This window comes from Cladophialophora yegresii, assembly GCF_000585515.1.
Source record: "Cladophialophora yegresii CBS 114405 chromosome Unknown aczIN-supercont1.5, whole genome shotgun sequence".
Lineage (NCBI taxonomy): Eukaryota > Fungi > Ascomycota > Eurotiomycetes > Chaetothyriales > Herpotrichiellaceae > Cladophialophora > Cladophialophora yegresii.
The window spans coordinates 753571-888474 of NW_006913049.1; the positions used below are offsets into that span (position 1 = coordinate 753571).

At 49.8% G+C, this 134904-nt stretch overlaps 44 protein-coding genes across 44 annotated transcripts in view; 19 read left to right on the plus strand and 25 right to left on the minus strand.

Annotated features, from left to right (window-relative positions):
- Positions 1-472: 472 nt before the first annotated feature.
- Positions 473-1801, minus strand: A1O7_07005 (uncharacterized protein; the record flags this gene model as incomplete). The annotated part of the gene is made up of 1 exon (XM_007761005.1): positions 473-1801. The coding sequence occupies one exon, from the start codon at positions 1799-1801 to the stop codon at positions 473-475; it is 1329 nt and encodes a 442-aa protein (XP_007759195.1).
- Positions 1802-2528: 727 nt separating this feature from the next.
- A1O7_07006 (uncharacterized protein) lies at positions 2529-5183 on the minus strand (the record flags this gene model as incomplete). Its single annotated transcript, XM_007761006.1, has 1 exon — positions 2529-5183. The coding sequence occupies one exon, from the start codon at positions 5181-5183 to the stop codon at positions 2529-2531; it is 2655 nt and encodes an 884-aa protein (XP_007759196.1).
- A 1860-nt stretch (positions 5184-7043) lies between these two features.
- Positions 7044-8442, minus strand: A1O7_07007 (uncharacterized protein; the record flags this gene model as incomplete). The annotated part of the gene is made up of 2 exons (XM_007761007.1): positions 7044-8161; positions 8250-8442. The coding sequence occupies 2 exons, from the start codon at positions 8440-8442 to the stop codon at positions 7044-7046; spliced, it is 1311 nt and encodes a 436-aa protein (XP_007759197.1).
- Positions 8443-9253: 811 nt separating this feature from the next.
- On the minus strand, positions 9254-11418 carry A1O7_07008 (heat shock protein 90; the record flags this gene model as incomplete). Its single annotated transcript, XM_007761008.1, has 2 exons — positions 9254-11101; positions 11158-11418. 2 exons carry the CDS (start codon positions 11416-11418, stop codon positions 9254-9256), a joined length of 2109 nt encoding a protein of 702 aa, XP_007759198.1.
- A 1237-nt stretch (positions 11419-12655) lies between these two features.
- Positions 12656-14631, minus strand: A1O7_07009 (uncharacterized protein; the record flags this gene model as incomplete). Its single annotated transcript, XM_007761009.1, has 3 exons — positions 12656-13140; positions 13189-14143; positions 14194-14631. The coding sequence occupies 3 exons, from the start codon at positions 14629-14631 to the stop codon at positions 12656-12658; spliced, it is 1878 nt and encodes a 625-aa protein (XP_007759199.1).
- Positions 14632-16322: 1691 nt separating this feature from the next.
- A1O7_07010 (uncharacterized protein) lies at positions 16323-18021 on the plus strand (the record flags this gene model as incomplete). The annotated part of the gene is made up of 4 exons (XM_007761010.1): positions 16323-16379; positions 16440-16470; positions 16527-16668; positions 16722-18021. 4 exons carry the CDS (start codon positions 16323-16325, stop codon positions 18019-18021), a joined length of 1530 nt encoding a protein of 509 aa, XP_007759200.1.
- A 268-nt stretch (positions 18022-18289) lies between these two features.
- A1O7_07011 (uncharacterized protein) lies at positions 18290-20141 on the plus strand (the record flags this gene model as incomplete). Its single annotated transcript, XM_007761011.1, has 2 exons — positions 18290-18679; positions 18741-20141. 2 exons carry the CDS (start codon positions 18290-18292, stop codon positions 20139-20141), a joined length of 1791 nt encoding a protein of 596 aa, XP_007759201.1.
- Positions 20142-20512: 371 nt separating this feature from the next.
- A1O7_07012 (uncharacterized protein) lies at positions 20513-21058 on the minus strand (the record flags this gene model as incomplete). The annotated part of the gene is made up of 2 exons (XM_007761012.1): positions 20513-20861; positions 20961-21058. The coding sequence occupies 2 exons, from the start codon at positions 21056-21058 to the stop codon at positions 20513-20515; spliced, it is 447 nt and encodes a 148-aa protein (XP_007759202.1).
- A 2761-nt stretch (positions 21059-23819) lies between these two features.
- On the minus strand, positions 23820-25768 carry A1O7_07013 (uncharacterized protein; the record flags this gene model as incomplete). Its single annotated transcript, XM_007761013.1, has 4 exons — positions 23820-24023; positions 24074-25060; positions 25108-25688; positions 25747-25768. 4 exons carry the CDS (start codon positions 25766-25768, stop codon positions 23820-23822), a joined length of 1794 nt encoding a protein of 597 aa, XP_007759203.1.
- A 2282-nt stretch (positions 25769-28050) lies between these two features.
- A1O7_07014 (uncharacterized protein) lies at positions 28051-28561 on the plus strand (the record flags this gene model as incomplete). Its single annotated transcript, XM_007761014.1, has 3 exons — positions 28051-28157; positions 28258-28349; positions 28428-28561. 3 exons carry the CDS (start codon positions 28051-28053, stop codon positions 28559-28561), a joined length of 333 nt encoding a protein of 110 aa, XP_007759204.1.
- A 438-nt stretch (positions 28562-28999) lies between these two features.
- On the minus strand, positions 29000-30240 carry A1O7_07015 (uncharacterized protein; the record flags this gene model as incomplete). Its single annotated transcript, XM_007761015.1, has 4 exons — positions 29000-29682; positions 29733-29855; positions 29911-29988; positions 30045-30240. 4 exons carry the CDS (start codon positions 30238-30240, stop codon positions 29000-29002), a joined length of 1080 nt encoding a protein of 359 aa, XP_007759205.1.
- A 4372-nt stretch (positions 30241-34612) lies between these two features.
- On the minus strand, positions 34613-36453 carry A1O7_07016 (glucose-6-phosphate 1-dehydrogenase; the record flags this gene model as incomplete). The annotated part of the gene is made up of 5 exons (XM_007761016.1): positions 34613-34722; positions 34813-35699; positions 35751-36148; positions 36224-36317; positions 36410-36453. The coding sequence occupies 5 exons, from the start codon at positions 36451-36453 to the stop codon at positions 34613-34615; spliced, it is 1533 nt and encodes a 510-aa protein (XP_007759206.1).
- A 1474-nt stretch (positions 36454-37927) lies between these two features.
- A1O7_07017 (60S ribosomal protein L33-B) lies at positions 37928-38674 on the plus strand (the record flags this gene model as incomplete). Its single annotated transcript, XM_007761017.1, has 3 exons — positions 37928-37955; positions 38115-38220; positions 38476-38674. 3 exons carry the CDS (start codon positions 37928-37930, stop codon positions 38672-38674), a joined length of 333 nt encoding a protein of 110 aa, XP_007759207.1.
- A 798-nt stretch (positions 38675-39472) lies between these two features.
- On the minus strand, positions 39473-40211 carry A1O7_07018 (uncharacterized protein; the record flags this gene model as incomplete). Its single annotated transcript, XM_007761018.1, has 2 exons — positions 39473-39600; positions 39671-40211. The coding sequence occupies 2 exons, from the start codon at positions 40209-40211 to the stop codon at positions 39473-39475; spliced, it is 669 nt and encodes a 222-aa protein (XP_007759208.1).
- A 1432-nt stretch (positions 40212-41643) lies between these two features.
- Positions 41644-43531, minus strand: A1O7_07019 (uncharacterized protein; the record flags this gene model as incomplete). The annotated part of the gene is made up of 3 exons (XM_007761019.1): positions 41644-42553; positions 42606-43319; positions 43434-43531. 3 exons carry the CDS (start codon positions 43529-43531, stop codon positions 41644-41646), a joined length of 1722 nt encoding a protein of 573 aa, XP_007759209.1.
- A 481-nt stretch (positions 43532-44012) lies between these two features.
- A1O7_07020 (inorganic pyrophosphatase) lies at positions 44013-45048 on the minus strand (the record flags this gene model as incomplete). The annotated part of the gene is made up of 4 exons (XM_007761020.1): positions 44013-44399; positions 44450-44632; positions 44682-44801; positions 44851-45048. 4 exons carry the CDS (start codon positions 45046-45048, stop codon positions 44013-44015), a joined length of 888 nt encoding a protein of 295 aa, XP_007759210.1.
- A 797-nt stretch (positions 45049-45845) lies between these two features.
- A1O7_07021 (tRNA-dihydrouridine synthase 2) lies at positions 45846-47120 on the plus strand (the record flags this gene model as incomplete). The annotated part of the gene is made up of 1 exon (XM_007761021.1): positions 45846-47120. The coding sequence occupies one exon, from the start codon at positions 45846-45848 to the stop codon at positions 47118-47120; it is 1275 nt and encodes a 424-aa protein (XP_007759211.1).
- A 1525-nt stretch (positions 47121-48645) lies between these two features.
- Positions 48646-48999, minus strand: A1O7_07022 (uncharacterized protein; the record flags this gene model as incomplete). The annotated part of the gene is made up of 2 exons (XM_007761022.1): positions 48646-48741; positions 48808-48999. The coding sequence occupies 2 exons, from the start codon at positions 48997-48999 to the stop codon at positions 48646-48648; spliced, it is 288 nt and encodes a 95-aa protein (XP_007759212.1).
- Positions 49000-49298: 299 nt separating this feature from the next.
- On the plus strand, positions 49299-50492 carry A1O7_07023 (uncharacterized protein; the record flags this gene model as incomplete). The annotated part of the gene is made up of 1 exon (XM_007761023.1): positions 49299-50492. The coding sequence occupies one exon, from the start codon at positions 49299-49301 to the stop codon at positions 50490-50492; it is 1194 nt and encodes a 397-aa protein (XP_007759213.1).
- A 312-nt stretch (positions 50493-50804) lies between these two features.
- Positions 50805-52340, plus strand: A1O7_07024 (uncharacterized protein; the record flags this gene model as incomplete). The annotated part of the gene is made up of 4 exons (XM_007761024.1): positions 50805-50933; positions 51018-51335; positions 51454-51499; positions 51574-52340. The coding sequence occupies 4 exons, from the start codon at positions 50805-50807 to the stop codon at positions 52338-52340; spliced, it is 1260 nt and encodes a 419-aa protein (XP_007759214.1).
- Positions 52341-53364: 1024 nt separating this feature from the next.
- A1O7_07025 (uncharacterized protein) lies at positions 53365-56371 on the minus strand (the record flags this gene model as incomplete). Its single annotated transcript, XM_007761025.1, has 3 exons — positions 53365-53910; positions 53966-55296; positions 55348-56371. The coding sequence occupies 3 exons, from the start codon at positions 56369-56371 to the stop codon at positions 53365-53367; spliced, it is 2901 nt and encodes a 966-aa protein (XP_007759215.1).
- A 637-nt stretch (positions 56372-57008) lies between these two features.
- On the plus strand, positions 57009-59466 carry A1O7_07026 (uncharacterized protein; the record flags this gene model as incomplete). The annotated part of the gene is made up of 8 exons (XM_007761026.1): positions 57009-57222; positions 57268-57848; positions 57899-58018; positions 58070-58332; positions 58401-58503; positions 58559-58870; positions 58925-59072; positions 59120-59466. 8 exons carry the CDS (start codon positions 57009-57011, stop codon positions 59464-59466), a joined length of 2088 nt encoding a protein of 695 aa, XP_007759216.1.
- Positions 59467-59813: 347 nt separating this feature from the next.
- A1O7_07027 (uncharacterized protein) lies at positions 59814-60605 on the plus strand (the record flags this gene model as incomplete). The annotated part of the gene is made up of 1 exon (XM_007761027.1): positions 59814-60605. One exon carries the CDS (start codon positions 59814-59816, stop codon positions 60603-60605), a length of 792 nt encoding a protein of 263 aa, XP_007759217.1.
- An 886-nt stretch (positions 60606-61491) lies between these two features.
- A1O7_07028 (Clp protease) lies at positions 61492-61953 on the plus strand (the record flags this gene model as incomplete). The annotated part of the gene is made up of 1 exon (XM_007761028.1): positions 61492-61953. The coding sequence occupies one exon, from the start codon at positions 61492-61494 to the stop codon at positions 61951-61953; it is 462 nt and encodes a 153-aa protein (XP_007759218.1).
- Positions 61954-62860: 907 nt separating this feature from the next.
- On the minus strand, positions 62861-64435 carry A1O7_07029 (uncharacterized protein; the record flags this gene model as incomplete). The annotated part of the gene is made up of 1 exon (XM_007761029.1): positions 62861-64435. The coding sequence occupies one exon, from the start codon at positions 64433-64435 to the stop codon at positions 62861-62863; it is 1575 nt and encodes a 524-aa protein (XP_007759219.1).
- Positions 64436-65791: 1356 nt separating this feature from the next.
- Positions 65792-66760, plus strand: A1O7_07030 (uncharacterized protein; the record flags this gene model as incomplete). Its single annotated transcript, XM_007761030.1, has 1 exon — positions 65792-66760. The coding sequence occupies one exon, from the start codon at positions 65792-65794 to the stop codon at positions 66758-66760; it is 969 nt and encodes a 322-aa protein (XP_007759220.1).
- Positions 66761-67071: 311 nt separating this feature from the next.
- A1O7_07031 (cytidine deaminase) lies at positions 67072-67767 on the plus strand (the record flags this gene model as incomplete). Its single annotated transcript, XM_007761031.1, has 2 exons — positions 67072-67159; positions 67364-67767. The coding sequence occupies 2 exons, from the start codon at positions 67072-67074 to the stop codon at positions 67765-67767; spliced, it is 492 nt and encodes a 163-aa protein (XP_007759221.1).
- Positions 67768-68206: 439 nt separating this feature from the next.
- A1O7_07032 (acetyltransferase) lies at positions 68207-68848 on the minus strand (the record flags this gene model as incomplete). Its single annotated transcript, XM_007761032.1, has 2 exons — positions 68207-68573; positions 68646-68848. 2 exons carry the CDS (start codon positions 68846-68848, stop codon positions 68207-68209), a joined length of 570 nt encoding a protein of 189 aa, XP_007759222.1.
- A 528-nt stretch (positions 68849-69376) lies between these two features.
- A1O7_07033 (uncharacterized protein) lies at positions 69377-70498 on the plus strand (the record flags this gene model as incomplete). The annotated part of the gene is made up of 1 exon (XM_007761033.1): positions 69377-70498. The coding sequence occupies one exon, from the start codon at positions 69377-69379 to the stop codon at positions 70496-70498; it is 1122 nt and encodes a 373-aa protein (XP_007759223.1).
- Positions 70499-72260: 1762 nt separating this feature from the next.
- A1O7_07034 (uncharacterized protein) lies at positions 72261-72896 on the plus strand (the record flags this gene model as incomplete). The annotated part of the gene is made up of 1 exon (XM_007761034.1): positions 72261-72896. One exon carries the CDS (start codon positions 72261-72263, stop codon positions 72894-72896), a length of 636 nt encoding a protein of 211 aa, XP_007759224.1.
- A 2526-nt stretch (positions 72897-75422) lies between these two features.
- On the minus strand, positions 75423-76445 carry A1O7_07035 (uncharacterized protein; the record flags this gene model as incomplete). Its single annotated transcript, XM_007761035.1, has 5 exons — positions 75423-75433; positions 75483-75688; positions 75742-75824; positions 75885-75920; positions 75978-76445. 5 exons carry the CDS (start codon positions 76443-76445, stop codon positions 75423-75425), a joined length of 804 nt encoding a protein of 267 aa, XP_007759225.1.
- A 1737-nt stretch (positions 76446-78182) lies between these two features.
- Positions 78183-79469, minus strand: A1O7_07036 (uncharacterized protein; the record flags this gene model as incomplete). The annotated part of the gene is made up of 2 exons (XM_007761036.1): positions 78183-79322; positions 79386-79469. The coding sequence occupies 2 exons, from the start codon at positions 79467-79469 to the stop codon at positions 78183-78185; spliced, it is 1224 nt and encodes a 407-aa protein (XP_007759226.1).
- Positions 79470-81132: 1663 nt separating this feature from the next.
- On the plus strand, positions 81133-81793 carry A1O7_07037 (uncharacterized protein). The gene is made up of 2 exons (XM_007761037.1): positions 81133-81581; positions 81643-81793. The coding sequence occupies exons 1-2, from the start codon at positions 81342-81344 to the stop codon at positions 81691-81693; spliced, it is 291 nt and encodes a 96-aa protein (XP_007759227.1). The 5' UTR covers positions 81133-81341; the 3' UTR covers positions 81694-81793.
- A 517-nt stretch (positions 81794-82310) lies between these two features.
- On the minus strand, positions 82311-83054 carry A1O7_07038 (uncharacterized protein; the record flags this gene model as incomplete). The annotated part of the gene is made up of 1 exon (XM_007761038.1): positions 82311-83054. One exon carries the CDS (start codon positions 83052-83054, stop codon positions 82311-82313), a length of 744 nt encoding a protein of 247 aa, XP_007759228.1.
- A 1934-nt stretch (positions 83055-84988) lies between these two features.
- On the plus strand, positions 84989-86230 carry A1O7_07039 (uncharacterized protein; the record flags this gene model as incomplete). The annotated part of the gene is made up of 1 exon (XM_007761039.1): positions 84989-86230. One exon carries the CDS (start codon positions 84989-84991, stop codon positions 86228-86230), a length of 1242 nt encoding a protein of 413 aa, XP_007759229.1.
- Positions 86231-86951: 721 nt separating this feature from the next.
- Positions 86952-87512, minus strand: A1O7_07040 (uncharacterized protein; the record flags this gene model as incomplete). Its single annotated transcript, XM_007761040.1, has 1 exon — positions 86952-87512. The coding sequence occupies one exon, from the start codon at positions 87510-87512 to the stop codon at positions 86952-86954; it is 561 nt and encodes a 186-aa protein (XP_007759230.1).
- Positions 87513-92567: 5055 nt separating this feature from the next.
- A1O7_07041 (uncharacterized protein) lies at positions 92568-93095 on the plus strand (the record flags this gene model as incomplete). The annotated part of the gene is made up of 1 exon (XM_007761041.1): positions 92568-93095. The coding sequence occupies one exon, from the start codon at positions 92568-92570 to the stop codon at positions 93093-93095; it is 528 nt and encodes a 175-aa protein (XP_007759231.1).
- A 2225-nt stretch (positions 93096-95320) lies between these two features.
- On the plus strand, positions 95321-96184 carry A1O7_07042 (uncharacterized protein; the record flags this gene model as incomplete). Its single annotated transcript, XM_007761042.1, has 1 exon — positions 95321-96184. One exon carries the CDS (start codon positions 95321-95323, stop codon positions 96182-96184), a length of 864 nt encoding a protein of 287 aa, XP_007759232.1.
- A 2363-nt stretch (positions 96185-98547) lies between these two features.
- Positions 98548-99388, minus strand: A1O7_07043 (uncharacterized protein; the record flags this gene model as incomplete). The annotated part of the gene is made up of 4 exons (XM_007761043.1): positions 98548-98605; positions 98658-98918; positions 98977-99323; positions 99374-99388. The coding sequence occupies 4 exons, from the start codon at positions 99386-99388 to the stop codon at positions 98548-98550; spliced, it is 681 nt and encodes a 226-aa protein (XP_007759233.1).
- Positions 99389-100290: 902 nt separating this feature from the next.
- On the minus strand, positions 100291-101494 carry A1O7_07044 (valyl-tRNA synthetase; the record flags this gene model as incomplete). Its single annotated transcript, XM_007761044.1, has 2 exons — positions 100291-101428; positions 101481-101494. 2 exons carry the CDS (start codon positions 101492-101494, stop codon positions 100291-100293), a joined length of 1152 nt encoding a protein of 383 aa, XP_007759234.1.
- A 23527-nt stretch (positions 101495-125021) lies between these two features.
- Positions 125022-126395, plus strand: A1O7_07045 (uncharacterized protein; the record flags this gene model as incomplete). Its single annotated transcript, XM_007761045.1, has 1 exon — positions 125022-126395. The coding sequence occupies one exon, from the start codon at positions 125022-125024 to the stop codon at positions 126393-126395; it is 1374 nt and encodes a 457-aa protein (XP_007759235.1).
- A 1955-nt stretch (positions 126396-128350) lies between these two features.
- On the minus strand, positions 128351-128921 carry A1O7_07046 (uncharacterized protein; the record flags this gene model as incomplete). The annotated part of the gene is made up of 2 exons (XM_007761046.1): positions 128351-128689; positions 128748-128921. The coding sequence occupies 2 exons, from the start codon at positions 128919-128921 to the stop codon at positions 128351-128353; spliced, it is 513 nt and encodes a 170-aa protein (XP_007759236.1).
- Positions 128922-130838: 1917 nt separating this feature from the next.
- A1O7_07047 (uncharacterized protein) lies at positions 130839-132479 on the minus strand (the record flags this gene model as incomplete). Its single annotated transcript, XM_007761047.1, has 1 exon — positions 130839-132479. One exon carries the CDS (start codon positions 132477-132479, stop codon positions 130839-130841), a length of 1641 nt encoding a protein of 546 aa, XP_007759237.1.
- Positions 132480-134578: 2099 nt separating this feature from the next.
- Positions 134579-134904, minus strand: part of A1O7_07048 (uncharacterized protein) — a gene marked incomplete at both ends in the record, with an annotated part of 2038 nt that continues 1712 nt past the window's right edge. The window contains one exon of the mRNA XM_007761048.1: positions 134579-134904. This exon is cut by the window's right edge and continues 1369 nt beyond it. Within this exon, the coding sequence (XP_007759238.1) occupies positions 134579-134904 (326 nt within the window).

The following is a 134904-nucleotide window of genomic DNA, read 5'->3' on the forward strand; positions in this document are numbered from 1 at the left end:
GCCGCTCCGCCATGACGTCCATCGCTGTCACATGCGAAGTTCTCGCAACCAAAGTGTATCTGGACAGCGAGCCATCGTAGACCCATAGCCGTGGTGTGGAAGAGTGGTATGAACCACGTTCTTTATCATCATTGGAGTTCTACCAAAAGATGAGAGCAAGGTACCTTAAGCACGGGTGGCAAGGCCGTCCACACCCCGGTCAGCCCGAGTTGGATTCTTTCACATGCTCGGCAGAAATATATCAGCATACGAGGGAAGTGTCTTGCAGATAAACCATGACATTCGGATTTGCCGTTTCCCTGCCTGTCTCCCTTGGGCCAGGTCATCCCATAGAGGCCGAGTCGCTATCACAATAATGCCTAATCAAGAGAGCGCCGCGCTCAAAATGCCACTTTTGCATACCACATAATACACTTCAGTATCCACTCCCGTCCATGGTCACCCTGTCCTCGCTGATAACCATCAAGCTAGCCTATACTGGCAAAAACCTGTCACGAGGAATTTGATTTTTCGAGTTGATTTCGTTGAAATTGGCAAGTGCCTTGTCGTAGTCCCAGTGATTTGCTTTCAGACATTCTTCCGTCGAAGCCATGTTCAGCTTCGTCTGGATGCTGAATCTGAGTCCCAGCACCTCGCGTTCCCACACGTCTTGAGGCTTGTCCGGTGTCTTGACTGCAAAGAGAGAGTCCACTGGTATCTCCGGATGCCACGGCCGAGTAGGATCAACTGGGATCTGTGCTGCGGGCACATCCTTGTATCGGTCATCCGGCCGGAAGGGAGTTTGTCCTACCCCTACCCCTACCCCTATCCCTACTGCTGGTACTGGCTGCCCCACCGGAAATGGTATCGGACCTTGAATCGTCTCGACTGGGGTGTTGTTGACCTGCTTGAGCTTCGGGTACCACTGTCGCAAAGTCGGTACTGTGTCAGGCAGGTAACATACAGGATTACCGTCGAGGATTATGTGCTGTAGTTCCCGAAACTTGTCGCTGAACGCGATCAAACTGTTCATGTTCTCCAGTTTATTGTCGCCCAAGTCGAGTCCCGTTATGCGAGGAAAGAACCGCGACAGGGCCTCGATGACTGTAACGTTGGTGATCTCATTCTGTCTGAGACTGATTAAATGCACACTTATGTTTCGTTGATGGTTGTTCGGCCAGACTTTCGTTTTGCAGATGGTAAAGATCGCTTCCCAGACCTTGGCGCCATCTGTTGCGTTCTGTATATCGGGGATTTGTTGAATTCCACTATGGTTGGCGAGGTTGGTTAGGTTGAGGTGTTTGTCGGCTTCTGTGTAGCAGCTGCGAATGACGGCGGCTATTTTGTCCGCCACCTCAACCGCGAATAAGTCATCGTTGTGTCCGTTGATGTGTGAGCCGAAACCGCTGTTGTTGTGCTGCTTGTAATGACTGTTTCCATCGGCGCGAGGACCACTCGGTGTAATTTTGTTACCGATGTCGCTTCGCTGTCGTGACTCCTCAATTTTGATTGTGGTTCCGCTCCAACTGTTGCCATCCAACTGGTAGAATCGATCCTTGTCCCTTTCCCATATTTCGATAAAGAGGATATGCACTTTGACCACTCTGTCTGATATGATCTGACAGCCTGACTTGCTTTTGAGAAAGCCTAGCACCGCAGATTTCTGATCACGGGGCGGTATTGTCGAGTTTGTCCACCCCTTGACAACCAACTCTATCGTGGAATTGCCAGCATGGTGTCCTTCTCCCCGACCGCCGCCTCCTCGCCCACGTCCGCCCCCATGGTGGCCCCCTCCACGGTACCCGCCCCTTCCGAATGCCATCGTAGATGCCTCAACCCGGGACGTTACAAATGGGTAACTTCAGTTTTATAACGCTGGCGGAAAATGATGTAGATGTCGTGTTCTGCAGGGCTCAAGATCTGTCGCGCAGCCCTTTAAGGCGCCAAGAAATGAGTGATTGCTTCTGTGACTAATGTTCTGCCAGATTTTAAAGGGTGACCATGCAGTTGTCACGGGTCTGCCCAATGTCGTCAATGCAGGTGATGTGGATGATGCGAATGATGTACTCGAGGTTCCGAAAGTGGTCGTGTCTCTGGTCTCCAAGATTTCGTATGTGGCGTGAAGAGTGACTAGGGTATGTCGACGATAGTCACGACATTGGAAATGGTGAATTGTCGCAGCGAGACCGAAGTCGCAGTGTTAGTATGAGAAGTGAAGACTGGTGAGGTCACAATGGAAACAGCTGAGAATAGATTGGAAGACAAAGGGAAGCTGACAGTGAAGTTGTCAGGAACAAAAAGAACTTTGTCGTCGTAGGCGGAACTCGACTCCAAAGACGGGTCAGGCAGCACCACGTGATATACGCTAACCTCGATGCAGAACATTCCACAGCTAGTCCGTTCTCGGCTGCGCCTCTTTGTTGCCTGGTGTGATGATTGGTCCGTGTTTGACAAACGCTTTTAATGCGGCATCGCCAGCGAACCTCACAAGAGGATGGCAGTACCACGCCGTAGACAAGTTCATGTTCTTGTAATCTAAGTGCCATACCCTATCGGGCGTTGGCTCGATCTTCGGAGGGAGCAGGGCTGGTCGTTTTACTACTACCAAAGCGACCGATGCCTCCAAACCCGCCCAAGTCCCGTTTGAAGAATTTGCCTATGTTCTTCAGATTTTCGTTCAACTTCGCTCCGGCCTCTGCGCCAGAAAAGACAGCATCTCCCGTCATATTGCCAGATGCTACACCACTTCCAAACGTGGGGCTCGTGGCTCCGTCCCGTGGTGTCCCGAGACCGGGACTGCTGAAACGGTCAATGATCGCACTACCGAGGCCTGACGCGTCAAACTTCATGTTCGCGGGCAAATTTGCCGTGCTCAAGGACGCAGCGGCAGAATTCCCTAGCGCGGAAAGGTTGTGAAGCGCAGCGGCAGGAGTCACTGCCGTGCCTGTACCTGATGTTGGCGGTCCAAGTGTCAGAGGTGTCAGAACAGGCGACTTCTCCACAAGTGAGTCTTTATACCGTGGACTGAACTTGTGCATTTGATATAGCTCAACCAGCTGACCTTGTTCCGGTTTCGTGCGAATCCCTTTGAGTTCGAGGACCTTGCGGAAATTGACTTCCGACAGGTCTGCGATGTGGATTAAGTATGCCTGTACGAGCGCTTCCGGAGGTGAAGGGCGTACTTGCAGAGTCTTCAACAATGGTTCAATCTTTGCAAACGCAGCAGTCACACGTTTCAGGAACAGGGGTGGTGGGGTGCCTGGGAGTAGGCGGCTCAGTGTGTTTCGTATTTCGTGAGTGTCGAGCAACATTTGCTCTGCTCCGCCCTCTGAGATGGGCTTGCACTGGGCAATGTTCGTAAGGTACGTCGACGCGAGAAGCTCAACTAAGTTGTCCGCAAAAGCTCGAGCGTACTGTTGCTTGTGGAGCATCCCTAGTATCTCGCTTGACCGGTCTTTGATGCGATTTTGCAGACCGGCAATGTAAGCGCTTTGATTCTCGCCAATGTCGATCTTCGACCAAGTCATGTTTCGCATCTCTCGCCAGCTGGGCTCCAGGTCAACCTCAACCCTACGGACCAAACCCCGGACTGCCGCACTCGCGATACCCATAAAAGCGTCCGCTTGACTTTGCAGGTCGACCTTCTCTTTTAGTGACTCATCTATGCGACTTTTAATCTTCTCTTCCAGAGAGTTGGACGTATTGAAGCAGTAGTCGGCGGTATTGAGCACCGAGATAACATCTTCGACCGTAGGTATTCTAGACGGTGTCCCACCCGTTGGCTTTTCTGAGATGTAGAATAGCAGTACTTGCTGCGCGTACTGGTCGAGATATCGCGCGAAGACCTTCGTCAGGTCCAGCAAGGGCTGCCCGGTAGAGAGCTTTGCACACTGTGCGAGAGACAGCCGGTAGAAGTTGAAGAGTTCGGTCGACGAGGTAATGACTTGCTGTGGGGAGAAATCTTCCTCGGAATTTCTGGGAGGTCGCTGTCTGTACTGCGGCAACAAACCAGCCAGTTCTTTGTCTTGGGCTTCAACCCACAGGCTCAGATACGGTTCAAAGGCGTCGGAGATTGGCTGGCCAAAGATCGGGGTCTCACTCGCCGAGGCCATGGTATCGATGGAGGCTCTAGAGTTCTGGTTGAACCGCTTCTCCAGGCTGTGCTCGAAGTCGAGGGTTTGCTGCAAACACGACAGTAGTAGCTTAACGTCGATCGTTTGTCCATTGCGGGTGGAGCGTGACAGAATGCCTTTGTAGTCGTCCCGGGTGCCTTCGGCAAAGACGTTAGCGAGGATCTCGTTGACTCGCCAATGCGGCGGGAATATCGCGGCATGCTCTTCGTCGTAGATCTTTAGGGTCTTCTTGAACCATGCGTATCTGCGGTCAATATTGTCCAATGACCCAGCCTCCTGATCGCCCTTGAAGATATGCCGGTACTGGCGGAGTTGGGTGTTGCAGTACCAAGTGGTCAACCTGGAGCGGGCCGAATCGCCTAGAGCATCCACCACGAGGCACGACTCGTGGAGGAGGCCTCGCTTCTGTGCAACCTCTTCCTTGGTAAAAGTGATTTCGAAATCCTCGCATACTTGTTCCAGCAGCTCCCTCTGCAGATCAGCCACATTTCTGCTCAGTGCCGCGATCTGGTCAATCGAGCGATAGGACTTGAAATGCGCCATCAGCTGGATCACCGCTTGCAGCAGCTGCGCACATTCTCGGTATTGTCTCGTCTTACTCATGGCTCGCAGCTGTTCGTAGGCGGTCGTCAGCATCTGTAGACGCTTCAGCGCGGTCATTGACAGCGTCAAGTTCTTCTTCGTGTTATCCAACTGTTTAATATCGGCCGTCATCTCGGTGATGTTTCGTTCCGTCTCCAAGGCTCGCTCGCGGACGCTCTCGATCCGCTCGAAGAGCTCGGCCAACTCGGCTTTCGATCCCTCCATACGCTGGAGACATTCTGCATTCAATTGGATTTGCTCGTCCTCGAGAGCCTCGATTTCGTTGTCGAGGTCATCTTGGTAAGCTTGGAGGACCTGGGAAGTTTGGGTAACAGACGAGAGAGTCGATGGGTGCGAGAATATCTGATCAAGGTGTGCTATAGGATCATAATCATCTTTGTTTATCAGCGGGGCGTCAGCATTGTCTTCCACGATCGTCTCACCTGAGTCTAGTAGGTCCACCTCTGTCTGTATGCCATTGACAGGCATCTGAAATATGTGAATGAGAACTGGAACACCGCAGATCCTTTAAATGGTGGGACGCGATACGCATCTCCTCCAAGTGTGATCCAAGACAACTCGAATCGTTAGTACCGAGACACGACGTCTATGTCCAGGATCAGAGCACATTACCACGACTAAGATGTTCCCTCCACATGGCCAAGTTGCCATCATTGAAGCCAGATGAGACGCGATCTTTTACCGAAGTTCTCCCGCCATTTCCGACGCCTCCAGAGCCTCCTTGACTCCCCGTCATGCTCTATCTTTGCAAGTCACATTCTGGCGCTTGGTCCTATGAGGAGAGAATGACGACCGAGTAGTGGCATGCTACATTTGACGACTGACTCAGGCAAGCAGCAAGGATATTAGGGCGATCCTGAGAGGTCCGCAGTATCGACAAGTCTTCACTACGAGGAATTTACTCTCAGACCAGATTGTCCCGCTTAGCCCACTGGGTCTGAAAGTGCTCCCTAATATGAACCGCACTCTTATGGGCTCGGGTATTTGGGTTTGATAGTACAATGCAGCCGAATATCCAGCGGTCGGTGTGTTCTGTTGTTGCGTCTGCCTGACATCTCCGACTTGTGCACCGGACGGAAGCGTGCCTGAGGAGACCATGCGTATGTGCACGCGGCAGCTTGCCCGCTGAAGTGAACATCTTGCACAGAGGAACCAGATTAGTGGTATCTTCAAAGAACTTTCCGTGGAACTGATGGACTCTGGTCGCGGCTATCACTTGGAATAGTACATTTGAGCTCCTTCCGCCTAAGAACCTAAATGGTTAGATCACTACCTTGTCTGGAAGAGGAAACGCGCAGCCAAGAAATTTCTCCGTCGTCTTCATCTTTCTCCCGTCTTCAGACATTGTTATTCCTAGACATGTACTGTCACCGCGGAGCCGTGATCAGCGTACCACATACAAACCAACATGTATTCTAGCGTGCGCAGGCGCCATGCACAATCCATCACAATTACATGTTCCATTCTTACACCTTGAGCGGAATCCTTGTCTTTCGCACAGGTTGAAAGCTCTCGCGAGTGCTTGCTTAACCCGATTCTCTCACATGCGCGTTCTTCCGGATAACTCAAGGTAAGCTCCCCTCTCTATCTCTCTTCGATCCCAATCACATTTACTCGCCCCCTCAATGATGAACACAAGAAACCTCATGGCATAGGAAGAGCCGGAAAAGGCATGCTGGGAAAGCAAAAATCCTCGTCCAACAAACGTGGATTGAAGGCAGGCGTATCGTCAAATGCGCCCGAGTCCTCGTCCCAGCGTCGGTGCTTAGAACTTTGGTTCTTCTGATATATTTCAATCAGTTTGTGCACTGTTCAAATCAGAAGCTTGTGTGGGGAGTGTGCGCTGACTATGTCTGAAGTTCTAGGGAGAGAATGTAGAGTATGTATGGAGTGACTAGTGCTATACCTGGAGGTCGGATTCGACAAAGCGAAAGACCACCACGACGGACACAGGGTAACTGCTTCTTCGTCGCGGGACGCTCCTATTCGACACCGTGGTAGCTTCCAAAGGCCAGTATTGTAGGAATACCCGCCGTGTTGTGACTTCCAACTGGGTGGAATCGAATTGCCTAGGTCAAACTTCATCGTAGCCACGCTCGGAAGTTAACTGCGTGGTGCGCATCCGAAGCCTGCTCGGGGAGCCATTTCTTAGCATCGATCGTACTTCTATTTTCCATCCATAGCTAGTACTGATATATTTCTACTGCGCATGACCGGAACCATAGCCCGCTATTCATACCCTATAAACTCCCATGCTTATGCGTGAAAGGAAAAGAAACTTGATCATCGCCAATAAATGGACTCAACCTCGCGACTCACATCCAATAATCACCCCTGATGCACCTTCTTCAACCGCGTACTCCCCTCATACAGCCCCCTATCGATCGCGGCCGCCACCGTAAGCGTGCCGCCCACCACGGCACACACGCCCGTGAGGAAGTTGGCGAACGTCTTGGGCCGCGCCTCCCGATTGATCACCTTCATCGGCGAGATGTCGTAGCTAAAGAACACGCCAGGAATGCCGCCGTGGGCGTGTAACCGCTCCTTGTGGCCCTCTGCGGCATCGTTCCCGCCGGCCAGACTCCGCTTGTGGCTCGTCACGCTGTACTGGTGCGTCTCGATGCTGCCCTGCGACCCGGCGCCCTTCCCTTGCATGCCCAGGGGAATCAAGTCAGCCAGGCTGGAATGTTGTCTTTGGGATCGGTCCTCGTCCCACCCGAGCGGGAGGTACGACGTGCTGACGACCTTGATGAAGTACATGAAGTTGAACCCGGCCTCGTCGGTCTCCTGCTTGACGCCGTCCAAGGGGTCCGAATGGTGGTGGTGCTCGCTCCACTTGGATACCTCGCCGCTGTCGAGCTGCGGGCCAAACCGCAGACTGTGGACCTCGTGGGTAAAAGTGTGCCCGCCCTCCACGGGCGTGTCAAAGTAATTGTTCAGGTCGTGGACGTGCATGTTGCCGTTGGAGAAGGAGCGGCCGGGGGCGATGTGGAAATTGCCCACCACCTTGTTCACGCGCACGACGCCCTCGATGCGGCAACCCTCGTGGCGCTGGGCGTCCAGTCTCTCGCCGTAGCCTTCTCTTTCACACTGCTCGACGCCCTCGCCGCGGCCGAACGCCCAGCTGTTGGCCGCGTAGGCCTCGCGCACCTCGTCGCACGTGTTGCAGCACCCGGGCTTCTTGGCGTTCGGCGGCGCCGGCGCGCCGTAGCAGTTGCCGCAGTAATTCGGGTCGAGGTGTACGGCGTTGTCTTGTTGGTCGTGCAGGATGAGGGCGGTCGTGTCGAGGACTCGAGATCCCTCGGCACGCGACGAGAGGCGCACTTTGTTCACCCCGTGGACGACACCCGTCTGCTGTTCGCCCGACACGTCCATGACGTCGAGGGTGAGCAGTTCGCAGGGGATCCGCGGGAAGCTGATGTTGAGGTGAATCTCCATCTTCTCACCTGTGAGTCCGACCATGTTAGCATGAGTTCAGGTGTCTCGGGCGTCGAAAGAATGCCCATCAGATGTGTAAAAGAGCCGCTCCCTTACCTCGCCCTTTGTCCACAATCAACTCCGGCATCACCAGGATCTTCCGGTACTCGGCCCATTCTCCCCACACCAGGTAGAAGATAATGAGGATCGAGGCGATCGTGACAAGCCCGCCGGACGTCGTCCGCACGCGAGCATCTTCAACCGTCTTCGTGAAAGCGTCGAGCTTGTGGAACCGTGATCTCGCAGCCATGATGTGTTGTTATTTCCAAATCCACGGTCTGAACATGCAAAGACCACCCTCGCTGTTTGCCTTGAGGGTGTAGGGCTTCTGAAAGCTGAGGCACGGCGCAGGTAAGCAAAGGAGTGTATGGTATGGAAGCGCAAGCCCAACCCCGCGGGTGAAGCGACAGAGGAGACGACACGAGACGGGCAAGGCGCCGGGGATGGATTCTAAGGGTGCAATCCAATGTCACCGATCAAGGAGCGTCATGCGAATCGATATCGACATGCTGGTTTTCGAGGAATGCGTCGAGGCTGAAAAATGACCATGCGTTCACCCACACACACGGTGAGTCCGGAAAGGGACAGATCTTCTCCAACGCGCCTCGTATTCAAAATCTCCCCGTTCGGATTTTTTGGGGCAGAGATCCAGCTCTGTACTTAGGTAGTTGCTCATCGCCTCCTTTGATATTATAGCTACGACGGTGTTTTTCATTATCTACAGCGGTCGCAAGAGAGTGGGAGGAACGCGCAAATAGTTTGTCTCTTTGAATCATGCAATCAATTGACTATGGATTACAGGGAGCTCTAAACCTCAACCACGAAGGGACGCTTGATGCTTGAACCTGTTCTTCCATCCATTTCCTGTCCACTTTTTGGTCTCCATACCACCAGTTCTTTCAAACCATGTCACTCATTGCCGGGATATCGCTAAAAGAGAAAACAAGGCAAGAGGAAACCCGAGTCTGACCGACACCGAACGCCAATACGGATGACACAGTGACAATCGCTCAAGCGTGAGATCTCGTCAATGCAACACCTTCTGTCGTCGTAGATATCGTCTAATCAACCTCCTCCATAGCGCTTTCACCAGCAGCCTCGGCAGGAGCAGCCTCTTCGACCTCCTTCTCCTCAGCAGTCTCAGCCTCCTCGTCAACGTTCAAGCCGAGAGAGACAAGCTTGTGAATGCGCTCAGCGAAGCTGGCGGGCTCTTCAATGGTGAAGCCAGAAACAAGCAGAGAGGTCTCGAAGAGCAGTTGAGTGATTGATTTGACAGTGCGGTCGTTTTCGCCGTCAGCTTCAACCTTCTTCTTGAGCTCCTTGATGATCGGGGACTTGGGGGAGATCTCGAACGTCTTCTTGGAAGACATGTACGAGGACATGGAGGTGTCACGGAGAGCTTGAGCCTTCATGATGCGCTCCATGTTGGCTGACCAACCGAATTGGCCGGTACGGATAGCGCAAGGAGAACCGACAAGCTTGTGGGAGACAACGACCTTCTCGACTTTGTCGCCGAGAATATTCTTCAGGCTCTTGGCCAGGCTTTCATATTCCTTTTCTTCCTTCTCACGTTCCTTCTTCTCCTCGTCGGTCTCTTCCATCTCGAAGTCCTTGGTGATATCGACAAGCTTCTTGCCATCGAACTCCTTGAGCTGAGTCATGGCATACTCGTCGATGGGATCAACCAAGAAGAGGACCTCGAAGTTCTTCTCCTTCAGGGAGTCGAGGAATGGAGACTTCTGAACGGCCTTGATTGATTCACCAGTGATATAGTAGATCTGCTTCTGGTGTTCTTGCATGCGGGTGACGTAGTCGGACAGAGAAGTGGTCTCCTCACCAGACTTGGTGGAGCTGAATCGCAAAAGCTTAGCGAGAGCCTGGCGGTTCTGCGAGTCTTCGTGGATACCGAGCTTGATGTTCTTGCTGAAGGCAGAGTAGAACTTGTCAAACTGCTCGCGGTCCTCGGCGATCTCGTTGAAGAGCTCAAGGGTCTTCTTGACAATGTTCTTCTTGATGACCTTCATGATCTTGTTCTGTTGGAGGGTCTCGCGAGACAAGTTGAGGGGAAGATCTTCAGAGTCGACGACACCCTTGATGAAGCCAAGCCACTCAGGGATCAGGTCGGTAGCGTCGTCGGTGATGAAGACGCGGCGGACATAGAGCTTGATGTTGTTCTTGGTCTTCTTCGTCTCGAAGAGATCGAAGGGAGCGCGCTTGGGAACGAAGAGAATGGCGCGGAACTCAAGCTGACCCTCGACGGAGAAGTGCTTGACGGCAAGGTGGTCTTCCCAGTCGTTTGACAGCGACTTGTAGAAGGAAGCATACTCTTCTTGCGTGATATCCGAGGGATTGCGGGTCCAGATGGGCTTGGTCTTGTTGAGTTCTTCCTCCTCGATCTTGGACTCCTTGACCTTCTTGGTCTTGGGCTTCTTCTCCTTGTCTTCCTCATCATCGTCGACCTCCTCAATCTTGGCCTTCTTCTCCTCGTCTTCCTCTACCTCTTCAGCATCCTCATCGGGGACTTCCTTCTCAGTCTCCTTGAGTACGTGAAGGTAGATGGGGTATGAGATGAACTCGGAGTGCTTCTTGACGACTTCCTTGATCTTCGACTCATTCAGGTAGTCGGTCTGTTCATCCTTCAGGTGAAGAATGATCTTGGTGCCACGGCCAAGCTGCTCACCACTGTCATCCTGAGTGATGGTGAAAGTGCCGCCTGCGCTAGACTCCCAGATGTATTGTTCGTCATCGTTGTTCTTGGAGATGACTGTGACCTTGTCGGCGACCAAGTAGGCGGAGTAGAAACCGACACCGAATTGACCGATCATGGAGATATCGGCACCAGCAGTCAAGGCTTCCATGAACTGCTTCGTGCCGGATCGGGCGATCGTACCGAGATTGTTGACGAGATCCTGGAAGATTGTTAGTCGCTGCGCCGCTTCAGACTAGGCTACAAATCTGTACTTACAGCTTTGGTCATGCCAATACCGGTATCGCGGATGGTCAGGGTCTTGGACTCTTTGTCGGGAATGATGTCGATTCGGAGGTCTTTGCCCGAGTCGAGCTTGCTGGGATCTGACAGAGCCTCATATCGGATCTTGTCAAGGGCATCAGAGGCATTGGAGATCAGTTCTCGAAGGAAGATCTCTTTGTTGGAGTAGACGGTGTTGATGATGAGGGAGAGCAGTTGAGAGATCTCAGCCTGGAACTCAAAGCTTTCTGAGGCCATGGCTGCGGTGGTGTGGAGGATATTAGATCTGGGGGAGAACAAAGAGTCAGTACAGGTGAACACAAACTCGAAGCTCAATTTAATGGGGGTTCGTCGGTTTGAGTAGCGGCTCGCCCAGGTCGACCTCGTCGCAGTTGGGAAAGACGAGTCGATCAGGCAAGTCTCAAAGGCACAGAGAGATGTCGCGAGGGTTTGGACTTACAATTCAAGACTATGTTCGTGTTGGGGGACAGGTGGGCGAACTGTCGTTACGCAGGAAAGGCAAGTTTATTCGTGATGAGTTGGTGAGAGGGAGGAAAGGCTTCAGCAACGGCTATATAGCACAGAAAATCTATTCGTGATTCTACGGCCTTCGATTGAGTCCTGCCTGCAGGCGGCCACCTGAGTGGTCCGCCAGCTCACTGTGGGTCCTTCACCTGCCAAGGCTTCAGGGCTTAAGCTTAGTCAACGCCGCTGGCCCTCGTCTGACGGGATCGCTTCTTCACAAGTGAGTTGGCTTTCACGTGGCTTTTTTCACGCTGTGCTCCGGCTACCATGAACTCCGATTGTGCTCCTGGGTACTATATCCTGACCAGAGACGTCTTTTCAAGGTCAATGCTATCGCGATATGTCTCATTGAAAATGCGCTCTCCCAGCACGGGGAGGATGTCAGCATCACCTTCTTTGGGTAGCCGCGCTGCTGCAAGGCATATGGTGCAGCCTCACAGTAAGATTAAAAATCGTCTGTCTGACCACTCATGCTAGCTTAGTTTGCCCTGCTGCACGGCAACCCGCAGCGCGGGGGCTTTTCGACTAGCCTTTACCAGCAGTCTCTAGAACAATCTCTGCTAGATAGCCTTGCATTGTAAAACCGAGGAGTTCAAAAGTGACACGGAATGAGAACTGAGCTCTTTAACCGACACGCTGGATATTTGTATTGCTTTTAACAACGTGCTCTGATGCCGTACAGCCGCACGGGACAATATGCACGAAAAGCCACCCACCCACCACTCATGGCACGATCGTGCTGCACATGCTCTGCAAGATGATTGTGCGGGAATCACAGCGATCTATCAACTGTGGACATATATCAGGTGAGCAAACCCATAACCACATACACAGTACTCTCATCTCGGGATCATCGAACTCCTGGTAACCCGCTGGTGTCTTTTCTTCTTCATTGCGGTCCGAGACTCATAAACCCATCACGCCCAATTAAGCCATAAACCAAAACGAGCTTGTGTTGCTCTGTTCGCTTCTATGCTTCAGATGTCGTCTGACTCTCTGCGCTGCTTTCCTGTCCGTTCGTCTCAGCCACCTTCTTCTCGGCGGCTTCAAGCTTTTCTTTCGTTTCTTTCAATTCATTCTGAAGACTCTTAATGTAGACAATCGCCATTTCCACGGTGCTTGCCTTACTTGCACCTTGACCTGGCGCTGAGTTCTTGGCAGCCGCGGCCTCCCCGTCGTCGATCTCGTCTTTCGGCGATTTCTCCTTCTTGCCATTCGCAACAAGGATAGCAGGCGGGAGAAGGGTCTCGATCTCTTTCAATGCCAGATTGATTCGATTTCGACGGCCTTGCTCGGCAATTTTGTGTGACGTGCGTTTTGAGGTAAGGTTCTCAGCCAGAGTCTCCGGATAGGACACTCCTGGCAAATGCGTGCCTTCGAGTATGTTCTGGTAGTTCGACTTCGAGGCCAGGTACAAGGCGCTCGTCTCCGCGGAGAGATGTGACATACCCGGACCTAGAAGGGTCAGTTTGTGGCCCTGCCCGTTCGCGACTCGACGCTTACCTGCTGCAGGTGCTAATGGGCTGATACTAGGCGAGATTTTTGGTCGCAGTGCTGGCGATATGGTGGCGGATGACGTACTCTGCCGCTTCTTGCTGGCACGCGCTCCGCCTCGGTTCTCAACTTTCTCTGGCTTTGCAAAATTCTCTTGTGACATTGCTTTAGTCAATGCACTCCTGGGCGTGCTCGCCGCACTTATTTTAGCGGACTTTGCCGAAAGCGTCGGCGTGTTTTCGCTAGAGACGGAGCTTCGACCGTTATCCAAGGAGGGAATCGCTGACTGGGCCGTAGCAGGAGCGGCAGCATCAGGTAACATGATATCCTCCATAGGCTCGGTTGCATTCTGGGAAACGATGTCCTGGTCTATCTTCGTAGGCATTGCTCGATTGCTCGGCATACGCATCAAGGTCGCCGGTGTGACTGGGTTATTGGCTTGCGTATCTTGAGGCGCGACAGTCGATTGCGGCGACCTGCCGGGTTGAGGCACTGGAGGTGGTCTCATGGCGGTTTCGGACAAGGGCTCGGGGGAAACAGAATCATCACTGCCCCGAAACACGGCGTTATGAGGTACGGACGGGTGCAGAGTAGACCCAGGCGCAGCCTGCGGAAGCATGTCTCGGATTTTGTCCATTGGCAACGACGTAAGCGAAGGATGTCGACGGCGCGGCTGTGGCTTCATCGCTGGTGACTGTTTGATGCTGCGGGCCGGCGCACGAGCGGCATTCGCCCCTTTTCCCCGAGGACGCTTTGTACCCGCCGTGACAGGCTTCCCTGCGGGCGGCAACTCATTGAGATCAACAGGCGAGGCAGTCGTCCCAGTTGAACTGAACGCGGCTTGTGCTTCGATCGCGGGTGACGTCAATGGACTGAAGAACTCGTCGGCCAAACCGTAGTCGGACATGGAGTATGCATTATCCATTGGCGTTTGCGCAGGAGACACCAGAGGTGTGAAAGACACCTATAGATCGTCAGCACATGGGGAGCGCCACCGACTCGCCGTCCCCTTACCTGCTGATGGTCGAACAGTAATTGTCCGTTGGTTGCCATCTGGTGCGCATACTTTCCTGGATGAATCTCAGAGCTCACGGGCGTAGGAGGCACGTGGTACTGCGGCGCCATCTGCATCTGCTGATACTGCGAATACTGGCCATACGGCTGGTTCGGTATATGGTTGCGATAGCCGACCGGTTCACTGGTTGCGCTAACATGCATGCTCATCTGCTCAGCCCCGGTATATGTCAAGTCGGCGTTGCTATTCCCAAAGCCCAGTCGACCCATGGGCGTGTCGAGGCCGGAGTGGCCATTGTTTAGGGTGGTGTAATGTTGGAAGTCATTGTCTAGGTCGAGGAACTTTGTAAAGTCCTCGTCACCCACGGTGGGGACAATGCCATCGTCTTGCATTTCCTGTGCCCATACAGTATGCAGTTCGCGCTCTTCGTGAGTCATTATCAAGCACGCCGACGCTGACGATCAAGCCCGCAGGTGGGCTGCGGAAGGTGGTTGAGGGCGACACGATGCTCACAGGAATTTCATCCTTGAGTGAGTCATGGACGAGGTGCCCGGTGAGCTTGGGCTGATGTGAATGCAGTGCACCAAAAAGATCAGGTCGGTGCTGCGTGAAGTTCTGACGCAGCCTCGTGGTGAACGAATGGAAGGTGAGGTAGAACTGACGTCGAATGAAAAAGGCGAAATTTCGAGGTCGGCGATGGCGTCGGAAGGTGTCTGCAGGTCATGGTAGTAGGAGGCTTTCGAGGTGCTTGCAGGTGACCCGGCGGGGTTGTGCGTTTTGGGGCTGGCGTGGGTGGTCGTCTCGCAATCTTCTTGCAGCAGGCGTGCAGTAGTCCGGCGATGGCGTGGGCGGGGCGACCAGGTTGCGCTGCTGACTCTGTCACTGGCGGGCAACGGTTGCAGCGTGGGTGTGGAACGAGTTGGATTCGACTGCACACCCAGGCAGCTCGTCAAGCTGTAGTGGTTGTATGTGAGGGACTCGAGATTGGTGAGGTGGTGTGTGTGCGGAGATGACATCTGTCACGTCGATCGTCTAAGTCATGCGCGGTGTAACGAACAGAGAAAGAACAACGACGTGATCAGTGGTTGTGCATCCCAGTGGCAGGAGGCTGCCCGAAAGAGGACTACCTTCGTACTGGCGATCTCCGTCCTGAGGCGTGGGTGGACAATTACTGGGTCGACGGTACGAATGGGCTGCAGAGAATTCCCTTCTGAGGGATCAGGATGGGGGCGCGAGGCAGCTTTACAGGGCTCGATACGAAAAAAGCACAGTACCTCGCACGTAGGTGGCTTCTCTGTCTCGCTACATACTAAGAGACTGCGGCGCTCTCTTCTTACCCTAATATTCTACCCAGTACTCCGTACGGAGTAGAAAGTACCAGGACTCGCACTTGCCAGGCACAACTGCATCAAGTACAGCAGTGGACGAGAATACAAGGGGCCATCACTTGCCCATGCGTTCCTTGCGCCAAAGCCAGCCGCAAAACAAATGAGCGGGGCGGCGGAGTTTGCACCTGCAGCCTCTCGAGCGGGATGAAAGGTTCTCCGGGAGCGTCCGACGAGCAGCCCACCAAGCCTGGTTACGAGAATGTTCGCAAATCTCCTTCGGGCGTGTCGTCAATAGAGACCAACACAGATCCCGCAGAATGTCATGCTGACTCGGCTCGCCAGACAGTAGAAGACAGGTTCTTGCTGCTCAGCTTGCGTCGTTGTACGCACTCGCACGCCTTCCGAGGGTACGAGACGGCTCTCCATCTAAAGTCAGATTTTGTTCGGAGAAGACCATCTCAAAATCTCGGACCACCTTGGTCTACCGAATCAAAGTTTGCAAACAGCCCTGAATCTCCAAAGTACAGTAGGTCCCACACACACCCAGTCGCCAAGTCCACTCCGATCAGCAGCGATTGGCTAGTCGAAGATGGGTGTCCCGTGAGCTTGACGGCCGCCGAACATGGCCGACTCGCCTTTCGAGCTTGACACCACCCACGCACCACCGCGGCACACCTCAGATCTGCCTTCTCCGACCTTGCCCTCCCGAACTAGCTGGCCCATGATTACAAGGCTGTGTTCGTCCGAGGCTCTCCCACTAGCTCCAGGCCTCTGTGCCCTATCCTGTTGTCATAGTCACTATGTCTAAGCCCAAGGCATTTCTTAAGCAGTCGAAGTCGAAAAAGAAAGTGGGACAGGTGAGACAGTATCATCGGAATAGGCAACCTTAAGGAAACAGATGTTGACAGTTGAGTCAGGCTTTAGACACGGCCGATGACTTTCAGGCGGGTGAGCTCTCTAGGACGATTCTCTCGATCTTCGCGCAACTACTCACGCGTCGGCAGCTGGGGTGGACTTTGAAGAGGCTGCAGGGAAATGGAGGGCCGGTGATGGTGCCAAATCTCTGCGTTTCTTCTGCCGGGCCATTGAGGTGTATGACCGGGGATTGCAAAAGTTCCCAGCCAGCCTCGACTTGGCATATAATAAGTCTGTCTTGACAATGATATCTAGTCCCTTTCAAGACGCTAATTTCATAGCAGAGCAAGAATCCTGTTAGAGATCGCAACGCATCCTCTCCTTGTGCCACATTTGGAACGACCACTCCTGGAAGTTCTGCATCAAGCATTGGAGGCCCATCGCTATGCTCTCCAACTCGATCAGGACAATCCGGACTCTCTGTTCAACGCGGCTCAGGTGCTGACAGCTATTGCCGAAGCATATGCCAGAGACGGCGAACATGCTGACCAGGACGCTCTGCAGCCATTGGAGGAAGCTTTGGAACTCCAAGACCGCTGTTTGAGCATTCAAGAACTCAAGTTCGAAGAGTACATTCAACAGCAGAACGAGGCAGCTCGAATTGCAGGCGAGACGCCGGTTGAAGCAGGCCCGGCACCAAGCGACACCGGGAACGCCGATGAGGATGAGGATGGGCACCAAGCTGCCAATAACATGGAAGATAGATGGTTTTCGGTCGTGGAACCTGTCACCAAGGATACACTTGTTGACACCATCCTTGCACAATTGGGCACTCTTACCACGCTATGCAGCGTGCTGGGTTCTTCAGAATCATCCGCTCGTAGCACCAGCCTTGCCTGGATCGAAGAACACTCTTCTAAGCTGATCCAAACAAGGTTGCCAATACTCCTTGAGAACGGAGATTCCGAGCGATTACAAGAAGTCGCCCTTGCGCGTGCAAATTTTGTATCGGAACTGTTGAAAGCCGGTTATAGCCGGAATTCCGTTGATCCCGAAACATACAAGAGAGAACGAGATGAAGCATTCCGTGTGGCCGAGCTGGGCCTGGAAAGGAGTTTTGCTGCTCTGATGGCCAACGCGAACAGTCTGGTCTCATTCAATACTGCACTTGCAGAAGGTATACCGTCCCATGCTACCTCACAAGCAGCATCAAGATGGAGCGCGCTTTCGGCCGCAATAGCCAATTTGGCCACAGCATCTAAGTTGTCGGATCCTCTTCCTGATGATATTGCTGACACACACTTCATCCGCGGGAACTGCTCGCTCCTGCAGCATCAGCTGGGACAACCACCAGCGTCTTACACTCCAGCAGTGTCGAATAGCAAGCAACTCCTGAAGAACGCAGAAACATTCTACCGCAATGCCAGCAAACTGTACCAAGACGGCGACCAGAAAGCGGTAGCTCAACTCCGCGCGTCAATGGCTCAAGCTCTCCAGGACGACACCGATGCCATTGCGAACGCTGCTCCCATCTGCCAAGCGAAGGGCGCGGAGTGGATCAAAACTCAGCTTGAAGATATGGTTGACGACGGACTCATTAGCCCCTTTCCTTCGATGTCTCAGATATGTGGCGAAGTCAGATGAGAAAGCGGCGATCAGTTGGGACAAGAGAGCTCTCGACCTCGCTCAAGTAAGCGATATGAGAGAGTAGCCATGGTTTATGCAATCAAGTGAACGCCATGCTCGGGATCACGGAACCCTACTGACCCTCGAGGCAACGAAGTCTCGACCAAGCATGCGGTCCAATTTCTCGTCTCCGCTGGTCTGTCTCGCGCACTGCCTCTGCAGCTGGGACCACTTCCTCGAGTTCGAGCTCGCAGCCCGAGGGTAGACACGTACGTCAGAGCCCACAATGGTCAAGGTCACAAACTTGGACTACCTTGGACATCGCCAGGACTCACATGACGAAGAAGATGTGGATCGATACAGTCACCAGCAACCTACAGAGCTTGGAAAACCAATATTGGACTATGTCACCGCATCTGAGGCTGGCAGGGTGCGGCAGGATTCACTCGGTCAGAGATCCCATCTCTTTTTCACCTCAACATCACGACCGACCGTCTCTGCTCACAAGACCTGTCCTCTCATGATGGAACAGTCCCCAACCGCTCCCACATGCATTCCTGGTGCAATGACGAGGATCACTTGCCACGGGAAAGGTTTTATCGCGGTCCAGACCCTCTTCTACGAACGGCGGTATAAGCAGTGTATCGCACTCTGCGAGCAGCTCCAGGACCCTGAGGTACGCTACATTTGCGCTGTGAAGAGACCTCTAGACATCAGATACTGACTGTTGTCCTTAGATCCATGGCCTCCATCGGACTTTCCTTTGGTTCTATCACGCCGTCTGTTACGAAGCCATTGGACTCCTCGCCCACGATTTCTCGCAGAAAAAGCTTCACTTCCTGGACTCGGCCAGAGAGAGTTTTGGGTTGGCGGTGAAGTCTTTTCCACTGCCGTTCGTTTCCACGGAAGCAGGGACATACGCTCAGCTAGACGACTCTCCCTCCACGCCGGACATCAATTTCTCTCTACCTTTCTCTGATAAGGTGGTTCAAGCTACCCATGCCACGTTCCCTCAAACCCCGCGTATCAAAGAGTCCTCGCTCTTCCGATCCCCTAGCAGTATCTACTCGACAGCAAGTCCCCTAAAGGCAGAATCAATCTCGTACTGTGCCGACCAATCGCCAACGAGAAAGGGAGAACCTCCTACCACATTCCCTACGGTCGCGGAACCAGACATTCCCAAAGACAAGCAGCTGATCGTGCCAGAAACTCCCGGGACGCACAGAACTCGTCCCAGCCGTGTCCTCAGCTCACCACAAGCACTCCAGCAAGAACTCGTGCCTTCACCCCTCTTCAGCCGCCATGCGAAACAGGCTCGTGTTCCGAACCCTGCCAATGGCACCAATGTTCCTCGTCCCCTCCCTCCTCTACCTTTCAACCACAACCCTCTCGCCTTCACAATAGACGGCACGCGCATAACCCAAGCGCCCCACCTCCGCAAGACAGCGGTCCAAACCCTCATCGCCCGCTTCGAAGGCATACTGCCTCTACCACCATCAACGCCCCTCACCACCATCGTGCACTCAACGCCATCAACAACGCCCGACATCGCTACCCCTCGATTCCGTATGATCAGCGATGCATTCTCACCAGATCCGCGCAACGAGCACCTGGAGACATACCTCACGTCCACTGCTGCTTCGGCGCACCTGGCGAGATATAACGCCAAATTGGCGGACTTTCGCGTCCGCCTAAAAGATCACATCGCTTATTTAGATGGGGAGCTCACGAGGGTGCAAAAGATGCAGAATGAAAGACAGGCAGCCAAACAGTTGTTGGGCCCCAAGCAGCGGTATGCGAGTTTCTGGTCCTTCGAGGCGGCGAGCTCGCCATGCCCGAGACGGCGAGACCGGCCGATGGAATCGAAATATGGAGATGGAAGTGAGCACAATGGTAGTCAAGCTGGCGACGAAGTTGATGAAGTTAGAGATCGACATGGAGATGGAGATGGAGATGGAGCTGGAGATCAAGAGGGAGAAGACGCAAAAGCCAAGGCGAAGAAGGAGAGGATGGCCAGGTTGAGGCAGCAGGGGTGGCGTGTTCGGAAGGAGAACCACGGCTTCAAGGGCGTGCAGTTCTACGATAACCTGTGTCGGTGCGTGGAGACTGAATTGAACGATAGCCGGCTGTTTGCATGATCCTGCCTGCGGTGCTGGAGAGTCGAGACTAACGGGACAGATTGGTTTGGACGCTCCATGCATGGATCTCGAGGCGAAGCTACGGTCTTGAGGCGGCGGTCCTGAAGCGGCGGTCTTGAAGCTTGGACATCTCAGGTAGAAAAAGCAACGAAACCGCAAGCATTCAAATAACTCAGCGATGACCCAGGATATCCGGGGCAAGAAGCACACATGCAAGCAAGGCAAGCAACAATAAGCCGATCAGTATCATCCAAGTAGGTTACCTACCTACGTAGGTAGGTATGTGACCAACACCTCTCGTCGGACCTGGGGTGTCCTTCTGTCCATCGTTGAACTCCTCACCACTGCGCACTACTGTAGCTACGTCTTCGTCAACCATCACGATTCAACAAGGCCTTCAGATCCTCCCTCGTCTCGATCTCATTGAGCATCTTGCGGAAATCCTCGTCCCCGTGCTCGTAAGCCTGGGCCTTGAAGAACGGCATATAATCTCTCAGCCAGGAGGATTCGGTGCCAGCCTGTGCAGCCACCACGTCAGCATCACCCAGGACCTTGAGACGAGACCGGGGAGGAGAAACGAGTGCCGGGAACAAGTAAGAGGCCGAAGGCAGACATACGTCCGGGATAGTAACTCCGTTCTCCCTCGCCGCAAGCATCGGGTAAAAAGTGATGAGATGCATCTTCTTTGCCGCTTCGTCGTCTGCGTTCGCGTCGCCTGTTCTACGATTTTGAGAGACAACGTCAGTGGTGGGGGATGCGGCGCGCCGACAAACGTAGAGGGTGACGCGAGCGGGCCGGGATGCACTCGACCTGACTCACTGCTTCTCATCCTTGACGATCTCGTACCATCTGTCCTCCAATTTCGCTGCCAGGGTATCCCAGTCTGCCTTTGTCCGTTTCGGACCGGTCCTCACCATGGCGAGAACTCGGTTCGGTCCGGCGTTGTTGTGAGTCACGGGCTCGCCGGCAAGGAAATATACGTTTTCCTCGCCGCGCGGTTGAAGGAGGTGGAAACTGACGTTGACGAAAAGGGATGGCGTGAGGAAAGTGGTGCTGTGCAGCTCTGTGATTGCTTTGGCGAAGGCATGCTTTTGGGGGAATGTGAGAGGGTAGGTGTGTTGGACCTGGAAGGAGTGTTAGGTACCTGGGTACTTGCAAGGGCTCGGGGTGGAGGCAAAAGTGATAAGCTTCGACTTCAGAATGCGCATGGATGCTGGCCGGGCGTAAGGTAAGGACGGCTTCGTCAGGTGGACACGAATAAAAGGGTCAGCCACGATGAATGAACACAGTCGGCTTTTTGTAAGGGTAGATCCTGCGCACCAACTGCTGGATACTGTAAACACATCACAATGATGGACGTGCTAGACGAGTCGGGGGGGAAGCAGAAGCATGCGAGCGGCCCGTAACGTATTCAACTTTGCGCCGTCAAAGGAAGTACGGGCACTGAACCTACCTCGTAGAATGGCATCTCTCTTATAAGTTAATTATGCTTTCCCTGAAAAGAGTCCAGTGTAGGCGTGGTAGGTCGGACTTGACGGTCGTACTGAGGTCCTGTGAGTTCGGGCCTGCTAGGCTGTGTGTTGAGTACCTGAAATCAATCTAATGTTAGACTTGGTTGAGGATACCTGATCTTCATAGAGGAAAGCTGTCACGGTGTGGCACGAGCAAAGCAACGGAGAAAGAAGTGGTCCTCGTGAACGATATGTGGTCTGTGCCTCACATGCCTCAGATGTCATCAATACTAATCAAAAAGCCCGAACCTGCTCTTTTCTTGCGATTGACGTGTTGGAAAGCAGCGCGATTGGCAAGGTGGATGTGTTGACGGGTCCACGCTGTGCGCAGCCGTGCTCGTATTTCAGGAAGGTCGTCCTAACCGTCTGCATGGTCATGGAACTGTGTGGGGAGAACCCATTCCACTCCGCATCTAGCTCGCACTCGCGATGATCGTGACGGAACAAGAGAGCATGGGGGATTCAGTCCGCTGATATCTCGGGAATTAGCAGAGTACAGTAAGTCAGGGTCACTGCGCCCGAGGAGGAGGTGGCGCTTGTCAAGGGCAAATGAGCTTAGCCAACAGACAAGGCACGATATCACAACCTCATCAGTATGGGCTTGTCGTGTGGGTGCCGTGTCTCTGATCAATCTGGCCAAAGCTATGGCCTGATACGTCGTCGATGATTAGATAGAGCATGAAGTTGACAGTTTTGGTGGAACCAATCCAAACCTGGAGCTTCGACGCCCAAGACAACTTGCGAAACTGTTCAGATGAACAAGAAACCGCTCTGACATGTATGAGCACATTTGCTACTGTGAATCGAAACAAATTTCATACGGTCCTCCTTGACAGTCAAAACAAACTGCTGACATCCGAAACTGTCCGAACAAGGCTCTGTCATGCTTGAAGAACCTTGTGTCTGTCGATATCTCTGCGCCACGAAAGCCCTCTTGCTGTCCAGTCGCGATATTGGCTCCTCGCGGTTGACTGGTATCTCAACACCCGACGTCCAACCTTTCAGAGTCGATCAATCCTCCTCTTCACATCATTGATTGCTCCTGTTCTCGCGCTGGCCTTTGGAAGAATGTTTTGACAGCCGTGGAGGTGGCAGGACTGGTGGCCAAAGCGCACAGACCTCCGAAGAACAAGAACAGCCCAAGAGCTATGTAAATCCCAGTGGTGTATGCAGAGGTCGGTGGTGCGGTGATGGGACTGACAGACGACGCTGTCGTTGGTCCAGATGATGTTGAAGATGGTAAGATTGTGTCGGTGCTGACAGTACTAGCGCCAGGAAGGAGTGATGAGGTGAGCGTAAGGCTCGTCGATAACCGGGCTGTGGACAGCGTGGTAAAATCTGTTGGTATAGCGGGTGCGAGAGCTGAGCTTGAAAACTGACCCGCAGTTGATCTTGAGCTCGGCCCGGAGATGATCGAATCGAGGATCGAAGGCGTGCCCGTTGCTGCAGGCGGTGCAGATGACTCGTCCAGAGTGATGGATTGGAAGATGATCGTGTGGTCCATTATCCCCTTGATGATCTTGACCACCCTGCTTCTTGCAATTGCTCCCGTCTCGGTCGCCACCGACAGGTGAGTGGCAGGGAAAAGGAGAGATCTCTCACGGTGGGTGGGGACAACCATCGTGTTACGCCGCCATTGGGACTTCCGCAGGATGGGTGTGCAGTCGCCTTTGCAAAGAAGGTGCCGGCCGAGGGTAACAGCGATGGAAGGCTCACGCCGGTGAGGTATACCGCCTGGTCGACTGGTTGGCTCTCTCAGCTCTGGCACATTCTGCTTAAGACTTGGATAATGGAGGGGAAGATACCCTATTTCATTGAAAGATGCGGTGAAGTTCAGGTGAGCCCTGACAAATTGTTTGTGGCCCTTGGGAATGAGTTCGACGAGGGTTGGGACAGTGAGTCTCAGCACAGAATATGAATCACGCAAGATGAATCCAGGAAGAAAGTGACGGCCAGAACCCACAGCTGCTGGGCTTGAGTTGGCCAAGCTGACGGATTGAGCGCATAAGATGGGTATCTAGAGGCATTGTGGAGGAACAATAAATGCACCCACACCTCAGGATCGCGGACCCGTGCGATAAAATCTGTTGGTAGAACAGGAGCCGCCCGTTCGTAACAGTCTACTGTCTGCTGTCCTCAATCGATAACTTTGCCCCAGGGATGTCTACTAAGCATCCTGTTCGAGGGCCACGTCGGTCGCGGTAGCAGGTGCGCCAGCCTCTTGAGTGTCGCCCGCTTCGCCTTGACCGAGCTGGCCCTGTGACTGAGCGTGCTCATCAGCCACAGGTTGTTCCGGTGCGGGCTGACCTTTCAGAGGAGCTTCGTCTTCTGTGTCCATCTGCAGTAAGAATGTCTCCCATAACTCGATGAGCTGTGCCGGTCAGCAAGTGGAGTCTTCAATGCGGATGCCCAACAACTTACCTCTTTCTGTGCCTCAACGGCGCCCTCCAAGAATGTTTCAACGCCGCTCTTGAAGTCTTCGACTTTCTCACGCTCAAATCTCTCCAGTTCTCCCCTCATCAGCCGGCCCATGTCTTCAAAGAGCAACCGAGCTTGGTGCGCTCTTTTTTCTGCGTCGCTCACGCTGGCACCCACTTCATTGAGCTTGTCTTGCTGGCTCTTCCCTTGCCTTAAAAGCTTCTCGTGGGCGCTTCGACGCTTAGCGAGTTCGCTTTCCGCAGCATGCCATGAATGGAACGCTTTTTGCCTCTGGGAAAACGCCTGCTTCACGCTGCCAATGAGTCGAATGTACTCGTCGACTGTAATCCCCAGCGTCAAAACGTCTTGCTGTGCCTGTCTCTCGTAGAGCTCCCTTATACGCATCTGCACATCCGATAGACTCTGTAGAGGACCGGAGAACACTGGTGAAAGGTCGACCTGTGCCAAACTGTTAAGAGACACTGAAAACTCCCCTGCTGCGGCTGCGAGTCCCTTTCTCTGCTCCACAACGGTGTCGACGGCTTTCAAGAGCGCCTTGAGCTGATTTTCCAGGGCGTCGAGGTAGATCTTCCGGTCGTGGAACCAGTCATCGTGCTCGACAAATTTACCGCTAGAAGAGCCCACGTTTATCCCAATGGCACTCAGCATACCCTTGTTCTGACCCAGATCTGGTTCTCGGTTTTCTTTGTTCTTGACGTCGACATTGAAAGCATCGCTCTCGAGGAAGATTTTGAGGTCGCCATCGTGCTGCAGTATCGGGTGCGCAGCAGTCTTGTTCAGCATCCGTTCTAACGCCTGCCGCCGGGATTCAACAAACTCCGTGTCAAAACGACCAACAGCTTGCTTCTCGGGTGGTGGAGGGACGACCACGCCGGGATTGTTGTTGTGTAATGAGTTATATAGCCACAAGAAATCTCGATATCTCCTCGAGACGGTGAACTCGGGCTGCTTGTACGCTTTTGATGTTGTCTGTAAAGGTTAACACCTCGTAGAGGCACCACCAGAGTACCACACACCTTTGTTCGGACTTGATAAACAATGTGACTGCTAGTCAGATCTCCGACCTTATGCGGGTCGCCCACGAGGATGTCGAAGGTGGGTTTGGCGGCTTGTTCGATGCTCACGCTGGATGGTGTCTGCCGCGTAGGCGGTGCTGCTTGTGGTTGCACGGGAGGCGGACCCTTCGGTCTACCTAGTGGAAGCGTGGTATCTTCATATTCTGCGCCGGGCGGGCCAACGGCCGCGCCAGATGGCTGGCGATTGACTCTTGCACTGAGCTCCTTCCTCGGAGGTGTCGGCGCCTGATCTACAGTTATCGACGGTGCTGCGGGGGCTGCGTCGCCGCCTCCTAAAGACCCAAGGGGGTCAAGAGAATCGTCCACAGCTTCAAGCTTTGTCGGCTGGACTTCAACCTTGCGGGCGGGGATCTTTCGGGACGAGGGAGGTCGGGGGCCGCTGGAGGACGGAGGTTTTGCGGCGGGAGTGTCTGATACAGAGGTAAGTATACTGGTTCCATGAACTCGGCCATGCATACCAGGAGGTCCATTCTCTTTGGCAGCGTCGGCGGGGGCGTCTGGTTGCGACTGGGATGGGACATCTACAAGAGTACGTCAGCGCAATGTTGACGATCCTGGTGTCAATGGTCCTCTGCCTACCACCCCACGGTGAGTCGTCCATTATGCAAAGATCGATGCGGCTACGAGTATATCAAAGACCACGGGAGGATTGGAGAAAGGTGTTATGCCTGGACCGTGGCCATGCGGAGCAAAGTAAGCCGTGTCGCCAATTGCAGTTGATCTTGGCAGGCGAAGTCAGCGGGCAGCCATTTACACAGAACCCTCACATGCGCCCAGCTCTTCACAACACACAAGTATAACGAGACGGCATGCTCGCGTCTGGCGCGGTCTATGCTGATGAGCAGATTCGTCGAGCGTTTGAAATCCAGACTTCAGCGGTAGAACTTTGTCGATCTGTACTCTTTGGCGACACCGGTGCCCTCCACAACTGTACGGCTACTGCCTTGTGATTACCACGGGCGGGCGTCGGACGCCATCAATACATCTCTCAGTAAATGGGCAACTTGTCACTCTTTCTTCGAGGCCTACCATCGCCACTGACGTATTCATATGGGTAAGTCGTGAGTGTTGTCAAGCTGCAGAAGGGGGTAAGACTGAAGCTTCTGTTTTCACATCTGGGTCTCTTTCCACTGCTGACCAAGGTCGTTCGCATAACCTGCATGCACGATAGGAGACCTAGCATCGATTATCGACGCTGATTCGGCCTTCTAGGCGCTCGCCATGTCGGACAAGGACGTCGACAACCAAAGGGCGCAGCGCGTCCTCGGCTGCCAGATGAGCGATCGACGGAGTGCACATCCAGGTTGACATCTTAGCACGCAGACTTTCAGCTCGGGAAGTGCAGAGGACCAGGGGCGAAGGACAAATACATTGGCGGCCACAAGTGGGACGTTACTGAGGCTCCATTCATTGGTGGTAAAGGAGGCTTTGGATCGAGACTCTTGTTCACCCTTGTTGTTGATCGGCCCAACACCGCGATTTTTTTGTACGCTGGATCGCTTCCAGGTTTCTTGGGTAGCCGTACCCGCCCCTTCGGCCATCAGCGTTCTCTGCTTCGCGGCAAGCTACATCCATGCAGGCCACTTGAGGTCGTGGCTGCAGAACATCATCAGCGTGTCCAACCAGATGTCTTGGATGTGCATGGGTATGGCGTCTCTTCCCTTTCGCAGTGATGTCGAGGCTCGATACCTCGAGCACCTGCCTCCATCCAACACTGGACATACCCCGACAGTCCGACCACTGTTGCGAGCCTCAATGTTGACTGATACTCATACACGGATGACCTTGTTTCAGTTCGAGCTTCTCTGGCGCTGATTTCATCTCTCTCTACGCCGAAATCTCCATCATGGTGGCCATGTTCTTGGTCTGGAAAATCGCCAAGGCGAACGCACTTTGCGCACGACAGGCAGATGGACCTCCTCACTGATCGGTATGGCTTGCAAGTTGAGTACAAGGACCGCGCGGCTAGTACTGCCGCATATCAGCCGGCCACCAGGCAGACGAAACGGAGGCTGACCGTGGCGGAAGGGGAAGAAAATACATGGCTCAGGAAGGTGAAGGGAGTCGGAATATGGTTGTTTATGTGATCGTACCCCGTAGCGTGTGGACCGGTATAAAGAGCAATCGGACTCAATGTTCATTGTCTATTGTAGATCACCCCCGTACAGCTCAAAATCCTAATGAGCGAAATCTGAACTTCTTAGATCGAGCGCCATCGCGCCGGTAACTTGTTGTGTAATTCTTACACCGCAGGCAGTCTTGCTGCAGCAAACCCGTCCGTGTGCTATTGCTCGGCCCTTCTTTCGCCCTCGCACTGTTGTCAACCAATCACCGGCAACAATGTTCTCAGCCAATCAACGCCCCCAATTCTCGGAGTCGTCCTCGCGACCTTCCCAAAATCCGCTCTAATTCATTAACGACCGACTTAGTCTCGATTCTGCTGAAGAATCAAATAATACACCCGGTGGACAGACACACTTTGCTCACTACAATAGTACTTGTACTCTACAAGGGCAGTCCTCCACGCGCCTCGCTAATCCATCGATCCATTCAGCAATCTGCCCAATTCAAACGACCTCACCACCGTTACTACTCACGGTACGAGTTAATTACTTTACGAGAACCGAGCTCCATCAAAGTGGTGGAATAACCATTCGAGCTGTCTTACGGAGTATATATTCACGGCTACTTCTAGTCACCCATTCGTTCATTTACTCACTCATTCGTCCATTCATTCATTCACCCATCTACCTTTCGTCAGGTCATCATCGGACGTGCATTCCAGGAACACAAACACATAGGCCCTCATAACCCCACCTACAGTACAGTACGGTAGACACAAATACCTAGGTCTACACACGACACGACAGGCGACAAACGATAATGGCGACCCGTCGGAACGTCCCCATCCCCGAGAAAACCATCTCCGAAGCGCAAGGCGGTCCGCCTACGTCGAGCCAAGTGTCAGATACAGCACCAGCTGTTCCGGCGTGAGTTTGCTCTTCTGACGTTTGAGCGACCGCGGAAATCACGTGATCGATATGTGTGTGGTTTTGGGCGGATGAGCTGAGCTGATTGAGAGGGATCTAGGTCTGTCGTCTATAAGCTCCTGGGCTTCACGGTGGGTATGGTTGTTGTTCCCATTGGGTCGTATTTCCTGTCGGTCAATACTGTCTTTTCGGGTAGGTCTCAATCAATTATTGGTTCTTATTACGACGAGCAACGTTCGTGGGAGTGTTAGGCAACTAACTTAGTGTCAGGCAACGCCACATATTCCGGAGCGTTTGCGGCGATCATGGCCAACGTGGTCTTGTTCGCTTACATTATTGTGGCGATGCGCGAAGATCAAACCGACAAGATCGAGGCGGACGAGAAACGGAAGAAGGCTCAATAGCAATGTCACACTCGGAGTACATGGACGACACTATCACTCTTGCAAGCAGTTTAAAAAAAGCTGATTAAGACCAGCGAATGGTGCTTTGAGGCACTATAGAGACTGTGTGTGACCTGCACACCATACCTCTGAAGAACAGTCTTCTTCCATGACTAACCCAGGCGGCTCTCTTTCTCGAGGCTTTCCAAGCACTCAGATCACCATGAACATTCAGTCATGCCCAATGTCACAGCCGCATCGAGTCATTTCCCAAACCATCATGCAAGAATTACATCAAACATTAAGTCATGAAGAGGAGTGTCCTCTATAGTGTTGGCCCAATTATGCACAATTCCGGGTTCCATGCACCTAAAGAACCGGTGATGTCCATTGGGATGTCTCAAGACGCCGAAAATATGAAATCCTTCTAGGCTCAATTTCACTTTTTCTTTACTGTACCTAGGAGGCTCGCTTGCTGAATCTTCGCTTGATCCAGCTCTGTCTCTTAGGTGACTGGGGAGGGGTGATTTCACCAGCATTTGACACGCCATTCAGCTTGATTGGGTGTCGCGGATCGTTTGCAGCGGGCGGTGTATACTGGTGTGATGGAGCCGCTGGACCTTGGAACTGCTGGTCATGACTACCGTCGCGTACGCCGTACGGTGAGAATGGCTGTGGCAACGGGGTCTGATTGAATTGAATCTCTTTAGCATATGGGTTCTCCTGGGGAAAATCTTCTGGTTTGTTCCGAAGTTGGTGGAGTTGGTCAAAAGAGCTGTTCTGGGAGCTAGGATTTGTCGATTTGCCATATTCCTCAGAGCCACTGGTCATGGCGTCGTAAGAGTGGTGGTATGCATGCGGAGATATTGGACTGTCTCCATTGCTGGGACCGTGTTGATAGCCATTCGGGTATCCGTTGGGAGGACCAGCATGAGGATGGGTTTGTTGACGCACAGAAGGCCGAGCATACATTTGGGAAGCGCCTGGGGACTCTTCGACCGCGCTTTGGGGAGCGAAACCATAGGAAGAATTGCGGTAGTATCCACCACTAGGTGACGCTCGAGGTCGCTGTGGCGAGTATCCATTCTGCGAGTAGTAGCTTGCCCGGCGGTTCACATCACCATTCCAGCCAACTTGGGAACCTGGACCAGTCAATACAATGCCGAGTGGTGGTCTTGGAATCCAAACACACCTGGTCTGCTATTGTAGGAGGAGCGCCGCGTGCTCGTGCCCTCCGCAGCTGCGTGAAACGCACGGATGGTGTCTAATGGCCGCTCCATACGATGGCGGGTAGGATTGGACCGATCAGGATCGGCTGTAGTACGGTCAGTGTACGGTTGGATAGACAAACATAGGGGAGGTTAACATACTGATAAGATTGCCATCGTTGTCTTTGTGCATCATCCTGCGCAAATCCTCGACTGTCGATTCCTCTTGTGCCTGTTCCACTTCATCCCAAAGTCAGTACGCTTTGCAATTAGACATTGAGCGACCGCCAACTGACCTGGCGTGGCTTCGGTGATGGCTCTCGAAGGATCTGCCTTTGTATTCAGCCTCTTCTTCTCTTTGTGAGTCTCGGTCAACTCTAGCTTATTGTTGGCGGAAGAGTTACTGCGGCGGGATCGTTGAGATGAATGGCTCATGGCCGTCTGAGCCCGCGGACGGACCTCGGACGGCTGTGGAGAGATTGGAGGGGACATGGTTGTCATGGTGCCGACGATAACTAAGCGATAACGGAGATTGATAAACTTAAGTAAGATGGCGCGAAGAATGAGAAGCTGGCACTTAGTGAGCTGCTGAGGCCAACAACAGGGCGAGAGCCGTTGTAGGCTGCTCCAAGCGAGAGATGGTGGGCGTTTCGAGGTAACGTTGAGCAAGCGCGATGGATGAGGTCGAAGTTGGATACCCGGTACCCAAGAGAGGATGGAAAGTGCGATGTACTTTCGGGCGACGGACGTTGGTAGTGGGTGGGATGATATTTCGCTTCTACAGCGTGACCCTGAGGCGTCCGGAAAATACCTCGAGCACGAGTGGATTGTCTAACGTGACTCCCTCGCCTGTTTGCTCGACTGGTATGGTCGCTCGGGTGGCTGGCAAAGGGATCAGTGACAGGGATGCTGTTGCCGGTGAGGATTTGTTTCAGGACGGAGGGGCTCCAGGGAAGCTGAGACCACGAGGTGAGACGTGCCTCAGATCTTCTGATGATGTAGCGATTGACGTAGTCTCGTTGGTCTCCTGAAGGTATATAGCCTCCGTCTTGTCACGGCGGCCTTGATAGATTATTACGAGTAGAGCGGGGAGGAAAGAGCGTAGGAAGAGATGAGCAGTCGGACGGCTCTACGGTGACATGCGCATGTAAAAGACTGGGCCCCAGCCAAGCTTGCGGAAGGAACAGACTCAAGAGAAGGAAAGGGAACCCGCCATAACCGCCACGGAACACATGCTCACCCATGTTCGACTCGTACGGAGTATATCAAAATGCTATGCGGATTTCACATCCCACTGACGACTCGAATTGCAATGCAGACTGTCACTACGCGTCCACTGGAAGCACCGGCCCAACACAACTCAAAAGCCCGATGGCGCGATACTGGGCTGGGTAAAGCCCGCTTTGTTGGATGGGGCTAAGGAGGCCTGCCCCTGCTCGGCTGTCCGTGGCCCACACCCCTCCGCCGCGGCTATCCACAGGCTCCATCGCTGGGCCATTCAGGGCAGCACCTGCGCCCCAAGCCACCCCCATCTCTTCAACCAAGGTGACCTGTTCCCAACTTTCAACCTGCTTTCTCATGCTGCCGCACCCTCGATACGGTAAGCGAGAAACGAAGGCAGTAACTTTTATATGGACGGCGGCGACCCTCACGCATATGCTCTATCGGCGCCACCCCATTGGCACGTCCAGAAGCCAGATATCAGGAAAACTCCGTAACTGATACCTGGTGCGCAAATCATCGCCAATCATGCCGTGGCAGTCGCAAGAACCGGTCGATTAGGGTTCCAACTGTCGCAGACACACCGCAGACGTAGGAGTAGATGAACGCCGTATTCGAGCAGCCAAGTGGTCGAGTCCACATCCGTCTGACACAGTCCGCATTGGTGTGACGCAGTACTGGGCAGGCGTTTGGAAAAGCCCCGAGCGTCCGATGTTCCTAGACATGATCGCTGATGGTCGCGTCAGTGCCATATGCAACCTGCTCCTCGTTGCATTTGTTTCGCATGCCAAAAAAAAAAATCGTTTGGAGAAGGACGCGCGGCCGACGAGACACCGCGGATGCAACGAGGCCCTAAACTCCCGCTGCTGCGCTGTTGAGAGTTCAAGGATCCGTCATTATCCACAGCGGTCTCCTCTTACGCCTCCAGGATCCAGACACCTTCCGGCCCACTCAACCATCATTCCAGTCGAAATTCTCTTTTCACATACGTACAGGCGCATGGCCTTTCCAGCTTATCATGCAGCCGACCCGAGACCCAGTATATCAAAGCGGCTTTTGCATCATGACTTCTGAGACATTCTGCAGCCTGTATGGCAGATCCGTCCAACCTAATTCTTGTTGGACCAAAGGCGGAAGCTCTTATTCAGACTCCGCTGCTTCCTTCCTAGCTAAATGCAATGCTCTGGGTTACTAGAATCGCGGCGGATGTGACAGCCACGACGGCGTTTACCAGGATATGTCGTATCCTTGCAATAACGGCTTCCGACCGAATGCTTATGCTGCACAGACTGGTGGGATGCATAACTCTTGGATAACTCTTGGATAACCCTCACAACACGCGGAGTAAGCATCGACGGACCTCAAGCTACTCAGTCTTTGGTGATTTGTCCTTGCACGATTGGCAGTCTTGATACCTTGCAGCTATGTAAACAGAAGACGTGTCCTTAAACTTCGATATTTGCACCAAGATCTTCTAGAATATCACCAGCCACAAGCCCTTCGGTTGTGATCGTCGTTATCGATACGTACCTGGTACATTCACTAAGGGTCGAGACCCTTAATCCACTCTCACTTGCACCTCAACATGGTCGGTCCGTCGGAACACGCCGTACTTGAAGACGGCCGGACAAAGAAAGACCTTGGAAACCCAGAGTCCTGGATCCAAAGCTACAAGTCCACGCACAGCTCTTGCTGGTGGCTTCGAGGCTACAACCGGTAGGAGTTATGACCAGGCGGAATCATTTTCCATGGCTCAAACCTGGCATGCATGTCATGTTGCTGGAACGTCGCCAATCGCGCTTCCCAGCCACATCTTCGCGAGACCCTGAACACACCCTGATGGGGAGATGGCGTTTCCAGCCCAGATCCAAGCACGAATTGCCAGTGTCATCCGAGGGAGTCTTTACAAAGCGATAGCTACAGTAGAAGGATCACCATTTCTGAACGATGCTGATGCTTCATTTGGCCACCAACAACGCAAATATGCTCCTCCCCTGCCCCTAGGAAGGAATGTACCTCCAAGGAACACCACGCACACAGCGTGTGCAGCGTGCATCAGGTTTCGCGAGGCTTTGGGTGCTCCATCCCGGTAGGCACGAGTTTGCTGGCACCATGTAGCCGACGTGAGGCTAGCTTACGGTTCTTCCTACTCGACGCTACCTTCCTTGCTCTGACCTTGCAAGCACGTTTTCCCACGCCTCTGCCAGATGTGAGGGTGAGCTCAAAAGCGCCTCCCTTCTATATCCGAGTCCTTGTCCTCATTGCCGATTGATGGAATCCGTCCGAGCTCCAAAAGCTTGTGTGAACAGCTTTTGCCCTCCATTCCGGTGATCTGGTTTCGACAGTAACGATCGCGTCGCTCCTCATCTTACCCCAGACTCCGATCGCCCCTCATAGCACAAAGACAACGGTAAGATCTATGTATCTCTAATAGAGCAGGCATGACTTCGACAGGGGAACCCTGGAATCGGGGCCGGTGGACTTGACTCACGATCATACAATACCCGTCTTCGAACCCACGACAAATCATAGACGAGCTGTTGAACAAAGAGTAATTCTGTGAACCAGGACCCGCACTCTGATTGATCGGATGTCGGCCATATCGTGGAAAACGAGCCCAGCAGCACGAAGAGACACACGAAAATCACCTTTCCTCTGCAGCAAGCTGCGACTCATACCGCCGTTCTATATGATTCTAGCGCTGAGACCGCTCGAGTATGACTCAAGTCGGTGCTAGAATTAGTGGCCCGGCCCCATAGGCACGAAAACCAGCACAGAATCAGAAACTTCGCCCTATCTTCAATGTTGCGCTTCTTGGGAGGAACACATCCGTGGCGCGTCTGAGAAGCTGTCCCTGGACGGACGCAGTTGAGCAATGGCCCTTCGACCGTCTCCGCGAATTATCCGCCTGTCGATATCAACTCTAGCGTCAAGAAATGACCTATAATTGCATCTCTATCTAGACAACTACTGTAGGAGGGATCGAGTCAGCGGCGAAGCCTTGCGGTAAGTCGACTTCGCCAGGCTGCTCCGCCGGCTTTGTTTCCATCGACTCAAAAAGACCACATAATGGGTAAGCCGTCCCATGGACTCGGGTGGGGTTTCGTGGCGTCGCATCGATCCTGTTGAGTTTTCGAGACTTTGATCTCGTGTGGCGGTGCAATATTCATGCTAGTATACAAGTGTTTCGAGGACAAAAGATACCCCCTTTCAGAAAGGTTCACGTTGGGGAACACAGGCATAGGCACAGCCCTGAAAGTGATGGCGAGGTACTGACCTCAAAGAACAAGCTTGATATCGAAGGCAGGGGATGCAATGACAAAAGTTCGGGGCGAGTTGCAGAGCTTTCTATGTCGTTCATCGATGCGTTGGATTACCCTGGCACCGTCTACCTGATTTCCTCTGGCCCAACAGAGTGGCTCGGGACCTTCTAGCTTATACCAGCCAATGAAGCGCTGCAGTCCTACCAGCTTTCTCTAGCTGACAGGTCTCCACCAAGCAAGGCTCTTCTTCTGCTCCAGGTGGCCATACGCCACTCTGTCAGGCTAGATACTGCTGGAGCCTTCTCCTCGCCTCAATGGGCCGACACTAGTTGTTAGTCACATTAACGACACGATGTCCATTCATATTCACATTTTCCCCTTCACAGCTTGTTGGGGGTGCTTTGGGTGTTCCACTGATAACCGGCAGCATCGCTGAATTTGTAGCCATACGAGGCGGTGAAGTCGTCGAGGACCGCGGGACCTCGGGAGCCTAGTGTGACTGAGTCAGCGAATCCGTTTCCTCGACGAGAGTGACCGGGGTTCTGCAGTGACATTTCACACCGGAGGAACACAAACTTACCATAAGGATACTCCATAGGGACGATGTCCTTCTTGTCGTCGAGGTAGTGCAACAGTGGTGAGAAGATTCTCCAGCTGGCATCCAATTCATCATCACGCACAAAGTTCGAGTGATCGCCTTTCATAGCATCAAGGATCAAACTCTCGTAGGCCTCAGGGATCTTCAGATCGGAGAAGCGACGTCGGTAGGTGAGATCGAGCTCGGTGACGACGGTCTGCATAGACAAGCCTGGCAACTTCGAGTTCATCTTGAGGTAGACTGACTCGTTTGGCTGAATTCGGATGACGAGTTCATTTCTCGGGATGTCCTTGAAAATACCAGAGGTCACATCCTTGAACTGAATCCGGATCTCAGTCTTCTGCTCATTGAGAGCCTTGCCTGCTTTAAGAATGAAGGGCACACCATCCCATCGCTCATTCTTAATGAATGTGGCCAGTGCGCAAAAGGTGGGACACCGCGAGTCCTTGGGGACGGTATCATCTTCCTTGTAGGCAGGCTTGGTGCCATCCAAGGACTTACCATATTGCCCAATGATGACATTCTTGGGCTCAATAGCTGGCATCGCTCTGAGTACTCTGACTTTCTCGTCACGAATGTCTTCTGAGGAGAATGAGATGGGTCGCTCCATGGCAAGGAGAGTTAGGACTTGGAGCAGGTGGTTTTGCATGACATCGCGGATGATGCCGAACTCGTCAAAGTAGCCACCACGTCCCTCGGTACCGAAGGGTTCCTTGAACGTGATCTGGACGCTGTCGATATGGTTGCGGTTCCAAGTGGCGCCGAGGAACTCGTTGCCGAATCGGAGGATGAGCAAGTTCTTCACCATCTCCTTTCCGAGATAGTGGTCGATACGGAAGATCTCCTCTTCTCTCCAATCGGGCTCGAGGCTATGATTCGTGAGTTGGTTGTAGAATCAGAGAAGGAGGGAAAGTACTCACGCCCTCTGCAACTGCCGGGAGCTTGCCAAATCCTTGCCAAAAGGCTTCTCGATGATGATTCTCGCAATTCCTTTCTTGGGGTAGCAATTCCGCTTCAGATGCTCCGACACAGTGATGAAGACACTGGGGGGCAATGCCATGTAGAAGACTCTGTTTCCCTCCTTGCGGTTCTTCTCGATCTCCGTGATGTGCTTGTCGAGCTCCTGGAAAGGTGCATCTTGATCGTACTGGCCGGAGAGGTATGTGCAGACGGAGCAAAATTGGTCGAGCTGTTCCTCCACCTCTTTCGTCGGGGTCTTGATGTATGACTTGACTCTTCGAAGGTATTCAGTGTGGTCCATCTTAGTCCGAGCATATCCAATGATCTTGATGTCTTTTGGGAGGAACTTGTTGCGGAACTGCAGTGGTCGGTTTGTCAGCCCTGGTTACTCAATGGCACATCGGTCGGATAGAGCTATCGAGGTGAGACATACCAATCCAAACAGCGCAGGGAAAGTCTTCTTCTTTGCGAGATCGCCGGAGGCACCTAGAACAACGATGACGGTGTTCTCCTTGAGCTCGATGGTGCTGTTCAGTGGGCCACCATATTAGCAAACTGAAGTCAACAAATTTCATGGTGGGGTATTGCGATGCTCCGGCACGCTTCAAGAGTAGCTCACCCTGCATTCTCAGGATCCTCTGCATGAATGATTGTGTCGGCCATGGTGACGGATGTGGGTGCGAGAGAGATGAGGTAATGAGATGGAGGGAGGAGAGAAAAGTCCGAGTCGAAACTCGTGGATGAATATTTATTGAGATTGCTGTTGTCAATATGCGGTGGGATTGGCGGCTGTCAATGACAAAGCCGTGCTGGTGCCCGGAAATAATAATTTGACTATTGCTTGGTGATTATTGCGGCGTTCGGGGAGGAATTGCCGTCAATTCGACCGTGGTCGTTGATGGGAGTAGTGATGGAGATAGCGGTCGGTGGTGGGGCAAAGCGCAAGCAGCAGGAGCAGGAGCAGGACCCTTTCCGTACCAGCCAGCTCCCCTCCAAGCGAATTTTGGGAGCGCCCCGCAGCCCTTGACCTCGAACTCCCCTTCCTGATGCTGGATGCGAAGCAGCCGGAGTTTCGAGTGGACGTGTCGCTTGACTGGCCGAGACGGAATGGTGCTTGCTGCGGGCAGAACAAAAAGAAGAAGCAGCTATATCGTGTGCAATGGTCGATCAGGAATGATATATCTACTTGTGCTCAACCTTTCAACATCAATCAGTCAGCATGCGGAACACGATGGGATAAAATCCATGACTGGAGCATCCTTCGCTTCTTGATTTTTGCCTAGCCTATCGCGAGGACGGCTTCTGTTTACAGGGCCCAATGTGCCATGCTTAAGCAGGCGGGATGGTCGGCTATCCGCAAGTCCCTGACTGCCCCTGGACTCCCTCCATTGTTTACTGCCCTCACAGACCATTGCTTCGTCACTCGTGCAGCGTTAGTCATCATTCCTGTGTTACAGATTGCTAAGTCTGGACAATTTCTGGAAGGCCTTCCAGTACTTGGGATTGGTTTGTTGTTGAAGATCTGCCCTCATCTTCACCCAAGCTGTGACAATAACTCAACATCTCACGGGGCGTTTCTGAAGCTGCTCACCGACAGCCCGGAGATAGTAAATGGGTCTGGGTCCTCGATTGGTAGACGCGCCGCCTTCTGCAAGAGTGTTGTGAGCATTAATTAGCCTGTTCTTACCTCAGACGGCAGCAGTCATTTTTGCATAAACAGCAAGCGGTCTGATAATTGTATCGTGCCTCAGTCCAGCACGGTGTTGGGTACAGCTTGACTACATGAGCCTGAATGCACCCTGATTGACCGTCCACGAGGTCCATTGCATGGTGCGAGGTTGCTTCCATCTCGATGTTGTGTTCAACAGACAGTTTCTCCAGAGAACAGTAAAGACAACCAGTTCGTGCCTCATCCCTCATCAAGTAATTCTGCCCGAGGAGTACGGAATGCGAATTGTACTAAAGCGCTGAAATCTTGGCAGTCCCTTCCAAGTCAGGCCTAGTCACACAAATCCCAAAAATCGCAGGGAGCGAACTGGGGACTCGACTTTGACGACCATCAAGGCTTTGAACAACCACTCACCTCGACGATACCGTCCCAGTCTCTCCCAAAAGTCGTCAATCCAACACCGTCAAAATGGGCGTCTCCGGCGGCGGTCACAGATGTACGTACGACCCTGGCTTTCCCGACCATCCCATGAGTCTTCACGAAAGATTGTCATGAGAAGGATCTCGCGATTGAGTCTCTTGGGAGTCTGTTATCGTACAGGCCTGAGAGGCGAGAATTCGAAGTACGCAAGACTGACTCTGTCGATCCGATACAGTATACGTCAAGGGCAAGCACCTCTCCTACCAACGAGGCAAGCGCAACACCAACCCAAACACCTCATTACTCCAGATCGAAGGAGTCGATGACACAAACGCTGCAAAGTACGTATAATGCCATACACCGGGGGACCCTCGAATTTCCTCACTGTATATTGCCACGGAGAAATAAACTGCAAGAGAAGGGAATTGCAGGCGAGCGTCAAGAGTAGGCGCGAGCGAGAAAACGCCCTTGAGAATCATCGCATACCACGCACTTAGAGGGCACAACGTCTCCTAGCGATTCCGCCCGGCAAACCCTTGCTCACAGCTACCTCACCCTTCGTTGGCAATACTACTAACACTCGCTCCACTTTCTAGATTCTATCTCGGCAAGCGCGTCGCCTACGTCTACCGGGCCAGCAAAGAACGCCAAGGCAGCAAGATCCGCGTCATTTGGGGCAAAGTCACACGACCCCACGGCAACAGCGGCATCGTGCGCGCAAAGTTCAGACATAACCTCCCTCCCAAGAGTTTCGGCGCGAGTGTGAGGATCATGCTTTATCCCAGTTCGATATGATTTTCACATCGATGGAGCGGGTGTAGCGTCGATGAGCAAGTGACGCTCCGAAAAGCTGGGGTGGTGATTATGAATATGTGGACAGATGCTTGACATGGGTAGAAAGCGCCAGGGTGCGAACAGACGGTTGTTCTGGACGTCGAAGAAGGTCAACTGAGGGCGATCGAACGTAGGAGAGGGAGAGAAAGCCCCTTGGTCGTACTTTACACCGAGGGCGGTGGGCAACGATCTGTTAAAGGCTGGTAGGCCAATGCCACCCCTCTTCTGGTGGGACAAATGCTGGAAGATCAAGACTCGCTGCGTGACAGTTGACAGAGAGGATGAGGCGCATCACTTGCACACACAGTCCGAGGCCGCAAAAATTCAAAGCGTGGATCAATGAAAAAGATCAAACTTCTACAGTTCATATGCCCCTACTTCAACGTGCTTGCGTTGTCTTGCCTCATCCAGTTTCCACGGATGGCGTTCTGTACAACTCGTCCAGTGCTACGTTGTTCATACACGTGTAGCTTGTTCCACGTGCTCACACGGGGTCTGACAACCTTGATAGGTCCATTCGATCCTCCCATCAGGACAACCCACGAGGGCACAACGTGTTATCAGAGCGGGGACCATCAGTCTACGCACCCCTGCAGCGACGAAACAGCAGACTAACGAATTTGCGACAGAGGTACGTGAGGTTGGAAACATCACCACTAACAAAAGGGGTATGATAGGAAAACCATGTTGTAAAAGAACGGCACCACCAATCTATTTATCCTATATGCAGAACTAGACCCGGATTTGAAACACGCCGCCTCATGAAGTACTCGGACCCCCAAGGATAGGTCTTATCAAAGCATTGAGGAACAATGCAACACCCCAGGCAATCCCCTCGCCGACAACACTTCCGGGACAGAAGTCTGTGCCAGCGTTGATGACGAATGCTAGACCACCAAGTCAGTCGATTAGGTTCCCAGCCAGATCATGATAGCAAGGGAGAAGGACGTGACTCACTGCTCCAAATAACCCAACTTGTCGCGAACGCCACAATCATGTTGATCCCGCCGACGAAGAAGACGAACCTCCAGAACTTGGACAATGGCTCACCCGTCGAACCCGTATAGTGAGACGCGAATCTCAAGGGGTCGTAGGCGATCTTCTTGCGGTCCCTCGAGCAAACGTGGCCAAGCATAACCACGAGCAAGAAAGAAGCAATACCACCCGCGCCCCCAATGGCGTAGAACGAATCCCAGAAGCGGAGGTATGAGGAGTTGTCTGAACATAACCCTGCTGCAAGACTGTCGGGGCGGTGGAGGATGTACCATAGCGCAAAAGGCAGGGACACCACGTTAAGGAGTGTGTCTTCCACGACGTGATCCTTCATGCTCCATAGATATGAATTTTCATCGCCCTTCTGCCCGAAGCACACGCGGGCAATAATGAAGAAGAAAAGCGTAAAGCCCGAAGCTCGAGGACGCATGGTCCAGAAGCCGAAGAGCATGAATGGGTTCGGACGGAAGCCATTGTTGCGCAAGAGGTAGGTCGCTGCAAGCATGGTGATGATGCTGATGATAGTGGTGACGATGGCAGCAAAGGGCGTCCAGCGGGTACTTGGAAAGCAAGAGACCTTGGAGACGAGCCTGCGCACTCGCTCATGGCCTGCAAAGAATTACTAGAGCCCTAATATGCGATATGCAGTTTGGTGCGTGAGGCTCTGTAGGCTTACCGAATATCAAGGATAGAAGGGCCACTTCGGCATTGAATATGGCGAGCGAGGCGAGCAGTTTATGAGTGGTAGGACAGTTCGTTAACCCAGCTCGGTCCACGAGACCTCGGGGCATGCAGTTGAGGTCACTCATGCTGAGGCTATAGAAAGTCAGGCTAAGAATGTTGAGCTCCTCGTATGTCTTCGGTGCTGCGACCAACGATGTCGCAAATCTAGAATGTCAATAGATAGGCAGGCAGGAAACTTGTTCGAGTACAGACCACCAGGCTGGAGACGAGGATAGTCCAGGCCATATATACCGGGTTCGCATCGTGTCAACATGGGGCGTGGAAGGCAGCGAGGCTGATGGTGGGGGCTATGCCACCTAGAAACCTCAAGGGTGTTGTATGCACGCCCGGGTTGTGGTGTGGCTATCCTAGGCCTAGTAGAGGAAGCGGAGCTAAGGGCCGAGGACACATACCTCTAAAGCCCGACATACGTTTATTGGCGAGCACTTGTATGTCTGTTGGGGGTTTTGGCTAGCATTCGTGTGAGTTGGCGAGACATGCACAGCGTCTGTTGTGGGAGGGAAGCTTGAGGCTGTAAGGCAGGATTTGGCGATTGTCCGAGCGGCAGCATGTTAGCACCATGCATCGCAGACTCCGATGCCCCAGCAATTTGGATGCAGCAACGGCCGCATCTAGGTCTGAAGACACTTCTTGTAGACCGCACAGAACCAGCACAGATTGAAGAGGTTCAAGGTCGTAGTTTTCAGCAAGATAGAGGGCGAGTCCTCCTCGATCTCAGCCTCGCAACCCTGCAAGAAGACCGTGACTTTGACCACAAGCATACCACTTCACGGGAACCGGCCCAGTTGGCTGAGACTGAGGCTATGACAGACGGGTTCGTTCCCAGATAGAATTGAGGTTGATATGATGGAAATTGGAAACCTGGCTGCAGGGTCTGCTCGAAACGGGAAGCGGAGTGGGCTGGGCTCATCGGCCACATGGTTCGTGCCGTTTGTCGGCCCAATGACAAATGATTCACACCCTCAGCCGCAACCTAAGCTCGCCTAAGATACGCCCACTTGGGGCGATGTCTCCCGAGCCGCTCTTTCTTGTGATCTGTACGTTCTGGATTGACAATGGGGGGTCGGCTCTGAGGTAGACCTTGCTGCTATGACCGACAGTAGAGGTCTTATGATCACGTTCTTGATCAAGGTGCATTAGAGGCCGCATGTCGAACCCGCATCTCTTACGTCCCAAAAAGCCGCATAACAGCATCATTGAAGCCGCTTTAACCGTCTGGCAGCTTCTGCCGATACCAAAGAGCACAATGCTCCAATAAACATGCACACAGCAATGGCATTTGGCGCATGCTTCTTGACGTTCAGCCAGCGGTGATGATCAGGATCTGTCTCTGCGTCATGATCGTTCAAACCAGGCTCCAGAAGGGAGAACACAACCCAACTGACAAAGGTCCCGACAAATTGCGGTAAGGTGGTGTATACGTTCAGAACGCCCAGGTAGACGCCCGCAAGCTCTCCCGTCGAAGCCTGAGCGCCACTGTCATCGGAGTGGTGGAGTTGTAGCACTCCGTCAGAAAGAACTCTGTGATGATTCGGTTCGACGTCCATTTCAATACCATAATCTTCGTCAATACTGCCTCGAACAGTAGTGTAGCCAGGAACAGTCGTGCCGTTGACGCTGGCATGTGGACCGGAGGACATTTTGTTGATCTCGATTCCAAGCAGTGCAAACGGTGCCCAACATGATACCGCCCAAGGCAGCCCACAGGAAGCGACAAGTTTTGTTGCCGAAGATAGCGTTCGGACGAATGGGGCGAACATGGTGATGATCGCAAAAAGCAGGTTCGACAAACTCCACGCGCCGGTGAGATCAGGTTGTACCTCGTAGGCCTTGACCAGGAGTATCTGGAGAGGCCGAGCCAATGAAGTAGGCGGCCTAGGAGTAAACCTCAGCTCCCCTGTTTCTGTGGATTTGATTGCGTAAGGCAGAATGACAGAGGAGCAGAATGTAATCAAGGAGAAGAACACCAGGGCGAGGCTGCCGAGTCGACCTATATTTCCAAGCGCGTCATGCTCGTCCTTTTCGCCGGGCTCAGGAGCGGGATGTTCATAACGATAGTAGATTTCGCCAACGAATGTGCTCGAATAGAAGAGGAACGGGAACCTGTGTGATTGCTATCAGTATTAGTTCTCCGCATACCACAGACCTGGCTTACCATCCAACCCAGTTCCAAAATTGCACCCAGCATATAGCTCGTATCCTTGGAGGCAGGTTGATTGTCCTCCGCCACAAGTTGGAGAGTACCTCCTTCACTGAGGTATTCTCTTCGTCGTTAGCTAAACGCACTCTCTCAGTGACAGCCCAACAAGAGACGCCGACTGTGATCCACAGAGCAGACATTGCGATGACAGTCATCTTTTTGAACTGGGTGTCACCACCAATCCAGGTGGGGAACATCTTAACCAAGTCGAAGGTGCCGATAAAATAGCTGGCCAAATGCCCAGCCGCAACGAGTCTCGATGCCCAGGCGGATCCAGCTTGTTGCTGCGAGATTGGCAGTGTGTCAACTATTAAGCTGCGACAGCATGCCTGCACAGCATTGATCGAGAAGTCGAGGGCATATATGCACAGGACAGCCACCACGATTGTGACATTCTTGTTCATATCCCCTTCGGATAAGAAGAGCCCAACTGCTTCAGATGTCCAACCCAGTAGCAGTAGTCCTGCCCCTGTGATGATGGCACCGTACACCATGAAGGGTCTCCGTCTGCCGAATCTTGAGGTAGACTTATCCGCATATGCTCCGACGACAGGTTGCATGATTAAACCTGACAGTGGCCCGGCAATCCATACCAAGGATGTCTTGGACTTCGTAAGGCCCAGTTGGAGGAGGTAGGGGGTGCCGTATGTCATCTCGAGGCCCCAGCAACTGGATCGCTGTTAGCCCTTACTGGATATGCCCGGTTTGACAGCGACTCACAATCTGGATGGCACAGTCGATCAGCGTCATTTCCTTATACACAACTTCAAGCAATGGTCCTACTGAATGCCAATGAGGGAGACCGTCAGCAGGCACATGCGGACGGCCTCGGTTGAGCCTCTTATTGAGGGTGTGCCACTCCATGCTGATGTTTTCTCCATTGCTGGTTGCAAGCAAAAGGGGATATGAGGACAAGTGATCAAGATCTAGGTCGTGCTTTCCGTAAACTGGCTGCCATCTATAGTCAAAAGAGTGGACTCAGGAGCCCAGCAACGGTGATACTCGTCGGCGAAATACTCATGCATGCCATGGCTGGCGTGAAAGGGGGTGCCCGTTATCTTGGGTAACTTATTTTGCCGACGCGTGTTGCATGCTTCAAATTACAATCGCGTTCCGTCGAAAGAGTGACGTAACTAGTTGTCCACCATTTCTCGCCCCGCTTGGGTCTCAAATTCTAGCATTCATTGTGAACTGCCTACACAACCAACGAGGGTCTTGCTTTTCTCTATCTGATCCATTCTCATACAATATTGCAAACCGTTGTTTGCTTATGGCGAAGAGACCTCATTTCTTGATGTAGTCCTCGGATGTGGCACCAGCTCCTGAAGAAAGAATCAGCTTATCAGCCCTGATGCTATGCATTTAGACTGCCGCACCAGAGATGAAGAACCACTTGTCGACGCTGCCGTCGATAGGCGCAGGTGCAAGACTCTGTCCTGGGGGAATCTTGGACACCTGAGATTGGTCGACACGGTCTGGTGAGGCCTGATTTGTGACGTTTGCCAGATTGATATCGCCACGCTGTTGCTTGCCGGTGACCAAACGCTCCCAGGCATCGCTACATTCGCGGATGATCTCTTCGGCATACTTCTTGTTCTTGCATTCACCACTGAAGGCGAACTGGTTCTCCGGCTTGCCATCTGGGATCTTGTAGATTCGGAACCATTCGTTCGTTGCGCGGAGAAGGCCTGGAAGATGACGCTCAACATCTTCAATGTCGTTCAGCTTGGGCGCAAGAGGATCGTTGACCTATATCGAGTCAGAGGAATGAGCCTGCGGAACGCGTTGTGGCTACTCACATCAATGACTATGATCTTCCAGTCGGTCTCTTCCTCGTCGAGCAATGCCATGACACCGAGCACCTTGACTTGCTTGACCTGACCGGTATAGCCAACCAGTTCACCAATTTCGCAGACATCTAACGGGTCGTTGTCGCCCTTGGCCTTGGTCTCGGGGTGGACGACATTCGGGTCTTCCCAGGTCTGTGGACAGTCAGCCTCTTGCGAAGGCACGCTCTTGGTCGTGACCTACTCTGGGGAAAGCACCGTAGTTCCAGAGGTAACCTTTGTGAGGGAAGCAGTTGCGAACGAATCTGAGCTTGCCTTTCTTGACGTCCTGCTTGATGGGGTTCAGAAACTCGTCTTTGGAGATCTGACCAGAAGTCAATATGTTATTTCTCAAATGCTCCATGCTGACCGACCTCAAGCTTTGCGTTGGACCATCTTGGAATCTCGACGATCATGTTCAAAATGGTTTGCTGCTCATTGGCATAGAGAGGAATGTCATGGAAGGGAGAGAGAGGGGTGCCATCTTTCTCAATATAGCATCGGAACTCGTTCGTATGCAAAGCACCGATTTTCCTGGGCTGGAACTCAGAAGGCTGCTTGCTGTATGACATGGTAGAGGACGATGAGGGAGACGACGGGGAGGCTGTAGAGAGGTGTCGAACAATAGCTTCAGTACGTTGGGAAGCTATGGTGGGAGAGGTAGAATGACGAGGGGGAGAAAGGACAGATTTTTCTGTCGGTTTGGTGGAAGCCAGGGCGAATCGAAATGTGAGGGAACTATGATAAAATGTCTTGGAGGCAGGTGCAGCGCGGGGTGCGAGGGTCTCGCAGCGGCGTGTTGAGAACTGGCGGTGAAATGACGATTTGCTCTGAATGGACAAGATGCGGCCAACGCTTCTGCAGGTTCGCGAAGATTGGCTTCGACTCAGTACGAACGTGGATTGAAGCATGTGCATCTGGGGAATGAGAGGTGTAGGCCTGCTTATAGACTTTTGGACTTGTTGCCTTCAGCCGCTTAGGTAGTCTCTCGATCTGGCTGTACAATGCTATTCCACCTCGGTACAGAATATCGCAAATGACCTGAACAAGGTTTGATACACATCTCAATGGGCGATCGGAGCTCTTGCAGAGCGATATCCCGAGTTTTTCGCTATCTTCACGTGCTGATAAGGACCCGCGGCTCGCGGATTTCCTGCGACTCTGCTTAAACGCAGCAATTAACTGCGTTCCTGGACTCACGAGTCAGTCACGACAAATCTCATCTTCCACTCACCTTTGCCTTCAACTTCGACTCCCCGTTTAACCTCCACATATGACTGTCGGCCATGCTGTCAGGCCACAGTCCCTCTTACAACGCGCTGCCTCCCTCGTAAAGGCTCTTTTGCCATCACGACCTTCTACTTCCACGATGGGCTCTCCGCTCCCGTTTCAAGATGTCCCTCATCTTCCAATACCAAAGCGCGGTGTCGACTATCGGGGAAAGGTGGTTCTGGCGCCTATGGTGCGATCAGGTGAACTTCCGTCGCGCTTGCTAGCTCTCAAGTACGGCGCAGACTTAGTATGGGGCCCGGAAACCGTGGACAGATCTATGATCGGAACCACGCAGCAAATAAACCCTCGCACAGGCTGCATAGAGTGGTCTCGCACTTCCAATAACAATCAAACCAACGTCATATATCGCATCGACCCAGCGAGAGAATCGGAGAAGTTGATATACCAGATCGGAACTGCTTCACCCGACTATGCAGTGCAAGCTGCCAGTCTAGTAGCTCCTTACGTTTGTGGTATCGACGTAAATGCCGGTTGCCCCAAACCATTCTCGACCTCGGGCGGTATGGGTGCGGCGCTCCTTCGAACACCCGAGCTGCTGTGCAATATTTTGACTGCACTCGTTACAAATGTCGGGACGAAGCACCAAATTGGTATCTCGGTGAAGATCCGACTACTCGAGACCCCAGAATTGACCTCTGAACTTGTCAACAAGCTCTGTAAGACGGGCATCACAGGTCTCACAATCCACTGCCGGACCACTCCCATGAGACCGAGGGAGCGGGCTATCAGAGACCAACTGCGGATGATTGGCGACATTTGCAGAAGCCACGGCGTTGCATGTCTCATGAATGGAGACGTCACCTCGCGTGAGCAAGGTCTAGCGCTCGCCAAGGAATACGGCATTGACGGAGCCATGATTGCAACGGCCGCCGAAGCCAACTCGTCTGTCTTCCGAACCAAGGAGCAGGGTGGCCTGCTTCCGTGGAAACAAGTCGTGGAAGATTACATTGGACTGGCAATGAGCGTCGAAAACAGGTTCGGTAACACGAAATTCCTTCTTTCACAGCTCATGCCTGGGAGAGACGCGGCATATCAACCCGTTCAAAAGTCACGAAGCTATGCTGAAGCGATTTCCTTGCTAGGCATGGCTGACCCGAACATTATCGAGAAAGCAAAAGAAGTCGATCATGTTCTCAATTTGGACGTGCGAAGTGTGACAAAAGCGGACATCAAGCGGCAACACAAGCAGCAAAACCGAGAGAATCAAGCGAAGAAGCAGGAGAAGAAGCGTGTGTTCGGGCAAGATGGCGACCACAATCAAGAACGGAGCAAGAAGCAGAAAGCTGAGATTGCAGCTGAGAATGCTGGGTTTGAAGGAGTTGGTCAAGGCTTTGCAGCAGTCACAGCTTGAATGAAGCAACCACAGCGATAATCAGAATCATCAACACGAGAACACCGATTCCCCCCGAAATAGCCTCTTCGAGATGCTGCCGTTGGTCTCTCACCCAATTCTCTGGGTCTGGTTGCTCAAGCATGGTGCTTGAGAACCTGATGCCGATGGCAATTCTGACTGGCACGGATGCCTAAAAGACAGCTGTCGCCAGCGGCATGAAGATCACTGATATCAGGCGTGCGGTAGGTATTTCCTCACCTGGCCCTCTCGTTCAGGGAACTAAGTACTGCAGCATTAGCGTCAACCCACCTGACTTCACCACACTGAACTGTGGCTTACACACATCCATCAAATTCAGCTTATTGATGACACACCAAAGCTATCGATCTGCTTTCGTTATCCGCTTCAACATACCCTTTTCGATAATCGCCGCATGTAACGACGCGACGGTATGAGTTATGTCTTGACTTCTGACAGGGGCAAGCATACAAGGATGGTCGAGATCATACAAGCAAGCACCTTTTCGGAGCCACCGTGCGATCGAAATCAGTCAGCTCGCTAAGTCGCATGAAACTATGTCCACGACGAAGACGCCCATGTCGAACCCGCCACCGCGAATACGAGCCTCTCACCAATGAAACCACCTCTATAGTTGATCACGACGAACTCCTGCGTTCGTTGTGCACCAGCCGGCGTTCCGGCATGCGTAGACTCGAGACATTATCGAAGGCAGAATGACCATTCGACTGTACCCAAACCCAATTGTCAGGACTTCGTGGACGTGGACCGCGGCATGATCTAGGACGATCGAATGAGATGGGCTGGTGGTATAGGTTGGAGAACAGGCCGTCCGGTAGCGCAAATTGGTTGACGAAGCGGTCATGTCAGGGAAGCCACAAGTGTTGGGGACGGTTGAACAGGACAAGGTGGAATATATCAAATCAATTGGATACATTCCCAAGGCCATCAGAGAAGGTACGTAGGAGCAGAGAAGGTACGCAGGACTAGATATTAGAGTTGGTGTGCAACACAAACTGACTGGTGCTCCCACCGCTTGGTGCTGGATATCGAGTTGCTGCGTCATATAAATATCCCTTCCTCGATAGCACTGGCTTGAACAGCTCGCGATTACCCTCTCATTGTTCCACACTGACATTCCGAACTCTGCTTCTCCGTCTCGCTTAGCAGTTATTGTGCCAACTCCAAATCGCTGGGAGTGCAAGTTCGCGCAGACTGCGTCCTCTTGCGGATCACCTCGATTTGCGCCTTCCTATAGACGGGCAACGTCGGAATGTGCAGAGGCGAGCATTCAGTACACCTCCTGGCTTTACACACCCATGGCAGATTGCAGGCAAGCACAGTACAGTTACCGGTGTATACTGCCCACCTGTCGCCATTGGCTTCGATGCCCTGCGTTGACAGCTGGAGGCTCCGGCGCACTTCTATCTCGAATTTTCGTTCTCTGTTGAGCGGAATATTCTCTGCGCAGCTTTCGTTTGATCGTAAACCTGAGATTCTCTTCCAAGGTGGCCAGCCCTCAGAATTACCCACTCAGCTCCTCTTTCCGTGCCAATCCCCTAGCATGCCTATTCACCTCTTCGACGATATCCTGCAGCGTAACCTTCTCGCCGGGTCCTTGCTTAGCTTTCGCCGCGGCACTTGCTTGCTCTCCCTCTGCTGCCTTGCCGCCCCACGAATACTTTACAACCTTTCCATCTTTGAAACCTAGCTCTAACGTCGATGGTTCGTGGGAGTAGCGCGGTAGCGCTTGGGACTTTATCTGTAAGGTCTTGTGTGCGTTGGCTGGGAGAAGGGTCAAAAAGAGGCGCGGGATCTTCGACGAGGGCGAGAAGGGGTTAAAGGTCGCTCTTAGGGTGGTCAGGTAGGTTGTAATCATTGTGCCGGAGAGAATGTTGGTACTGCTCGAGCTGTGTCGGAGCGCTGCAAGCTCGTGTTGGTTCTAGCCACACAAACGGAGCGACTGATCTCTGCGACGGTGTTGCGGTATTGTGTACTCGTGGCTTAGGACAAGTTTACCTCGCGGAGTACTGGTGGAGTTCTGCTGCGGAGAAATATCGCGTGAATCTGCGCCGAGTTTGCCCTGTTTGCATTTCCCGCAGTCTACGGAGCACTCTGTACATCATTAAGGACAGCTGGATGTCAGTTCTTGTTTCTACCAGAGCACACGCCCTGACAATGTCTCTTTCGCTCTCCCAGAGGCTCCAGGCCCTCGCTGACTTGTATAAAGAAGTTGTTGCCCAAATCCAAGAACTCCGGAAATTCAGTCCCGCAAATGACACGTCCGGCAACCCAGACGAGCGCCGAATTGAACTCGCAACAGAGATCCACGACAGCCTGAAAGAGCAAGAAGACACTCTAGAAATCCTCAGACAAGAGCTTGAAGACGATACCTTTGCCGCCCACCGACGAGATGCTTCCCCACGAGAGGCTGAACGCGAACGAAACGCAGACTTACTCCTGCTCTTGACTGAAGATCTAAAGACAGCACGGGCCAGTTTCCGCAAGGCCCAATTACAAGCCAAGCGCACTGCCGATGCAGAAAAGCGCAAAGAGCGCGAAAAGCTCTTCGCCGATAGAAAACAAGACGGTCAGGTCCTGCCCCGAGGACGAGCTACGCATGAGAAATTGACGCAAGACGAACTCGCGCTGCGCGCGGCGGAGGATGTCACCATGGCGCTGCGGCGCGTACACAATCAGCTTGAGGGAGAATTGTCGGTCTCGCAGTTTGCGCAGCAGACGTTGGAAGAAAGCCAACAAGCTCTACAGACTCTGACTACCAGTTATGCAGGCACGACAGATCTACTAAAGACTAGTAGGAGTTTCGTGGGGCAGTTGGTGAGAAGTAATAAATCGGATACGTGGTTCTTGAAGACGAGTTTCTATCTTCTCGCGGCGACAATTGCGTGGTTGTTTTACCGGCGGATCATCTATGGGCCGATGATGTTGTTCATTATTTGGCCCTTGCGGATGATGTGGTGGGTGTCGATAAAGAGCTTTGGAGTGGTAGGACTGGGCGGCAGATCTGACGTTACGGCGTTATCTGCGCCTGTACCGACGCTGACACTTTCAAGGCCTGGTGGCAGTGTAGAGGGCATGCCGACGAACGTGGGCGGCTCACAAATATACTTCAAAAGCATGCATCTACCAGCGAAGGGAGGGCGTGGGGGAGGTCCGCCACCGCAGGTACCACAGCAGGAGATCGAAGAAAGCATGATTGATAAGATTGGACGGATGATGGAAAATCAGCCGGAGGAAACACAACTTGATGACATATCAGAGGAGCAGCGACGGCAGCAGGAAGACCAGCCCAGGAATCCAAAGAAGCGGATGATGGAGGTAGATGTAGAACCTGTTCGAGACGAGCTATGAAATGATAACCAAGACCCAATGAAGAGATGACTTATCATGTCTCCTGCTCCCCTTTCTCCGCTGACAGTAATTGGCTTACATGGTGCTCCTCGAAGAAAGAGACTCACGCTCCTGAGCCCTCAGCCTTGCATCCTAATCTGGCAATGCTGCAAGGCTTGCAATGACGTATCTCGTTCAGCCTCGCCAAGAAACACTCAACGCGTCTGGTCGGTCGCGTCTTCTCCCGCATTTCCCGTTTCCGACGTATTTTAGCATAGACTCACCGTCGCGTGAACGTCGCCGTTACCCTTCCCCCTCTCGCCACATTACACGATGGCCGACTTCTTCAGCAATAAAGCCCGCGCTGCTGCCGCTGCATCGTCCTCTAAGCCCAACACCTCCAAATCCATCGAAACCACAGAAAGAGCAGTCCCATGGGTCGAAAAATACCGGCCGAAATCTGTGGGTTTTCCCTCCTTCCACCTCCCACTGTCGTCGGTCCATTGGCTCCGCCTGGACACAAGCTAACGGATAACACATTTGCAGCTCGAGGAAGTCAAAAGTCAAGAACACGCGACAGAGACACTGCGGCGGATGGTAAACGCTTCCAACCTGCCTCATCTCCTGTGCTATGGTCCTCCCGGGAACGGCAAGACTAGCACAATTCTGGCGCTGTGCAGGGAACTGTTCGGCCCGGAACTGATGAAGACGAGAGTGCTCGAACTGAATGCTTCAGACGAGCGCGGGCTATCGGTGATCCGAGAACGAGTCAAGCAATTTGCCGCGCTGCACTTGACGAATCCGAGCAGCAAAGAGTATACGCAGAAATACCCGTGTCCGAACTTTAAGATTGTCATCCTGGATGTGAGTCTGCCTTACTCTGAACCACACCGACAAAAACGCAGGGTCCGAGCTAGAGCCCTAAAGTTCGGCCGCCCTCGATAGAGCAGGATGTAGTATGCTATGCTAACAGGCCGCGCAGGAAGCAGACCAGCTGACGCAAGACGCCCAAGGAGCATTGAGAAGAGGTGCGCTCTACTCGCCAACCCTCCCAGTCTACCGCTCGATCCCTTGCTGACATGTGCTGGCAATCGGTCCACAGTAATGGAAATTTACAGCACCTCCACCCGCTTCGCCCTCTGCTGCAACTACGTCTCTCGCATCATCGACCCCATAGCCTCGCGGTGCTCGAAATTCAGATTCAAAGCCATTGGCGGTGACCAAGCGGCGGCTCGCATCGCGGAGATTCTCAAGGCCGAGAACGTCAACTACACCGACGGCGTCATCGAACGGACATTGAAGGTCTCAGACGGTGACTTGCGAAGAGCCATTAACCTGCTACAATCTGCCGCCCGGCTCGTGGGAGCTTCGGCTTCGGCTTCGGCGTCGAGCGAGAAGGCGAACGCCGGGAGCAAAAAAAACGTTGTCCCCGAAGACAGCGACGACGAGATGGAGGATGTGGATAATACCACAAAACCCAATGCCCAAACCGGCGGCAACGCCATCCGAATATCCGACATCGATGAGATCGCGGGCACGTTTCCCCCAGCTCTGACGGACAGGTTGATCAAAATCCTCCAGAAGGGAAACACGAGGAATTATAGCCACATTGCCACCGAGATCACGAATATCGTCGCGTCAGGATACGCCGCGAACGAAGTCCTCTCGGCTCTGTACGCGAAGATCATCGTCGGGGATGAGGGAGACATCGTGGTCGCAAAAAAGGGTGACGTGGCTGCGGCGTTGCGGAAGAAGGCGGCACTGACGCAAACCTTCTCCGAGTTCGACAAGCGGTTGATCGACGGGGTGGATGAGCATCTCGCGTTGCTGGACATGAGTTGTCAGCTGGCTGCGGTGTTGGCTGCCTGATGGCATTGCCTGGCTTAGCCCTGTCCCCGACGCATGGGTTGACCTTGTACAGAACCTCAAAGGGATGCGGAAACAGACAGAATTGTACGACTATCAATGAGACTCGGTCGGGACGCGTGGTACTTTGCTGCATCAGCGAGGCGTTTGCGGCGTTGTCAAAGGAGTCGGATCTGCCGTGCTAATGGATGCTGGACTTACCACGGATGAATGAACGTGACCATAATATACAGTGACTCGGTCTGTCCTCTATTACGTTCTCTATATTTCCCATTCTTGGTCCTACATATAAATGGATTGACAAGCGGTCTATTCTGGACTTTTCGCCCAGTACATAGTACGGAGGCAGGGGTTACGGCGCGAGTTCGCACGCACGATTGTCTGCTTTGCAAGCCTAGCGTATTAGCATCCTGTGTACAAGATCATTACGCAGGGCTTAGCACTGCTGTGCTGTGGATAAAGCTCATTGCATTGCATGTCCATCGGTCTATGGGCTAAGGTATGTATTGGGAATGTCTTCGAGCGGCGTCGGGTGCAAAGCAAGCAGGCTGCAAGTTGCACTGTAGGGAGTCAGTTCCTACTTGTCGTGAAAGCCCCCTCGCGGGTAGAGAATGAATATGGAACCAGGGTTCACACGGTGTCTTCCTTGAGTTCGTCCGTCCGTGGAATCCTCCCACCCTCAGCTCGGGGACCTCCTAGCTTCGAGGGCTCAGTTTCCACCGATAATGAGGCGTTGTGTCTCCTTAAGTTGGACCAAGCTGGCAATGTTGTCCCTCCAAAAACGCAGGGCTGGACTGGAGATACCTGAAGACGCTCGCAGAAAGTGGGTAGGGCAATGAATTGATGTTGGCATTGGTGATGGATGAAGAGCCGAGTTTCACTCAGAGCGGATGAAGTCTCCTGTGAAAGTCCAGTCGTTACTGCTTCCCGGCGTGTCTGCTAGTTGGATGAAGGCAGGGTGCTCGAGCAAGCAACAGTGAAAAGGAATGTTGAGGGGAGAAGTCGTCACTGTAGCATCCGTCATCCCTCAGTCGAGCGGAGAATTTTCATTAACTGTGACTGCGGAGGCGCTGGCTTCTTGATTTGAATTGGGCTGTTCATTTGAGCTGGCTTGTCCATTTGAGCGGGCTTGTCGCTCAGGGCTCCTGATTGTCTCTTGATTGCTAATTTCGCAGCCTCGTTCGCTTGTGCACTCTGACCGACCACATAGCACAGTGGGTTCGTGATCTCGTTGTGGGGTGGTACTCGGTCGCTCAGCCCACGTGTCGGATGCCTCTCCGACTTCTGTTGCTGACCCGGGTGCTTGGGAGACTTGGACTGCATGCTCTTGGTCGATGATGCTAAGTCCATCTTTATCAAAACTGGTGCTGGACCCATCAGTGACGCTGGGTCTCTCGATGGAACGTCCCTCGGTAAGTTTTGCTGTGACTTCTTGTTGCACGGCGGGATTTGATCGGTGCGTTGACGAGAAGTGTTCGCAGTATCCGTCGGCTGAGAGTTGGGTGATCGAGACGTAATCTTCGTCATCGCCGGCACTCCCGTGGTAGTTGCTCTCTGAGGCTACGTTAGTTTTCTGCAGAACTGTTAGGGATCGTGTAGGTAGGGCGAGGACATATGTGGCAACTTACCATTTTCTTGCTTGGGAGGTAACTTTCGACATGATCAGGATCTCTCGCTTGCACTTTGGTGCTGTTATCCGATATTTTACGCTTTCTGGAAACGCCTGAACAGAGTTCGGGCTCAGGGCCTACGGGTGCTTCCTCCTTGAGAATCCTGGCGGCTCTCACGGTATCAGCACCACCATACAGCATGTGTCCCTCCACCTGTAGTTCTGCATTGTTGTCCAAGTCATTTGCCTGCTGACGAGATGCCTGCCTCTCGAGACTCTCTATTGTTCCGCGATGTCTCTTAGAAGCGCTTTCCCGCTTCTTGCGGGAGTCGGTGCTCGGTGTGGAGGTTCTTGACTTCGAAAGAGGTGCCTCGGAGGTCAAAGTGGTCCCATCATCGAAGGGTTCGGTAGACAAAGAATCATGCCTAGCAATCAGGGGCTGGGCAGAAATTTCGTGGGAGCGACGAGTGCTAGTCGAAGGGATTTGCCCATCAGCAGTTCCCGAAGCGCTGATATTGCGGCCGACGAGCTTTTTCTTGCCACCGGAATTCTTGTTATCGTCCTCAAACCCGAGTTTCGAAGGTGGCTTGGGGGCAAAACGAAGTTGGTAGCTTCCTGCCCTGTCGCCTGGGGGTCCGGATTCATTCGGTTCACCTCGAACGCCATCCCCAAGATGTAATCTCGATGCTGCTGAGATGCCGTTTCCACCGCCACGGCCTGGTCCTGCAGCTGACGTCGCCTGCATGGAGTATTGATCGTTGGAGCTTGCCTCGTCTTCCGAAAGCTCTTCCGGAGGAATTACCATGCCCTTGACCATCCAAACAACGCCACGATAAAGGACCTGCTCCTTCTCGTACTCTTGTCCCTTCGCATCCCCACGTCTGACAACGCAAGGCTCCACGACCATATCGAAGGGACGACCGACTAGGGCTTCAGCTTCGGCTCTTTGTGCCTCATCGTCAAATTCTTCGTCATCCAGCTTCAGGATTCGATGCGGCTTGAATCGGTCGTGTCTCAGGTCGAACTTGGTCTTCTCGAGGTCGTCGAGAAAGTAAAATCTCACTTCGGGGTTTTCAGTTGATAGTCTGGCAGAGAGACGTAAGGCTGCCTCTACAATCTCGAGCATCTCCTTGTGGCGCTTTTGCCCATCTTCGTCGCCGACCGCTTGCAAGCCCACGTGGAACTTTGACAGGCAAAGAGCGACTATCTTCTCGCAACGGTGTTGGCGTAGACACTGCATGTCCTTTTGGCGCGAAGATAATTTGGCTGCCTTGCTTCCGTCGAGAACTGCAGGCTTGTCGACTAGGCTACAGATTCGGGCTCTCAACTTGTTGCAGCCTTCTGGACATTCTTTTCTCTGTTAGCACGATTCTAGCGTCGAGCCTAGCTAGAGTTGCGTACCTTCAGTCGCTGCTTCCATGACCCAGTTCATGCAGTCTTCATAACTATCATTTGCCGCATCCTGCATGCTCCTGCCCAGATGGGCGAACGGTCTTCGAAACGTCTCATCACAGAGAAAGCAGTTGAGGAGTGCGTTCAAGACCATTTGCGGTGGTGTTTGCTTGTCTTGGGCAGCCCTGTCAATCGCCGCAACCAGCCACTTTGTTGCAAATGCCTTCCCGGCATGTATGGCGAGAAGATCTCGTACTTTGGCCTTCGCAGCATCATTCCACCTCTCAATTGACCACGTCCTGGCCCATTCCTTGGTTTCGGAGAAGAGCCAGGTCAGGTCTTCAGTTACTTGTTCGTCCTGCATTGCCTCCGCCTTGTCTTTTCCGAGAAGCTCGAGTGCATCATCATGATACCCTTGAATTGTGGCCTCATGCTCCGAAATCTGGTGCTTCAAGCCTTGAACATCCTGTGCAAGCTTGGAATTTTCTTCTTTCAGAGATCTCGCGGTTTGCTCTAGCGCCATTCGTTTCTCCAGTTGCTTTATTTTGGCTTGTTTGTAAGTTTCGATGGCGTTCATCTGCAGGCGGATTCTAGTGTGGGATTGTTCCAGGTTGAGCCTCAATGGGCGTGTCTGCTTCACCTTGTTGTTGGTTTTACCAGTCTTGCCTCGCCGTCTCCCTCTCTTGGAACTAGCCGGGGTTATCTCTTCCGGGGTTTGACGCTCTGCTGGTGTCTGCCTCGGGGAATAATCATCGTGTTCACTGTCATCATCGAACTGCTGGCTATCGTTCGATTTTGCTGAGATGTCTGACTCGACGACTGGGACGGCGTCAGTCGAAAGAGAGTTTGGGTTCCCGGATAGGCGCCCCTGTCGTGTCGACCGCGTCTTAAAGCCACTCTCAGCCAGTCGAGGGATAGTGTGTACGACATTTGGATCTTCCTCCAGTCGGACCATTCTCTGCTTTGGTACTTCGACTGATACAGATCCTCCACCCGTGATTTCCAAACCGCTGTCGTCTTGACTGGAGTCCATGGTGAGTTTGTGGATGCTTACTTGAGGTAGAAGTGTTGGTTGAGCTGTCATGCAATGATCACAAGTGGTCTGATATCTCCGATGTCACATAGAGAATGGAAAGAGATACAACTTGAGCCAGTGAATAAGAGGACTTCACTCAAGAAGAAGTCGGTGCCGATTGTCACGGGTCCATGGCCGGCTCAAAGAAAGCTGAGGGAAAGATCTCTTCCATATAGGAGTCGCAATGACATTGACCTCACCGTCGACCTCCGCTCCTCTTCAACCCTGTGACATGTGAGTCTAAGGATCTCAAAAGCATGTGACACTCATACATCGTAGTGCCGTCTCCTTACTACTTGAGACTCGTCTCCTCCTCTTTATCTCTCCATCTTCGGTGTACTCTCCTCTCTTTCTTACTTATACCTTCGTACAACTACCCTTTTGGTCACTCAAGCAGATTCTCGTCGGCACCACGACACCATCAACATCTCATCCCATTCTTACCCAGCTCCGACGTACAATATGGCGATAGAAGGCACAGCTCTCGGTGTCATAGATGTGCCGGTGATGCGGACTGGTATGGCTGAAGCTCTTCTAGACAGAACATTGCTGACCAGTTCATTAGCCACTCACTTGTTAGCCGCCGGGAGGAAACATGCGTCAAAACCCGGTACCGCAGCAAAGCGTAAACGCCCAAGTAAGTTTATACCTAGATTCCTGGTGGATGGACCATCTGACCGGCGCAGAAACCGAACCTACGCCGGAAGCGCTCGAGCGGCGGGAGAAGGCTAAGGCCTCTCGAGATGCTGCAAAGGCAAAAGCGGCCATTCGGATCATCGTTGGGGTTGATTTCGGCACGACGTACTCAGGTAATCGGTTGACCTCATGAAATCCACGTTGCGCTGACAGGTCAGGTGTTGCGTTTGTGACGAGCACGAAGAGTTTCAAAGACGTCGAAGTGATCCAGAAATGGCCTGGCGGTCTTACCGCTATTGCGCAGAAGGTCCCAAGCCTGATCGCATATGCCGAAGAGAATCACGATGCCGGCAACGAGGATCGGTGGGGCTACGACGTCGATAGCGGACTCCTCAGCTGTTCTTGGTTCAAATTGCTGCTCGATGAGAACACTCAGAAGACAGAATTTGACGATCCGTTACTCCAAAAAGCTGTGGGTAAGTCGCTGATGCGGATCAAGCCCGGGAAGGATGCCAAAGACGTGACGACCGACTTTCTACGCCTTCTTCATGACTATATCATGTCGCAAATGCAGAAAGCAATCGGTAAAACTGCATTGGAGCAGACGGCGTTTCGCTTCCAGTTCACTTTACCAGCGGTATGGTCTCTTCACGCCCGTGAATCGACGTTGGCAGCGGCCAGAGATGCCGGGTTTGCCGGCCGAGAGGGCGACGAGCTGTTTTTCACAGAGGAACCCGAGGCGGCCTTCTTGTGGACTATCAAATCGACCGAGGACAAGTTTGCGACCAGTCCCTTCCAGGTGAGCAGTCTTAAACGTGGAAGCATGCGTGCTCAACTAATGTGTCAAAGGAGAACTCATGTGTGATGGTGGTGGATATGGGTGGAGGTACAGTGGACTTAGTCACATACCGCATCATCAAATCACAGCCGCTCCAGCTGGAAGAAGCATGCGTCGGCCAAGGCAAGAATGTCTGTCTCGGAAGAGAGACACACCTGCTGACTTCAAACTCAGGCGCAAAGATAGGTGGTACAGCAATTGACCGCGCTTTCCATGAACTAACGCTCAAGCGCTTCGACGCTGCGTTCATGAATCTCCCTAGCGAGAAAACGGGAGCCGGAAGTACTTTCCTGAAGGGTTTTGAGGACATTAAGCGCAACTTCAAGGGAAAGGATAAGAGCAGAAAATTCTTACGCATCCCTCTCAAGATGAACAAGTTGGACATGGATAGTGATGCTGTTCGTCAATACTATGACTCGGACGAAGACATGGTCAAGCTTACTAGGTATGTACCGGGTCTTTCGGCTTGCTCCAGAAAGCTTGTATCGCCAGGCACTGCTGACTTCCGCATAGCGACGACGTCGAAGCCATGTTCGAACCAGTTCTGCAGAAGAGCTTCGATCTGGTCCGAAGACAAGCCGGTAGAGCGAAAAAGGCTCGCAGCCCGCCGATCCGGGTAATATCCATTGTTCCCTTGTGCGAGTGGCATACATAGTACTGACTTGAAACAGACGGTTGTCGTATGTGGTGGACTCAGCTGTTCTCCTTACGTATGCGATCGGTTCACAGCCTTTGTTGCCAACGAATTTGACGAGGGGAAAGTCGAACTCGTCAGTCCGCTTGAGCCTTGGTCGGCCATCGCAAGAGGCGCTGTGCTTTCAGCACTTGAGAAGAATCCGGTCATGTTCAGGCGGGCGCGAGATTGGATTGGTTGCTGCGTACACACCAAGTTCAAGCCCAGATTCCACAAAGTAGAAGACCAATTCGAATGTCCTATTCGAGGACTAAGAGCGGCGAATCAGATGAAGTGGGCATACAAGAGGGTAAGTCGTCGTATCCACAATGTATGATCATACCTGGGGCTGACCGATCATTAGGGAGACAAGCTGTCGGAAAACATGAAGAAGAGGCTCGAGCTTTATGCGACCGTGACGAGCATCCAGCAGGAAATTGAAGAAGTTTGCCTTCAGCAAGTCTTATACAAATGCCCGTTGAAGAATGCTCCTACTCGTCTGGATGGTAACCGTAAGTCTGACGAGCCACGCGTGGTGGCAGCACTAATGCTTGCGCAGATGTCTTTGCCATTGGGAACCTGAAAGTCGATCTAACTGCGCATGCTCGGGCGGAGCGTGCCAGGCACATTGAAGAAACGGGCAAGCCCCCGAAAGTGCTGGCATTCAAGGTCATCATTGAGATGGTCGTGTCGAGCATCAAGGGTATCTTAGAGGCGTCCGCCAAAATAGGAAACAAGAAGGTCGGAAAGACAACGGTCGAATATGTCTCAGACCCAACCTGGCGTTCAAAAACCGTCATAGACGATGAAGACGCTGAAAGTGACGAGGATGAGCCTGGGGAGTCCGACTCTGCTGATTTCGAAGTCGTTGCTGCCGAGGATGAAGGAGAAGAGCAAGACGGATGATGAATGATGACTGATGGCAGGCAGAGATGAAAAGACGACATTTTTCAACGTCTGACGAACAGTATTTGGCACTTTGAAGCGGGATTTGGGGAGGCGCGGAGCTGTAGGACAGGTGGAATTCGACGTCATATGACATTCAACGAGGACTCCCCCGGAGCTGGAAAGGAGTGACGGCCTGGAGCAGCACTGCGACGCACTTCACCACCTTGGGCTTTCGAACGGCAGGAGCGCAGACGCTTTCATTTTGACTCCCATCTCCAAGGGCTCATCTAGGATACTGCACACAAGTATCTGAGCAATATGATACTTTCTCGTCTATCTCCTTTGACTTCGCAGGTTCATTTCTAATGAACAATACGGCGACCGCCGAAAATGACAGCCCATTCGTCCCCTCGCTCAACCATGAGCGCAAGCTCGAACTTCCGGAGAAGAAAGAGCATTACCTTGAACCCCTCCTCCATGCCCTGGATGGGCTGATATATCTCTATTTTGCGGCTCTTTATATGTGCGACAACCTCTCACTTCTCCTGATACTACGGCTTGCGAACCAAATCGTGCATGTTCGAGCCCCGATATCCCAACTACCTCCTACGATCCTCGTCAGCGTCGTCTGCCTCGTGACTCACCTGCTGCAGAGCCGACCGGGAGACAAGCGCTTGTATGGAGGCATTCTCATTGATTTTGTGGGCGAGCTGGCGCCATCAACGGCTAGACTGTTGCTGTTGGACATCCTCGTTTTTGCCCTACAGTTGATTATGCTAGTGGCCGGCCACGAGAAACAGAAAAGCTCTGGAGAGGCGCAGAGTCCGGAAACACCGCAACCGCAGGATCTGGAGTCAGAAGAGGCCGGTCGACTGAGGTCGCGTACTCAAGACAATGGGGCCGAAACAGATGAGGGAGTCGAAATGCGGAGTCTGCTACCAGACGGCTCGGAAGAGCAGGAACGAGCACATCAGAAGAGGAGTGACCCAGGTGGGCAAGATGACGAGGTGATACTGCTGGACCTGACGGGACTCCGGGCTCTAATGCGCAGGCCGCCGCCAACGTCGTCCCCGGCTACGTCTGAAGACCCTGCGGCTCGTGCGTCTCTTGCTACATTCTTGGCTAATCTGGCGGCTCGAAGGGCAAGGGGAGCTTAAACCACAATGCTACCTGGCTTGACTCTCGGAAGGAGGCGAGCAAAAACTCCAATTCCCATGATGGCGAACGCTCACGCAGCCCCGCTTCTTGGGTGGCATTTGTTCTTTTGCTTTCAAACTTGCGTAGCAAGTGCGGCGTCCTACAAGCTTATGAGTGAATTGGCTTTCCTCGTGATCGAGTATGAGTAGACGTAACAACGCGAAGTCGCTCAGCCTCGTCCCCACATCTTCAGCCTTGCGACACTCTCCAAAAGTCGCACATCAACATCACCTGTACTCTCCTCCTTTGACGCGACCGTTGCCTCCTCGCCGTCCATACTCATGATGCGTCCTCCCCTGCGAGCCGTGGCCCGACTTCAATTCAAGTGCACGGCAGGCCATTCGGCGGCCACCCGGGCAGCAACATGCGGCGCCGCATACCTCAATGAACCCTCGCGGCGGCCGTACTCGTACTCTAGATCTGCGCCGCCGCCGCAGCGGACAACGTCAAGTTGGCTTCCTGTTCCTTTTGTGACCGAGACACTTGCCGGCATGGTGAGCACTGCGCGGGTCCCCGGACTGCGTGGTTCAGCCAGGCTAACGCAGCTCCGCAGACACACACCACGGACCTGTTCTCGCGGCTGCTCAAAGAAAGAATCGTCGCCCTGTACGGGGAGGTGGACGACCGTATGGCGTGAGTACAACCAATAGCTATTCATCTCCACCACTAGACACGCCCCTGTCCATACGACGTTCTGTAGATGTCTATGTCCGCTGTACTTGATACGGTCCTCCAATCGTCCCAAAGTTGCGCTTACGCGATGCTAACATGTGCCGTTGCAACACCAGCGCCACCGTCACGGCCTCCCTCCTCTTTCTCGAATCCGAAAGCGACCGCCCTATCAGCATGTACATCAACTCGCCCGGCGGGAGCGTGACGGCCGGCCTCAGCATCTACGACTGCATGCAATACATCGTCCCGGAGGTGTCGACGCTCGTGCTCGGCCAGGCCGCCTCGATGGGCTCGCTGCTGCTCGCGGGCGGCGCCCCAGGCAAGCGCTACTGCCTGCCTCACTCGTCCGTGATGCTCCACCAGCCGAGCGGCGGCCACTACGGCACGGCGGCCGACATTGCGATCCACGCCAAGGAGATCCTGCGCGTGCGCACGCAGCTCAACCGCATCTACGAGCGGCACCTGACGCCCACGAACAGGGACAAGAAGATGACGGTCGAGGACATCGAGAAGATGATGGAGAGGGATTACTTCCTCAGTGCCGAGGAGGCGCTCGAGCTCGGCGTCGTGGATGAGATTCTGGCGAGTCGGAAGAAAAAGCCCGAAGAGGGCGACAAGGACAAGGAGGGGACGTGAGCGGCGTGCCCAAAGAAGATTGTCGTCTCGGACGTACAGTACTTACTGAGGAGAAAGTGCGTGGGGAGTGAGGAGCTTCTCTGCCCGCAAAATCCAGCGCCGTGGATCTTCTGTACAGTATGGGGGCAGCTCGCGTTCGCGTGCGGCCGACTTGTACCACCATGTATTCGATGGGCTCTCTGCTTTACTTCCATGATGGGCAGTCTATCCGGAACAGGGATGGACACGGAGATGGAAATGCAGATTCCCCTCTCATCAGAACGATTGCGAATTCCTCTCAACCTTTAGGACGGAGAGAGGATGGACGGCGCTCGAAAGGAGCGCTGTCCTTCTGTCAAAGGCCGAACCCGGAGGCCTCCCAGGCGTGTTGAACGGGAAAAGCATGGATCTCCCACAAGGACATCGCAGGAGAAGAAAAGTGTGGATGAAGATGAATTTCAGTTGGTATTATACCAAGGATAGATGACTATACAGGTCCGCTCAATTCATACAAGATCGTCCTCCCGCTAGAATCTGGAAGTCGTACAAACATTATCATATCTGCGATTTAGTTCAAGATCCTTTTGGGCCCAGCAGGGTCCAGAACAGCACCAAATAGGCCCCATGGCCGACTCGCATGGTAGAAATCTGGCTGAAAATAGAGGCACATGAGGAACCCTTCGTGGGAGGGCCTGGATCCCGTGCAAGCCCTTAGCACTCGGGCTTGCGAAAGATCCAAAAGAAAGATGCACGGCGATGCGTGTCAGACAGATCAAAACCGGCGCTTTCAAGCGTACTGTGTCAGGTTGTCCAACGCTCGCTTTCAGCAGTATTCGACGATAAAATCCATAAATCACAGGTCGTGACTTCGTTAATCATAACATCATATCTCGTCAATCCTGGATAAGAAGGGGGAACTGTGCCGGCGTCATGACCATGTTCCCCGCCGTTGAGGAGCCGGACTGGCAGTGCGGCTCGGTGGTAGGCGTTGTTTCTTGGTCGCAGGCTTGTACTCTTCATCGTCATCATCAACTTCCTCCACCTGTGCTTGTGTTTGCTGTTCGAGTCTTTCAAGCATCTGGGTCCAGAGGAAGACATCCCCAGCATCATTCATCGCCGAAGACATGGCTTGTTGTCGTTGACAGATCTCAATCAGCACGGATCTGGAGAGCTTGCTATCGCCCGAGACGTATCTGAGGGCCGTGTTGAAGCTTCGCCGTGCTTCTGGATATCGCTCCTTGGAATGCTGCATACGGCCAAGGCGCCTGTATGCCAGGCCTACCCGCCACAGATCGATGCTGCCAGGAACCTTCTGCAGTTCTTCCAATCGACTCTGAACTTGGTTGCAAAGATCCTCGGCATCTCCGTATTGATCCTGCGCGACGTCCCTGTACGCCTGTAGGAGGAGAAAGTATACCGAAAGAGCCGAATTCGGCCCAATCGCCTTGTCAACTTCCTCGATTGACGGCAGCCACTCGCTCAAGTCCGCCATTGGATCATACCATAGTAGGTCCAGAGCTCGGTTCAGCCGGACCTCGAAAAGCAGCTTGTTCTGCTTGTCAATTCGGCTTTCAAGGCCGTCAAACATCGAACGCGCCGCACGTTTGTACAATTCGCGAAGCTGCCTCACATCCAAGTCGCCAAAATCGCTGAATAGCGCATGCCTCGAGTCTTGCGGATCAAGGTACTTATGCGCCCAATCCTTCACGTTTCGAAGTACAAGGCTGGCGATGGGGGCATGACCAGAGTGAGCCACGCGCCCAACTTCATGGAGCAACGACATGGGGATCTCGTAGTACCAGGACTCAAAGAGGCGCGGGTTCTTGAAACTTGCCAGGGCTCGGTCCCATTCTTTGAATGCCAGATCATGCTTGCCATTTTCGAAGAGATTGATCCCAGCTGTTAGACTCGACGACAGGAGCCGCGACGCTTGCCTCCCGTCATTGTGCTGCGAGGACAGTGCCGAATCCCAGGAACCATGAATGAATGCGGAATGTGTCCACCTTCGGAGGTCCAGAAGAAATCGCTCCATGGTGTCGGTGATATTGAATCTGTCGAGTGGTGGCAGGATGATTGAATGCCGCGGTGGTGCCCATGGGACTACCACACTTGTGGTAGGCGAAGGCGGGAGTGGTAAGGGCGACGCTGTGGTCGGCAGTGGCGACAGTTGGGTCTGGGCTCGCTGTCGAGCCCGCTTTCTCTTGAGAGATCGCTCGGCGCGCTCTCTCATGTCCTCCGGATCCGCACCGTTAGTGGAGGGGCCTTCGCCGTCGACAATCATCTTGGCCTCATCTTCTTTGAGGTACTTTCGAAGCTTCCAGGCCTTGATTCTGTTCTTGAACATCTTCTCAGAGGCCCAGAAGCTATGCTGATCCTTTAGAATCCGCATCACTTCCGGAAGGGGTCGATTCTCCTCCTTGTACAGGCGAGTGAAAAGCGGACGCCATACCTCCCAGTCGCTGTCTGACCTAGGGCGGAACAATGGTCTGTTTGCTAGATCCATGGCCTTTGCGGGTTTGCTCTTGATTAACGCATTACAGGAGGAGCGGTCACGAACGTTGAGAAGGCGAACGAGATAGGGGCGGAGTGACCGGAGACTAAATGACAATGGACGAAATGCGGCTCTGCGACGTCAACTACCAAAGTTCCCCTGATAACGTAGGTGACTTGAAGAAGTGAAGTTGGTTCGAGGCTGACCAAGCGAAGGGAAGACGAAAGTTCCTTCTGCGGGCTGCCCGAGGTCTAGAACGCCAAGCTCCTAGTCCCCATAAGGTAAAGCGTTCCTCGTGATCTTCGCACGGAAATATGCTCAGTCTGACCAGCAAATACTTCGGTGCTCGCAACACCAGCGTCAGAATATCATCCTTCGTCCTATCAGCCCACAGTAGCGTCGGCTTACGGAATGCTCTGCGAGAACTGGTCCTCTCTCTATAGTAGGCTCTCTTTCCGCGCACCTCTCACGCACTTGAATTTACTTTGAGCTGCGGTTGGGCTCGGCTGCCTGTTGTGAAGCGTCTGTGGGCGGCACCACTGTTCCGGTCAGACCTAAATCCCGGGCTTGACCAAAGGACCCTGCGAGGGACTTTGTTATGCAAGTCACTCAGCAAATCACGGCGCTATCCCGAGAGCCTGGTCTACCTGTTTCGGGGTGTAGTGATCTTTTGTCTTCAAACGCGTGAAGCAGTCATCTCGGTCGGCTGGGGCTTAGCACAGCAGATCACTGTCACCTGCAGGCATCGTGTTTCGAGCGGGTTTGATATTCTCTTCCGGTCGTTCCCCATACTAAAACACCACATTACGTTGACGAAGCCACCAGCATCCGAAGTCCTTCTCTAACCCACCGTTTTGGGAGTCTACTGATCTCGGATTGGTCAAATGAGCGGCCATGCTACAAGATGCCGATAATGTCGACGACGCCCTGATAAGCAGCCTCAGTGCCCGTCTTCGACATGAGGGGGAAGAGGTCGAGCGAGCGTATCGTACCGGCCATCGAAACGTCCGCACAGTGCTGCGACGCCAATATGTCAATTCCATCCATCCCAGCCCAGACCGCCCTCTCTGCGAGCTCTTGGGGGAAGAGCACCTCTTGAAGGTATTAGGACTGTTGTCAGCAACTGTTGCTCTCTTCACCTTGGCCCGAGTGTATGACGAATGTCACGCAACGTTATGTCGAGCGCTTGCAACAGGTCGCAGGGGCGAATGTGACCACGACGTCTTTCGGCGCAACCCCTGTGTCGATCTCCGTGAGCTAGCTGATCAGATACGGCAGCTCGAGGAAGCTGTTCATGACCAGATCATTTTGGAAGCCACTTCGAAGGATACCTCGCTCTTGACAGCTAGATGGCACCGACTTCCACCTATGACATTTGATAACCTTCCGCGGCTGCATTCCCTTGCCGATGTTCTCCCAGGGGAACTGTCGAGGAGCCATGAATATGCTGGAATCGGTGGTGGTGGAGGCTCTGACATTATCAGCGCCAGTTTGATCGGTCACCTACTGCGAGGTCAACACAAGGAAATGAACCTGCTCATTTCTACGAGGACGTGGACCACAGGTTCGCAGGGAAAGAAAGGCTCAAAGCTGGGAATCAAGCGTGAGGTCTACAACCATGGTGGCACGGTTCAAGCCCAGGGGCGGACTGTAGCAGGTACTTTTCGAGTCGGCGAATATACTACTGCAGAAGGACGCGACCTCGAAGCTATCCCTCTGCCATTCCATCGTCAGATATTCATGGTGCTGGATCAAGGCGAGTCGAAGGCGCAGATATCTCAGCATGACCAAGCGGATCTCACAGTACAATTCGGGGCTGTCCTTCGTCAGGCTGAACGTCCGATCGAGACAGTGATTATTGTGGACACTGGTGGAGACGTATTTGGGGCCGACACAAACGGAACAACAACCCCCGACCAGGACTATCGAGTTCAGAAGGCCATGGGCCCTTTGATTTCCGAGTACAATCTCGTGACCGCTGTGGTAGCTCCGGGTGTCGATGCGCCCACTGATGCTCCACGCAAGGCCTTTGATGCTGGAGGGGTGGTATATAAGCCAGAAGAAGACGAAAAGAAGATGCTCCTTGACCTCCTCGTCAGCAAGTACAGAATGGACGGTTCGGACCCAAATAGATTTGGTAAGACGACGCTAGCATTACAGGCGCGATTACGGGGAGTTGTTGGTTGGACTTCCCTCGATCTTCCGACATACGTTGTTGACACGTGGGAGAATCCGTGGAACAGTTTCGTGTATATCAGGGAATGCATGAGCGACATCATTTTCATGCCAACAACAGAGTTGCTCCCACTGATCGAGCCGGCAAGGAGGACAGCTTGACGGAAGCCGCTTTCGCGGTCAACTCTGGGCTTTAGCTAAACAGTGGACCAATCTCGAGGCGGGCGAGCGATTGCAAGAATTGATACATAGCACTCCGGGGGTGGTGCAGAGGTGGTGCTGGGTTGGTGCTGGGAGGCGACGCCCGTCCCACAAGGCTGTGGGTTTCTTGGCAAGGCTGTGGATCTCGACCACTGAACCTCCACCCCCTACTCTTTTCCTCCGACGTACAATTCTTGTAAAACACCAAATCAACCGCGATTGACCCAGCCCTTGACCGAATACCAACCCGCGGAACAGCTAGAAATCTCGGTATGGCAGGAAAGGCACTAGTACCCTTATCAGATAAGGAAGTGGCCAAACTTGCCACGCTGGCGATCGAGGCCAAATCGAAAGCATACTGTAAGTCCCTTCAAAATGCCCGGTGACATGGGAAGGGTCCAGCGAGGCTCTATGCAGAACTGAACGAGAGAACGTCCTGCCTTCCAAGCACGGGAATGGGTTTCTGCACGTATGCATTTCAGGGACTATCCATCGTTCTCAAGCGCTCATGTCCCCCAATAGGTCTGTTCGAGAAACTCTGCTGATATCTCCCTTTGAATACAGGTCCATACTCTAATTTTAGGGTTGGGGCTTCTGTTCTCCTCACGAATGGGACTTACCACACCGGTGCCAACGTCGAAGTCGCTGCGACACCCGTGGGCATCTGTGCAGAACGATGCGCCATCGCGCCCATAATCGCAAGCGTTGCTCGTCCCGAAATGCCCGTTCTCCGCGCTCTCGCTGTGGCCACAGATATAAGCCCGCCAGCAAGTCCGTGTGGTATGTGTCGGCAATTCATTAATGAGTTTGCAAGCTCGAGGGAGTTGCCGATTTACATGTACGGCAAGGAAGGTTTAGAGGGAAAGCCTGTAAAGATGACGATCGGGGAGTTGTTGCCGATGTCCTTTGGGCCGAACGACATGGAGAAGAATCCTGGCTCGATGCCAGGAAAGGATCAGACGCCGTAAGCAGGAGAGCGCCAAATCGTCGGTGCTGGGGTCCTGTGGTAGTACGGCTTACAGTCGAAAACCCTTTGACGAACTTCAATAAATCATGTTGTAGACGTAAAGTCCTTGGCTCAGCCATACGAGTCTAGCGTTGTGAAGGTCTTCCGTGAGTCGTGTTCGCTGCAGTGCTCTTCGATTTTTAGCACTTTGGTATTTGAGGCCTCTGAGATTCGACGTGGTGAGACGCGCGTCAAGGGTCGATCCCAGTAATCCAACACGACCATCTGCTGCTGTTGTGAGCTCCCACATTCAGTGCTACTATGACAGGCCATCAAAAGACCAAGGCAACCTCTTCACCTTTCCTCAGATCTCGCTTGGTCCTCCTGTCCGAGCAAGAGTCTCTGCTGTACCTTGCATTTGACATCAAGCTAAGTGCGAAGGTCGCTTCTTCCTTGACGGGTTAGAAGACATCCTCCGGATCGACCTTGAAATCCTCCCCGCGCTCTCTAACATGCTTCCGGTCGACATCCCGATCCAGTGGCTTTCTCATATCCAGCGCATCCTCTCCGTTCTTTGAGATACCAGTTGGATCGTCGGAATAGTACTTAACTACAGTCCGAAAAGTCGAGTACCCCATGCTCTCATACATTGTGATGGCATTCTTGTTGCTCTTTCTCACGAAGAGATCAACAAACCAGGCGTTCTGTTGGTTACATGCCTTCTCCAGAGATTCCGTCAATAGCTTGCCATATCCTAGTCGACGGTATTGCGGCGCTATGGACAAGGCCGTGACGTGGCCATGCCAAGGCAAGTAATGCTCCGTGTTCCTACAAGAAAATTTCCTTACATTCAGGATTGCTCGCCCCACGGTTTATCGGAACGGCTGGCTGTTCACTTACAGTAGGTGACTGGGCGACTCTTCGACTTTGCCAATGATGTAGCCCACAATTTGGCCGTGTTCTTCAATGCACTGGAAGAGAGATGGCCATCTCATCAGGTACGTGAGGTAGAAATTCAAGTCATAATTTTCCGTATATGGGTCCAAATTGCATAGGTTCAGATGGAACAAGTCCGATGGCTGGACCCGTCTTATAGTTGGCATCGCGCATCATCTTCCGCAGTACGGACAGTGGTCTGAAGAAGAGGTCAAGCCTCGGGATAAACATGAAGCTGATGGAGTGAGTTTGATTGTGGGGGGAGCAAATGATGCACCTGCGACTCCGACGAAACGCGCCGTTACGCAAATCACCTGGCGACCAGAACAGTAACAGCTTCACTTATGTACTGTAGATCTCTACCGTCCAAAAACTCGTTTACAGATAGATGAGCGTCCCGCGACATGCTTTCTCCTCTATAATAGCGGAATTTTTGATTAGCAGCAACCATCCTCCATATTCGGCTCAACGCCGCGTGCGCCAGAACAATGACAGTTCCCTCTCCACCAGCCTCGCCGACAACACCTTCACGTAAGCGCAGGTCACTTCGACTGTCCAATGTAGATGTATCGCAAGACTTCACATCGCCGAGCCCGTATACCAGCGGTACGACAAATGGCACAAGCTACTCCCGACGGTCGTCGCGGACATCGCAGACCTCGTACCAGCCACGATCTCCGGTGACACCGCGCCCGATGTCGTCGAAATCCTCTAGACCGCCCTCCTTCACACAGTCGCGCAGGCTGAGCCGGAACAGCATACACAGTAACAGAAGTATAGAACAGCTGCGCGACAACGGCATGGGGAACTTAGCCGACGAGCTAGAACAAGCGTGGGACGACGAGGTGGATGAAGAGGAAGGGCAGTCCATCTTCCTCGAGGGACTTCGGGAGGGTGACGTAGCACAAGACTCGTCTATGATGCGCGATAACCAGAGCCCTATGCATGATCTCGGCTTTGGCATGGTCTCGCAGAGCCCACGGGACCAAATCAATGGACTGTCCCCGACAGCAAATGTGCCGCTGAACCGCAGGGATTCGCAACCACCAGAGCCCAAAAAGCCGGGGGCACATCAGAGACACGAGTCCGCTTACGATGGTTCAGATTACGGTCCGGAATCGGAGGCCGAACAAGAGGACGAGACACTGTCGCCGATGCTGCGAAAACGACTCCGCGACATTGAGAACCTGACGCGCATGTGCGTTAACCCCGAAGACGCTGTCAGCGAGGGCGGAGGAACGGTGCGCCGCGTGATATCGGGCTTGAAGGATCTTGGGCCACAGGCGAATATAGAGTACGGTGTCACTCGCTTGAGTACGGCATACACGTCACTGGCAACGCACAGGACACACAAGACACGAGACCTGTTTACGCAGTCGCATTCCCTCATGTACGGTGGCTCGCTATGGCAGCTACCGGAAGATCTAATTGACTTACTCCTTGACGACATCAACGAGCTGGCCGCGGCCTTACCCTTCCTGCGACCTCAGAACCCGCTATTATCGCTGCAGATTTTCGCGTCTCAGACGGATGAACTCACGCATACCCTTCGCTCTCTTACGGATCTACTTCAGGAGTCGCGCCTGGCCTCCTCGGCCGCCACGAGAAAGCTCAAGTCAGTCCGCGACATGGTCGATGACATGGTCCTGGAGGAAGAGCTGGTGGAGAACAGTATACTTTTGATACAAGCGGGCGACTGGGATCGAAGGTGTCGCACTCGGCAGGCGGCGCGGACATGTCAAGAAGTGTGTGAGGGCTTTGCGGACCGCTGGGGTGTACAGTGTGATGTGGACCTGTTGGCGCTGGCTGAGGGCTGAAAGCAGCCTGTACAGGCGTCGGCGCAAGGCTGATGGGCCGAAGTCACAAAAGACCGACTTGCGTGCGGGTAGCCCTTGTTTCTAATTGTGTCTGTTGTTTTGAGCGAGAAACTAATGTCTAGACGGCAAGGGCGGACTACCCGCGCATGAAGCAAAGAAGCATTAGATGGCATGTCGGCTTGTACGGCGCGCCGTTAGGGGTAATGAGGACCAAGATATTCATGCCACGTAGGAGACGGTGGGAGGGAAGGTTACATCAAGAGATCCGACTTTCGCGAACACTCGACATGGTCAGAGACAGCCTCACGGCTCGTCTCGATTGCCATGAGTCAAGTCTTTCCTGCCTGAAGTTCAGCTCTTCCCATCGATCGCACCAGATTTTCTTCTTGCCAACAATGCGCTGAAGGAGGTGGGGGCTATATTTCCCCACGAGCATTGTCTGCAGCCTCTAAGCTCTGTCTTCGATTCGATCGAGATAGACATATTTCCGAAGTCACGGTTGGCATATGGGATACACAAACACCCAAGATGGCATGAAACCCTTTATTGCACACCTTCAAAATTGCTCTCCATACTGTAACTCACCGTCAGGCAGCACTCCCGGCAGGTGTTTGCTCCATGCGACTTGCCGACTTTTCCGTACGTACTGTGTAGGCTTTGTTTGTTAGCGAAGCACAGCCAGTGCTTGCACCACTTGTTGGTGCTTGTACCTGGGAGTGGCGTAGTTAGACTTGTCCGTCAGAACCCAATCACGCCACGACGATCTCTTGTGGAGCTTGGCTCGAGGCCAGAAAAGCAGACCCCTGCCACTTGAGGTAGCTCCCCTGCGCCTACCACTGGACCTGCAATTTGCCGTTCCGACAAACTGGCGATGGCCTGTGACAGCCATCCTTTTCAATTTCTGCCTCACAGAGTACCCGGTACACGCGCCTCAGCAAACGACGGATCAAACGCTTCCAAAAATGTTGGCACACAGTTGCCCTGCGCCTTGACGATGTTTGTCCTGACAACAAGTCATTCTATTTTTGTCAGTCGAAGCAGCCTTTACCAGCACTCTGGCCTAGCGGCTCTACTGTACTGCAGTACCCGTGGAGCCCAACAGGCTAAGATACGAGGTACCCGAGTGTCTGCGAATGAACATCGGGCACGCCTTACGAGATGTCCAGTCAGAGGAGGTTCTGCTGCCCTTTCGAGATGAGCGTCGCCCCTTAAGCTCTACTCAAGCTCTATCCAAGCCGCCCAAGCTCCACCCTTGCCCCAGCTAGGAAGCTAGGGGGAGACGCGACTCTCGAACTACCCACACCGTTAACTGACACCACACCTGTTTCGCGCCTCACGAACAAGCCGATCCCAGACCAGGCAAATCAGGCAATCTGGCCTGCGGCTTGTCTCACCCAGGTGACGTGCTGTGAAAAAGTTGCTCGAGCTTCCACGCTGCAGCACTCCTCCCCACAGCCTGACGATCAATGGACGAAGAAGCTTTCGAGCGTCGCGAGAGCTTGCCTTGCCTGGGTCGCTAACAGACGTCTCGCATGGCTATTCGGCTATTGGACTCCATGGGCAATCTCCTTCCGATAGAGGTACCCACTCCTTGTATAACTGCTATTGATATGGGCGCGCTCTCTTGACTCCAGCTCACCTCTTCCTCTCCTCTACTATCCGTCACTCGCTACCGTCACTCGCTTGAGCATCTTGTTGCGCAATCTTTACTACGTACACCGTCCTCATAATATCACTCCCGACCGTACATCACGACAAGAAGATGAAGTCGGTCGCCATCATTACCGCCTTGGCCGGCCTCGCCGCCGCCTACCCCGGTGAGGTCTTGCGCAAACGCGCTCTTGCGCCTCGCGAAGGCTGCCCTGCAGAGCTCGAGGCCGGTCAATTCGAGTTCCCCCACTACATCACCCAGATCTCGAAATCCCAACCAGACAAGGCCTTTGGACCGCAATACAACGGCGTCTTCACACCTAATGACATTGCCTCCATCTTCAGCTTCGACGTCCCGGCGGATAGAGCCGACGCCAACTGCACGTTGGAATTCATCTTCCCAGCAAAATCACAACTGAAGACGTCCAACTTCGAGTACGAGGGCGGTGGCTCGTTCTTCTTCACCGGTTACAACCCAGGAAGCTGCCCGGGACCAGAGACCACATGGAACAACCAGCCAGCTCCAGGCCCATTCCCGCCTTTCCCACCCATTCACATGGAACCGGGCAACGCGTATACCATCGACGTCGGTCCTTGCTTTGTCGGCGCCGGCACTTGCGTCGCTGGCATGACCAGCACCAACGACACCAACTTCTGGTTTTTCCAGGACCAGGACGAGTGCCCTATCGGCATCTACACCGCCTACTCGTACGGTCTGCCGCCAATGCAATACCCTCCTACCGCATAAAGGGCTTAATGCGTGAGAAAGGCAGATGAGAAAGGCGGGTAGTAACTTGCTGGATCCCAGACTGGATTTGCTGGGTGGTGCTCGGGACGTCATTTCATGACCTCTCAACACGTAACAGTCAGCCGGACTACTTCGGGGAGCTGGAAAGAAAAGGCGAAAGTTACATGTCAATTACCATTGAGATTGGGTAACCACGTGGCTGTGCTCAGGTGCAACAAAATATTTAATGTGCTACTCCGTACTCCGTACACAATATGCAAAACAGTCGTTCGATGCATGGCCTCTCCTAAGCACCACATCGCTTTAGAGAAGTAATGACCCTGTTCCCCGCCCTGCTGCCTTCAAAGGCACATCTCACTTTACGCGAGGGTTTTGCTATTCTTTTCGTTTCGGCATATCTGGTTGGTTGGTGGTGGTCGATGATACCCTGGTTTTTGGCAACAGCATAAAGTGGTAAATTGCATCATAGATGTTACATATTCCGTGCAGTAATTGCTGTCTCTTTTTCGGTCTGAGTATACACAGTCGAGTAAATAAGACACTGTGAGCTCGAAGTCAAGTCGCGCCTCATTACGGAGTAGTACTTAAGTCGAGCTGCACGTGCCACGGCGAGTTGTTAGTCCGGTACTACGCGTCTTGGCAAGTTTGTCTAAAGCTTGGAGTGTTTTTCGCCCACTTGGATGTGAATGGATTCCAACCCTCATTCAATGGAACAAGCATTAACGGTACAATCGAGCTTATGCTGGTTTCAGAGCGGGTTCGGGTCCAGCGGCATACTAGATATGCTCCATCACTGTCGATTTTTACCACTTACTTGCATAGGTACAGTACAGCATCATTGATCCCGAGGTCGCAGGACCGGTATCGACTACGAGTACTCCGTGATCATACTCCTACTCCCATCTGGCTCGTTACGTGATGAGACACCTCTGTCGCCCGTCCAGTCAAGGGAGGGAATGCCCATATGTTGCTACTTTTGAACCAACTGAACGGAGCGTTCCGCTCGTGCCCAACAGTACCTGGTATCAAGTATAATATCTGATGGCCGATGTTGTGTCAGTACACCGGTTCAAGTTTATCTTTCGATTGCAAGCCAGCGCTCGAGAAGTTCGTCCCGCGCATCCTCGATGGTACTGGGATTCGTCCCATTCTACATACACGGTACCACAATCCTCGTCTCCTCTTGTCTAATTCGCATCACTGGCAGTCTGTTTTCGATGGCGACTACAGCGATGACTGAGGTCCTACGTCGCCAGCACGAATCGAGTACCGTCTTCTCCGAGGTGCAGACTCAGCGAAGCCACAGCATGACCGGTTGAACCACCACTTACGGCGACCTCGGGAGGAACGAGTGAGCATCATAACGTCAGGTCCAATTAGGGCACAGAGCCGATATCACTGCGGCGCTATAGTAGGCGGTGCGCGTTGCCACAGTCGTGGGGCTGGACATGGGGTTTCTGGAGCGCCCTTCTCGTGACGGGACATGATCAAGGTAGGTTACGTACGAAGCTTGACGCAGACTTGTAGCTAGTTCTTCGAAGGATCAACATTCCGATTGGTGTTGCGTCGCCAGCGACGATTCTTCTCCTCTTTCCAGACCTAAGAACCCGCACAGATGATCGTTGACCCCCATATAATGAGTCGCAAATTCAGAGGGCTCGATTCGTCGGCAACTGCTTGCTCATCCCCAGCGCCACGGCGCTCTTAGGCGCGCTATCTTGGGCAGGATGAAATAGCCTTGGTCAGATGGGAAGGTCGTTGGACTATCCGTTGTGTTTGCCGTGCTGCTCTCCGCCGTGCTCTTCAAACATCACCATTGTCGAGACTACGCGGCCCTCCCATTCCGCGTGATCAAAAGTCGGAGTGCCGATGCGGGCTGCATCTTCACCACACGCACCAACTCAATGACGAACGTTTGAATCGGGGTCATCTTGGTCGGGCAGTGTATGGGTCCTGCGGCGTTTACGGCCATTGCGCAGGTGATATTCACGAATTCGGTGGCGTCAAACCTGCAAGATGTTGACCCAGGTTTGATACCGGCCTATATTCAAGAGCACGGACTTGGCGGTATCAAGAATCGGCTCCCCATGCAATCGTGGGATGATGTCTTGGGTGGTATTGACCGGATGCGACTCGCACTTGATACCTGGCTGTCGCGTTGGCTTACACGATGATTGTGTGGAATCACTCGATCTAATGGCGGCCGGTCAAGCAGAAGCAGTTGTGAACATGAAAGGAATAGCCGGTAGAAATCACCACACAAAAGGTTCCGGTCCACGTCATATGAGATTCAGGGGGCTCCCGAGGGTGCCTCATTTGCGAACTACTCGGAGAAGGCCTTTGAGATGACGAGAAACTTCTACTCCGCTTGTCCAATGCCGCGACTTCATCAAGCATTTTCTGCACCAGTCCTTGAATCTAGCTCATCAACTGCGCTGACAATGCCTTTCCATGTTATATCTTGCACATTTCCCTCGGCGGCTCGAATGGCCCAACGCGCCGGTCCTGACGCTCACAGTCTCGAGGTTACTTGCCAACTGGAAAAATCATCAGCTTTGTGGTTTAAAGGCGGATCTCCAGACATACCTCCAGCGGCGAACACGGTTGCCGCTCCGTCCACAGGCATGCATATGCCCGACACGAATGCAGCATCATCAGAGCAGAGATATACCGCCGCATTGGCGACGTACCCGACCGAAGTGTTCAGCTTCAAAGCTTCTCCCCGAGGGAAAGAGGCCTCGAATTTAGCCCTGTTTTCCGGGGTATCGTCGACGCCCATGAATGATTGTGCCCTGCAATAAAGATTAGCCACCTTTGATCCAGCTGCAATCACACTCCGGCTCACAAATCGGTATATCCCAGGATAGGACAGACGGCATTGACCCTTATTCCAGAATGGCCATATTCCGATGCGAGGCCCTCTGTGATCTAGACAAGTCAAAGCGATTAATGCCACTCTCCAAGAAGTTCGGGTCGTCCATGCATTACCTTGTTCACAAACGCCTTGGTCGCGCCGTACCATACCTGCGAACGTCAGTCAACCATCAGGCATCACATCGAATGGGTCATGGTCCTACATACCAGCCCGTTCTTCACCCGGATGCCTCCCACCGAGCTAACGTTGAGGATCGTCCCGGCCTTCTTCTCGAGAAAGTAAGGCACAACCACGGCCACGCTGAGAAAGATGGACTTCTGATTGACGGTGATGACCTTGTCGTACTCTTCTTCGGTGACGGTGTGCGACGCCTTTTTGGGGTACGTGGTCCCTGCATTGTTGACCAGCACGTCGACGCCGCTAAACTCCTTCAGCGTGACCTCTAGCAGTTTCTCCCACGAGGCTTTGCTCGTCACATTGGCCTCCTGGAACAGGGCCGTCTTCGGGCCATGCGTGGCGTTGATGTCCTGCTCGACCCGTTGGCCCGCTTTGGGGTTGATGTCCGCAATCACCACTTTGGCACCTTCTTCGGCGAACCGCCTAGCCATGGCCTCGCCGAATCCATGTCCTCCTCCCGTCACGATGCAAACTTTGTCCTTCATTTTCTGGGACATGGTTCCTGTTGAGCTTCTCGTTTACAGTCTCTAAGACCTTGCTTAGCCTTGGATTGTAGCCTAGATTGACTATCGTCCATCATTGATCGTCTTTTGAGACACATGCTCGCGCCATAGGACGTATACAAGAGTACAGTATCAACCCGTCCCCCAAACACCAATCTCCAACTTTCTGGGACGGGCTCCATCACTCAACCCCAACATCCGCGACCCATCGGCCGAGCATCACTGGCTGATGGCTCTTAACAGTACTTGCACGTTGAGGGGTAGCGGCTCCAGTACTCGTACGAGTACATGCTTACCTACGGAGTAATTTCTGGGGTACTGGTACCCAGCTTCGTACGGAGTACCGCCAGCCGAGAGTGCCGAGGATGATTTCAGATGCGGAGAACGCGTGCTATCCAGATATGTAGGACAGCACAACACGGCACCGCACGACGCAGCACAGGACGAGGCTCCAGCGACTGTACCGTGCTCGCATGGCATGACATGGCATGGCACCGCGATGTCCTCGCCGTGGCTACAGTGTACGTACAGTACGCGGGCGATGTCCTCCTACATACGTCCGTCATCCGCCCGAAACTCCAGGCGGCCATACTCCGCGCCCGCACCCCTTCAGTTCCCTGGCTTGGGCTTCGAAGGATAACTCCGTTGTCACCAAGTTCACCAGTTGCGATGGATGGGCCAGATACAGTAATTGGGGAAGGTAAGTTGAGTTTGACGTTGGGGATTCGCACGCTCGTTGGACTTTGTCGTGGCAAAGTCATATAAACGTACTCACGTACTCACCTTCTCTATGGTGTATGGTGTATGGTGTATGGTGTATGGTGTATGCCAACGCCGTGTGGCAGTATATATCACCTCTGTCGCGCCCTACGAGAAAGCTTGTTTCTGCTGTTTAATGTTACACGTCGTCGTGAGATGTGACTACTTGATTAGATATCTTTCCGCGTTCGCATGCCCCCTCTCTACTCTACAGTGCCACCCTGGGCCAGGAAGCTTGTGGAGATATAAAAACCAATGGGGGAAGATCAAAGACAACTTGCATTGAAGAGGTGGTCCGACATAGGTAGGTTGGAAGCATCAATGCTGGAGAAGCACGAGCGGGTGCGAGCCGAGCTTCCAGAGAGGTACTGTATGTAGAGTCGTGTCGCTTTGTTCGTCCGACTGTCCATCTGTCAATCCCATGCCCGAAGTGATGACCATGCACATATGTATGTGTGCTTTCCCTCTCTTTTCCGTTCTCTTCTTCTTCCTCTTGCTTTTCCTGGTGTCCACTTGGCCGTTTTATGCCATACCATAAAATGCCGCACCATATCACATCATACCAGATGGTACGATAGAGGTTGTTTGAGCCGTTGAAGGAAGCATACCCTTTCTCTTTCCCTTTCCCTTTCCCTTCCCGAGGTGTTTCATTCCCTTGAGTCTTGTCTTGATGCTGAGCAGAACAGCGCAGGCCCAACCTGAACATACCCATCGCCAATCCATAGCCAATCTATACCCAATCCATGGCCCACCCATAACTCCATATACGAGAGTTCTTCCGCCGAAGTATATCGCTGGTCGCCTGGTAGGTCACTTGTGCCCTGCCCACCTCCTCCCTGCGCATTATGTGGCCTTGCCGTCCCATTCCATCCCAGACGCCTCAAACGTAGCCGGAAATTCGAACCAGTAGCCCACGTGGCGTAGACCGATCAATCCTCGGGTCAACCAACGAATCATCTCACGCTGCTGACCCTACATCCCCTGGTGAGCACGTCCTTGCGCCTGCGTTCGACCCTGAGCCTGCAACGACCGCCTCACCATCTCCTTCAACACGACGCAATCCTCGCACCGGACCAACTTCTCCAACGTCCTCACCCGTTCCGTCAGGCGCGAGATCTCGTTCTCCATATGTCGCATCTGCACCTCAGACTGATGCACGTAATTCACCGCATCGGTCATGACGTCCGATTTGCGCACCCGTGCGCCTATGCCTCCACCGGTGCGTTTGTCCTGTGGCTTTTGTATGAGCTCGTCTCCGTCAGGGAGACAGTCCGCCTCCCTGTTCTGGTTGCCTCCCGCGATGGAGCTGAGCGTGCGGTGCAGCTGCATGATCTTGCCGTTAAGGTTGTCACGGTATCGGCGCTCCACGATCGAGTGGGCTTGTTTGGCGCGGGCTTGGGCCTCGTCGTCGTCGTCGGCCATGGGTTTTCGGCCTCGTTTGCGCGGTTTCTTGCTGGAAGTGACCGCGGCAGCTGTGGTGGCTGCACTACTGCTGCTGCTCCACGTCGATGTGCCGATGCCGGTGCCGTCCTTGGCATTTGGTTTTCGGGGCGGGTCATTGAGCTGGTTATCCATTTCGACCGGCGACAACGTCGAAGAAGGATGCCATTCGCAGAGGTTGAGATCTTCCATATCGAGGTCGGGGCTTTCGAGGATATGTGCGCATGTGGGGATGTCGCCGCAAATCCGTGCGAGGGTACCGTTGTCTTGTAAGTTGAGGTTCAGGTTCATGCTCGGTGAGTAGGCAGGCACGGACTGGTTTGCCTCTTGTTGTATTAGTTGTCCAGGCTCGATCTGCTCGGTTTTGATCGCAATGTCGGCATATTGTTCAGGGTTGACTGTCGCGATTGGATTGGCTCCGAACAATGGCTGGGACATTACGCCCGGGCTGGATCCACCGGCAGCAGTTGGACCAGTATCCAGGGAACCGAAGTCTAGGTATTGCGAGTAGTTTGACGATTGAGGGATCTGCTCCTCTGCATGCAGGACGCTGGCATCGTTGTAGCCCCGAGCATCGCGTGGAAACTGGGTGTAGTTCTCAAAGACTCCTGCTGCTGCTGCTGCTGCGGATGATGGTGGGCCAATGTCGTCGGAACTATTCCAGCCAGGCTGCTAGACAAAGCTTTCAGCAAGTTGAATCAGGAGCGAAGCTCAGGCAGAGGTTATTGTACATACCGATACTGGTTGAATGTTGTCGTATGGGGTCCGTTGGTATGAAGGGTGATTTTGTGACGGTGGTCGCGACTGCGAGTATGACATGGTCTCGAGCTCTCTGCTGTGTGCTGGTGTCTGTGTATAGGCGGATCGTTAGTGTGTTGTTTAGCGTACAGTTGTTTGATAGTGGTTTGACTTGAAGACATGATGGTATGCCGATTGTCTATCGGTGCTGGTGGGCCGCCTTTACTTGTACCCGGGACCATTGTCCAACCAGGCTGAGGCCAGCGCAGATCGCTGGAAGTTTACCGTCGCAGCAGGAAGGCTACTGACTGATAGCCCGACCCCTGCCGACTTCCGCCGCGTGAATTGTGTTCCTTGCTCAGCTGGTTAGCGGAGAGGAACGGCACATGCCACCTACAAGTAGACAATCTGGTGCCAGTGCAAAGCCGTTCCCACAAATTGAACACGGCTGCCATCATGCCACAAACGACAAAAGACAAGGCGGATCTCGCCTCAGGGAACCTTGGGTCGTCTTGCACGTGGGCATTCTTAAATTAATGCAATGCATTTATGCACCTGCATCGGCGTCGTGTGCACCATGACCTTGGCTGGACCTGTTTGCCTTTGGGACTGATACTCGGTGGTGTCCAGTGGCGGTTGACTGGCTGGAACCTTGGCCATGGCTTCTTCCGAAATCTGAAGCTCAAGCTGAAGAAAGCCCTGTCGATTACCTAAGATCCTCCGAACTGCGGCGAGTTCCAGGCGAAGCTCCGATGAGCAATTTTCCAGTCGTCCAGCCATGAGATCGCTGGGGAACCGCATATCGCTTATCGTTTGCAACCCTCTCGAGGCACTCCTGCCGTGTTAGACTTCTTTCTACTCAGTACGAGCCACTTTCTTGATTCGGCGGCCAGAGTGCCCACCTCTCGTGCTTCAATGTCACCGCTCGCCATGCTTGATCCATTCATCGAGAGCCTGCCAGAGCCTGCTGGGTTGCACTTCAATTCCTCCTCGGGCTGAGGAGCGTGTGATGGCCTCTCACCCCAGCTACAAGCTGATGTCCTCAAATACATCGTCGCCGGGTACGGTATGTAATTATACATGGCCCAGCGATCCCGCGAGCGGAATTACAATCCTGACGCTGATGCCAAGAATAGCACTGACAGTTGGCATGCCTCTGCCTCTAGACAATATTAAGGGCCGCGAGATGTCGGCGTCCGCTACGTAAATATATCTTCGAGGCTCGAAGTCGAAGCTGCTGTGCCTCCAACTAGCCATCTTGGGACAATGAGTCGAGTTGGGACTCCAGCTCAGACTTGAATTCCGAGCCGTTGACGGGATGTGCAGCCGTCGTTTCCGCGTATTTGACACATGCATCGTCGGAGGTGGAAAATGAGTGCTGGCTGCGAGGTCGTTGGTGCTGGACCAACTCGCCCGTGCACTGTGTAGTCATGCTTGTCGCCGGGCGTAATAAGAGGAGAGGATCAAAGCATCTGCCAACTCGGTATAGAGCACCTCATCTGATATGCTCACACCATCTTCGATATTATAAGAACAGCTTGCAAGGATACCGTCCGTGTGCGCTTTCTGCCTTCGCCTGCGGTCCGCATGATGGACACCACGCGCCATGCAAGGGCCCAATCGACGAGGCGATTAATGACCTTCCTTGCGATATTCACCAAGGAGCGCCGAACCACCTTAGCAACCGGTCAACAACAAGTGCATTCTCAATCAAAACAAAGTTCGACGAAAGCTCGACGAAAGCTTATCAATGAGGTTCAGAACCAGAGAACTCGACCTCACCAGGGCTACCGACGAGACCTTCCTCCGCTTCGGCCTCATTGCCCTCTGCATCGTCGAGGCCATCTGGTCGATCTGCATAATCGGCTTGACCGCAGCCGTCATCAGTGGCCGCTCAAACGCAGATGCGGATGTCCCACGAAAAGCAACAGCTACAGTTGTTATGGCCTGTACATGCACTGTCCACGCCGGTCTCTTGATCTTTCCCAACTTCTTCGGCGGTGCTCCATTCTCCACAGTCTCGATGATTCCGGACATTTTGTTCAGCTTGATTGGACTATGGGATCACGACGGAACAAGGTCATGCCTTTCATTTCAGAGGAGGTGTTTCGTTGGCAAGCAAGCCCAAAAGGCGTATTTCTTGACGGATTGCAAACTGCTCAAAGCCATGTTGGCGTTCATGGTCGTCAATTTGTGAGCAAGCAAAGTTTACCAGGCTGTTCGGATGAGGAGTTTGTGCTGATTCTTCGGACAGAGTCTCTTTTATCGCTTCGGCAGTCATTGCCTTCTGTCTGCGCATGGTTGAGCTAGGTTACGCCACGAGCTGGAGAAGCCTTCTCCTGATGGATCGATTCAAGAAACGTGGGCGGAACCAGCACTGCCCTTGCTGTAAGCACGATAAAAACCCGTCCGTTACTAGATTCAAGCAGCGCCACCGCCCACATTGAACAGTCTGTGTGAGGTAACCGGAAGGGTCACGCAGAAAGCGTATTGGTTCACGGCAGAGGACGAGATTGTCGAAGGCCTAGCGCGCTACTGCGTAGGTGATCGATAGCAACAAGACATGATTCTCCGACACACAGGGCTACACAGGAGTCAGGAATCCGCATATGGACGCCACTTCGGTAGGTGCACTGGCCCTGCATGTCCATGCTGGGTCGCGGAATCAGGAATGCATTGCCTGCTTTCGCATGCCGATGTTGGTGGTGACCCCTTTTCTGACCAGCCACGCGGCTTCGCCACGAACGTACCACAGAGTCGCGGTCCTTTTCCGGGTCCTCACATCTTCGAGTAAGGCCAGGACCGTTGTGGTCAGATTGCCGATTCGAATCTAGTCCGGGTAGAGACTCCGAGCAGGACATAGACGACAGAAGTGTAGCATTTTGTCATGGTCGAAGAAGTTGAGCGCACGTCATCCGACAATCAGCCAAACGCTTCGAAAAACAGAGTCTCAGCTTGCTTGGCAGATAGAACTCGCGGCTGCTGGGACCAGAGAAGGAGATCGTCATCGTGGGGATCACGAATCACATTCGAGCTGGCGTCCCAGAAATTCCAGTCCGACTGCATTTTGCGCCAGTCGCCGTTAATGGGAGTGTCAGTGCAGATCTCTCGGTCGAAGTGGCCGTCGTCCCCATCATCAGAGTCGGTAATAGACTCCTCTCCTGTATCTTCAAAGTCGTTGTCTTCTTCGTCGGCAATAGCCTCGATGACAACTATAGCGCAGCCTTCCTTTGGTTTTAGGTGTGCATAGCCATTGAACGACGTCTGATTCTTAATCTCGAAGGAAGGTTGGGATGTCTCCACGCCACCCTGGTCGTGATGCTGAAGTCGAGCCTTGTGGTCACATCCATGCTCTTTTTCGTCCCGTACTCCCTGGACTGCCACGGAGTCCGGTAAGTCAAGCTCAGCGTTGGTGCCATCAATGTGAGCTAGGATGAATCTCGTCGCATGGTCGAACATTGAAGCATGAGCGACAAGCTTGTGGAGTCGAGGTGACGTTTTGGACGCCTCTTTCTCGATCTTCAGCCTGGAGATAGAGCTGAGTTCATGTGCCAAGTGCCGGGTCTGAACAGTCAATGAGGATGGTCGTATCGGTGCTGTGGCTCCAGGACTGGAAGATGCGTTGCCGAGGAGAAGGCGTCGATCTGATGGACCCAGGTAGTGCATCTCGAAGCCTGGCTATGACGGCGGCTGGACGGGCATTAGGCCTGTTCAAGTATGAGTTCAGTTGTACATGGCTGAATGCTGAGCGCATCTATTCTACCGGGGCAATGTTCCAAGCAATTTCGACTGGCAGTCCACATCAAGGCCTTGCTCGCTGGCGTATCGGGCCACTCCCCGGACCGTTGGTCAGGTACCGATCCGTCTTGGGTTATTCTGTGAGGCTGCAAAACCGCAACACTGACCTCTTGACAAATCAGGGCTGATCTGGTTTCTTGCCTGCGGTTTGCAATCTGGCGGCAGCGCGTCGACTCCGAAGTCGTGGCGTGACAGAGCAGGTGGTGTGATACTGTTGCGGTTCGGTATTGCGGACACCAGGACTCCGCTGGGTGAACCATTGGGGTACTCGGCGTTTATCCTTCACAATCAGACCCGCTCCAGACCCCAGTTGCCGGCTCGCTTCAGGCTCAATTGGACGTAGTGGACGTAACTGGCCAAGCATAACCGAGCATCATACAAACTTTCAAGTGCCGGGGTATTCCATGTGGGGTTTAGACCCAAGATAGCCTCTTGTCTGAGAAGCCTCGAATCCAACTACTGTACACCGATCGGGCGAAGGCCAGTAAAGAAGTTTTGATGCACTCCTGTGCTTGTCATGCTGAGCGGCCACTGTGCTACGAAGTGAGTGGCCCTTCAAATAGCTTTTTAGAACCTGTAGCGTGCTTCGCTGAAGGCACTAACGTACTATTGTACAGCCAAGTCTGTTGTTTTGAAGGTCGGAGAGTGTACTTTGCGGACGCTTCGGAGGTGAGGCATCGCTTCTGTCGAGAACAAACCCGATCGTTGTGGTCCGAGCGTCGACACTGTTGAGTGTCGGCGTTGGCATGGCTGTGCTTCGGCACGATGAATGGAGGGAGGCGCAGTTGACATGAATGTCTTTGGATTATTGAGATGCTCAGGATTCTCTGCTTCAGCAACTGCGTCCGTGTAAAAGTTGGCAGTGGGCAACGACGACTGCGGTGTCTCGACTCCCCGCCTGGCTTGAGCCGCTCCGCGGCCTTGTTTTGTTGGTACCATACCTAGGTACGTAGGTATCTAGGTAAGCTGATATACAGTATGTGGCGGGCAGCCTCTGTGCCTCTTTAGGCGATCCTAGACGGCCTCTGCGGGTAGATCCTAGGTGCGTTTCAGGCCTCATTGACCCAAAGTTGAAGTTCTTGGCGATTCCTTCTGGGCTTTAGTGGCGTCCACACCTGACATTCAATACTCAACGTCAACTCACCCTCGGTCCGTTAAAGTCTATTATGATGAAGATTTTCTCTTTGAGCCGGTATGGATCATGGACCTAGATTTAACAGTGGACCTGTTTTGCGGCAGGTCATATCAATGCTTACCGCTAGTGTTCTTCCATGGATTCAATTACAGCCGGGGCCGTACTTGTGATTACCCTGATGCCAGCGAGAAATACCATTTCAAGAGGATTACCATCCTGCCGCTGACCGTACAGTAGTATTCTCGCAGAGGCGTTGCGCTTTGAGGGTGGATGATCTCATGGCTATCGGATCAAGTCGAAGAAGTGCCTCTCGCTCCTGCCGGATCGAGCGCTGAGCGTAATGCTGTCCCTTTGTCAGGCCACATCGTGGCACGACCGGTCTCAGTGTGTTGAGGCCTTCCTTCAGTACAGGCAACACGATCGCTGGCCTACAGTACGTGGGCAATCTGTCTCCTGTCTTCCTGTCTACGGCCACATGTCTATTGCGGGTAGGCAAACGTGGCTGAGACAACTGCGAAGCTGGACTTGACGTGGAGTAAAGAGCGATCTCTGACTGTATTCACACCTATCCTCGCGATTCAGCGGGCTCCTTCAAAAAGCTGCTTGACTGTCACTAACGGTTTGTAAACTGATTATGCCTTTTCCCTTCCCCCGACAAGCATTACTAATGTCCACCTCCATTGCATTTAGCGAGTCGCAGACTCATATCGCCCTGGCAGATGCCTGCAAGCTAGCCTGGCACACTTTCTCTGGCATGCAGAAGGCCTCGGAAGATTTTGAGAACCTGCGATTCGAGGTCTGGACAGTAGCCATCAGCCTCGATTCCCTACACAGCGTCGGGAGCACGTCGCTACTCATCGATCGACAACCCGACCACAAGCGTTGGGCGTTGACATTCTCGAAGATCCTAAACTCATTGAATGCTGCTCTTCGACCATTATACAACCTCGTGAAACTCTATCTTTCGACACCAGCTCGGGACCGCGCAGTGGTGAAGCGGTGGCTTACGAACCAAGATGTAAACTGCGACGGCGTCACGGTCCAAGACTTTCGGCGGAAGTTGTCAATGCTTGTGGAAAGTCTCAACGTCTTCCTCTCATCCCTGACGCACGCCGAGCTCGCTCGAGCGCGAGTTTCTACAGAGACTGAAGAATACCGGGTCCTCCAAGAAGTCACAAGAACTGTTCTCCAGAAATGGGATCAGGGAAGGACGGCTAGCACGGCGCAAGGTCCTGTGGGAGCGACCAGGTCACTCAATCAAGTCAGCGTTGTCAACGATAGTCTCAGAGGAAACGTGGTATCCTCCCTTTGCCCAAGCCTCTCAAACACCAGCTCAGAAGGTCCCAGGGCGCCGTCGTGGGCCAGTCATCAGACCTCGCCTCATCATACAGACCTTCATCGTCCCGCGGAGATGTTGAACCTGGACGGCATCGAGACAGGCTTCCGTAGGCATATGCATGCCATGCGGCGCATTCGAGAACAGCTCTGGCACCAAAACGAGAGCAAAGACCACTTGTCGACGCAACAATCAAACCACTTCCCCGAACCACTACATTCATCTGATGCGAAAGCCGAACAGACCGTCATGTTGGTGCCGAACCAGCCGCTACAGGTGCCTCTCACACAAACAGATGGCTCGAGCCCCGGTGTCGGCTCAGTCCAAAGCTCTGACTCGAGCGGCGTCGTGTCGGGATTCAAGGACGAGGTCTCCAGAAGTCCCTCCACGCCGGCCAAGGTCAACCACACCAGGACATCGTCTAAAGAGTCTGGACGCAAGAGAGTACGAAGCCACGACACCCTGCAGCCGGCGGCGGGCAACGAAACCATGGCCGCCGTGTCGAAGGATAGACGACCCGGCAAGACCGTGCTGGAGCAAATGCTCAGCACGGCGATCTTCTTTGATTGCTGATGTGACGGGATGAAGTAGAACGGAGCTCAACCGAATGAAAATGAAATGAGCTAGCAATAATGGGCATGGTTAGCAGATAGAAGCAAATACCAGACCGGCAGTCTCGTGGCTTTATCTACGCATACATGATTCCTCGGCGTCGTATGGCCGTTCTGAGGATGTAGTCATCTAGCGGACGCAATAGTGGGTGTTCAAGGCATTTACCAACATGATCAGGCCCGATGTCTATTAGTCGACATTGTGGCCTTCGTTTTCTCCTGACGACAATGGAGCCTTTCCATCTGCTCGACTCTCACACCGTCTATTCCATGGACGGAAGTCTCGCCAGGACCACATTAGTATTACTGTGTTATTATACTACGTTAGGTATGCTATACGATCCTGCCCACGGTCGACCACATTCGGATGAGAAGGCGCTGTACTTTAGCGTCCATGGAATCCAAGTCATCGTTAACAACCTCCACATTAATCGTCCGCGTTACAGTACAGTATGTCTAGCTGCCTCAGGCGCTTATCCCTACCGTCCATGCCAACGCCGAAGCCATTTCGAATCCCGGTACAAGGGAGCGCGGTCCCAAGACCTCCAGATCAAATCAAACCAACCGAGCCGGTAGTTTCTCCGATCGCCCTGATGGTACAGTACAAACAGGGCCAAGTGGCCTATATCACTTGGCTCACACAAAGCGCCAAATAGTCGGGAATCAGATCCCATGCAGTGCTCCTATGCTCGCCGGCACGGCTTCAAAGTCTGCCACTCTTCCCACATGCGCTCGTACCCATCAAACCAATCCGCGCCGTAGTTGTGTGGGTGTAGCTGCGGCTGACGGCCCCGAAGCTGCTCGTACTGCATTCTCTGGGTGTTGAGGTTTTCGAACCACTCGTCGCCGTAGTTGTGGGGCAGTGGTTGATGTGTGCGTTCGTACTCGATGCGCAAATCGTTGAGGTTCTCGAACCACGCATCGCCGTGGTTGTGAGGTTGAGGTCTCTGCGCGTTGGCCACGGCCATCCTCTGCTGATTCAAGTTCTCGAACCATGCGTCCCCGTAGTTGTGCGGCTGGGGGCCTTCCCCCTCCTCCCGCCCGGCGGCAGCCTTGTGCTGTTCATATGCCAGCCTCTGGGCGTCGAGGTTCTCGAACCACGAATCGCCGTAGCAATGCATGGGCGATTGTGACGATGCTTGGGCCTGGAGACCGGCGTCCTCTTCGGCGTGCAGTTTGACGTACTCGGTCCCCAGCTCGTAGAGGTTGGTGAACCAATTGTCGCCGTAGCCGTGTTGCTGCATTTGCGGTGTTTGACTTTCTTGAATCGAGCTGTGGGTTGGGGTTTGGGGTTTCATAGATGTTCGTTTGTTGGGTTGCATACACTCTTTCTCTTCCCGAGGGTATGTGTAAGTTGGGCTGGTCGACAGTGAAGTTTATGTTCTGGTTTGTGTCTTTGTCTGATTTGTGGAAGAGGGCACACGTAGAAAGGGGGATTTCAGCGCTACATATACTCACGGTTTCGGAGGCAGGAGGTGGTGTTCTGCACGGGTGCCACCAAGATACCGTAGCTTACCGTCTGGACCGTGTAGTGTAAAGCCTCAGGGCTCGTCAAGGCTGCCACGCCGCACGGGAGACCCGAAATCCGTGTCATAGCCATAGCCATAGCTATTGGTGAGAAAGCGTCCCCAATGGCCGCAAGTGGAAGCTCCAAGGGGCAACGAGTAGTTTGTCATTGGACGAGGCTGAACTCAATCGCGTGGTCCGAGTATGGAGGACGGGGTGAGCGGCTTCCTCGAGGGACGAACAGGGCAGATGATGGGAGGCTGTCACGCCACGGTCTGCGTGCTGTGCGGCTTCTACCGTACTACTGTACCTTGTACGTACCTGGTACGTACCTGACGAAGCACAGGAGACGGGCTCTGGTACTGGTGGAATCCCCGGAGCTCAGGGCTCGCCCAGCGGCCAAATTAGCTCGCTAGGTTACATAATACAGCGCCCGCAGCCCTCGTCATCCACTCCTGGGCGTTGCTCACGCCACTTGCGGCATCGGGACTTTCAGGGCTCCTGAGGCTCCACGACCTGTTGCGTCCGCCAACAGAAAAACACGCGACTTGAGTTTTCGTGCACAAGCCTCCCTTCTCGAAACCCCCATCTTTGACCGCAGATGGACACGCGAAACGACACGCGACGGATAATGAGCGTCTTTATTGCTCGGAGTGCCCTTTGAGCGCCGATCGTACTTGATGGTGCGCCTCGGGCACGGGTACTGGGTACTTGGGGCACACGACTGGAGAAGCAAGCCCGTAACCCGGTGACTCTGATCACGCCTTGGCCGCCCAGGCCACCGAATCTGTTCACGTCGGGCTTGTCCAGATGTCGCATGCTGGGGTGTCTCCTGCTGAGCAGTCCCACCATCAGGTGAGTTTGCATCTGGACGCCATTGACGCGTGATTGCGCTGGGCATGGGAGGCTCCGGTAAGGAACGACATTCTCATGACAGGTGAGATAGATATCGTGCACATATAACATGTCCCATTGGATTTGGTGGCAAGCTTACCTGCCCAGATCCACGACCCAATAAATCGAGACTCACACGATACTAAAAGCATTCGACAACACTTGTTAGACTAGCACTATCATCCTCAACGCCAGCAATACCTTCACCTAGAAACTCTCATCACAAGACTTCGAGCCTCTCATCAGAAGCATTCACCCTCTCCCGCACCAAGACACCAGCATGCCTCCCGTGCGGCTTCCCATCAATCGCCTGAGCCAAGCAGTCAGGAGCTTTTCATCAGCAGCACCTGGCGTGTTAGGAACAAGACAACAACAACAACAACAACTCTACCTTCACCGACACATCCTGCATCACGATCCCTCACAGAGGATCCTTTCCAAAGCGTCCGCAGCGAGTCACGGGTGGACGCAGGTTCCCGAAGCGGTCCGAGATGTGACCAGCTATCTAGCGCTCGGAGCGTTGACTTCCCAGGCGGCATTCCTGATATATTGCTGGGTAAGCAATATTTCCTCGTATCGGACACCAACCCCCTTCCAGCCGACCCCTTGGCTCGAGAGGTGTGACTTTTGAAAAATCAGTACGTGGCTCGCTCCGGATAAGGACATGCGTGCTGACTCCATTTCGTTTGTTTAGGACCAAGAAGCGGACTTGGGAGATTTTCTCGTTGTATGATATCACGACATCGTTGAAAGGCGCTGGGCCGGGAAATGGACGGTCACACCTCGACGAGGACTGTGTTCTGTGTTCGGACTATGAGAAGATTGAATCAGGTCCGGATCTTGAAGCGAGGATACAGCCTTAGCGAGTACCGCCAGCGGAACCAGGTTCGCCCATCGGGTTCCGACCAGCTGCGTCGGATTCGATCTGGGAAGCGGTGCAAACATGGGCATTAATGGCGAACAGCATGACAAATAACGAAGTGACGCAGAGAGGGCAGACCGCAGTTGAGCAAGAACAGTATCGTTCTAGCAGGACTCAGATGTTGTGCTTAGCAGTCACCTTTGAAGGTGGACATGAGAATGGACGTTGTGCTTGAAGGAAGCCACTGTCGAAGAGATCCCTTACCTGGGTTTACCCTCATCGCCACCGAAGTTCAAGTACAAAGCGAGAAGCACCGACCCTGTCGATTGCTGTAATCATACTTCGCGACTGGGCGTCTCCGATCTCGACATCATCTGATGTCAACTTTCCGAGAAGGAAATCTCGTCAACCTTTGGATCTGCTCCACGCCTCGGCGCTTCGTAGAGTATTTCCCGGCGTCCTGATTGATATTGTGAACAAATAACAAATACGATGATAGATGAACTCACCCATCTCGGAAACGGCGTGAACTCATAGCGCCCTCCGTCGCAAGTGAGGATGCCTTCGAACTTGCTAAGCTGCAACTTGGCGCCGGCCACGACGTGAAGTATCTCTCCCGTCATCAGAAACCAGGTCATGCTGTCCATTACCCGCCTAATGTCACCTACCCCAACACGAAGCCTGCTCAGCAAAACGAGCACTTCGAGCCAAGAGGTGAGATATGCCTTGTCCCGGTCGTGCGTGCACCTGTAGCTATACTTGTCCAATACCAATCGTACGCCGGTCTGCACCATCTCCTGAACGTGATCCTTAAACTCCTTGATGTCGGGGGTTGCTGCTAGATCCTCGGAGGAAGTAAGAACATATTCGGTAACCTCATACAAAATCCACATGCGTGCTTCAAACGGCGGATACAATCAGATAAATCCACAGTTCCGAATGATCCCCGTCATCGTTTCCAGCGATCGTATGAAATACGCCTCTTCCAGTAGGCTGCGCGGACTCTGCGGTATGCATGTCCAGTCTACCCAGATATATGACCAATGCTGCGGCTGAAGTTCTGCTTGAAGAAGGCGTAGACAGTGGCCGTCAGGATCAGGGTGATCTTGCGTACGCCAAAAATGGCTTACGAAGAAACATTCGTTGCGGTTGACGCAGGTATTAGAAGCAGGTAGCAGAACGTAGTCGTCCAGCGCATTACGGCTCCATTTCGTCATTATTGCTTGTGAGAGAAAGGCGTCTCGTTCTTGGAAGAACTAGAACATCAGTAAGTCCAGTGTTTTCCGAAAGAAGTCATCCAGACTACGATAGTCTTGCAGGATTTCAAAAATCAGTGGCGTATTGAAGACTTGTCCGTCCGTAGCGAGCGCTTCCAATGCCTCTGTGCTGCGAGCTATGAGCGATTGCCATGTGATAGAAGACGGAGGAGTGAAGGCAGAGACTTCGGAATCTGCCATGTTGATGCTAGCGACGTCCAAGTTAACTCTTTTGCGTGTCTCGCAGCTTTATTTAGGCTATTTGCGGAACTGTTTGAGTCAATGCTTGAGGGAGAGCTTCATCGCCAATCTTCAAAGGTACATCAAACTCGGGAAACAGAGCGCCGAAGACCAGCTGCAGTTCCGAGCCTGTCAAGGTACATACAAGCCTACAGCCTCACCTGGTGGCACTGGTGTAGTATTCTGTATGCTCTGAAGAAGTAGCGAGATGAAACTAAAATAAAAGTAAAGTCAGAGCAAGAGTACAGTGACCACCAGCCCCTCCGTAATTAGTGATTGCCAACCAAGGCATGTGCAGCTGCAACATCACCAGAGTGTACAGCTTTCCCCTTGGCCGAGCTCATAAGCATATGCACTGTACGTTGCTTACCGACCATTGGAACCCCTCGAGCAGCTATCCGCACGACTCGTGGGCCTGACGTTCACAGCCTCGAGTTCGTCTAATTACTTTCTTCGTAACCGGTGAAGAGGTATTCGACAAGGGTGAGAGTAAGTCGGAGACATTGCAAGATTCACGGGACAGGCTAGGACTAATCGGCTAGGGGCGCGGGTTGAAGCGCGGGGCTGTCAGGGCTGGCGTGCAGGAGTCCCTTCTTGCCTTCTCATTCCCTTCTCATCTCGTTCTGAATACGGAGCACAGGTGGAATGATCGTTGATATGCCTTGTGCAGCACCAGACTCGTGCATTTCAGAATCCCGATCCTACGAATCGGACCAACATTATCGCATTTAATCTCTTGCGCTCTTGAACTCTTGGGAAGAGACTGGTACATCTTTCCGCATGCTTCCGATCGCAAGGTAAGGCCGGTAGGCCCGACAGTCTGAAGTGTGCAACCACGGACAACTAATCGACATGCGCATTAAACTTCGTGAGCAGCCTTGCCACCAATGACACGGTTTTCCCGCACGGCTGACACGGTCAAAGTAAGCCTCGGACTTCGGTGACTATGTTTCGTACGGAAGCGCGGATCTTTGGAGAGGTCGGGTTCCGAATCCTCGAGCAGACCGACTGTACACGGCAGCCAGTATGTGCTGTCAGCAGCTTCTGTTCTCCCGTCTTCCTATCTCCGCTACGTCAAGTGATGCGATGGAGCGAACACGAAGAGGCCTGCCCGTCATTAGCATCCTAAAGTGCGTCGATTGGAGGGGTCAAGAGGACCGGGCGTACAAGGTGGGTGGAGCGACTTCACAATAAGTACAGTGCACCGGTACATGTACGCTTTGACCTTCGCTTGCTCGCGTGTCTTCGTCACCGAGACACATGACCGAATCTAGCTGGAGGGAAATCATCGGAGGGTATATGACATTACCAATATCAACCACCGAAACCGACTCCGACAACATTTCGCCTCATACACCAGGTCACCTCCAACTGCCCACCCACCTACCTACCGACCTCCCGGATAGACAGCCGAGCCAGACCAACGCCCAGCAAGCTGGCCGAATACTGAGTCGACACATAACAAGACGTACTCTCTAGCACAACGAAACTCCACTAGACAAGACGATCACGGAGCGAGAACGGCAGAAGCCTCCCTCGCAATGCCTATCCTAATCGCATACGCTACATCGCATGGGTCAACGCGCGAAATAGCTGACCGCATCGCCTCACGCCTACATGCCAACGGCTTAGCCGTTGACTGCCGGCCTGTCGACCACGTTTTCAGCGTCGAGAACTACAGCGCGGTCATCCTGGGCAGTGCCGTGCATGGGTCTAGATGGCTCCTAGACGCACAGAAGTTCCTCGACGTCGAAGCCATGGGACTCCAAATGAAGCCGACCTGGGCTTTCAGTGTTGGAATGGCCCCCACGGTCAGGGGCTCCAAGTGGGTGAGAGATCGAGCTGTGAGGAGAGAATCCCAGGACATCAAGGAGACGATTTCGAGGAAGGTGCCCAAGGTCCGGGATCACCATCTGTTCGCAGGGAAGGCCGACGGATTGGCCATGTCGGGGCCTATGCGTTGCTTGTGGAGTTGCATGGGCGGGCGGTTTGGAGACTACCGCGACTGGAATGAGATTGACGAATGGGCGGATGTGATTGCCAAGGAGTTGAAGCTCGAAGGCATTTGAGGGACACAAGAGCAAGAACTCGACGCCGTCGTGATCGAAAAACATTAATATCGATTGGGAAGGTTGGGTAGGCGCCTGTAGTTGGAGTTGGAGTTGGAGCGGGAATGCACTGCAACGCTTAGCACGACACGACCCGAAACGATTTAAGCATGAAGGGCTGGTGATGGTTTGAAATACCCCATCTAGCATAGCAGGCTTCTGCTCACTTACGGAAAATGTAACAGAATGATTTCCACAATGCTCTAAGCCGATATCCGCATTCGAGCAGCGAGTCCAGGTGTTGGCACCACTTGCAGCATTCAAACTCCAGCCATCCGCCAGCAAGTACTAGTCCAATTGCTTTTGCAGACTCTCGTTCTCGTTCATGGCTCGGATGTCTCCCGGCCCAACGCCATGCAGGCCCTCTGTCGGGATCATCTTAGGGCATCAGGCACTGGGGACGGCCAGGCGAATTTGAGACTTAGCCGTGTTGCCTACCTCGGAAGGCCGAGGCTGACCACACTCAATGATATCACGATCCCACTTCGAAAGCCACAAGTCAGCGGTCAAACATAGACAGTGCCGGCCGTGCATGTCTGCATTGATGCCATAATACTCAGATGGAGATGTGGGTTCTGAAATGGCGCTACGGTCTGCCCAAGTCAACAGGAAAATGATCAGTGGTCAGCGGTACCACCGGTGGCGTGCCAGATATAGCCAGTACAAGCGGAGACAAGGCCGCCTGTTACGAGCCTATGATGGTAATCATTTGTCAAGTTGACGAACTGAATGAAGCGGGAGATGAACTCCGTTGAGGGCGCACCTCCGGTATCTGGTCTAGGTTGGTTGAGAAGCGTAGAATGCGGTCCTCGCCACGTATCGGGATGTAATGGTCAGCGCAAACAGTCAGATCGAGATGTTAACAATCATTGTTGAGGTCACAGGTCAGATCGAGGACTTAGGTACACAGTACACAAGTAGTACGGTAATGGACCGAAGAAAGGTTGAGCTGAATATAGTAGGGTAGCAAGGGTTCACGTCCTGCCTCGCTTGTTACGCCCAACGCCGAGATTCCCGAAGTAGACTAGGTACCTTGGGTAGGGTAACTAAGCCGGCTACTGTACTCCGTACTTTGTTACTTTCATCAGCTTCAATCCTTTCTCAGATCTGCTTCACCTACAACCTGCCTTCAGCCTAATATATGCGTCTTCAGGCTGCACATGCTGTCTGCAACTTCTCTTTCGTCTACATCAGTGATGGCTCTATCCCTTTGGATCTCCGTACAGAAACTGTATCACCGAATGAGAAGTACAGTCTGCTCACCACAAGCGCGCTGGGCCGTGTATAGAACGCGGATCAAAATCACCGTGCACTTAGAGGCAAATCACCCGCAACGCGATTCTACTCTCACTTCATGGAACTGCCACGTGCCTCTGCTCTCTTCTCCACAATCAACCTCCTATCCGTCATACGCGACGAAGCTAAGCGTGCTGCGGTCTGGCGCTAGTGGTTGCCTGCATGAGCCTCGATCGGCTCACAGCCATCCACCTCTAATGCGGTTGTGGCTTGACATTCAAACAACGGTTTGCTCTCCCTTCTTGACTTGGTCAGCCAACCATGGTTGAATTTCGTCCCTTCGGGTGTTTCCGTGCGCGACATGCGTGGTAGCAGCGTATGTGCCGAAGAAAGCAAGACAGACAGGACGCATATACACCTGTATTCACTGATCCAATGAGCCGCTCGGTTCCGCTCAACTAACCCCAAGGCGTGGAGCCTCATAGCTGTGTTCTCGGCAGATATCCAAGCGAAGCATATTCATTCTCGTAGGAGCGGAAAATGATCTCCAGACGAGAGGTCGGCGCGAGGACCTTTATTGGTGAGTCACGCCTCGAAGTCTTTCCCCCTCGGTGATGTTTCGGTCAGCAACAGGAGTGGTCAGCCTGGTCCAACACTATACGCTGATATGGATCGGACCTCAACATGAGATATTGTCGTCTGTACAGACTCGACCGGTAGGTGAGTGTTTGCCCTGTGCTAGAAGGGGTGTATGCTGCCTATTGTATAAAACGCGACAATCGTCTTTCGCAGCTCTTTTCCTCCCCTTTCTTCTCCTTGTTACCCGCCACACTGCACGATCTTCCTTTGACCATGAAATGTCCCCGAGAACATGCGCCGGAACTTCGCGCGAACGAGTCACTCGCGCCTGCGAGAGGTGTCGCATCAAGAAGGCGAAATGCGACGGCAACATGCCATGTTACAGGTGCTGCCGCGACGACGATGTCTGCAGATTCAGCCTGACGCGGAAACGACACGTCTTGAGGGGCGCAGTCCACAAACAGACAGACCAGATCTTGTATGACAACGAATCCTTCAAGGCCGGCGTCGTGGAACTGTACAAGCGCGTCATCTCCGGGAGAGGACTCGAGGACAGCGTCCACGACGTTCAGGTCAACACGAACATCACTACCATCCTTGATAGCGTCGGCGTCCTCGGGCAGGACAAAGATGCTGCCTCCACCGCCTACGTTTTCCCTGGCATCTTAGAGTCTCGGGCAGAGTCGCTTCCCACCCTCAAAAGACTGATACAACCCGCCATCACACCGGATTCGAACGTATCAGAGGAGCCATCGCGTTTGATGCCCTCCGCAAATTTGTTTCCCCAAGCTGCTTCGAGGAGTCGGACCTTTACATATCATTCACCAGGCTCAGCAGCCGCAATGACGAAACCTAGACCATCAGCTTCCTTCGAGCCAACGGCACGTCTAACAAACCTCAATGACGGTACAGCGCATACCTCGATCTACCCGCCGCCATCCTCACCATGGTTGCGACCGGCGTGTGGTCCACCGATCCCAGACTATATGCCACCGACATGTGGTCCACCGATTACAGACTTAGTCTATAGTATGAGCGACGCGCCTACCACGTCTGGATGGGTCAGACCAGATTCGGGCGGCGGTGGTGGTAGCGAAAGAGGTCCTCCTCCTGCGCCTATGGTCACGGGGAGCCACCACTACCCCTATTACACAGCGACGCTATGGCCGCAAGATTTCCAAGGTCAGGAATATCCTCCTCAGTGGGAATGGCCATTTCCTTCATCCCAACCCTAACTGTCATTTTCGCCGTCCAGCTACTTGCCGGCAGCCAACACGGCGGATAGGACACTGTTCTTCGATCGAGACGCTAGACGACGAGCAACTTTCGCGGCAGCCAACACGGCGGACGGAACCCCATTTCCTGACTGGGATACTGGACTAAGGGGGAATTCCTCTACGCTTAATCGACAATGAGGCCGACCACTATCTCGGGCGCCAAAACACCTGGACCCTCGTCCTGTGGTCTTCCCCCGCTTCGACCATGCCCTGTCCCCTGCTTTAAACAGGAAACATTTTTCTCAAGGTTGACCTCGGGTCAGGTAGGAATACCGTACGCGTTGAACATAAGCATATCAATAAAGCGCATCAAAAGAAAACCAACATGGATTGCCTCCGTACGTAACAGCGAGTGAAGCGGCAACCCGCAACTCAAAGTTGAACTCTGGCCTCCTGGGATCCGAGTTGGAATTTGTAGAGAATGTTTTGGGATCTGTCTGGACGGTCCCTTTTTTGCGGTCCCAAGAATTAGTCCGGATCGCTCAGCTATGCCTGTGAAGATATCTGCCATCGACCCAGGCGCGAGTAAACTAGGCTCGCTTCTTACTGTGCGTTTCCCGTTTCCCGTTCTGAAACTACTCCAGATCGATCGACCAGGCATATGGCGATGTCTGCCATCGAAACAGCAGCGAGTAAAGCAGGCTCACTTCTCACTTTCTGTTTCTTATTTCTTTCAAGGTTACAGTTGTGGTTTCCTCGTTTCGAGGAACCCAGCTCGCGGTTGTGCGGAACCATCCACGGAAGACTGTGTTTCCAGCGAGGAATGGCGAGATGGTGGAATGGCAGGATGGCAGAATGGCGAGATGGCAGCATCGCAGCATGGCAAGAGCTACGTTGGCTACTTTGCTTCGCTTTGAACTCTGGAACAAGCTCTGTGTGATGGATTTTAGTGAGCGTGGCGCTTGGACTGGGGTCCGACCTGACGATGGGCTCTGAAAGGGCGTGAGCGTCTTATCACATTTTTCTCTCCAGATCAATTGGAGAGGTCTGCTTTGTTCGTCTTCAATGAGATTACCCCTTTTCCCCATTTGTAGCTGCTTATCAGTACATTCGCTGTCCCGGCCTGGCTTGGCTGAACTGCAGATTTAATCCATTATGCCTTTATGATTGTGACGTGCGAGACCTGGGAATCGCATCCGCCTTGCATATCCAACAGTATCATCCCAAGGTTTACCACAAGTGGACAGCTCGGGGCCGGACCAGGAGCCGCCGCCCGATAATAGCTTATGCCGAAGACTTGCGGAGTTGACCAACATGTAACAGATGTGCCTATCGCTCTGACGAGGTCACTTGCAGTCAAAACAATGGGTAACGGGGGATTGATAGCGGCGATGCACACATTGGAGGCCTGGCTTCGGATACCGTGACCTTGGATCGTCAAAAGATGGCTCCAGGTTAACAAGTATGCTAGCTGGATTACCACAGTCTTAATGGTGGGTTCGATGGGGTCTCCCCCATTTACGACCGAGTCCGTGAAATTGGGCTTTGGCAGCTCCTGCGAGGATCAGCTGAGATCTTCTATTGAGATGGCAGCCTCACCGTACGAAGTCCAATAACTGGTAGACTCCAGGTTTGCCGAGCGTCGTCCGTTGCCAATCTCGCTCTTTGAAGAGGAGCGCAAACACCACCGTTTTGTGTTCAAACGCTTTCTATGGCTCGAGGCAGGTCATTGATAGAAAAAGTCCGAAGGACAAGGTCTTATGGGGGTAAGGAGAAACGGATAAATAAATGCAGGTAAGTCGAGCAGCGCAAGGCTGTTCGAGGCGGTACGGGCAACTTACCTGGCAATGGTGTCTGCCTCGCCCCCAGGGCAACCTGGGATTGGCCAGAATACATCCGGCGATGGCTGTGTCGTGTCTGATACGAGGTTCACAGCCGTGGACGCCTCCAAGAGTGATGCGTAGGTCGAGAGGAATTAAGAAATCAGTAACGACATCAGCATTCCCAGTCTGAAGCAATATGACTCTCAAGAAGAGGCGACATTGTCTCTTCGAATCTTGATTAACGCGCTTTCACGGTACATACCACACCAAGGCGTGCTCTCCCGTGATGCCATGCCTGCCTTCAGCAAACAAGGAAAAACCCATGGATTGACTGACATCACGATTGAAGGAGGTTCTGTTTCTGTACAATGTCATACCTATAGGTAGATCTGCACGTCTCGTCTTCAGGATTGCCTGACAGGACTGGGCCCTATGCCACCAGAATATGGTTGCGCTTCCGTACTCGCATGCAAGCCGTGTATACCTAGGTACATTTGCCGTGATCGTCTTGATGTCCGAACGCCGTGGCGAATGCGCATAGTCTTGGCCCGAGGTCTCTTAAGTGTTGTAAATGAGGAAATTCCTGAAGTTATCCCAGTAGTCCGAGTTCACATATCTGAGAGCAGGTAAGCATTATCACCAGTGTGTCAGGAAATACCACAACATACATATATTTCATACTGCTCTTTAAACTGGACTGGATGCTCTCCGGCTGCCATCTAAAGATGTACATGACCAAAGCCCAGCTGAGACTGGCAAACACCGGCCAGGCGTTGTTTTCGATCTTGGCTTTCAACTCGGGTGACAGTCGCTGAGTGAATAACGTGGGAGTAGGTGTCGAACTCGTGGCACTCGGTGGCTCGAAGGCGAGTTTCGCTAGAGCAAGCACGACTCGAGCGAACACGTATATGACGATTTGTTGATTGACGCTCGACCTTGACAGATTTCTTTAGCTCCCCACTCGCTGCTGCTGAAGATTGTACCCACCTTGCTTGCTTCCCCCTGCCGAAAACAAGGTAGCCTCCTACTAGCCCGGCAAGAAATGTATCATAGGGGCCCTCTTTGCCCGGAGCGGAAGGGTTTAGTAACCTCAATATTAACATTGAGGACTTGTATACTGTTGCAAAGAAGGCGAGGTTGCGCGCATGTTGTCTGGTCGCCTTGAACACCAGCCGCAGCTTTTCTTTTAATGTGCCTGATCGGAACATGAAAACCATGACGAGGGCGTGCGGAAATCGGACTTTGGCACCGTAGACGGCGCCATTGCGGGCAGCTTTGACGATTGCGAGGAGAGGGGCAAGGTCTGGATTGAGGATGATGGAATCAACTGTTTGCTGGGAGACGTTAGTTGGTCTGGTAACGACGGTAGAGGAAGCGGACTGACTTTAAGGACATCCATCCTTCTATGTCAGCGTCGATTTCGCTGCCAGAGATGGGAAGAGACTCTTAGGGTCGTAATGGAGCGCAACACCGGAGACGCTCAGGTGTAGGAGGAAGTCGCGGCTCACGTCATGGGTGTCAAGGGCAAGAGCTGGTCGCAAAGAGCTGGCATGTGTTACTTTGTCGCATCTAGTATCAATTGCTGAATGAAAAGTAGGTATGCAAGGTCCATGCGTAGGAGCAGGAACAAGAGCCCTCGGCGAACGAGGAGATACACAGTACAGCGACATCATCTCTCCGCCAGTTTTCGGTCGGCGCATGTGAACACAGCCGGCGGTTTGCGGTGTCATTCCTCGCTTCCCCACAAATCCTCCTCGATCGCCGTCATGTGCCTCGGCTCTTCATTTTGCCTTTGCGACGCCAATTCCGCGCCGCTTTGCACGGCAAATTCTCGCGCGTGCACAGATTCCAGCATACATTTATATTTCGTACAGCTCCTTGACCACAAAACAATATTCTCTTTCCATCGTCGTGCAACCCCGTCTCATTCAGTGGGCGTGCTCTTTCCCGGTGCATGCCATGAGGACATAGTGACGGGAGAGTGAGGCCACACTCAGTGTAGAAGTGGCTGACTGATATTTCCGGAAAGCCATTGAAGGTTCTGCTTGAACATCCACAGCCAGGTTGTCGATGCTCCTGGAGACAGGATCCTCCCACGAACGCAGCCTGTATCTGTCGTAACTTAGCGTGGCACGTGTCGGACACGATTGCTGCTTCTTTGGACCCCAGGTGGTGCGAAATCGAGCAAGTTGCTGCCGGTGTAGCACCCCGAGGTGTTGTATTGTAGCCATCCGAAGTGACAGACTTGGTAAGTCTTGGGACCACTGTTAGATAACTGGGTTTCTCGGCTTGAAATGTCTTTCACGAAGTCCTCTGCCTCTTTAGCTTCTCGTTCTGTTCGTCATGCGCATCCGCCATCTCTTCATCATCATCATCGTCGCCGATACTGATCTCATCACCACTGCCGAAGTCACTGCTGGCTCCCTCCTCAATGTCCATTCCTCCATTCCCGACATCTCCATCTTGGCTGACAATGTCTTCTTCGCCGTCAAGGTCTGGCATTTCTTCCTCATCCTCAATGTCGTCATGAACTCGCTTCAATCCCTTCATCTTCCTTGTCTGCAAAGTCGAGAGGTCTTGCTTGCCGAGATGAACGCGGCCAATCTTGTCACCGACTAAATCAGTCTCAATGTTCTTCTTCGTCCGTGCTTCGTTGGGTCGGCGGCCATGTTTCAAGGCGTCCCTCATCACCGTCGAGTCAGCCTCCTGGAAACGCCCAACTCGAAAGTCGAAGCTTGGCCCAATAGGATCAAGCTCAACTCGAGGTATCTTCGGACTGTTTGATCTCATTGTCCGGATCTTGTACCATCTGAGATGAAGGACAGGCTTATTCGTCGGGTCACTGAGGTCTGGGGAGGTACCAGAACTCTCGCCTGCAGCAATCATGAGAAGATACTGCAGGCCCGCCACGTCAATGGAGGAGATTTCCTCGCCTTGGAAGAGATCCAGCATCATGGATTTAAGACTTTGATACAAGGTAGCCTGGGCCGAAGATGAGGTATCATCCCACTGCGAGCCTGCAAACAAAATCAAAGGCTTCATTTCCACTCCAATCGTTAGTTTCGGCTCTGGCTGCGGTTGATCCATAGGCACGAGGAGGAGTAATTCCACCATGTCAAGCACCTTTCCGTTGTAAATCCGCATCATGGTGAGATTGTTCGGTCTCTTCTTCGAATGTGCGCCAAAGACAACCACGCCACATTCATTTTTACCCGCCAGAAACTCCAAAGATTCGGTACTCTCGAAAGGGTGAATGTTGTCATTCTTCTTGTTGAGCATGACCGAGTCTGGTTTGGTGAGGGTATGTACCGTCTTGAGCACGGTTTGGACCGGCAGAGGACATTTGGTCCCGTGCAGGAGCAGTACTCGTTTCCTCGACTCGACCTGTTGAGGCTCGCGAGCCTTAACGATACGGGCCGTCCGCGCATTCCGAGGTTTTCTAGGAAACACCAGTCAGTATTAGAGACCTTGCGTTTTTGAGGCAAGCTCACACTTCACGCAACATTTCGGGAGATTCACCACAGCCAGCAGCTCCTCCTCAAAACAGCATGCCCACCTTCAAACTCGAAGAAGGGCGGTGATGCCGATAGATGGCTGTCGACTGAAATAATTTTTAGCCTGCGCTTATCGATAAGCTACGGTGGGACATGCGGCAGCAAATGCTGCGAAATACGGACCAACACTTGGTCTGCTGGTTCTGGTCAAAGGACGCTGTGACTCAATTAGAGGACATGATGAATTTCAGAGGGGTCTAGGGGGAGACCTAGCTATATAGTTACGAAGGCCTATATAAACAATACAGTATCGTATAATAGGGGGTATAGCCCAGTACACCTCTTGGTACTTGTCTCAGTCAGCTTAGACGCGTTTTGCCGCGCGCTAAGGCGCTGATTAGCGAGCCAATCAAAAAATTCGAGCGAGATTTTGCAAAACGAGTCTAAGCTCCGATATGTATTTACCTTTATACTTTACGTTAGTAGTGTAAATTTAAAATTACACTTAATATATTCTATATAATCACGCGGTACGAGAGGAGTAAGAATATTTTCTAAGTATTTTTATTATTATATAGTAGCTAGCTATTTATTTTTAAAGAAAATTATATTAATACTATTTAATATATCTATACTTATTAAAAAACTAAACCTAAACCTTATAAACTTACTAGTATAATATATTATTCTTTACTTTAGGCTAGCGGCGAGGTAATAATAATACGATATCTTTAATAATAAAGTCTAATAATAAGAAAATTAGTTATATTAATAACTAGATCTTTTATAAATTTATATTTTATAAATCTATAAAAGATTAATTTCTACAGCCTTATTAAGAATTGCCTCCGCGCAGCGTGTATAAGGACACGTAAGTACACAGGTAACCCTAGGGGTTCTTGATTATCGGGGTAGAGTAAAGGTTAATGCCGAACAGATCGTTAGACGGGACACAGCACTTATACTGTATCTCCTTAAGCGTAATGTTAACTAAAGTTAACTACACCTCCTATAGAAGTGTATCTAGCTATAACTATATATATAGGTAGTTTTCCTATCTAGGAAAGTCTAGGCGTTACACTATTACCCCTGTTGTATATATAATATACAATTACTGCAACACCTTATTTCCTATTTAGGATGTTACATGACCCGAGCCAGCCTTGCTAACGAGGCTAACTTCCTCGCTTAACCTCCCTTCCTGCGCCAGGCCCGGCAGGTCGTATAAAGGTCGATTCGTAATACTTTCTCTTCCCTAGCCTGTTCGTTATTCGTAATATACTTAAGGTAGGCTATAGCCCGCTCTCGTCGTTATTTATTATTCCTTCTTTTTCTTATAACTAACTATATAGGCCTTTAAGGTATATAAATTAAACCCTAAACCTCCTAAATCCTCTAAGCCTATTGTTCTCTAGTAGCAGCGTTAAAACGAGATCATTAATTATATCGAATTCGTCGAGAAAACCGAAGTTATAGTGTCTTACACCGAGTATATAAATTATAGTAAAGTCTATTTCTACTTAAGGGAGTAGAGTATAAAGTGTGCGGCATATCTTCGGCATCGTAAAGAGTATAACGGAATATTCTCTATAGAGGAGCTCCGAAAAATCGGAGAGCAGAAGAAATAGCTAGCGGTTAAGTCGAGGGCTAAAAGGCGCGAGATCGCGCGTTTACGAAAAACACTTACTGAGTTAAAGGAGGGCGACGCTAACCTTTAAGACTTCCTAGCGCGTCTAGATAAGATTTCTAGTAATATATTAAAGCGAGAGATAATAGTACTAGATGCCTTTAATAAGGTGCCGGCTTAGAATAAGGTAGCTTTAGCCGAGCCTAACTTTATTTAGTAAGACGCGCCCTTATTTAAGTTAGTTAATTAGAATAAGGTTCTAAACTTTAAAGGTGGTAGCTAGTAGGCGGCTGGCTAATCTCTTATATCCTTATTTAGTAGTATTATTTAATAAGGTCCGCGGGTAGGTTTTCTTCGGGCTCCTATATGTTTTCGCTATCCTTATACCTTAACTATTTAATTAGGTATTATTATCGGTGTTTAGTTTCTCGGTAGTCTACGATTCGCTCTATATTATATAGTAGCTCTTGTGTTTCTTTATAAATTAGGACTAGTCCTAGTGTAGCGTTTTAGAGTGCTTTCTCGAGTAGTGACTTATAGAACACTAGGTAGATATTTATACTTACTAGTAATTCCATCTCGAATATCACTAGTCCTAATTTCTTTTTAATTTTATATAGTCTAATTTTAGTATAATCCAGCTTATTACTTAGTCTTTATATTTTAATGTTTTTTCGTAGGATATAGACTTTCTCCCCCTCTTAAAAGTCTAGTCCCTTAGATCTTTTAATATTTATATATTTTAATATTTTTTATAATATTTTATATAGTTCTATTTTTATTATCTTATATAGTAACTATAACTTCTTAACCGAGATTTTAGCTTTTTCCGCTATTAGTTATAGTCCTTTTACGTCTTTTTTAATATTTAGGTGTTTTCCGTAGTTCGTATAGAATAGCGATATTCCTATTAAAGTTTTTAAATTATTATAAGCGAATTATATAATTAGTAGTAGCTCTACCTAGTTATCTTATTAGTAATTAACGTAGCACCGTAGGTATTATTTAAGTATTTAGTTAATTTATTCCGTCTGTCTATTCGTCTAAGGATAATATACTATAGACAGTTTTTAGTATATTCTCGTTAAGTTTATTAGTGACTACTAGAACTACGACGTAAATAGCTTATCTTTATCGGATATAATCTCCTTTAGTATCCTATACTACGTAATAATTATTTTTATAAAAGTGTATACTAGTTCCTTTACTATGCTTAATTCCTTTTAGGGTATAAAGTAAGCGTATTTCGTAAGTATATCTATAATTACTATAATATTATCGTAGCTCGTCCTTATAAGCGGTTCCTTAGATTATAGTAGTTTAATAATAAAGTTTAGTGTAATCCGTACTTATAACTCGTCTTTAAGTTTTACTATTTATAGTAGTCTATATAGTTTATATCGCGTATACTTTATTTTCGCGTATATATCGTAATCCTTAATATATTATTTAATATCCTTCCTTAGTCCTCTCTAGATAAAATCTCTTATAATTAGTTTAATAGTCTTATTTACTCCTAGATATCCTGCTGATTTATCTTCGTATCGTCCTTTAATAACCTCTCTCCTCTATTCCTTTATTAGTTCGACGTCTATAATGGCTAGTATATTCGTAAGCGGTGTTCGGTATATAAGGTAGTTATTTTCCTATTTAAGAATAGCGGCCGGTTTTAGTTACGAGTTTTCTTTATAATCTAGTCTCTTACTTAGGGCGTCTACTCTTCCGTTTTCTATTCCTTTAATATAGTTTATCTTAAACCAGTATACGGAAAGTGTCTCGGCCTACTATACCTATCTCCTAATTAATTACTTTATAGTTATCTAGTATAGTAAGTTTTTATAGTCTAAGTAGATTTAGATAGGATACTTAGGTCCTTCGAGATAGACTCTTTATTCGCGTAGTGCTTTAACTATCGCTAATAATTCTTTATCGTGTATATCGTAATTCGTTTCCGGTCTAGTTATCTTTCTAGAATAGTATATAATCGGTCTTATTCGTCCTTCATTATCCCTTTATATAAGGTAGGCTCTAATAGTGTAATCCGATATATCTATTTTAAGCGTGATTTCTTTCTCTAGGTCGAAGATTACTAAGATAGGTACCGATATAAGTCGGTCCTTAATATCCTCAAAGGCTCTTTTATAATCCTAGTCGAAATTAAATATAGTATTCTTCTTTATTAAGGCTAATAAAGATACTACGATTTTCGAGAAATCTTTAATAAACTTTTAGTAGTAGTTTATAAATCCGAGTGCTGCTTATACCTCTTTAACATTAGTCGGTTCGAGCTAGTCTCTTACTACCTTAACCTTTTTTAGGTCTAGTTATAATCCCTTAGTTAATACTATATAGCCTAGGAAAGCTATACTATCTTTATAAAATTCGCATTTACTAAGTTTAATTAGGAGCTGTTTCTCTTATAATCATCGTAGTACCTTCTATATATATTCTATATATTCTTCGTATATTTTCGAGAAGATTAAGACATCGTCGAGGTACACTACTATAAAGTCGTCTAAGAAGTCCTTTAACGTATTATTAATTAAGCTTTAGAATAAGGTAGGGGTATTAATTAGTTTAAAAGGCATTACTTAATACTTCTAAAGTCCTTATCTAGTTTTAAAAGCTATTTTCTACTCTTCCCCTTTTTTTATCCGTATTCGGTAGTAAGCGTCCTTAATATCGAGTGCCGAGAAGTATTTAGCTCCGAGGAGTTAATTTTATATATTATTAATTCGTGGAAGTAGATATCTATTTTTAATCGTGATCTCGTTAAGTAATCGGAAGTCGATATAAGAGCGTAGTCCTCTATCCTTTTTAGGTGCGAAAAGCACTCTATAAGAGATGGGTAATATCGATTTATATATAAAGCTCTTAGCCTCGAGTTTCTTTATATAATCCTTAAGGAATTCCTCTTCCTTTTAGGATAGCCTTTTTAGCTATCTAGTGTATCGGGGCTCCTTACCCTCCTAGATTAGTATTTCGTAATCCTATAACTTATGTTCTAGTAGCGCCGCTAATTCTTCGCGCTCTTTAAAGATATCTTTAAAGTCCTTATATTCCGAGGGAATCTCTATAACACTAGAGTTAGCTAGTGCGTTTCTTCTCTACGGTCGCACTATTATCGCTCTTTCCTCGATAGGGGCCTTTAGAGGTAATCGATCTCCCTTTTTCTTATTCGTACTATATAACGAAAATATAACTTTTCTTTTTTACTAATTAATATAGGGGTTATAGTTATGAAGCTATATTATACTTAATACGACATCGTACGTTAGGATCTTAGTAATATTAAGAGTAATCGTCTCTTTTTATTATCCGATTATAAAGGCTACTTCTTAAAGCTCTTTCTATACTATCTTAGCCGTCCTACCGTTAGCTATTAATAAGGTATAGGGTAGTAGTTTCTTCCGTTAATACCTAGCTAGCTATTTAGTAATTTCTCTACTAGTATAGTTACTATTAGCGCTATAATTAATTATTACTCTAACCTTAATTCCGGCGAGCTACGCCTTAAAGACGAGATACTCCCTTCGGATATCTAAGAGGATTAAGTATAATCTAGTAGCTATTTAAGGCAACTTTAGCAACTAATCTAGCCTCTTTAGGTTAGTGCCTATAAGTTTTTTAGTAAGTGTCGGTAAGGCTATAGATCCTACTAATAGTCTCCGTCCTTATAGTCTAGTAATAAACTATATTAATCTAGTGTTAACGCGATATTATTATAATCCGGGTTAATATTATAAATGTAAAGGTGCGCTTCTTCTTTATATCTAAAGCTATAATTATAACACGTAAAGTATTTAGCGATATTATCAGGAATGGCGGTACTCGAGATGTAAAAAGGGGTGTATAAGCTAATATCTATCTAGCTATCGACGAAAACTTAAAGCATGCGGAACGAGGAGGGTTCGCATACGAGGAGCAAGCTATATAGGCCTAGAGCGCTAAGCCCATCTAGGCGTTCCTGACAGATATAGTCTACGGTAAATCGTTTATTTATAACGGCTTTAACTATATCCGGGTTATATAACCGTTCTATAACTATATTAAGTTCTTATTTAGGAAAATAAAGGTATAGGTATCGTCTCTATATATATATCAGGAATGGCGACTATAGCTTACTAAGCCTGCTAAGAGGACGCCTTCATCTCTTATATAGCTCGTATAAGAGTCTTACCCTCCTTTCATACTTTAAGTCCTATTTAACCTAGAGGTCTAGGGACACTTAATATCATTAAATCCCACTATTATTACTCTTTACTTATCGCTATAAGCTATTCCTAACATTCTTAAAGCATCTTAACACGATCAGTCGAACGAAGTAATAGTGTAGGCGGTAATAGCGCCTAAAAGAGCTATACCCGCAGCTCGAGGGTCACCTACAGAAGCCGGGTCTTTAACCACAGCCCCCCGAGAAAACCTAATAAACGATAAACCCATCGAGGTACACTTAATACCCCCGACGCTTACACGCGAGTCGAGGACACCTTATACCTTAGAGGGTGAAGATGAAGAATACTAATAACTCGTCGCCCGGCGAAAAGCGCTCGAGACTAAGTTAAGATGTAAGCGACTCCGGGACGAGATTTAGGCGATAGAAGAAGAGAAGGCTAGCCGCGAGCTACTATAATATATAGAAGTTATAGATATAACGCTACTAAGTCGTAAGTAACTATATAGCTCTTTATAAGTAAATAAAGATTATAAATAGTTACAGCGGATATTACGAATACTTAAGTAGCTCTCGAAGTTTAATAAGAAGAATATACGAGCCTTACGCGACTTTAATAATAACTGGTAAACAGTATTCGATGCGATTCCGCCCGAGGTCACCTCTAACTAGGGATACTATATACGAACCGCGGCTAACGGGCTCGAAGACCGCGCGATTAACTGTTAGCGATAAGACCGCTAGCTAGTATAACCTATCCTCGAGTCGTGGCCTCTCTTTATCTTATAGTATAAGGACACTATTAAAGACGTAGATATTCGTAAGGGAGAAGCACTAGTCGCGCTCGTGACTCTTAAGTAAGAAGTAGGCTAGTCTATATAGGACTTAGTACATTAGATAGAACTCTTAAAAGAGGAAATTAGCCCCCTTACCGAAGAGGAGCGGTAAGGCTAAGCCCTCTTTTATACTCTAATACTAATACTATAAGATACTATCCGGAGGGACTTAGAGAATATTACCTCTAGAGTATAAGTGCTAATATTAGCTTAAAGACTAGAAAAGACTATTAGTAGAGAGAAGCGGGAAAGTACTAGGCGAGTCGTACTCTCTATAATAAAGAGGGTTACATTAACTACGACTATTACTAACCCCGCTCGCTACCGATCTCTATACGGTTCCCGTGCGCCTCGCGAGCGGACCTCGCCCTTACTAACGAAGAAAGCCCGTTATAGAGATAATAGACTAAAGTTACCCTTTAATAAAGAATATAATATCTGCTATAAGAGAGGGCATTAGGCGAGAGATTATCACTCGCGACTAACTAAACCGCGAGACGCACCCTTCTTGTATACGAAAAAGGAGACTAAGGGGAAGGGGAAGAAGGGCGACTAGTTAAAAAACTAAGTACTAGCTTACTAAGTACTGTAGCAGCGCTAGGCTTAAATACTAGTAAGGAAATCGCTAGCTTCGAGGCAGCACTTAAGGCACTTATACTAAAAGTTTACCTTACTAGACTAAATAGTATAAGGACGGCTCGCACGCTGCTTTATAGCGGCGCGTAAGCTAACTTTATTAGATATTTACTAGTAGCGGAGTTAGGTGTAAAGTTAACTAAGCTAAATATTTAAGTCCGTATAGTAGCTAACTAGGTAGTAAGAGTCTACAGTCAATACCGCCTTAATATAATAGTAACTAATTACCGATATATATATAAGTCGCACCCTTAGGATTTCCTTATAACTAAAATTATATTCTATAACGCTATTCTTAGGTTTCCTTAGCTAAGAGATGCTAATCTTAATATAGATTAGTTAATTAGTATATAGAGCTTTCGAGATAAACCCGACTTACATATAATCGAGATATTACTACTAGAATTAGAGGCTAAGGCGGAGAAGGACGAAGTCCTAATCGCCTATATATAACCTATTTAGAAAGATAACGAGGATAAGGGCGAGTCGCACGAAACTCGCGGCGAGATAGCACTTAACGCGAAATTAAGTCGGTTCGCTTCTATCTTTTAAGAGTCTAGTAGCGATCCTTTCGCTACCGACACGAAAACTAAGTATTAAATCCTAATCTAAGAGAGCGAAATAGTCCTATACAGCCCTATATACCCTCTTAGTGCGAAGGAACTACGGGTCTTACGCGAGTACCTTAATTCCAGCCTAGAAAAGGGGTGGATTTAACCGAGTAAATCATTAGCCGAGGCACTAATCCTCTTTATACCTAAGTCCGACGGTACTCTACGACTCTGCGTCGACTATCGGGGCCTAAACCGGATTACGAAGAAGAATAGGTACCCCTTACCCCTTATCCCGGAGATCCTAGACCGCCTAAGTAGCGCGAAGGTCTTCTCTAAGCTAGATCTTAAGGACGCGTACTACCGTATTCTAGTTATAGAGAGGGACCATTAGAAGACTACGTTTCGCACGCGATATAAGTACTTTAAGTATTTAGTTATACCTTTCGGGCTTATTAATACTTTAATAATATTTTAAAGCTATATTAATGAAGCCTTCCGGAGCCTTCTAGATAATATTTATATTATATATATAAACGATATACTTATCTTTAGCGCTAACGAGGAGAAGTATAAGAGATACTTATTACTTATACTCGAGAGGCTAAAGGAGTATAGTCTATATATAAAATTATTAAAATATAAGTTCTTCACGAAAGAGGTCGACTTCCTTAAGTATCGTATAGGAGTTAACGGCGTCTCGATAGACCTAGGGAGGGTCGCGGCGATTCGGGATTAGCCTATACCGAAAACTTTCCGGGAGATCTAGGTTTTCTTAGGCTTTATAAACTTCTATTGAGGGTTCGTTTACCGATACTCGATAGTAGTAGCACCTATTATAAACCTCCTTAAGAGAATAATTACTAGTAAAAAGATAGGACTATTCGAATAGACTATAGAAGCGGAGTATATATTTTATATACTAAAAGAATACTTTACGAGTACGCCGATACTTACTTACTTTAATTTAAAGAGGTAATCTCGAGTTGAAGTAGATATATTCGGCGAAGCTATCGGCGGTGTACTAATATAGGCCTACGAGATGTAAGAGGGTTATACGCTATAGAAGCTAATCGTATTCTTCTCGCGGAAGATATTAACCGCGGAGAGGAACTACTATATAGGGGGACGGGGAAATACTAGCTATTATACACGCGTTTAAGGTATAGAGACACTACCTTAAGTCGCCTGCGAGTAGTACGATAGTCCTTACGGACTATAAGGCGCTATAGAGTTTTATAACTATGAAGATACTAAATAGGCGTTAAATACGCTAGACCGAAGTACTAGCCGTATACGACTTTCAGATCTAGTAGAGGCGAGGAAAGGATAATCTAGCTAATAGGCTATCCCGCCGTCTAGACTATATAGGTAAGGAAGAACCCTCGGAAGAGAATCCCCTCTAGGCATTACTTAAATATTATATACTTATTAAAGACGATAAAGACTAAGGATATATATAAGTAGGCAGCGAGGTCTTTATCGGGGTATTAACTCGGGCTATAGTATAGTATAGTCGAGAACTAACTAGGAGTAAGTATAATATTGTAACTCTACTAACTCTAGAGGCCGAGTTAAATTTATAACTAAGCTTAAGCGGGGAAGAAGCGAGTATACTAGAAGTACACCGTAACTCGCTCGCGACACGCCTAAGAGAACTTTAATACTAAGACGAATGGTGTCTAGAAGGGGCGTAGAGATCCGTACTAAATAAGTAAGTCTAAAAAGGTATATTCTAAGGAATATAGACCGTAAACTTATAAGGTATTATCCGTCGCGGCGGAGCCGTATATATCCCGTATAATCCCACTACGAGACAGGAGATTCTCTAGGCAAATCATGACGACCCTTAGTAGGGGGGATATTTCGGCCGCCGGCGGATTATTAAGACTATTATATAATACTACTAGTAGCCGTAGATAAGAAAGGAGATATATAAGTATATCGACTTATATAATCTATACTAACGGATAAAGGTACCGAGGTATAAACCCTATAGATACTTAGAGAGCCTACCTATACCGAAAGGTCCCTAGAAGGATATCTTTATAGACTTTATAGTAGGATTACTATTATTAATATATAGTAAAAGTGTATATAATACGATACTTATTATTATAGATAAATACTTTAAGATAATTATCTTAACGCTATATACTAGTATAGTAAATATAAGCGACTTAAGTAAGATTATCCTTAAAAAGATCGTAGCGAAGTATAGAGTACTAAAGTTTATCGTGAGTAACCGAGAATCGGTGTTTACCTCAGCTTACTAGGGAACCCTATACTCGTACCTTACGACCTATAGGCTTTTCTCTACCGCTTTCTACTCGTAAATAGATAAGTAGACTAAAAGGATAAATTAAACCCTTAAGGCTTACTTATATTGCTATATAAACTACTAGTAGTTTAATTAGGCTATACTACTCTTATTCACTAAGTATATAATAAATTCGTAAGCTAATATAACTACTAAGGAGACACTATTTTTAAAGGTCCTTACCTTTATACCTTCGCTTCGTATAAACCTCGAACGCGACTTAAATATAATACAGCCTAAGAACGCGCTTATAAAAGGTAGAGCGAGAGTACTTATAGAGTTAATATAAGTTATATAGAAGGCGCGCGAGATTATAGTAAGACACTATAATAAGAGGAGAGTACCTAAACACCTTAATATCGGGGATCGCGTACTACTCTTAGTATAGAATATCTAGACTCTCTATATAAGTAAAAAGATAGCTAATTAATTTCTAAGGCCTTTTATAATATTAAAGCGCTTCGGGGCGAACGCGTATAAGCTAAACCTACTTAAGAAGTACGGTAAGCTACACTATACGTTTTATATATCGCTATTATAGGAGTATTATATACGAGCTAGGATAGAGCCGCTCGAGCTTATTAGTATTAAGGGAGAGGAAGAATAAGAGGTTAATAAAATCCTTAATAAGCGTACCTAGAGAGGAGAGCGATAATTCTATATAAAATAGAAGGGCTTCAGGGAAACGGATAACTCCTAGAAGCTAAAGGAGAACCTTACGAATATACGCGAGAAGATTACGAGCTATAGGCGAGATACGGGAAGATAGAGATGAAAATCCTTTATTCGAAAGCCGGCTTATAACTACTCGTACCGGACCTATAGTAAGGGTCGCGAGAGAGTTAGCTACGGCGAGCGCGGCCTCTACTCCTAGCCCTTCGCTCCTATAAACTCTACTAACGCCGACTTAATGCTCTCTCGCGCTGGACCCTATAAGGGAGTTATAGCTAAGTATACTACGGAACTTAATTATCTTACCCGTCGAAATCCCTAAAGGTAAATAAGTCGGGGGTAAAAGGCGAGTTAAACGGATCCTTCTCGTCTTCCTTCTCCTCCTTATCCTCCTTATCCTTATTATTCTCCTTATCCTCCTTATTACTAAATACGGCTAAGATAATTACCTCCTCTATACGATCGAGCCGCTACTCGAGGCTATTAAGGCGGGTAATTATAGTCGCTTATAACTCGTTAATAACTCGTACTTAATTATATAGAACTTATACTTACCGCTAAAGTATTAATAGCTCTTTATAACGCTTATATAAATTATAAAAAGGCACTTATATTCGGGTAGGCGGGCGCCGCGAGGGCTAAGAGAGAGATAAGAATAAGGGTAGTTATAGCTGAGTCGATAGCGAGAAGGCGGCGCGAAGCCGGGGAATTAGGAGGTGAGGCAACTAAGGACCGAGTTATAGTTAGGTCGGTAGTAACCGCTCCCGCTATACGCGCTTACTTATTAACTACACGTGTATACGACATTATATTAAGGTGCAGCCGCTCCGCCAGCGACTCCACCTCGGCCTTAGTTACCCCGGACCCCGCGCGCGCTAGACGCCGATTCTTACCGAGTAACTCGCGGGCGTCGTCCTCGAGGTGCTTTAGGATTTACTGCGATTAGTATATAGCTTAGATATAACTAGGCGCGACCTTATCGAAATATAAGCCGAAATTATTCGCTTGCTTAAGCCGTAGCGGCGGTAATAATAATAACCCGCTAGGGTCTCGCACGAGACGAGCTTCTTAGCGCCCTTACTCATCGCGCGCAGCGTGCGGATATAGCGCTAATAGAGTAAGGGGTTACCGCCGCGCTTAGCTCGCTTACGGCTTAAGCGCGAGGGGGAGGGGGCGTTATTTAGTAAATCTATATATATATTAAATGCGAGTCCTATATAAGCTATATATATATATATACTCCTCTTCTAATTACTTAGTAACTTACGAGGCGGACCGCTGAAGGGAGGTATTATAATAGTAGTATCGGCTATAACTATTATATAATTAGTATACGAGTTAAGTATAACTAATATCTTAACTTACTACTAAGGTTTTCGAAGTCTACTATATATATATAAGTTAGCACTAGCACTTAAAATTAAACTGTAATATAGCGTAAACTTATAGGTAAAGGTAACAGTAAAATAAAAGGCGATCTATAAGAGTGTTAGCGTATTACGAGATATAGGGTATACTGTAAAAGATGTAGAGTATATATATTATTATTATTGTTGCTGTTGCGAAGAGAGAGAAGAGAGGAGAGAAGAAGAAGATGAAGGTAAAGAAGTTTTAGCCGTAGGCGCGTAACTGTTTATAGAGTACGGTAGCGAGCTCACCGCTGTAGGCAACGATATAAATAGTAAGGCTGCGTATTTATAATAAGGCTGCGTATTTATAGTAAGGCTATATATTTACGGTAAGGCTATATATTTACGGTAAGGCTGTATATTCACGGTAAGGCTGCGCATTTACGGTAAGGCTGCGTATTTACGGTAAGGCCCTAATAGTTATATAGCGAAGTAGCACTATAACGGAAGTGCTATATATTAACATCTGCTATATACGCACAGGCACACCTATACTCACGGAAAGACTTATTGAGCACGTATCGCATGCGACTAGCCTACTTCTCGAGGACGAGAAGCCTAAGGAGGGGGATAATGTCAGGAATGGCGACTAGAGCTTACTAAGCCTGCTAAGAGGACGCCTTCATCTCTTATGCAGCTCGTATAAAAGTCTTACCCTCCTTTCATGCTTTAAGTCCTGTTTAACCTAGAGGTCTAGGGACACCTAATATTATTAAATCCCATCACTATTACTCTCTGCCTATCGCTATAGGCTGTTCTTAATAGTCTCCTTAAGTAGTAAGAGTATAATAGTTTATTATAATATAGCTATTAGTAATAGTTTAGTAGCTATAATTAGCGTTATTAATTTAATATAGTCCTAGACCTTAAGTATTATTTTTATAATTATTAAGCTAAATACTATTCTTAATTAGTAAATATTATAAGATTAATAAATTAGTATATAAGCTAAGGTTATTTAGTATATCTATAGTCCGCTAATTATAGTTAATATAGTTAAGTATTTAATAGTTATTATTAATATTAATTAGAATAAGGGTTAAACTAATACTAAGTAAAATTAAAGAGGCTATAGCGGTCGAGTTAATTTTCCCTATATAATAATATTACTATATAGTAAAGGCCGCTAAATAAATAATATCGATATTAGTATAATCTCTTATATAGTAGTTTAGTATAGTTATAATTATATTATTATTAGCTTAGCCTTAGTAATAATTATTTTTATTTAATAGCTATATATTATTCTTAAGTAAACTAGTCGCGATAATATTATTTTACGAGAGCTAAACTAATAAGAAGTCGCTTAATAAGCTTCGCTATTATAAACCTTAAAGGAATATTTAAGTAACGCTAATTTATAAATAATCCTATATAGCGTTAGTTATTAAAACCCTTAATAACTACTAAATAAGGCTTAGTATTTAGAAGAACTACTTATTTTCTAAATAAATATATAGATTTTAATCCGAAGGCGTATAGAATTAAATATAACGTCTTAAGAAGGTTAAGGCCTTTTAAAGTTCTTTAGGTTTCGCGATATAAATATATTTAAATATTTATAGGACTAGCGGAAGTAGGAGCTTATTTATTAAAAAATAAGAGTACTTATAATATAGGTTAAGTAAGCTTAATTCTAATAATAAAAGACCTTTTTAGTTATATTATTCCTTATACTTTAGTAAATCGGTAAGGGTAATTAGTATAAAAGGATATTTACTCTCTTATTATCTTAAGGTTAGTTAAGCTAAGCTATAAGCCGGAGTTTTAGTAATATTAATAATAATATATATTTATTTTTAACTAGTACTTAGATCGATATAACTCTCGGTTTTAATAGTCGGAGACTTATTACTTATTCCGATAAAAAGATCGGTTTTTAAGTCGCTAGTAAGTTTAGGATTATTTATCGAATATAGTTTTACTAGCTTTACCGCTTTACTTAAAGTTACTCCTTTACTAAATAATTCCTTTACCTTTTGCTTTCGCTTTTAGACTATAGTAGAATTAGTTATAGCCTAGTTTAAAGGTTAAGGTATAAGACTATATAGATATTAGGAATAGCGGTACTCGAAATGTAAAAAGGGGTATATAAGCTAATATCTATTTAGCTATTAACGAAGACTTAAAGCATACGGAATAAGGAGGGTTTATATACGAGGAGTAAGCTATATAGGCCTAGAGCGCTAAGCTTATCTAGGCGTTCCTAATAATAGAATAAATAGTTAAAGCTAAAGATTAAACTAAGGAATACTATTCGAGTTAAGCTAAATATTTATAACTCCGTGATTTTATTAAGGAGGTAAGTCTTTAACTATAATAATATAATTCTTACTATCGCGTTTATTTATAAAATAAATTATATTAAGGATATTAAATATTATAATTTATTAAATCTTTAAATTACCTTACTTTAAGTATTTTAAATAATAAAGTATCTTATACTATACTATATAAAGAGCGATAAGAGTATTAATACCTTAATCGCGAGCGAAGTTAAATAGCTTTTATATTATATTTTACTATAGCTTAGTCTTAAGGAGATATTTAAAATAAGTATCGAAGAACTTATCGCTAACTTTTACTTAAGTATTCGCTATAGCTAACTAGGTAAGTACTTAATAATCTTAATAGCGTTATATAGTAATATAAACCTTATTAAATTAAGTTTAAAGTGTTAGATTTATATTAAGTAAGCTTTAAAATTAAGAGTAATATTAAAGAACCTTAATAACTTAATAAATCGCTTTAGTAAATTCGGAAGCTCGAGCTAAAATTATATTAAATAGGTTAAAGAGGCGGGTAGTAGCGAGTTAATTAAAGATAAGGAATATATAGTTAAGTGCTTAATTAGTATTAAAGTCTATACCCGGATAAATTTAAAGAAAGTTTAATCCCTAAGCGAGGTTAATAGCTTAACTAGCTTATTATAGTGTTAACTATTAGCTACGCCGAGTTACTTAACGACTTAAAGTTTTTAGTAAAGGCTAGCCGCTAAGAGAAGGTATTCTAAATATACTAAGAGTGCTAAATAAGAAATAAATATTAAATTATAAGAATAAGTATAAAAAGGAATTATTTAACTAATAAAAAGATAAAGGGTTAAGATCGAAAGAGAGTATTAAGATAAAGGTAAATATTTATATCTATAAGTAATTTACGCGTTAGTATTACTTACTCTCTAGAGAAGTAAAATTTAAGTAATAGTATCACTTACTCTTTAGTAAAGTAAAATTTAAGTAACGATATTACTTACTCTCTAGAGAAGTGAAATTTAAGTAACGCGAGATAATAAATAATATATAGTTAATATAAGTAAAGTAAGAGTAGTAAAGTAACGAGATTAAGGGAAGTATCTTATATATAAGAGGATAAATAAGGTATTAGTAGTAATAAAGATAAAGTTAAAATCAAGGTAATAATACTTAAAAGGATAAAAGAGGTAGAGAAAGGGGTTAGTATTTTATAGATTTAAGATTTAGTAGATTTATAAAAGATAAATATAACTACCCTAGAGTAAGGTTAGTAATAAATTTCTATTTTCTTTTCGTTAAATAGCTTATTATTAAATACCCTTAAATCGTAATCTTTACTTTATTATTTAGAGTAAACTAATAAACGAGAAACTACTCTCGTCTTTATTATTAATTAGCGGCCGGTAAACTACTTTACTATATACCTTAACTTTACTATCTTTATTCCCTACTTAAATATTATAATATATATTATTAAAATAACTATAGCTAAGTATATAAAGACCTTAGTTAGCTATTAAAGAGCGGTTTAAAGACTTATTAAAACACTAAACTTACGACTTTAGTATATAAATACCTATCGCTAAAAAATCTTATACTATATAATCTTAATTATAATCTTATCTTAGTCGTATTAAATAGCGAAGTAATCTCTTCGCTAAGTTTAAAATATCCTCTAAAGGCGATTTTCGTATATAGAATATATTATTATAGCGATTTAGTTATAAAGAAAACCGGTTTACGAGTATTCGACTTTAAGGGGCTATTAGGGACGCCTTCTTAAGTAAGAAGGATATAGGTAATACGGAGATATAATTATATATATAGAACTCTTTTAAATATTAGTTATAATACTCTATATTAAGGTCCTTCTTAAAGTAGGAGTCTCGTAAATTTCGCTTATTTATAAGATTATTAGTTAAAATCGCCGTTTATAGGTACTTTATACTAGCTCCTTATATTAATACTAACCTAAATAAATAAAGAAATTCCTTTATATATCTAGAATATTCTATTCCTTAATATATAATATAAAGATATATAATAGCGATTTATAAGGTACTAATATCTTTATACTTTACCTTATCTTAAAGTAGTAAGTAAGGGAAAATATTACGGATATAAATAATATAATTCTAGAGTTCTCTATTCGGGATTAGTCTATTGTTACGAATCGACCTCTATACGACCTACCGGGCCTGGCGTAGGAAGGGAGGTTAAGCGAGGAAGTTAGCCTCGTTAGTAAGGCTGGCTCGGGTCACGTGACATCCTAAATAGGAAATAAGGTGTTGCAGTAGTTGCACGTTGCATATGCAATAGGGGCAATAGTGCAACGCCTAGACTTTCCTAGATAGGAAAACTACCTGTGTATATAGTCACAGCTAGATACACTTCTATAAGAGGTGTAGTCAACTTTAGTTAACATTACGCTTAAGGAGATACAGTATAAGTGCTGTGTCCCGTCTGACGATCTATTCGGCATTGACCTTTACTCTACCCCGATAATTAAGAACCCCTAGGGTTACCTGTGTACTCACGTGTCCTTATACACGCTGCGCGGAGGCAATTCTTAACATCTATTTAGGTAATTATATTAGTTATTATTAATATCGTTATAAATACTCTAAATATAATTTAGAAATACTAACTCGAGTATTTATTTTAATTAATAAGTAGTTATCTTAATAAGGTTATTATTTATTTTATTAAGTATATCCCTTTGTAAAATATATTATATAAATAGTACGGCGACCCTTAACTAGAAACTATAAATTTTAAGCTCTTTAAGAGCGCGGAATACCTTAAAATCCGTAAGATTCTAGCGACTTTAGAAGGCGGCGTATACTTAGAGTATCGAGTTATCTTTAGATAGTATTATTAATTAATATATTTTATAAATAAGAGCTAAATAGTTAAATTTAGTATATTAAAGTCCGAGGTATAAGAGATATTATTATATCCGGTTATATAGCTTATAATTATCTTTATAAATCCGTCGGACACCTCTTAGTTAGTTAACGGTCTTCTAATTACTATAAATAAGATATAGTTAATAGCCGAAAACCTCGTTCTTCTTAAAGAATCCTAGTTATTTAACGAAGATATTATAAAGAATCTAGAAGATTTCTTTATTAGTAGATTTATTAACTATAACGGGCTAAACTAGGATAGTCTAATAGAATTTAATATCGTTAGTAGTAATCTTAAGGTTAATCTATTAGATTTATAGCCGTTAAAGCATCGCGCTAAGATAAGATTAATCCGCTATTCGATAATAAGTACTATAAAGAAATTTATTAAAAGTAATATAGATAGAATTAGCTAGATAAAAGGTTTAAAACTATAAAGATTACTTTAATATTAATATATTTATTAATATTCTTTAGTAAGTCTAGTTAGGATAAATTAATAAAGAATATATATAGAGAAAGGTATATATAGTCTTTTATAAATTTACTCTTAACTAAATTTACTAAACTTAATAATAGTTATAATACCTTAGTAGTATATTTATAAAAGATCCCCTCTTATAAAATATTTAAAGTTTATACTTAATATTAATAATTAAATATACTTTACTATAAGCTATCGAGAGGTAAGCCGCTACCTTTATTAACTAGGCCTATTATAGCTAATATATATAAGCTATATTCTCTTATTCTCTCTTTATTTACTTTATTAGCTAGGTTAAAGTTATTAATAGTAATATTAAGAGATTTATAGTCTTAGAGACTATAAATCTCGATATATATTCTTACTATTTAACTTTATTACGCTTTATAAATATAATTATATAAAGATACTACTCTAAGTTTATTTAAGATCTTAATACCCTTATAACTAAGGCCGTTAGCTCTTAAAATGTAGCCGAGGGATACTAGTACTATTTTATATACTCTTTATAATTATAAATAGTAAAGTAAAGTAATTAAGAATATAATTTAGAGGAGTAGTGCTTTTTCCCTAGCTTAAAGGCGTTTTTATAATTAACTTAGTATATAAAATAACTCGACTGTATACGAGGCTCGTTATTAAATCGTATTCACTAGGATAATTATATTATCCGCTCGGAAGGAATTAGTCGCTAACTACTTATTAATATTACTAGTAATAGCCTCTAAACGCCCGATTAATAAAACCTCGGAATATAGTAAGTTAGTAAATATATCCTAAAGCCTAGCGTTAAAGGATTCTCGCTACTTAAATAATATAAAGATAGTAAGGTCTATATATATCGTCTCAGTATAAAAGGTTTTAAGTTATCTAAATATTTAACGAATAACCGGTTATATATAGTGCTTTAGGATATATTTAAGAAGAGTTTAAAGTGAAATTCGACTTTCGCTAAGAGACTATAAAGTATCCTTATATTTTTCGTTAACTATCCGCCTTAACTAACGGTCTTATAAATATCTTCTATAAATAGAGGTACTAAGTATATATTAGCTATTATTTAATATATCTATAGTACTTATATTATTAAAAGTTAATAAGAAAAATAGAATAGCGTGTAAAGACTTAGAAAGACGGCGCGATCTATATAATATAACTATATAGTCTTAATAAATATTATATTTCTAAATACTTTACCGTATATAGTAAAGTATATATATACTAAATAAGGGCTCTTACTATAGAGTTAAGGTAAATTTTATTTCGTAAATTTAGGTTTTCTAGATTTATTAAATATTAAACTAGAGTAAGGCTTTATAGCTAAATAAGTATATCTCTTATATAGTAGCTAATAATACCTCTTAAACTATACTATATACTATATCTTAAAGGAACGGCGTAAAGATTATAAGTAAAGTATTTATATTATATATATTATTATTTAGCTTATTAGTTATCTATATACTATCCGTAAAAGTAAGTAAAAGAAGGAAAAGAAGTATAGCTTTACGCTAAAGTGCTAGTTAATTAAAACGCTTAATTACTATACTAAATATTATTTAAAGAAGTAATAACTTTACTAACCCTTAACCTCTCTCTTAACCTTATTATAATATTAATTTACTACGAAAATATATTATACTATAATATTAATTTTACTATAGGTTAAATTACTCGCTTACCTCTTCTCTTAATAATCTCGCTTAATATCGAAATTATATTTATATTTAATTTATCTAGTGCCCGTTATTTCTCTCGCTTTATTCTTTATTTATAGTTAATATTATTACTACTAAAAGCTTTTTCTTAAATAGTGCTAGTTATATTAAACCTATCTAATTTATTAAGTTATAAGATAGTTTCTCTTATAAATTTATTCTTAATATATATATCTTAAGTAAGAGGAGTTTCTTCCTACTTATTAGTCTTAATAATAACCTAACTACTTAAGGGCGACGAATATATAGTACTTTATAAAGAGGATAATTCCCTTACTTTTCTAGAATATCTAGGTTAGCGTCCTTTTATTTAACTAGTAGCTAGAGATAAAGAAGCTAATATAAATATACTATTTAGTTAAGAGTCTCGGTTTAACGATTAAGGTTTTATATTAAGACTATACTCTTATAACTATATCTTTATATCTTAAATATTAAGTATTCGTTCTAATAAATTATACTCTTAATAAACCTTCTAAATAATCTCGATAACTATAAATCTATACTAGTCGGCCTATATCTAGCTTAAGATAATAGTCTTAACGATTTCTACGCTAAACACTTAGTTACCGGCTTTATCGAGTTTCCGGATAAGCGACTTCTTAATAATAATCTCGAAGAGAGTAATACTTTTAAAGATATAGCTTAAGGATAGAAGGCCCTTAACCGTTAGTTTAGCTTACTTAGCGATAGCCTTATAAACTATAGTTATTAAATCTATATAGATACGCGGTAATACCTTAATACTAAGATCCTAAACTTATTTTTCGAGCGATTATTAGTTACTTAATAAAGAGTATTTATCTTAACTATTATAAACTTATAGGTAATTATTAAGGTAGTAAAATATATAATAACGATAAAGTTATAGTAAATACCGGTAATTATTTATATTATAAGGTTCCTATAGCGCTTAGCGAAAGTACTATTTAGTATTTAGAAGTAGTTAGAGTTAAATAAGAGATGCCTTAAAGGAAGGTTATACGTTTATTCTAGGTTTTCCTTATCGGGGTATATCTTTATAAGTTTATATAAACTTTAAGATATTCGTTAACTTAAATAATTATATATTCTATAATATATTATAATATATATTAAATACTAAATACTTTAGTATAAACTAAACGAAGTAAGCTAGTATTATTATATTTCGACTTACTTATTTAAGCTATTATATAAGGGTATTTAAACTATTTAAAAGGCCTTATTAAATAACGATCTCGATATTTAGAAAGTTTATTTTAATTTTAACTATATTAGTTATAAGTAAGACTTAAATAGTAAATAAGAGGTTAAGAAATTAATAATATATATATTATTTTAAATCTTTAAACTAAAGACGATAAAAGTTCTTAACTAGCGCCTTTACTATATTAAAGTTTACTTAATATCGTATTATTAATAAAGATATAAAGTAAATATAAGTATCCGTAATATAGTCGATTAAGCGTATAAAGACGATTATTTTCGGAATCCGTAAGATATATTATTAAAGCTTATCGCTATCGGACTAAGAAGGGAAGAGAAATAAGAAGTTTTTTACTAAGGTTACCGGTATTTATATAGCTTATAGATTATAATAAATATTAAGTCGATTAAGATTTTAGTATACTATTTAAGTATTATTACCGTAAAACCCGCCCTACTTAAGGTAGTTCCGAAGTATAGAAGGCTATAGTATTATAAACGCTTTAAACTAAGGAATATTAAGGGATATATAATTCTATAGAATATATAGACTCCGGTAAGCTAGTCGAAAGCTAGTGCCTTATTTTATAATATAGTAAAGCTCATTAATATTTATAAGTTAGAGACGCGCTATAATATCCGTGTTCTTAAGGACTATCTATTTAAAAAGGCTAGAAATAGCGATCTCTAGACTTATAAATACTATATAGATATTAGTATATACTATAAGAATAGTAAGGGTTTCGTAAATCTATAAAGACTAGATCTCTAAAACCCTCTCCCTAAGTATCGGATACTTCTTAATATACTATTATATTCTTTTATAGATCTAGGGACTATTAAATCTATAAAAGATTTATAAAAAATAACTTACTATTTATATATTATTAATTAGTTAAAGTATATAGAAGAGTACGGCGACTAGTTACTATATTAGTCTTATTATAAAGAAGGAAATCTTTTAGCCTAGGTATAATATTAATCTTCCTAATTTATTCGTTACCTAGTTAAGTTAAAGGAATAATATATAGTACCTATTTTAGGTTTAATGCTAAATAAATTTATATAATTATACTTTTACTAGTACTAGTTAGTATATATAGAATAATATCTTATTTATTTTATAGTAAAGACTTAAGTATATCGATCTAATAAAGCCTAGAAGAAAAAGAGTATCTCTCTATAATAGTTTATATAATTTATTCTCGTATATTTAAGCCGTAATTAATATTTTCTTAGTTAGTCGTAAAAATACTTATAGTACTAAGTATAAACTTAAATATAGGCGGCTATATAAGTAAAAACTAGAATACTACTATCTTAAATTCACTTATTATATTTATAAAATTTATAGTTATATTTTAAAGCTATTTCTCTACTTATTAATACTAAGAACACCTAAAAAATAATTTTTTAGTACTAAGGAGTAAGTTATAAAGTTAAAGTATATCGAGAGAAAAACACCTCTTTCTATAAGATCTAGAGAAGTATATCCGCTTTAAAAATTCTAAAAAGTGTATTTTATAAAGCTTCGAAAGAGTTATTATTAATATATATAAGTCTTTTTTATAAATATAGTTAGTAGTATATAAAGTCGAGATATTATCTAAATATAATAACCTTTACGGTTTTCACGCGACGCGAATATAAAGTTAACCCTAATATATATATTAGAGCTTAGACCCTTCTGTGAAGGCCTGTTTCCTCCGGAAACAGGTTAGCGTGTTAGCTAAGCGCGTAGGCGCCCGGAGCTGAGAGGGGTCTGAATCTGAGACAACTTGGTACTGTCTGGCTAACCCTTTGGATAACCTTCCTAGTCACAACGCGAGGGACGATTTCGACTCGTGACTTTGACTCCTGCTCACATTCAATTTTCGTCCAGACGCAGCTAAATGGGTTTGCGACTACGACTTCTTCCAGCCGTAGCGGATCCTTCGGCCATATCTCAAGCGGCTGCATCAGCTTTTCGTGAGCTATGGCGCTGGAGTTGATCACAGGACAGGGCGAATCGAATGTGATTTGACTCATCCATTCCATGAGGTTTGATCAAAGCACCATCACCATTTCCCGATGGTACGAGCAGTGATGCGGCACCCAGCCTTGTGCTGATGGATGTGCAGCGCATCGAGGGTGACTCTTGACACCTGACATATATCAACCATCAATGCAAGCCATTGTCTCTGGTGGGTATCCTGCAATCTGGCCGGCTTTTGTCGAGCTATGCATTCGCCATTAGACAGACCAGAAAGCACCAATATCGAGGTCCGCCTTGAAATCTCATTTTCATTCTGTTGGTATTCGGGTGGCCTTTGATTTCCAGATTGGCAGTTTCAGGCCATTCATACGGTCCACAGCATGGGACGCGTGTCGAGTTAGGCATCCCGCTGAGTCGAGATCATCAAGGAGGTGGCCTGGCTTGTTACTATTGGTGGAGCCGCTTCATACGCAGAAGCGAGATCTGAAAAGTCAGCTCCTTACCAACATATGCGGCAAATGCAGGTCGTTGTTCATTGCCTTTGTGGTTGGGCTGTGCGCGTCTGGCCATGCGGGCGTCGTCACCTTACAACGAGGGTTTGTCACCAAATCAACACTTTGAACCACGGGTCTGATAGACTAGTATGTCTATTCAGCTCGTGCCACACCCGCATATCACCTCACCTGAGACGTCGATATACATACTACTGCTCTCTGACTGATGCGCAACAGCATTTGTTCCAGGTATGTTTTTTCCCTATGTGCAACTCTGAAAGGGAGGCAAGATGCGACAACCAGGAATATTTGGTCAACTCAATTGGGATACTTACACAGTAGTTGTACTCGGGTTCCGCATATCGTCCGGTCAAATACCAGACAGTATCACCAGGGAGCTCGATCAAGCAGCTGTCAAGCTGCTTTCTGCGTATCCTTTCCTCACAGGTCAAGTCATCAACGAAGGACGGTCAAGCACGACATCAGGCACTTACAGGATAGTGCCGTATCCTCCCCATTCGGATGGCAAATCGCCCGTCCGACAAAAGGACTGCACCCAGTCGTGTCCGTCCTATGATGAAATCATCCGAGCTGGCGCCCCTTTTTCGATGCTTGACGGCGAAGTTCTGTGTCCCGTGAGAGGCATGGGCTATGTTTACGACCCGGCAGTCGTGACGCCCGTGTTCATCATCCAGGCCAACTTCATCCGTGGAGGACTACTGCTCTGTTTCGCCAGCATGCACAACGCGCTTGACATGAACGGCCAAGATCTGCTCATCCGACAGTTCGCCACGCTGCTGCGAGGCGAAGCATTGGACCAGGGGCTAGTAGCAGCTGGGAACCAGGACGCCGATAGCATTGTGCCATTGCTGAAGGAAGGAGAAGTCGCCCTTGCGCATGATGAAATGCGGAAGCCCTCCAGCTTAAGGCCCATGAACGGCGTGCCTCCCGCTTCGCAGGGATCCAAAGCGCGGTGGATCTACTGGCGGTTTTCGCAGGACAAGCTCATCGAGCTCAAAACCCTCGCCTCGCAAGATAAGACTGCACGGGTCTCCACCAACGATGCAATCACCGCCTTCTATACCCAGCGTCTCACGGCCGTTCGCATTGCTGCCGGCCGCCTCTCCCGCACGGAGTCCATCCATTGTCTTCGCGCCGCGGACGGCCGCGCAAGGCTCGACCCTCCTGTTCCGAAAGGCTACCTGGGCCACCTGGTCGGACTCGCGTACACGGAATGGCCTACCGCCAGCACGGTGCCAGAATCCTCATTATCAAAAGTAGCCAACGACATCCGCGCCTCTCTGAACAGAATCGACGATCACAACATCCGGAGTCTAGCCACGCTGATCCACACGACAGAAGACAAGACGACAATCTTCTACGGCGCGAAGAAGAAGCTGGGGAAGGACATCTTCATCTCCTCGTGGGCTCAGATGGACCTCTCGGGGACCTGTGACTTTGGTCCGTTGCTGAGTGGAGGTGACAAGGATGGACGACCGGATTTCGTAAGGAGACCGAGGATGGATATTCTGCCAGATTTGACATATATCATGCCCAAGGACAGGGAAGGGAATATGGACCTCGGGATGTGTCTGTTTGAAGAGGATATTGCGGCCTTGCAAGAGGATGGGCCGTGGACGAAGTTCACGAGGATGATCGGATGAGCCACCGAGGCAGAAAGAGAAACCAACTGCTGTTTTAGAGACCATCCGATTTCGAGGAACAACGACATACTTCGGAGTAGCATGGATGGCATGAACCGGTTCGTAGGCTCATCGGCCAAGTTGTGCTAGGGCCGATTCTCTGACCATGTCCTAAACCAGAACGTGTCTTACCGGTGATGCCAGTCAGCCAAAGTCTTGCACCGTGCTCCGACGAACGTAGCGCACCACATTTCTGTGTACAAGTACTGCAAGGCACCTAAACAGTGGTGTATAGCCAGTCCAACCGTTCCTTCACCCTGTTCTCACCATAGTGCCATTGCGCAATCATCTCTCCCTGCCTGGTGCTCACCGTCGGCCGGGTAGGTGGGTGTACCTGCTCACCACGCATGCGCAGATCCATGGCCAATCTTCGAGAACCCATCCTCAAATTTTCTTCTTCTGGGACAACCTCGTGCGGATGCACGCCAGTAGCGCGGACGAGTGCGTGTGTGAGAGCGCCACGATCGCGTTCCATCGACATCCACACCCACTTCCTACGCATCCCGGCTGATCCGGTCCACTCCATCGTCCGTACTCGTACTCCGTATACCATACCATTCCGCGACCATCAAGTTGCCTATCCGGGAGATGCCCTGCCAACTTGACGACCCGACATTCTGGATAGCGCTGACTTGGACGAACGCTAGGATAGACACTTACTGTACGCGGCTAGCTGGCAGGGCGTGAGCGTGAGAGCCGTACAATCGCGGGGGGGTGGACACCTGGCGCCGTACCGCGTACACAATGCACAATATGTGAGAATGCGTCGAACGAAGAGGGAGGGACCAGGCACAGGTCGATTCCGTATGATTGCAGCACTCTGTACACGCAGGACACACAACGTCACAGATAGTATAGTAAGAAGAAGAGGCAGCGCAACGCAGCTCAACGGTACGCCATCAACGCTAGGCTTGTAGCGAACGGTCAATGGGAACGGGGCTTAGTCAGTACAGTACCCTTAATTAGGTGACCCTTCTTCACTTATAAACTACTGTGCCACACAATCCTCAAAAGCAAGTTAACACCGAAAAAGTATCAATTCACCCACCAGAGGTAACTATGTAGTTCCATCGGCGTCGAGCGGACAGGCACACCGTACCTCGCACCTCTACATTCTGAAAAGGAAAAAGATTCAGTGATCCCCCTTTATCACAGTGTCAGATCAGCGAGCCCACGAGAATAGAAAGTCCAATCGATGATGTGCTCCGTTGTCTAACGCCACGCCACCGGGCTGGGCAGATTCCCATGGTCGAACGCACCACTTCATGAATGACCATGCCTCGAGAGATGGTTGATTTGGTGACTCAGTTCATGTCTAACGATGATATAGAGGTCCGTTAATGCGGCAGTCACGGTATATAGGGTAATTATTTGCATTCACTTTGAAGCGTCGACGTATCGCGCCTGGCACCCGCTTGAGGACGCTGGAGCTGAACTTTCCAAGTCTGATCATCGAGTACGGAGGACTCGAGTCTCATCTGGTCGGGTGAAATACAGGCACCCGGTGCATGCACTTGCCATTCGATCGAAGTCTCGGCATATATATATTTATCCACGCTTCAATCCTTGCGCTGCCATCCGGGAGTCGGGGGGCGTCTAACTACAACCTCTGGGCGAGCAGAGAACAGGGCTCGGGCGGGCAAGCATGGCTAATACAGTATGTACAAACTGTGTACAGTCATACGTTGGGAATTTCATCGTTATTGTCCCTGGGATGAGAACATCATAGTACATACGCCCAGGGTGTCCAATGCTTTCGCGTGGCACTTTTCATACGTACCACGGCCCTTCCTGCCAGGCGATACTGGCGAGCTGGTCTACACCCGCTCTCCCGCTGTGAGAGAGTATCCGTACAACCCATCATACCCCTCTATACTTCCTTCCCTTCGATCGGCATACACACGGTGCCACCACGTCTACCCAGCGAACGTATCCGAAACGCCCACGCTATCCTGGCCCGCGGCCTCCTCATCCAGCGCGATATTCTTGTTCAGCTTGGTCATCTCCTCGTCGATCTTGTCCTGGTCGGCATCCCCCTGCGCGGCCTCGATCTGCAGGGCCAACACCTCCAGCTGCAATTTGAGGACTTTGTTCTTGATCTTGCCGTTCTGCAGAGCTGTGGTGTCTCCCGACGCGGCGTCAAGTTCGTCATTGAAGCCTCCCGTGCCGGTCTCGGCGTCTTCGGCCGTCTCGCGTGCGTCCTTGATGATTTGGAGATCATCCTCCGAGACCGAGGCCAGGTCGGACGTGTCGATCTGCGGCGGCATGTCAGTAACGTGTATAACCAGCGTGCGTCGTGAAGGGCAATCCTACGGGGAAGGCGGCATTGACTTCGGCGAGCGCATTTCCTGCCACTCCGTCCGAGATCTGGAACTGGCTGTACGGTCTGGCGGTGAGGACGCTGGCCTGCTTCTTCTTGAGCGCCACGGGACCGGCCGCGGAGAGAGCGACGATGGCGAAGAGAACGGTGGTGGTGGAGAAACGCATTTTGGAGCGGTTGTTGAACCGAACGAGATGCAAGTGAATGAAGATCAAGTGAATGAATGTTTCGTAATTCTAAAGACAAGCGCAAAGAACGGAAATCTACAGACCAGCTGTAGTGAGGGAGTGTAGCGAAGTTGAATTGAAAGAAGGAGGTGCTGTGTGTAGCAAAGACAAATGCCAGGACAGCAGGTCCAGATGTTTTATACAACCTTTCACTCACCACTTCCCAGCCATCGCTGTGCCGAAGGTAGCTTCCCAGTCTGCATACGGAGTACTTCCAAACAAGCCATCCCATGCAAAGCGTGTGGTATAGAACCGCCAAGGCAGGTCGTTGTCGCACGCCATGTCCACGTGCGATCGTGCAGTCATGGTGGCACTCGCTTGTGTGTCGTTGAGACAGGGCGGGTGTCAGGTCTTGGCCGGGACGAGGCTGCGGGAGACAATAATCTCGAACGGTACTCGTACCAGCAGTCCTGAAGCCGACAGGAATCTCCGCGCCCGGCTATTCCTGCATCCAGAATGGACATGCGAGGCTGCAGTAGGTGCGGTGCTGACCATCATTGCGCAGAAAATTCGCGCACGCACGCACGCACGCACGCACGCACGCACGCACGCACGCACGCATCGGTGTTTCCGAGTCTGCAAGCCTGAAGCCCAAACCCTCCCCCCTTCCCCCACCAAGCTTCCATAAGCTCCACCTACCGTCAACAAGAAACACAAGCACTCCGTACCAATGCTAGTACGGAGCCGCAAGCTAGATCTAAAGCCCAACTCGGCGAGGATGTCAAACTCGCCGATCTCATTTTACATTTGTTTGACGCTCAAGATTCGCGTAATCACTGTGTAGCCGTTGGAACGACAGCGCCATTGCTTCAGCTTGAGCTTCAGCTTGAGCACCCAGCTTCGGCGGCAGAATGTATGGGGTACAGTAGCTCGTCGGATCGTGTCTAAGCAACCTTGGCAACCAACTCTTTGACCCCCTTAGGTGGCCCCAGCTCCCCTTAGTGCCTCGGTCACGGTGGAAGTACTCGCTATGTACGGAGCACATACTGTTAGAAGGGTAAGTTCTCGGGACCTCACTTTATGGCGAGCTCAAGACTCATCCTCCAAGGGCCGCCTCTTTCGTTCCTTCACGTATAGATGTGCAAGACACGACAGCGAGGACATACTCCATATGTACGGGGTTCGTGACTGGGTGATTAAGTTCTTCTATTTCCTCTTCCTGTCTCTCTGTCTCTCCATATCTCTCGCCGTCGCATCACGCTCGCCTCTCTTTTCCGGTCATTTCTTAGGTCGCGGATTGCATTCACACCGGTGCATACACAGGACGTACCTATAGATATGCAATCAACATTAGCAGTCCCTTCCCAGCAAAGACACCTTACACAGCATAGTATCTGGCGGGCGGGCGGGCGATGCGGTGCGGTCCTGGTATCACTTGAGTCGATCATGGTCGTTCAAGCATTGTACTCCGTACAGGCACGCGATGATCTACTCTCCATCCTCCACCCAACTAAGCACCGTGTTTAGCGTTGCGTGTATGTTGTACACCGCGGTATGGCGTGGCTCAACAGCAGCATGACCCTGCAAGAACATTGATCACGCGAGGCAAGGCTTGGATACAATACCTCGATGGCGTGCTCTCCTCGAGCATGCATAACGGGGGTGTAACGCACGCACGCCATTTTAGCCAAGACGTTCACAATTTGTGAGTACATTAGTTATGGCGCCATTCTATCCTTTGTAGCTGTGCTGGATTATATATAAATGTAGGTATGTGATGTGTTGTATATGTGCAAGATGAACACGGCTCGGGGTTGTATTGCCCGTAGCGCTCTCACCATCCGCGACGCCATGCGCATCAACATTAACACCCAGATCCTGCGGCCAGATATACAGAAGAGCAAGCTGGATCTATGATCACCTCCCATCTTTCGCCCAAAAGCTGGGTATCACACCAAACACGCTCACAAAAGCCAGCCACCACCACGCCCAGCCTACGACGCCTTTCTCTAGACCCTGTCCATACCAGTGGCCCGCGACGATGGGTCCAACTGTCCTGAACGCGGATGAAGTGGCGGCCCCCATGCCGTGAATCGTACCCAGCATGGCGGGACTGGGACTCGAGTTGTTGATGAGCAACACCGAGCCTGGAATGGCGAACGTCCTGGCCGCGACTTGGAGTACCACCACCACGACGATGCCGATCCAGAGGATGAATGGATGCGAGATCAGGAGGGAGAGGTAAGGCGCCAGGGCGTATGCGATGGGGAACACGAACAGAGACCACCGCGTTGAGCGGAGGAGGCCGAAGCGTGCGTTAATACTAGGGTAGAGTGTCAATTGCAGGATGATTCCGACGAATCCCAGAATCGACATGGCGAGGCCGATGGTCGGCAGGCTGAATTGCAAGCCACCCGTGAACACAAATGGTAGGCGGACCGTGGATTTTTGCTCGTCCGTGGCTCGAGCGGAGGAGAGGAAGATGGTCCACAGTGAAGCGAAGCCGCCCATCTGAAAATCCATGACCGCAACGGTCGCCAACACAAGAAGAACGTTCGACGTGATGGCATGGTAAAAGGGAGGTGCGGACTTGGGAGCTTCAGACGGTCGCGGGGGAACCTTTGACGACGTTTCGGCGGAATTTGAATTGTCCACTTCCTTGGGTGGCAGGGGAGTCATCGGTAGACTCGAAGGGAGATTCTCATCGTCCAATGTGTCGGGTCCGGCCGGCGCGTCTGCTTGCCTCAGCTGGCTGTAGCCGAAACGTCGGAAGATCATGTGGCGGACGCGGTACGTGAGGTTTTCGGCGAACTCAATGCCTCGATCGCGGTCGTATCTCTTCGCCGCCAACGTCTCCCGCAGGCCCATCCACACGAGCAAGGCGTCTGCAAACAGAACCAACGCGCAGAACAGATTCGGTGGGGCATAAGGGAACGTTGTCAGCCATGAGACGCCATGCGCTCCGCCAAAGGTTGAATTCTCCCCGAACAGGGCGGGATAATTCTGCACTGGATCGGAGAGCAGACCGCCGAACAAAGGACCAAAGATATTGGCAACGTTCCATGCCAAGGGTAGCAACAGGAATGTCCTGGAATGGTATTTCTTTTCCGTGCTCTCCGCCAGAGCCGTTCTTGCTCCTCCGACGGTCGCATTGACGGCACCGCCCAGACATCTCCAGATGGCCGCAGCTGTGAAACTCCTCGAGAATGCCACGCCCACGCAACTCATGCCCTGTCCGACCAAGCACATAAGCAGAACACCCTTTCTTCCAAACCTAGGCGAGTCTGCCACTCGACCCCACAGGATGCCTGTGAAGACTTGGGCGAGTGTAAAGACACCCTGTAGCACGCCGGCCTCGAACGATATTTGGCTGTCCGGGGCTGAGGGTGAAAAAGACTTCAGTTGGTAGTACATGTATGCTTGCAACGCGGCTTGCTGGAAGAAATCGACTACCCGCACCGAACATATTATGAACAGTTGGAACTTGTTGGGAATCGATGCCCATGATGGCGGTGGAGGTGGCCTGCCTGGCCTGGTCTCAACGTCGTGTCGAGCCATTGTATATTAAGTGTGGTGTTTTATGTGCCAATGTCACCGCGCTGATTCCTCGTATGTGCTTGTGTATGTGCTCATGGTAGACTCGGTCGACGGGACGGCTCTCGCAGAATGTGGGGTCGCCGCGTGTGGTGAGGCTGTTTGTCGACGAAAGCTCTGCAAGCTTCGGTATGGGGATAGCGAGAGTCTTCGAGAGGATCCGGGCGTATACAAGCGACAGTCAAGTGCTCGTACAGAGAGACGACAAGGCGAGCGTAGGATGAGGAGGTCTCTCGCAACCAGAGCTGTACCTAGTCAGCTGCGTTGAACAGTGAACACCAAGAAAGAGGAGGAGATCCGATAAGACTGCTGGGAAATGGGGCGTCATCCGCGGCTCTCCAACAACGGCATCGAGGAACAAACGAAGGACTCCGTAAAAGTCAACCACAAGCGGGCATGGACTTGCAGAGCCAAGTTGCATCGGCGAGGCCCACCAAAATCAAGGTCTTTGGCTTTTTCACCTGGATCCCCCGGCTGTCGGGAAAGTGTGGAGGCTAATGACTGCTGAAGGAGGCGTTGCCAGCATGGCCACCATTCTCTTCCAGGCGAAGTGGCCGCAGCTCGACAAGGCGCTTGCATGGGGCGCCCTGCCAAAAGGTATTTTAGTCTTCCGATCATCGCTCGAGCTTGGGAGTCGAGAATCAAGCGAGATCACCATAATTAGATGGCGAGTTGCAAGCAGGAAAAGGGTTGCCAGAGGCCTGATATAACGTGTCTCATTTATTCTGCGTGCTCGTGCAAGGGCGTACCGCGTATATCGCAATCTTCTTGAGCCGGAAGGACATTCTTTACATCTGGGGAAACGAATCTCTCATTCGATGGCCTGCACTTTCTCAGAGATTGAAGGCAGGATCAGATCCTGGTGGAGTTTGGGATCGTGGCAGCCACTCGCGCAGAGGCTACACCATCCAGCTCTGCCCAAGGACGGAGTATATCCCCCTTTATTTTCGCCTCCTGCTGTGGGAATTTCTTCCGTGATACAGGAGAGACCCCGTTTGATGAGAGGCTGGAGACAAGCATTTTCTACCTCGTATAGCCAGCCTCGTCCCAGGGCTCCCATCTGCCGGGATTCGCGATGCGACCCGATGGCTACCAGGTTCATCGCTGCAAAAAGCCTACGTACGCGTCGAGTGTGTATCCTCATCATTGACGGTGGTCCTGCCTGTGTACACACAATGTTCCTGCCAAATGCCGCTTCCCGATACTGTGCTACGCTGCAGCAAAGGGCTGTAAGGGCCACAAAACACTGATCGTCCTGACGGGCCCTCGCGGGCCTCAAATCCTTCCAGAGACTCACTGACGACTGATATTCTTGGACCTTGCGACAGGCGGCATCTCGGTTGTGGCACTTTAATTTTGATAACCTGCTGCTCTTACGAGGATCACGCCAATCCTTGAATCGGCGACGCGTGGGCGGCCATGTGGCCTTGTTCCTTGCTCAGTCGAATGCCCATTCGAGCGAGCCCTATCGAGCAGTCAGATCTCATTCCGAGCGACCACATACCCCAGTACGGACGCACTCGTACCGTGCCCTCGTACGAGGTACGCAGGTAGGCAGTCTCGCAGGAAAGTGGCACAAGTGGCAGGCTCCGGTTAATCGGCATGGCCTCTCGTTTGCCCTTAGCACGGTGACGTCGTCGAGCTGGCCTTTTATCCGATTAAGCATGATTCAAGCGGAGGGACCTTGGAATCATACGCGCGGAGTCCTTGTAATGACATGGGATTTGTTCTCGCGTCGGTTTCGTGGCTTGGAAGTCCGGGGGCCTTGGCTCTGCACGGAGTGCCGAATGCACTAATCATCCTTTGGGTCTTCACCTACGCAGTATTGTAGCCTCATGTGCCTCGTGTGCCTAAGCATATACCGTAGTACCGGCATTCCGTTTGTAGCGGAGGTTGAAGACACTGACCGGAGTGGTCGTCACATCATTCATTGACTGCCGAAATGCTGGAGAGATTAAGCGATGGTATATAGCTGTTCAAACACATCAAACATATCGTCACAACACCCAATGCTCATGCTCATGCTCACGCTAATATAGCAGTGCCAATCCGGGTTGCTGACGTTACGAAGGGTCCCTGATCATAGGAGCCCTATCACCATCCTGCTCTTCCAAGGCCAAAGCCTTGTATCCTGCACCGATGCCGAGGTCGCTTCCTCGTGTGCTCCGTCTGCTGATAGCCCTGTAAAAGTTGTAGGCCAACGCATGCACGGGCCGGGACACGACATTCCTGGTGGCCAGCACGATGATCAGGATGATCAGGACGACCAAGCCGCCGAACGTGCCACCGTAGATTTCGGCGTTCTTGATCTGCTCGGCGCGCTGCCTTTCAGCCTCGAGTTTATCCTGCTCGTCCGGCACGTCGGGCACATCCAGCCCCAACCTGGCAT

Bases quoted from the DNA above. Each gene is read 5' to 3' on its own strand.
- A1O7_07037 (XM_007761037.1), top strand. From the start codon at position 81,342: ATGCACTGTCCACGCCGGTCTCTTGATCTTTCCCAACTTCTTCGGCGG. The intron at 81,582-81,642 runs GTGAGCAAGCAA...TTCTTCGGACAG, and splicing joins GCGTTCATGGTCGTCAATTT to AGTCTCTTTTATCGCTTCGG.